The 119,245-nt window shown below is 47.2% G+C and overlaps 2 protein-coding genes across 3 annotated transcripts in view; both read left to right on the top strand.

Annotated features, from left to right (window-relative positions):
* The window catches only part of MPL (MPL proto-oncogene, thrombopoietin receptor), a 59,425-nt gene extending 58,779 nt beyond the window's left edge, over positions 1-646 (top strand). The window contains exon 9 of the mRNA XM_029617666.1: positions 470-646. Coding sequence (XP_029473526.1) covers positions 470-646 — 177 coding nt within the window. The remainder of the gene's footprint in view (positions 1-469) is intronic.
* A 39,262-nt stretch (positions 647-39,908) lies between these two features.
* CDC20 (cell division cycle 20) lies at positions 39,909-115,864 on the top strand. 2 transcript variants are annotated; one of them, XM_029618640.1, is made up of 11 exons: positions 39,909-40,023; positions 41,634-41,854; positions 48,406-48,548; positions 48,882-48,978; positions 58,375-58,503; positions 66,032-66,228; positions 87,082-87,176; positions 88,096-88,324; positions 97,111-97,236; positions 114,126-114,243; positions 115,540-115,864. In XM_029618640.1, the coding sequence occupies exons 2-11, from the start codon at positions 41,644-41,646 to the stop codon at positions 115,710-115,712; spliced, it is 1,518 nt and encodes a 505-aa protein (XP_029474500.1). In that variant the 5' UTR covers positions 39,909-40,023; positions 41,634-41,643; the 3' UTR covers positions 115,713-115,864. The 2 variants fall into 2 exon arrangements, with proteins under 2 accessions (XP_029474500.1, XP_029474501.1); XM_029618641.1 differs by lacking the exon at positions 39,909-40,023 and adding an exon at positions 40,187-40,205.
* Positions 115,865-119,245: the final 3,381 nt, after the last annotated feature.

The raw sequence follows: 119,245 nt of genomic DNA, 5'->3' as shown, positions 1-119,245 counted from the left end.
GCAGGAGGAGCATTTTCTGTCCTTTTTTTTTCTCAGGTATGGGGGGATTACCCAGTAATAGTTCTTAGAATTCTCCTTTATGGGGTGACGTTCAGGTTGCACATCTAGTTGTGCGCGCAGGGTTAGAAGAGAAAAGCCCCTTTCAGTTTCCCGGTTGATAACGTGGTCCAACCCTCGGCACGTTAACTTACAGGTGCAAACTTCCTGAAAATGCAGACATAGTTATGACAGCGATAAAGGGCAAGGAGAGTTTTCTTTCTCCCTCCCCCAACAAAACTTTTTCCCCTCCTTACCGTAGTTAAGGTGTATGGGGGGGGAGGGGTCAATATTCGAAGTCGCTATTCCTGCAGGTGAGAGGATGTTTTCACCCATGCAAATGACGTTGAATGCCGTCTCCCTTTGTACCAGCAGCAGACAGAAGGACAATCATGGTGCAAGATATTAAATCTGCTTCTTTTCTACGGTGCAGACCCTTCACATCCAGCACAGAGCAAACAGCGAGATACTGGATCTCACATGGGGACAACATACCAACTGCAGATCCGAAGCATGCCAAACGGGAGAATACCAGGGATTCTGGAGCCCGTGGTCAGAGAGCATCCACGTGATGGTGGCAGCTGGCACTGGTGAGTGTGCAGCCCAGTAGGGCAGGGACACTGATACAAGCGATGGTGCCAGCTGGCACTGGTGAGTGTGCAGCCCCGGCAGGGCAGGGACACTGGTACAAGTGATGGTGCCAGCTGGCACTGGTGAGTGTGCAGCCACGGGCAGGGCAGGGACCACTGGGTACAAGCGAGGTGCCAGCTGGCACTGTTGAGTTGCAGCCACGGCAGGGGCAACTGGTACAAGCGATGGTGCCAGCTGGCACTGGTGAGTGTGCAGCCCACGCAGGGCAGGGACACTGGTATACAAGCGATGGGTTGCCAGCTGGCACTGGTGAGTGTGCAGCCACGGCAGGGCAGGGACACTGGTACAAGCGATGGTGCCAGCTGGGCACTGGGTGAGTGTGCAGCCCCGGCAGGGCAGGGGACAACTGGTACAAGCGACGGTGCCAGCTGGCACTGGTGAGTGTGCAGCCCCCGGCAGGGCAGGGACACTGGTACAAGTGACGGTGCCAGCTGGCACTGGTGAGTGTGTGCAGCCACGGCAGGGACACTGGTACAAGCGACGGTGGCCAGCTGGCACTGGTGAGTGTGCAGGCCACGGGCAGGGCAGGGACACTGATACAAGCGACTGGTGCCAGCTGGCACTGGTGAGTGTGCAGCCCTGGCAGGGCAGGGACACTGGTACAAGCGACGGTTGCCAGCTGCACTGGTGGGGCAGGGACATTGGTACAAGCGATGGTGCCAGCTGGCACTGGTGGGGCAGGGACACTGGTACAAGGATGGTGCCAGCTGGCACTGGTGAGTGTGCAGCCACGGCAGGGCAGGGACACTGATACAAGCGATGGTGCCAGCTGGCACTGGTGGGGCAGGGACACTGGTACAAGCGATGGTGCCAGCTGGCACTGGTGAGTGTGCAGCCACGGCAGGGCAGGGGACACTGATACAAGCAGTCCATCTCCACTTCTGCCACTACAGCTCCTCTCTGCTTTTCCCAGGCTTCCATGCATTAACCTCCTTTTCTAATGTTGCTTCTCCCTCCACCGCACCCTCCTCCTCTCTTTCTTGTGCATTTTCCTTTCAGGTAGTTGGACACCCCTTCTCCTGCTTCTCCTCTAGGGTATAAATATGTAGTCTCATGCCACCTGCTGTTGATGCTGCTCCTGCCTTTCTCGATGATCTGTAGTCAGGCATTCTCCCTTCTTTTCTGTGCTGCTCACGCCTCTCCCCCACCCCACACATCCATTTCTCACCCCAGCATGTACTGCACTATTGGGTTAGTGCACCACAATGCTTGATTGTTAGGAACCTTCGTTTTTAGTTTGTATTTAATTTTACTCAAGAATTTAGCAATATTATTTAATTAAGAAAAAAAAAAAACCAGGAGAAAATGGAAAAAATTACTAATAAAATGTTCTTGCTGTATTAAACATTGATAAATTGCAGGGAAAAATAAAAACTGAAAACGAAGATACCTAATGGCTTTATAATTTGCACTGAATCTTAACTATGTGGCCCCAGGCAGGGATGTCTCCCCCTCTGCGGCTTTCTGAGGGGACTGACCCTGTGAACCCACAAACAGATGAGAAATAACAGCCCTGCCTGTAGTGCAGCAGGGACCAGGACTGCAGTCAGAAGCTGTGCCTGAATGGTTAAATAAACCAGTTTTACACTTAGAATAATAAATTCTAAACCGTGCACAACTTTCTATTTACTGCTATCTTGGGTGAGCTCACTGTAACCACTAGGGTGTATCATCGCACTCATCACTGGGCCCAATAATGCACATGCATTAAGAGTTAGAGTTGTCCTCTGGTCCTCTGCTGGCACGTGCTGTGATGCTTAATGTTCCTTAACCTGTGGGGGTTAGTGCCACGTCATGTCCCCGTGGCTTCAATAGCGATGCACTACACAGGTTCAACTTGAGTGAGCAAAGAGGGACTACTCCCACGCCAGGCTTACGGTGATGGGGACTAGGACACAATTTAGGTTCAGTTGTAATCCACAGGCTTACATTTGCTGCAGACAAATAACTTAGCTGTAAGGTAGTGCTGAATGTCGCGGTACTGAATTTGCAGCTTCCTAGTACTCAAAATCTTTTTGCCTGTGTGTGTGTCCTGAGGAAAAGGTATTCAAGCCCCCAGGATACTGACTGCAGGATCCTTTATCCCATGCAAGCACTGTGCACAGCGAGCAGATCTCCTGTGTCCCTGCAGGAAGGAAGGGAGCATCCTCAGTGAGGGGGCTTACATTAGCATTACATGAAAGGATAAATAACTCTGCTTTATTACCTATTCAAGAAGAGCCTATCATGGGAGACAACTTCCATCCCCCATCCCCCTTTCACGTTTAATGCCCTCCTCTGCCACTTTTTCTACTTCTGCTATGTCTCTTATGAGTTGCTGTGACCAGAGCTGCACACAGTCCTCAAGGTGCAGTCACATTGTGCACCTCTACCATGGCATTACGATAGTCTCAGTTTTATTCTTTCTTCCATCTGAATAATTCCCTTGCTTAATATCCCAGTGAACACCAATTTAATGATGGTTGAAAAGGATTAGTAAGCATAGCTTTGGAAATCTTCTGACTTAAAGTTTGGAGAAAGGTGAAATAGTGGGATAAATTCTTTAGAGTTTTTGTATGTCTGAGATAATAAGCAAGCCAGAGGTAGTTAATGCTAGTGTCTGTCTAGAACAAGGGGGAAAGCCGACAGTCACTCAGCAGTGCATGGTTCAGAGAAATGTATCCTTGAAGGACACTAATGAAACAGGGAGAGTTAGGGAATCCCAACAGAGAGGTTCCAATAAAAGCAAACATAGTCCATATGCCTATATGTAAAAAATCAACAAAGCTAATGATTTCCAAATTATCCCTAACAACTGAAAAGCACGTTATTAATACAAACAAAAACACACTTTCAAATGTCTGTATGCCAATGCCAGAAGTCTAAGAAGTAAGATGGGAGAGTTAGAGTGTATAGCAGGTAAATGATGAGATTGACATAATTGGCATCACAGAGACTTGGTGGAAGGAGGATAACCAATGGGACAGTGCTATATCAGGGTACAAATTATATCGCAATGATAGGGAGGATCAACTTAGTGGGGGTGTGGCACTTTATGTCCGGGAGGGTATAGAGTCCAAGAGGATAAAGATCATACAAGAGACTAAATGCTCAGTAGAATCTATATGGGTAGAAATCCCATGTTTGGGTAAGAGTATAGTGATAGGAGTATACTACCATCCACCTGGACAAAATGGTCAGACAGATGATGAAATGCTAAGAGAAATCAGGAAAGCTAACCAATGTGGCAGAGCAGTAATAATGGGAGATTTCAATTACCCCCAATATAGACTGGGTAAATGTGACATCAGGACATGCTAGAGACAAAAAATTCCTGGATGGAATCAATGACTGCTTCATGGAGCAATTGGTTCAGGAACCAACAAGAGAGGGAGCTATTTTAAGCTTAATTCTTAGCGGAGCACAGGATTTGGTGAGAGAAGTAACGGTGGTGGGGCCACTTGGCAACAGTGATCATAACATGATCAAATTTAAACTAATAACTGGAAGGGGGACAATAAGTAAATCTGCAACTCTAACACTAAACTTTCAAAAGGGAAACTTTGATAAAATGAGGAAAATAGTTAGAAAAAACTGAAAGGTGCAGCTGCAAAGGTTAAAAGTGTTCAACAGGCTTGGACATTGTTTAAAAATACAATCCTAGAGGCACAGTCCATATGTATTCCATGCATTAAGAAAGGTGGAAAGAAGGTAAAACGATTACCGTCATGGTTAAAAGGTGAGGTGAAAGAGGCTATTTTAGCCAAAAAATTATCCTTCAAAAATTGGAAGAAGGCTCCATCTGAAGAAAATAGGATAAAGCATAAGCATTGTCAAGTTAAGTATAAAAAGATGATAAGACAGGGAAGAGAGAATTTGAAATGAAGTTGGCCATAGAGGCAAAAACTCATAATAAAAACTTTTTACATATATCAGAAGCAAGAAACCTGTGAGAAACCTCGGTTGGACCCTTAATGACCGAGGATTAAAAAGGCTCTTAGGGACGATAAGGCCATTGCAGAAAGACTAAATTAATTCTTTATTTCATGGTGATTACTACTGAGGATGTTAGGGAGATACCAGTTCCATAGATGGTTTTCAAGGGTGATGAGTCAGATGAACTGAACCGAATCATGGTGAACCTGGAAGATGTAGTAGGCCAGATTGACAAACTAAAGAGTAGCAAATCACCTGGACCAGATGGTATGCATCCTAGGGTACGGAAGGAACTAAAAAATGAAATTTCTGACCTATTAGTTAAAATTTGTAACCTATCATTAAAATCATCCATTGTACCTGAAGACTGGAGAGTGGCCAATGTAACCCCAATATTTAAAAAGGGCTCCAGGGGCGATCTGGGAAACTATAGACCAGTGAGCCTGACTTCAGTACCGGGAAAATAGTGGTAACTATTCTAAAGATCAAAATCACAGAACATATAGAAAGACATGGTTTAATAGAAAAACAGTCAGCATAGATTTACCCAAGGGAAGTGTTGCCTGACAAATCTGCTTTTGAAGGGGTTAATAAACATGTGGATAAATGTGAACCGGTAACATAAGAACATAAGAAAATGCCATACTGGGTCAGACCAAGGGTCCATCAAGCCCAGCATCCTGTTTCCAACAGTGGCCAATCCAGGCCATAAGACCTGGCAAGTACCCAAAAACTAAGTCTATTCCATGTTACCATTGCTAATGGCAGTGGCTATTCTCTAAGTGAACTTAATAGCAGGTAATGGACTTCTCCTCCAAGAACTCATCCAATCCTTTTTTAAACACCGCTATACTAACTGCACTAACCACATCCTCTGGCAACAAATTCCAGAGTTTAATTGTGCGTTGATTAAAAAGAACTTTCTCCGATTAGTTTTAAATGTGCCCCATGCTAACTTCATGGAGTGCCCCCTAGTCTTTCTACTATCCAAAAGAGTAAATAACCGATTCACATCTACCTGTTCTAGACCTCTCATAATTTTAAACATCTCTATCATATCCCCCTCAGCCGTCTCTTCTCCAAGCTGAAAAGTCCTAACCTCTTTAGTCTTTCCTCATAGGGGAGCTGTTCCATTCCCCTTATCATTTTGGTTGCCCTTCTCTGTACCTTCTCCATCGCAATTATATCTTTTTGAGATGCGGCGACCAGAATTGTACACAGTATTCAAGGTGCGGTCTCACCATGGAGCGATACAGAGGCATTATGACATTTTCCGTTTTATTCACCATTCCCTTTCTAATAATTCCCAACATTCTGTTTGCTTTTTTGACTGCCGCAGCACACTGCACCGACGATTTCAATGTGTTATCCACTATGACACCTAGATCTCTTTCTTGGGTTGTAGACCTAATATGGAACCCAACATTGTGTAATTATAGCATGGGTTATTTTTCCCTATAAGCATCACCTTGCACTTATCCACATTAAATTTCATCTGCCATTTGGATGCCCAATTTTCCAGTCTCACAAGGTCTTCCTGCAATTTATCACAATCTGCTTGTGATTTAACTACTCTGAACAATTTTGTGTCATCTGCAAATTTGATTATCTCACTCGTATTTCTTTCCAGATCATTTATAAAATTATTGAAAAGTAAGGGTCCCATACAGATCCCTGAGGCACTCCATTGTCCACTCCCTTCCACTGAGAAAATTGTCCATTTAATCCTACTCTGTTTCCTGTCTTTTAGCCAGTTTGCAATCCACGAAAGGACATTGCCACTATCCCATGACTTTTTACTTTTCCTAGAAGCCTTGGGCATCTACCTTGTGGGAACGCAAGGACCACATTTTGCCCCATTATGGACTTATTTAAATCCGTTTTCGATGACCCTGCCCGAACTGCCGTAGCCGGTTCTGCTTTGGTTAAATTGAAGCAAGGCAACAGATCATTGGCTGAATTTGCCATAGAGTTCAAAACTCTTGTGGCAGAACTCTGCTGGGACCCCAAATGTCTCAAGACTCTCTTTTTCAGAGGCCTGGATAACCATTTAAAGGATGAGCTGGCTGCTCGCGAAACACCTGACTCGCTGGACAAATTAGTAGCCTTGGCCACTCGGATTGATCACCGGCTCTGGGAAAAGGTGAAGGAACTCCAGCCTAAGGTGTTTCCTGGGTTGAAACAGGCTAGTGCTATACCTGCACCTAGGATGGTTCCAGGTAATCTCTGCTGCTAATAAAGATGAACCGATGCAACCTGGTCATGGACATTTGACTTCCAAAGAGAGAAGACTTCGGAAGAGCCGTGGCCTTTGCATGTACTGTGGTCAGCCCGGCCACGATGTCTCTACATGCTCCATTCGTCCGGAAAATGGATGGGCCTAAGTCCTGCAGGAGGACTGTTCTTAGGCCTCACTACGCCCTCTCCTCCACTCTCTCTCCCAGTCTTCTTGACCTACGGACCAGCCACGGTTCAGACTCCTGTCCTGGTGGATTCAGGGGCAGGAGGCAACTTCATTCTCAGACATCTAGTGGAATATTTGAGGATTCCTCTCATCAAGTTGAAAGATCCACTACTGTTATCCTCCATTCATGGAGAGCCCTTACCAGGCGACGTGACTTGCCAAACCGTGCCAGTTACTCTCCGCACCGGAGCTCTCCATATGGAATCGCTCTCCTTCTTTGTACTGGAAAGGGCCATGCACCCTATTGTCCTGGAGTTACCCTGGTTGCAAGTGCACCAACCCCAATTTGACTGGGCATCCTTGGATCTCTCCCGCTGGGGCCCAGAATGTCACGGGAGGTGCCTTAAGGAAATCTCGCCTATCATTCGCATGCCTACAACTCCAGTGATGCCAGGACTGCCGCCCCAATATGCATCCTTCGGGGATGTATTTTCCAAAGAAGCGGCTGATATTCTTCCTCCACATAGGCCCTATGACTGTGCCATAAGACCAAAGCCCAATGCTGAGCCACCGAAAGGACGGGTGTACCCTCTCTCAGCCATTGTGAATAAAACAATGTCAGAATATATTGAAGAAAATCTCCAGAAGGGTTTTATCCGACCATCAAAGTCACCAGCCGGCGCAGGCTTTTTCTTTGTGGGGAAGAAGGACAGTACCCTACGTCCATGTATCGATTACCGAGGTTTAAATGAAATCACAATCAAAGACCATTACCCCTTGCCATTAATCTCGGAGCTGTTTGACTGGCTGCAAGGGGCCAAGATATTTTCAAAGCTTGACCTGAAGGGGCCTACAACCTCATTCGCATTTGGAGTGGCGATGAATGGAAAACGGCCTTCAACATGCGAGACGGCCACTTCGAGTATCTAGTAATGCCGTTCGGGTTGTGCTTTGCACCCACCATTTTCCAAAATATGATGAACGACATCTTGCGGGTCCTGCTGTACAAAAATGTTGTGGTCTACATGGACGACATACTAATCTTCTCCCAGGATTTGGACACCCACATTGCAGATGTCAAGCAAGTACTCCACCGTCTTTGCGAACACCGGCTGTACGCCAAACTCTCTAAGTGTGAATTTCACAAAGACTCAATGCTTTTTCTAGGCTACATCGTGTCAAAAGAAGGCTTCCAATGGACCCTCACAAACTTGAAAGTATCAAGAACTGGGCCCAACCTACCAGCCTGAAGGCTTTAAGGAGATTCTTGGGGTCACCAACTATTATCGAAGCTTTATAAGAACTATTCTTCTTTAACTGTACCCTTGAATGCGATGACCCGCAAGGATGCCAACGCTTCACAATGGTCAGCGGAGGCCATTTCCGCGTTCGAGAAATTGAAGACTGCCTTCTCCACAGAACCGTGCTTGTGGCATCCAGACCCAAACAAGCCCTTTATCATCGAAGTTGATGCTTCAGATGTGGGTGTAGGGGCTGTGTTGAGCCAAACAGGAGACTTGAAAGCCTTAAGTCCCTGTACTTTCTTCTCACGAAGATTTTCTCCAGCTGAGAAAAACTATGGGATCGGCGATAAAAGAGCTCTTGGCAATAAAGCTTGCATTCGAGGAATGGCAGCCTTGGCTCGAAGGCGCTCAACATCAAATAACCGTATTCACGGATCATAAAAATCTAGAGTATCTCCGCCACGCACAACGTCTGAATTACGGACAGGCCAGATGGTCCTTATTTTTTAATCATTTTGATTTTGTGTTGAAGTACCGCCCTGGAGATAGAAACACCAGAACAGATGCGCTGTCACGCTCCTTTCATTCAGAGGATGTACCTGATGAGCCACAGCACATAATTGACCCGAAGAAGATCCTCTTGGCATCCACTCAGTCTGTACCCGCTGGTAAAACTATCGTTCCTAAAAGACTCAGAAGAAAGTGCTCTTTTGGGCGCACGATTCCAAGCTGGTTGGCCATCCTGGCCAACGTCGTACCCTGCTCAAGATACAGAAGCTGTATTGGTGGCCTACCATCTGAAAATTGATCATGAGTTTTAATGTAATTTTTTCTCTATTATAATTTTTTCTCTATTATAATTTAATGGTATTTAATTCAGTTGGGGGGTTATTATTTTACAGTAATTTTTATTTTGAAAAATGTATTGTGAACCGTTTCGGTCATTTCTTGTATCTGGTGAAACGGTATACAAATGTTTTAAATAAATAAATAAATAAATAAATAAAAAGGATACCTATTCCTTCGTGCATCCTGCACCAATTGTGCTAAGAACAAACCCACTTCTGGACAACCATGGGGTCAGATGCAACCACTGCCAGTTCCGGAACAGCCCTGGTCGCACATCGCTACTGACTTTGTAGTCGATTTACCTACTTCCGGAGGAATGAATACCATCTGGGTGATAATGGATCAATTTAGCAAGATGGCACACTTCGTGGCACTCCCTGGCATACCTTCAGCCTTGGAGCTTGCAAAGCTCTTCATAAAGCACATATTCTGCCTCCACGGACTACCTTCTCACATCGTATCCGACCGTGGGTCCCAATTCACGGCATGATTCTGGAGGGCCTTGTGCAAATTGTTTGACATCTCTCTAGACTATACCTCAGCCTATCATCTGCAATCGAATGGCCAGATGGAGCGGATGAATCGAACAATGAAGCAGTTTATTCGAGCTTATGTCACATCCTGACAGAATAACTGGGCTGAATTGCTTCCATGGGCTGAATTCGCCATCAACTCTCATCCAGCAACATCTACTGGATTGTCACCTTTTGAAGTGGTTTTGGACGTTCCCCAACACCGCCACTTCCACTGAAGCTCTCAATGATGTCCCCAGCAGCTCAATCCACTGCTGATGATATCCATAATCTGTGGGTTCAGACAAAGGACATGCTAATCAAAGCAAGTGACCGTGCTAAGAAGTACTATGATGCGCACCATTCGCAAGCTCCAGTCTTCAAGCCAGGAGACAAGGTCTGGTTGTCAACCAAGCACCTCAGATTTAAACTACCCTCCTCTCAGTTTGCTCCTTGCTACGTGGGACCATTTCCAGTCCTTCAACGTATTGGCAAAGTCACTTCCGTCTGAAGCTACCACCTGGTCTCAACATCCATAATGCTGTCCACGTTTCACTTCTGAAACCACTCATACTCAGTGAATTTACTTCCAATCTCAAGACCCACCTGTCATCAATGCAAAGACGACTTAGAGTTCAAAGTCAAAGAGATTCTGGATGTTCGAAAAAGAGGCAATATTTTTGAATATATTCTATCTTGGGAAGCTTTCGGCCCCAAAGAAAACTCTTGGGAGCCTCAGACCAATATCCTGGACAAAGAGATGCTTCGTCAGTTCCACATCGCGCATCCTTCAAAACCCAAGCCTGGTACCCGAAGAGGAGATCGCCCTTTGAAGGGGGGTACTGTTGCGACCGTCGCTGCCCGACGTCTCCACTCTGCCCACCTTACCTCTTTGGTGACTCTCTCTTTGGTTGATGGAAGTTTGGCTGCCGCGGCGTCATTTTGCCAACCTCCTCCGGCGTCCCCGGACTGGCTAGACGCTGCCTTCTGCAATGTTCTCCTGAGGTCTAAGGGCACGCGCGACGCGGACCCTATTCAAGTACCAGCTGTGGCGTGAACGTCAAGGGCGTCCCCCTGAGATGACGTCACCATCGCCAGATATTTAAGGTCTCTTGTTTTGCTAGCTAATCGAGTTAGCAAAGGGTTTCCTACCTAGCTGCCTCCAGGTATCGCTGTGGATGGGATTTCGCTCTCTGCTTACCTTGCTACTCTGCCTCCTCGGACTTTTCCAGGGGTACCCGCTCCTCGGGGCCTTGCTCTCTTTATTGCTTTTCAGATCGCAATCTGGAACCGGTAACTCGCTCCTCAAGGGCCCACGTTCCTGGACCTGCTACTGAATACCACTTCTGCCAGGAACTCACCGCTGCCTACCACACCAGTGAGTTACCATCTCTCACTGAGCTTTCCCTGAACCAGGTACTACTCGCTCCTCGAGGGCCTACTTCATTCCAGCTCCTGGGCTGTTCTAAGAGACTATTGTGTGAGTGTTACCATCAAGGTTCTGTTCCTGAACTCTGCATACCCTGCCTACTCACTATATTCACTTTCTCTACAAGCTCAGTTAACCAGGATCGCTGTTCCAGTATCTGAGGGACTACAGCCCAGCCGGGCACTTCCAGCTCACTACTGCCTCCTCTGGTGGTTCCATATACTGTCTAATAAAAGAACTAGTGTGTGTCTGTCTCCATACTCTGAGCCTGACCGGTGGTCCCTCTCGGGATCTTCCCCCAGGGGCATGGTCATCTGCCACCAGCCCAAGGATCCACCCACAATTATCACAAATAATAACCAACCGCATCTCAAAAAAGATATAATTGCGATGGAGAAGGTACAGAGAAGGGTGACCAAAATGATAAAGGGGATGGAACAGCTTCCCCTATGAGGAAAGACTAAAGAGGTTAGGGCTGTTCAGCTTGGAGAAGAGACGACTGAGGGGAGATATGATAGAGGTCTTTAAGATCATGAGAGGTCTAGAACGGTAGAGTGTGAATCTGTTATTTACTCTTTCGGATAATAGAAGGACTAGGGGGCACTCCATGAAGTTAGCATGGGGCACATTTAAACTATCGGAGAAAATTCTTTTCACTCAATGCACAATTAAACTCTGGAATTTGTTGCCAGAGGATGTGGTTAGGTGCAGTTAGTGTAGCTGGGTTTAAAAAAGGTTTGATAAGTTCTTGGAGGAGAAGTCTATTAACTGCTGTTAATCAAGTTTATTTAGGGAATAGCCACTGCTATTAATTATATCATTAGCATGGGATCTTCTTAGTGTTTGGGTAATTGCCAGGTATTTGTGATTTGGATTGGCCACTGTTGGAAACAGGATGCTGGGCTTGATGGACCCTTGTCTGACCCAGTACGGCAATTTCTTATGGTCTTATGTGTGTGTGTAGATACGAGAGGGTTTTTGTGTGTGGATATGTGTGTGTGTGTGTCTATGAGAGAGTGTGCCTGCCGCACGTGTGTGCGTGTGTGAGGGTACTTGTACATGTGTGTGGTGAGAGGTTAAAGTCTGTGCTCCCTCCTCCAATCTATGACAATCTCAGGAGGACTGGAAATCTAAAGTTCCCAGTATGAAGAGTGGGGAGATTTTTTTGCCTTGTTAGTTTTAAATATTTGAGGTGATATATTTGCTGTTTTGAAATATTTTATTAGTGTTTGTACTATTTTAAACATTTTTATACATGTTTTAATTGTCTGAATTTATCAGCAGATTTACATTCTGTTTTATTGGTTTGTTTTAATGTTTGATTCTGTTTGCATTGCTTACAGACTTTGGCTTCCTGTGATTTTCCAGTTCATTTTTTGTCTGCACGTTTCCGTTTATATTTTATCATATCTTTATTCTGTATTTGGTGTTTATCTGTGTTCTGCTTTGTGTGACTGAGGCTTTAGGTATTCTGCCTGCATGTAGTTTCTGTGTAGGGAGGTTTACAACATCCTGGCTTTAATCTGTTTTGGTAATAGGAGGTGTATTGGTGTTTAGGGGCCTGATGTAATATTTGCAGTATGGCTCTTTTCATAGTTGGAGTGCCTGGCACTATTATATGGAAGGCTTCCGATATTGGAATTGCAGTTCAGTTTTATTCCTGGCTTTCTGTGGGCCAAGTCCACCCCCGTGCACGTTACCATAGGCCGAATACCATACGGGATCCAGTAAACCGCCCTGATTACTATGAGAAAGGTCCTTTATTAGTCTGTTAAACTATTATTAGTGAAAGTGGTGTTTTTTTGCAGTGTCTGCCCTTATAATGTATATTTTGTAAGTGATATTTTTACTTCAGAAGATTGTACTTTGAATGTTTATTTTCCATAAGCAATCTGTCTTTATAGGTTGGGGAAGTTAATTAATTTTAAAATGGAAAAGAATGCATAAGTTTTAATTATGTTGGGAGGGGAGGGAAGGGGGAATGAAAGGCTGTAAGGGTTTGTCTGGGTCATTTAATACCCTTGTATCAGCCATAAGAGAGAGAGTGCGTCTCACACACATTCCACCAACCTCTCACACCCCCAGGGGGCAGATCCTGGGGAGGGTGGGAGGCAGACATTAGGGAATGGGGGAGTCCTATTTCTAGGCCCAGGGGGTGGGGTGGGCAAACGCCACCACACTTCGATTAAACATTTCTTCAGTGCCCCTAGTGGGGGACGCGAAATACTGAAAACAAAAAAATAAACAGGCCCAAAAACTGAGTGGTTAGAGCCTTGGGCTTAAAACAAGGAAGCCAGGGTTCAAATCCTATTGCCCTTCCTTGTGACCTTGAGCAAGTCACTTTACCCTCCACTGCCTTCCCCCTGCCCTGGCCCTGGGTTGATTTCACCTGCACCAGGCCATGGAGGGAGGGGGCAGCAGATTGCCTTGAGCCGCCCCTGCTGGCAGCAGCAAATCTTCCGGAGCACCACCAATTTCTGCAGTCGCCCCAGCCTCTGATACGCAGAGCACACGTCAGGGCATTCTGGGCCGCAGCTTGGAAGTAGGCACATGTTTACATATTTTATAACCAGAGCATGCACATACATCAAACATGCAAGCATATATTTAAATCTCTCATTCCAGTCATGGAAACTAACTCTACCTGCAGAAAAAAACAGCTGCAAATATATGCGTGGCCAAAGAGCCAGAATCTGTACTGGCACTGGTTTTGAAAGAAATCTGGCGCGGGTCCCTATATCCATGGGTCTGCCCGCCCTGTGCAATTTCAGAATTGCTTCACTGCTGATCTTTTCAATCCATCAAGGTGAGAAGAAAGCTGCACTTATCTATGTAAACGTCCTCCTGCAGGGCCCGCTCCTCAGCCTGGGAAAGATGAGAGAAGAGGAAGGGCTGTGTGCGAGCTGGAAAGCTAATGTAGCATTATGTGAAGTCTCACAGCCAGGAGCCAGGCATGGGCAGGGCACATACCTTGCATGACCCCATTCCTATAATCCCAAACTTAAGAGAACACATGGAAGAGAAGCTGAGAAAGGTTCACCCTGACAAGTGTCACTAAGCCAGTGGCAATATTTTAATCAAAACCAAAGGAAGGTAGAAATGCAGAACCTGAAAAAGAGATGTTAATCTTCTGCTTTCTCTTCCCCATTAATTGTTTTCTTGTTTTTTCCTCTCTGCTTACTTCTCTTTCCATTCTTCTCATCTTCTCTTCTTTTGGTTTTCCTCTTTTTTTTCTCTCTCTCTTTCTTTTTTGTATTTAGGATGGATTCATTTACAGTGGCAGGAATCTTGTGCTATTCTCAGGATCCTCATGCTGATGAGATGTGCTTTCCCCTCACTATACAGGTAAAACCTTCCCACACCTTCCCGTCCATGTACAGGTAAAACCCTCCCACACCTTCCAGTCCATGTACAGGTAAAACCTTCCCACACCTTCCCGTCCATGTACAGGTAAAACCTTCCCACACCTTCCAGTCCATGTACAGGTAAAACCCTCCCACACCTTCCCATCCATGTACAGGTAAACTCCCTCTCACACCTTCCAGTCCATGTACAGGTAACTCCCCCTCACACTTTCCAGTCCATGTACAGGTAAAACCCTCCCACACCTTCCAGTCCATGTACAGGTAAAACCTCCCACACCTTCCATCCATGTACAGGTAACAAACACTCCCCCCCCCCCACACACACATATACCTTCCATCCATGTACAGGTAAACTCCCCCTCACACCTTCCAGTCCATGTACAGGTAAACTCCCCTCACACTTTCCAGTCCATGTACAGGTAAAACCCTCCCACACCTTCCAGTCCATGTACAGGTAAAACCCTCCCACACCTTCCAGTCCATGTACAGGTAAACTCCCCCTCACACTTTCCAGTCCATGTACAGGTAAAACCCTCCCACACCTTCCAGTCCATGTACAGGTAAAACCCTCCCACACCTTCCAGTCCATGTACAGGTAAAACCCTCCCACACCTTCCAGTCCATGTACAGGTAAACTCCCCCTCACACTTTCCAGTCCATGTACAGGTAAACTCCCCCTCACACTTTCCAGTCCATGTACAGGTAAAACCCTCCCACCACCTTCCAGTCCATGTACAGGTAACAACACTCCCCCCCCCCACACACACACACACATCTCACACACATATACCTTCCTACTCCATGTACAGGTAAACTCCCCCTCACACCTTCCAGTCCATGTACAGGTAAACTCCCCCTCACACCTTCCCGTCCATGTACAGGTAAACTCCCCCTCACACCTTTCCAGTCCATGTACAGGTAAACTCCCTCTCAACACTTTCCAGTCCATGTACAGGTAAACTCCCCTTCACACCTTCCCGTCCATGTACAAGGTAACTTCCCCCACTCACACTTTCCAGTCCATGTACAGGTAAACACCCCCTCACCACCTTCCAGTCCATGTACAGGTAAACTCCCCCTCACACTTTCCAGTCCATGTATACATAACACCACAGATGCACACAACCTTTCCCCTCCCTATACAGGTAAAAAATCCCACACCACCTTAACCTCCATGTACAGGTAAAAGCACTAACATATACCTTCCCCTCCATGTACAAGCAAAATAAAAAAAAAACCATTCCTTACCCTCCGTGTACAGGTAATGATGAAATGCTAAGAGAAACCAGGGAAGCAAACCAATTTGGCAGTGCAATAATAATGGGAGATTTCAATTACCTGAATATTGGCTGGGTAATAGTAACATCAGGACTTGCTAGAGACATAAAGTTCCTGGATGCAATAAATGACTGCTTCATGGAGCAAATTGGTTCAGGGAACCAACAAGAGAGGGAGCTATTTTAGATTTAATTCTTAGTGGAATGCAGGATTTGGTGAGAGGTAACGGTCATGGGGCCACTTGGCAACAGTGATCATAACATGATCAAATGTAAACTAATAACTGGAAGGGGGACAATAAATAAATCTACAGCTCTAACACTAAACTTTCAAAAGGGAAACTTTGATAAAATGAGGGAAATAGTTAGGAAAAAACTGAAAGGTGCAGCTGCAAAGGTTAAAAGTGTTCAACAGGCTTGGACATTGTTTAAAAATACAATCCTAGAGGCGCAGTCCATATGTATTCCACGCATTAAGAAAGGTGGAAGGAAGGCAAAACGATTACCATCATGGTTAAAAGGTGAGGTGAAAGAGGCTATTTTAGCCAAAAAAAAATCCTTCAAAATTGGAAGAAGAATCCTTCTGAAGAAAACAGGAAATGCATAAGCATTACCAAGTTAAGTGTAAAACATTGATAAGACAGGTGTAATGATTTCCAACTGGGAGACCTTTCTGATCCAAGACAGCACCGGAGTTGCCAGACTGGATTTAGGGCTTGGCTACTATGTCCCTGAAGGTCTCATCAATGTACCTCTGTCTGCCTCAGCAATTCCAGGTCTGTCATTCTAGCCTCCAGAGATCAGACTCATTCTCTGAGAGCCAGGAGCTCTTGCACCGGGTACACACATACAATTCTCTCACTGGCAGGTAAAAAAAAATCATTCATGTGACACTCAATGCAAAAGACTGGAAAGCCCCTCTCTTGCTGCTGGACTGCTGCCTTCATCTTAATTTTGTTGAAGTTTCCTAGTTAAGTTTAGGTTACTAAGGAGTAGGAATTAGAGTACTTTAAATTTATAGGTGTATTCACTAATTAATCTGCTAGTGACCTACAAGGGAATAATTAAACTCTCAATAAGGGCTGGTGCAATAGTATAAATTAGAAAAGAGTTTGATAGATTTTTACTGAGAAAGGTTCTCTTGCCTAAAAATCAAGGGTTGAGCTAGGGGTGGGTGGGAGGAAAAGACAGACACTAGAGTTAACTCCCTCTGGCTTGCTTATTATCTCATAAACACATAAACTCTAAAGAATATTTCCCACTAATAAACCTCTCCCCAAGCGTTTTTAAGTCCAAGAATTTCCAAAACTATACTTACCAATCCTCTTCAACTACCATTAATTTAATTTCACTCAAAGAAAATGAGGTGATACATTCATTTGGAGGATGGTATGTAGCCTAGCCATGAAAAGGTATCCCTTTGCCACTTCCTCAAGTCCGATTCCATAATTGCAATAAAGGAATGTAATTTAAAGAAACAAATTCTTTGATCTGACCCAGTACGGGAAAATTTGTGTTTTTATGTTATGTTTATTCAATTATTAAAAACTCATATACACATTTTAAAAATTTTGCAAACACAAATTTTTCAAATCAGATATATAATAACAGTAATAATTAAAACTAGGGATAAAAATATTTCCCTTGTTCTCCATATCTGGAATCTTTGATTTTCAAAGATCCTGAGAATTTCGTGGTTTAGAGTGAAGCAGTGGTAGACAAGCTTTCTCCTCTCTCTCTCATATACGCACAGTGTCGCAGACTCTCTAACACACATGTTCATTCTCTCACACACACTCTAATACTCCCTCTCTCGTACCTGCCAGCAGCCCTGCGGGGTCCTTCCTTGCCCTTCCTTTCTTCCTTCCAGCAGTCCAAGGCAGCTAAGTGGGTGGCCATTGAACATGGGTGCATATTTCAGCAACCATTACTTAGCAGCATAAGTCTTTCTTATCCAGCTAAATAGCGCGCTGAACACACTTTGAATATTGAACTCTATGTTCTCGTTGAGTTGTGTCTTTAATGATTATATATCTGAAATTATCACTGCTGTATACTATTCATAACTTTTGGGTTTGAGAAATGCAATGCGAAGGTCCTTGAAAGTCAGCTTCCCCTTGCAGGAAACTCTGGAATTACATAATAGTGTCCAATTAAAATAGAAACTTGAGATCTGGCCTCAGCCATTACAGGGGTTATACCATAACAATTTATTGCTGAGCGTTTGACATGTCAGAACTGAATTAACTCTAATCCAAAGTTATAATGACAAAAAGAGCTCTATAGTTCTTGGAATGAATCAAAGGCAGGTGTAGGAACTGGTTGCTGGATAGATTTCACTTCTCAGCATGCAGCAGATGGTGTGCAGAATGGAGGAAGGACAACACACGTTATAACCTTCCCTGCATGCAGAGAAATTGCTAACTACTGAAACATTAGAAAAAACTATTAGCATAACGTGCAACAATTTTTTATTGTTATTACACTAGAGATCAGGGCAAAGATGGGGGAAAATGTTAGAATGCTGCGTAAGAATGAGGGATGACTGGTTGACCAGGGCTTGAAGATGGAGGGTAATGTGAGACTGGGGTGAGAAGGGAAAGTGTGAATAAGGATTTGAGTGAGAATGAGAAGATTACTGGGGATTTCAGTGAGGATGGGGGAAGGTGACTGTGAAATCAAATGAGATGGGAGGTGATTGAGGTTTGGAGTGAGGATGATGGTTGACCAGGGATTTAGCATGAAATTGGATAAGGGTCAGGATGGGGGGTGACTGCAGATTAGGGTGACGGTGATGGGTGACCAGGGATTTAGCGTGAACATGGAAGAGGGTGAGGATGGGGGGTGACTGCAGATTAGGGTGAGAGGAGATGGGTGACCAGGGATTTAGCGTGAACATGGAAGAGGGTGAGGATGGGGGTGACTGCAGATTAGGGTGAGGGAAATGGGTGACCAGGGATTTAGCGTGAACATGGAAGAGGGTGAGGATGGGGGGTGACTGCAGACTGAGGTGAGGATGGCGGTTGACCATGGATGAGGATGAGCAGGGATTGCGATGTGACTCACTCTGTCTGGAGTCCATGACGATGTCTGTTTCATTCTGTCTCTAGAAACCTCAGGAAGAAGCTTTGGCCCCCACTTCCCAACCTGCATCGGGTCTTGGATGGGTTCCTAGCTGAGATGCGGAAGCAGTGCCAGGTACTGTGCAGGTCTCTATGCCCTCGCTACCACTTGTGATTATCTTCATATGTTGCAGTGAAGGTAGGGGCCTCCATACAGATAAAGTCTGAAACCTTTCCTTTGGACCAGTTTGAGTCTGGAGGCGTGAGCAAAAGCTCCTCTCTCACATCCTGGCTTACTCCTTCATCCTCCCTTCTCTTCCCCCTATTTTATTTTCTCATTTTTCCCTTCTACCTACAAGGATCCCCCATTTCTACTTTCCTTCTCTTCTCCCTTCCATGTATCTTCCCCTCCTTATGCCAATGATACGCCCAAGGCTGTAATCTCCTGCTATTTCTGGATGAGAAAAGAACTGAGAAACAGGGGGAGGAGGGTGGATCTAAGATAGCTGTGCACTGATGTTTGGCATCTGAGCTCCCTTCCTCGTCTTGCTTTTCTCCCCTGAAAATGTTGCCTTTTTGCTTCATGGGTAAGAGGAAGGCCTACACTTACCTGAGTACATCGGGAGAACCAGCAGATAGTGAACCGATGGATCGCCATCTACTCCGACCGATAAACTTTATTTACCTAAAAAATATATATTCTGTCTCATCCAAAATAATGAACCATGCAGAACACAGATACTACATAAATATTCATTTTAAAAGAAACTCAACATGCTTAACATAAAAACAAGCCTTCTTACTTCATTTCTTATTTATAAATAGAATGAATCTAACAGGGCTCAGAGGGGTGCAAAAGCCTTGTTAAAAAGCTAAGGGGGTCATTTTGTAAAGCTTATCGCACGTGAAAAGTCCCTTTACATGTGTGATAGTTTGCTAGGGGCGGAGTCGGGGCAGGGAGGGGAGGAGTCGGGGCAGCGAGGGGAGGAGTCGGGGCAGCGAGGGACAGGCTCCGTGATGTCTTCACTGGCGGCGATAAGGTAAGCTACGTTATCGTCACCAGTAGCGCACCCAATAGCCCCTCCTTTCACGGTGGCGCTATTGGGTGTGAAACCCGGCAGCGATAACACTGCAGTGGTGCGATGGCTGCCGGCTTTCGCAGACCTGCCTGCCCCCCATTTTCGCTGGATTCACCGTTCTGCGATAGAGTGGTGAATCCAGGCCTAAGTTTTCAATTTCTCTCTGAAAATTTCAGTTCCTTCTCTTCTTTAAGCCATAAATGTGTTCCAGGAGTCAGGACTGACAACAGAGCATGCTCGTTCACAAGTCACCTGTAATCTCAAATTTGTAAATGCTTACGTTCAGATTGTAAGGTATGCCGAGGAAGTAATTATTATGTACAAAGGACTTTAATGCACAGGACTGGGAGCTTTAATAGGGCCCTAGATGCCAACAGAAGCCTGTGCAGATCCTTCATGAAGGGGGAAATATGCGCTCTCTGCTGGCATCCAGTAATCAACCACATGGCTGAAGGGCCTGAACATAACATACAGGGGCAGATATTCAAAAGCCATTTAGACAAATTATCCACAATATTCGGCAACTTATTCTACTAAATTCTAGCTGGATAACTCTTATCTAGGTAGCATTTATCAGGATATGAGAGGGTGTTCCTGGGGCAGGAAGGAGCGGAGCTGGCCGATTAAGCTAACTCTGGCTGTGCTGTAGGTGGGTCAAAAGTTATCTGGATACAGCTATCTGGGAATCTCTAGGTAAAGTTAGCCAGATAGGAGTATTCAGCTAACTGATACCATCATTTATCAAAATGTGTTATGGCAAAACGCATGCAAAAAGTAAAGCAGCACACATGCAAATGTTTGGGGCTGGGATCAGGGGAGGAGTTCTGGCAGGTTATAGTTAAATTAGAGGCCATATCGCACAGGGAGAGGGAGGGGGGAGAGAGAGAGAGCGCCTTTGGGGAGGGCCTCACTGTGTGCACCTATTTATATCTCTATAGGAGGGCCACCTGATAGGTCGAGGTTTAAGGTTTAGGGACCAGTTTCGCATGTAGAATGAGACATACGAACAGCACAGTACATCTTGGTGAAGATTTGACATTATTTGGAGTGAGGAAAGTCTCCAAAAGATGAAATTTTGTACTATGTTCTCTCACCCTAGCTTGATGTTACCCTGTTATAGAGTACATGTGTGATAGAGGTGAGGTATTCTGCTAGTGTGTACATGTGTGATAGAGGTGAGGTATTCTGCTAGTGTGTACATGTGTGATAGAGGTGAGGTATTCTGTATTTGGTGTACATGTGTGATAGAGGTGAGGTATTCTGCTAGTGTGTACATGTGTGATAGAGGTGAGGTATTCTGCTAGTGTGTACATGTGTGATAGAGGTGAGGTATTCTGTATTTGGTGTACATGTGTGATAGAGGTGAGGTATTCTGCTAGTGTGTACATGTGTGATAGAGGTGAGGGTTCTGTATTTGGTGTACATGTGTGATAGAGGTGAGGTATTCTGTATTTGGTGTACATGTGTGATAGAGGTGAGGTATTCTGTATTTGGTGTACATGTGTGATAGAGGTGGTATTCTGGGTGTGTACATGTGTGATAGAGGTGAGGTATTCTGCTAGTGTGTACATGTGTGATAGAGGTGAGGTGTTCTGTATTTGGTGTACATGTGTGTAGAGGTGAGGTATTCTGCTAGTGTGTACATGTGTGATAGAGGTGAGGAATTCTGTATTTGGTGTACATGTGTGATAGAGGTGAGTTATTCTGCTAGTGTGTACATGTGTGATAGAGGTGAGTTATTCTGCTAGTGTGTACATGTGTGATAGAGGTGAGGTGTTCTGCTAGTGTGTACATGTGTGATAGAGGTGAGGTATTCTGTATTTGGTGTACATGTGTGATAGAGGTGAGGTATTCTGCTAGTGTGTACATGTGTGATAGAGGTGAGGTATTCTGTATTTCGTGTACATGTGTGATAGAGGTGAGGTATTCTGTATTTCGTGTACATGTGTGATAGAGGTGAGGTGTTCTGTATTTGGTGTACTTGTGTGATAGAGGTGAGGTATTCTGCTAGTGTGTACATGTGTGATAGAGGTGAGGTATTCTGCTAGTGTGTACATGTGTGATAGAGGTGAGGTATTCTGTATTTCGTGTACATGTGTGATAGAGGTGAGGTATTCTGTATTTCGTGTACATGTGTGATAGAGGTGAGGTATTCTGCTGGTGTGTACATGCGTGATAGAGGTGAGGTATTCTGTATTTCGTGTACATGTGTGATAGAGGTGAGGTATTCTGCTGGTGTGTACATGTGTGATAGAGGTGAGGTATTCTGTATTTCGTGTACATGTGTGATAGAGGTAAGGTATTCTGCTAGTGTGTAGCAGCCTGGCCTGTTCTGTTTCCCTAGTAGGAGGCGTATTGGTGTTGTACTGCCTGGTATAATATTTGCAGTGTTGCCTTTTCATAGGTAGGGTTGTTGCTATTTGAGTGCTGGCAGTTGGAATCAGAGTTTATTATTTTGTAATTGTAATTCAATTTACACAAGGCAATCCTAAGGCCAAGAACACACCCAGCAGATGTTACCATAGGCCTAATACCATATTGGTTCCAAATGTCTTTTTGTTTTACTTTTTTTTGCAGGGTTTTCCGGTTGTCACTACAACACTGCATATAAATGCAATATACCTGCTGTAATTGATATTTTTACCTCAGAAAGTCCTTTTTCATGTAAAATCTATTATTATAAATGTAAACTGTGTGTGGGGAGGGTGCATAATACCATACACTGGCCCTAGGGACAGATGACAGTGCAATATGAGAGAGGGGGAAGGGGAAGGAGGATTTGGGGATGAGTGGTGAAGGGTTTTCAAGAGAACAAGAAAGGATGAAGCTGTTGAGAGGAAGCAGAAGAGGGCCAGATAGCTGGAGGTAAAAGGAGCAACTCAGGGAGGGGCGAGGAAGGACTGAGAGGGGGCAATGGAGGGGTGAGGTGTAGGATTGGCACAGAGAAGGGAGGAAGAAATCTAGATGAGTGAATAGAGAGGCAGAGATAAAGAGAATGAAGAACAAGGAAAGACAGAGGAGTAGGGGAGGAACTGAAGAACAGAGAAGGTGAGAGGTGAAACAGAAAATGAACAGGAGACCCTGTAAAGGAGTTAGGAGACTAAGGGAGAGGAAAGCAGTATAAAGAGATGAGGACAAAGTAATTAGAAAAATAAAATGTCCAGACCCTCAGCCAGGGTAGAGAAAAGCCTGTAATATTCAGTTAGGGGAATGGACTGTGGTGCAGGGCTCGATAGTTTGTACTGTGTACAATCCAGGTGGAAATGTGTTTCTCTTTATCTGCTGTTACATGGCATGCAGCCTGGCTTCTGGGCTTTCCACTTCTGTTTCTGAATGAAGGCTCATGGCAGCAGGATTGCACTGCTTCCGACTGAGCTGGAAGCCCAAAGGAGCAGGAAGAAACTGGGGTGAAAAGCAAAATGAAAACTAAAGCCGAGTCTCTCAGCTCATGGTGTCCTGCATGGTGTTCAGGGTGACCTCTGACACTTGCATCAGCTCATGGTGTCCTGCATGGTGTTCAGGGTGTGACCTCTGACACTTGCATCAGCTCATGGTGTCCTGCATGGTGTCCAGGGTGACCTCTGACACTTGCATCAGCTCATGGTGTCCTGCATGGTGTCCAGGGTGACCTCTGACACTTGCATCAGCTCATGGTGTCCTGCATGGTGTCCAGGGTGACCTCTGACACTTGCATCAGCTCATGGTGTCCTGCATGGTGTCCAGGGTGACCTCTGACACTTGCATCAGCTCATGGTGTCCTGCATGGTGTTCAGGGTGACCTCTGACACTTGCATCAGCTCATGGTGTCTTGCATGGTGTCCAGGATGACCTCTGACACTTGCATCAGAATCATCATTCTCCCCCCTCAGAAACTCACAATCATATTATTACACTTCCCTGAATCTCACCCAAACTATTTGATTTTTTTTATAGACAAATCCCTCCTTCTATGAGAAACCTCTGGAGGATGTGGCCCTTCCCTGCCTCCTGGAGATTATCTCAGAGATGCAGCAGGAAGACAGTGAGTATATTCCAGATAATGGCACAGCAAAGGAGAGCTGCAGTGATGCTGGAGCCCCGGCACAGAGCCCTGCCACAGAGGTGGACACTGGAAGCCTCACATCTGCCCAAGAGGACTCTTCCAATGACAATGACGATTATGACCGACTGAGCTGGGATCCCAGGGACCCCAATCTGAGGCTCAATGCATTCCTAGATCTCCCTAGTTACCATTTGGGGTCCAAAATTACAGGTGAGGGACACTACATCATTAACTCTTGTCTGTGCTCTGTTTGCTGATACTCAGGGTGGAGGCCCTTGTGAAGGTGAGGATTGTGACACCGAGCCGATGTCTGCAACCCACATTGCCAATCAGTCCTACCTGCTAATGGCAAATTGTGGGTGTGTGGATCATTCAGTGACCGAGAGACAAGGCTCGGCCCTCTGAGCTGGTGTTAAACCATAACCTGACAGCTCATTCTCAGCATACAGTGCTTACAGTATCCTCCTCCTCATTCACACACAATCACTCTCTCTTCTCTCCACACCCTTCACTCCTTTCTCACATGCACACACGCTTCTCACTTGTTCCTCACACACACCTCATTCCTTCTTATACACACACACTTGCTTTCAATTCTTCCCTCACCCACAGCGCCCTCTCTCCTCTCTCTCACACATACATGCACCTCATTCCCTCTTCTCACACACATGCACTCTTCACTTTTACTTACAAACACACCACACTCCATAAGAACAAAAGGCTTGCTATACTGGGTCAGACCAAAGGTCCATCAAGCCCAGCATTCTGTTTCCAAAAGTGGCCAATCCAGGCCACAAGTACCTGGCAGGATCCCAAGGGGTAGAGAGATTGCAAGCTGCTGACCCAAGAATAAGCAGGGGATTTCTGCAACTCTACTTTAATAATGGTTCATGGACTTTTCCTCCCGGAACTTGTCCAAAAGCTATACTAATAGCTTTCACCACATCCTCTGGCAAGGAATTCCTGAGCTTAATTATGCATTGAGTAATAAAACATTTTGTCTTAGTTTTAAATGTATTACTTAGTAACTTCATTGTGTGTCCCCTGGTCTTTGTTATTTTCAAAAGAGTAAACTACTGATTAATATTTACTCGTTTTCCTCCACTCATTTTATAGACCTCTATCATATCTCCCCTCAGCTTTCTTTTCTCAAAGCTGAAAAGTCCTAACCTCTTTAGCCTTTCTTCATTGGGGAATTGTTTCATCCTCTTTATCATCTTGGTCGCCCTTCTCTGCACCTTTTCTAATTCTGCTGTATCTTTCTTGAGATGTGGTGACCAGAACTGCACACAATACTCAAGAGGTTGCACAATGGAGCGATACAAAGAAATATGATATTCTCTGTTTTATTCTCCATTCCTTTCCTAATAATCCCCAGCATTCTGTTTGTGTATGATATATGAACACAAGATGAGGATGCACCATGGAGTGATACAGAGGCATTATGATTCTCTGTTTTATTCTCCATTCCTTTCCTAATAATCCCCAGCATTCGGTTTGTGTATGATATATGAACACAAGATGAGGATGCACCATGGAGTGATACAGAGGCATTATGATATTCTCTGTTTTATTCTCCATTCCTTTCCTAATAATCCCCAGCATTCTGTTTGTGTATGATATATGAACACAAGATGAGGATGCACCATGGAGTGATACAGAGGCATTATGATATTCTCTGTTTTATTCTCCATTCCTTTCCTAATAATCCCCAGCATTCTGTTTGTGTATGATATATGAACACAAGATGAGGATGCACTATGGAGTGATACAGAGACATTATGATATTCTCTGTTTTATTCTCCATTCCTTTCCTAATAATCCCCAGCATTCGTTTGTGTATGATATATGAACACAAGATGAGGATGCACCATGGAGTGATACAGAGGCATTATGATATTCTCTCTTTTATTCTCCATTCCTTTCCTAATAATCCTTAGCATTCTGTTTGTTTTCTTGGCTGCTGCTGCTGCACCCTGAGTAGAGGATTTCAACAATTTATCTACAAAAATACCTAAATCTCTTTCCTGGGTGATGACTCCTAATGTGGAACCTTGCATGGTGCAGCTATAATTAGGGTTGCTCTTCCCTAAGTGCATTTCATTTGCCATTTGCAGGCCCAGTCTCCCAGCCTTGGAATGTTCTCTTGCAATTTCTCACAAACCTGTCACTGAGCTCATCCCAGAACTTCACTTTTTTTGTATGATAACTAGTAAAGAGGAAACATCCTAGTTCAACCCAAGCAGCCATTTCAGTGACTATCTTCAGCCAATGTGGTACTGATTTCCTTTAATTATAAATGGATGCATTTTTTTTTTTTTATTTGCAGTATGACCCCAAAAATCATAGATGGTACATTCAACAGAAACTGTGACATGATTTCTGGAAAAAATATATATATATGTATTTATATATATAGAGAGAGAGAGAGAGAGCACTCCAAGAAGAGTGGGGCAAAACACTTTTGAAATTGAGCAAATACAAGTTAAAATATAATTACAACTCTTTGTTTATATCTATCCACATATTCAAGTATAAACAATAAAAGACCACAAGGTTATTCTCACAATCCCTTTGAAAGCATTGGAAACAATGTCTCACACAACTAACCCGGTTAAATGTGTTTACTTTGTAACTATACATGGGATGACTAACCTTAGATACAACTCAACAAGAACATCCACAATGTGAAATGACAAAAATACAACATGTTTATATAGAGAAATGATGTGTTACGACATCACTTGTAATCATGGTTTGCTAACAGAGAAACTTTAGAAGAAGGTGTTCCTTTGGGATGTGCTGTTGTAATATCCCGACAAAGCCTTCTTTCACACCAACCTGGCTTCCTCGGGGGGAAAACCCTGACGATTTGGACACCCAAAAATCACTGGGAAAAAGAATAGACAACAGAATAATGTATAATTATATGTTTGTGTGTCTAGATAGATATATATAGGGCCGGATTTTAATAGCTACACGTGGGCGTAGATTTGTGCACGCAACCTGGCACGCACAAATCTACGCCCGATTTTATAACATGTGTGCGCAGCCGCGCGCATGTTATAAAATCCGGGGTCGGCTCGTGCACCCCCTTGCACGCGCCGACCCTAGGGGAGCCCCGATGGCTTTCCCCGTTCCCTCCGAAGCCGCACCGAAATCAGAGCGGCCTCAGAGGGAACTTTCCTTCCGCATCCCCCTACCTTTATTTGCTATTTACGCCTGCGTGTGGCATTGTGCCGGAGGCCTCAGTCCCGCCCCCAGACCGCCCCAGGACATAACATGTGGTGCTGAATCACAAAGGCTCTTCCAATGACAATGATGATTTTGACCGACTGAGCTGGGATCCCAGGGACCCCAATCTGAGACTCCGTGCATTCCTAGATCCTCTCCCTAGTTACCATTTGTGCACCTTGTGAGCGCCAAGCCCAAGGGAAGCCCAGATGGCTTTCCCCATTCCCTCCAAGGCCGCTCCAAAATCGGAGCGGCCTTGCAGGGAACTTTTTTTTTGAACCCCCCGCCCTTTCCCTCTTCCTCTACCCTCTACCCCCCCCCCCCAACCTTATTCAATGGAGTTACGCCTGCCTCTGGCAGGTGTAACTTGCGCGCGCCGGCACGGCCGATGTGCTGGAGGACTTGGGAACGCCCCCGGCCCCGCCCCCAATCCACCCATTTTCAAAAGCCCCGGGACATACGTGCGTCCTGGGGCTTGCCGCACCACCGAGCCTATGCAAAATAGGCTCAGCACACGCAGGGGGTTTTCGGGGGTTACGCATGTAACCCTTTGAAAATCTACCCCCAAGTGAAGAACGGCTGGGGTTAAGCACTAGTGGGGCTGCAGCTGGGGGATCACTAGGATAAGAAGAAAGAGGAAAAGAGTGTGTGAGAGAGAGTGAGTGTGTGAGTTTGGGAGAGAGAGGAAATTCATTTGGATGGATGGAGAACCATGTCGCCGCTCTGCAGATCTCAGTGGGCGTGACAGCATCTTGGTTTCCACCCAGGACACTGCCTGGTCTCTAGTAGAATGGGCCTTGACTTGTAAAGGCGGTGGCTTGCCTGCTTCTACGTAGGCCGCCTTGATGACTTTTTTGATCCAGCGGGCTATGGTTGCTCGCGAGGCCGCTTCCGTTGCTTCTTCCCATTGTGAAGGGCGAATAGATGGTCCATCTTTCGTACACGTTCCGACCTTTCCAGGTATTGGACTAGGAGCCTGCCGACATTGAGATGGAGTAGACTTCGAGCCTCTTCCGAATTCTTATGCTCATCTGGCGATGGTAGTGAGATGGTTTGGTTGAGATGGAAGGGAGACACCACTTTGGGGAGGAACGACAGAACTGTGCATAACTGGATGGTTCCTGGGGTGAGTCTGAGGAATGGCTCTCAGCAGGACAGTGCTTGTAACTCGGATATATGACGGGCCGAACAGACTGCCAGCAGGAAGGCTGTCTTCAGTGTTCATAGTCAGAGAGACAGGCTGCGGAGAGGTCTGAAGGCGGTTCCTGCTAGGAAATCTAGGACCAGGTAGAGATTCCAAAGAGGCACCGGCCACTTCAGGGGTGGTCTGATCTGCTTGACTCCTTTCAGAAAGCGGGAAACATCCAGGTGAGAGGCTATGCTGCCGCTCTCGCTCTTGGTTCCGTAGCATGACAATGTGGCCACCTGTACCTTGATCAAGTTGAGAGACAATCCCTTCTTTAGGCCGTTCTGCAGGAATTCCAAAATCGCAGGAATTTTGACAGAGCGTGGTATGATGTCGTGGTCCTCGCACCAGGCTTCGAATACTCTCCAAATCCTTATGTATGTTAGGGATGTGAAGCACTTGCGTGCTCAGAATAGGGTGTCAATTACTGCCCCGAGTATCCACTCTTCCTTAGGCGAGTCCTCTCAATGGCCAGACGTAAGAGAGAATCAAGCTGGATCCTCGTGGAGGATCGGTCCCTGTTGGAGCAGGTCTCTGTGTGGAGGTAGCGGCAGGGGGCTCCCTGTCAGCAGTCTTTGCATGTCTGCTTATCAACGTCGTCTTGGCCAGTCCGGGGCCACTAGAAGTACTGGTCCCCTGTGGTGTTCTATCTTGTGGATGATTGCGCCCAATAGGGGCCACGGCGGGAAGGTACATAACAGAGTCTCCTGTGGCCAGGTATGTACCAGGGTATCGATTCCCTGGGACTGGGGTTCCCGCCTGTGGCTGAAGAAACTGGGTACTTGGGCATTGGACTGGTTTGCCAGGAGGTCCATGGTTGGTGTTCCCCAACTGTTTCCTATCAATTGGAATGTTGTGGTCGACAGCCTCCATTCTCCTGGATCTTCTAGACTTTCTCTGCTGAGCTAGTCCGCAGCGATGTTGTCTTTTCTGGCAATGTGGATGGCCGAGATCTCTTGAAGATTCACTTCCACCCATGACATTAGAAGGTCTATTTCCAGAGACACCTGTTGGCTTCTGGATCCTCCCTGACGGTTGATGTAGGCCACTGTTGTGGTGTTGTCCGACATTACTCTGACCGCTTTGTCGCAGAGTCTGTGAACGAACCTTAGGCAGGCTAGTCTGACTGCCCGGGCTTCTAGGCGATTGATGTTCCATCCCGACTCTTCTTCATTGCATTGCCTTGGGCGGTTAGCTCCTGGCAGTGTGCTCCCCATCCTCGTAGACTGGCATTCGTGGTGAGTAGGATCCAGGTTGATGAGGATAGTCTCGTTCCCTGGCTCAGATGGGCTTCTTGTAGCAACCATCATAGTTGGGCCCAAACTCTGTCCGGGAGCTGAAGCCGTACGGTGTAGTTCTGGGACAGTGGATTCCATCGTGATAGTAGTGAGTGTTGTAGGGGTCTCATGTGAGTTCGTGCCCATGGCACTACTTCCAGTGTGGATGCCATGAGGTCGAGAACTTGTAGGTAATCCCATGCTGTGGGGCGAAGTTCGCTCAACAGGGTTCGTAACTGTGTCATCAGTTTTGATCTTCTTGTCGGTGTCAGGATAAGAACATAAGAAAATGCCATACTGGGTCAGACCAAGGGTCCATCAAGCCCAGCATCCTGTTTCCAACAGTGGCCAATCCAGGCCATAAGAACCTGGCAAGTACCCAAAACTAAGTCTATTCCATGTTACTAATGCTAATGGCAGTGGCTATTCTCTAAGTGAATTTAATAGCAGGTAATGGACTTCTCCTCCAAGAACTTATCCAATCCTTTTTAAACACAGTTATACTAACTGCACTAACCACATCCTCTGGCAACAAATTCCAGAGTTTAATTGTGCGTTGAGTAAAAAAGAACTTTCTCTGATTAGTTTTAAATGTGCCCCATGATAACTTCATGGAGTGTCCCCTAGTCTTTCTATTATCCGAAAGAGTAAATAACCGATTCACATCTACCCATTCTAGACCTCTCATAATTTTAAACACCTCTATCATATCCCCCCTCAGCCGTCTCTTCTCCAAGCTAAAAAGTCCTAACCTCTTTAGTCTTTCCTCATAGGGGAGCTGTTCCATTCCCCTTGTCTTGTCTTGTTTGGTGTCGAACCGGACTCCCAAGTATTCTAGAGATTGGGAGGGCTGCAGGCTAGGTTGAGAGAACATTGCCCAAATCTCATCTTGGAGTGAGTTTCCTCACTCCGAAGGCCAGCTAATCTTCACAAGAGACGACTATTCTGTTCGTTGGCATCACGTAGAATGTCAAAGTGGCCACTAACCCCCGACACTCTTACCTAAACCCCACCTCGAGTTACTAGGTGGGCCTACCATAGGGATACAAATACCTACCTATGGGCCATGACATTATGGCCAGTCTCTCCGTCTCTCTCTCCCTGAAATAGGCCTTACAGGAGACATCACAAATGGCGATGAAACCATGGCAGCTATCACACAGCCTAACGCAATCCAAAGAGGTGTAGTTAAAATCAGCATTACGGCTGTGCGATAGCTCTTCGCAGACAGGCTAACCCCCAGCCCACTCTCCGCCCCCTAACGCCTCCTATTTTCTGAATTTGCATCACACCATACGATATGGTGTGATCGCGTGCGTTAAACACATTTTCACATGCGTTAATGGGGCTTTTCGCATGCGATAAGCCCTTAAATGCATGCGAAAACACCTTATCGCATTTTGATAAATGACCCCCTTAATTAAAAAACAGGCTCCAAACAGTACATACCAAAATTGTTTAATATACCTACATGCATCAGACAAAGCTTATAAAGACAAGACATAGTGGATCATGAGCAAACTGTAACTTGACAAGAAGATACAAGAAAATTATTACTTACCTGCTAATTTTCATTCCTGTAGTACCATGGATCAGTCCAGACAGTGGGTTATGTCCCCAATCCAGCAGATGGAGTCAGCACAAGCTTTGAGGGGGCGTATCCATATATACTACTACCCCCTCTGCAGGAGTTCAGTATCGAGTATATCAAAGCCCGAGTAGAAACCCCCGAAGGATCAAGTTTGTGGAAACAGATAATTAAAACAATTGTAACCGCAACAAGTAACTGCAAACATCCTACCAACTTGTAGGGAGCTGTGAAAAAAAACAGCAAAAAAGAAACGACTGTGAAGACACAGAACACTGTGAGTAAGAAGTAGCGCAGAGCTGAGCAGGATCAAGAACCCAAACGCGGTGGGCGTCTGGACTGATCCATGGTACTACAGGAATGAAAATTAGCAGGTAAGTAATAATTTTCTTTTCCCTGTACGTACCTGGATCAGTCCAGACAGTGGGATGTACCCAAGCTTCCCTAAATCGGGTGGGGTCCTGCGAGGCCTGCTCGGAGAACCTGCTCGCCAAAAGTGTCCAGAGACCGAAGAGGCGAGGTGCAGACGATAGTGCCTCGAGAACGTGTGTAACGATTTCCAGGTGGCTGCTCTACAAATTTCTTGAGAGGATACCGAGCGAGCCTCCGCCCAGGAAGCCGCCTGAGAACGTAGAATGCGCGACGATGCCGGGTGGGGGAATCCGTCCCGCCCCAATGTAGGAAGCAGCAATGCCGGCCTTCAACCATCTGGCAATGGTCGTCTTCGAAGCCTGAGACCCCTTCTTAGGGCCGGACCAGAGTACGAAGAGACGGTCAGAGATCCGGAACTCATTTGTAGCCTCCAGGTAGAGGCGCAGAGTGCGCTTGACATCCAAGAGACGGAGAGACTTCGGCTCTGAGGAGGAGAGGACGGCAACTCCACCGTCTGGTTCACATGGAATGCAGAAACCACCTTCGGAAGGAAGGAGGGAACGGTGCGAAGCGAAACTCCAGAGTCGGAGAAACGGAGATAGGGCTCTCTACACGACAGAGCCTGCAGCTCCGAGATGCGTCGAGCGGAACAGATGGCCACAAGAAATACAGTCTTGAGAGTGAGATCCTTTATCGTTGCGCTGCGCAGCGGCTCAAACTGTGGTCCCGACAGGGAGCGAAGCACAAGGTTAAGACTCCAGGAGGGACAAGGGTCCCGTAACGGAGGACGCATATGCTTGACACCCTTGAGAAAACGAGCAATGTCAGGATGCTGTAGAAGAGAGCCCCCATCGCTCAACAGCGAACCAAGGGCAGCCACCTGAACCCGTAGTGAATTATAGGCGAGCCCTTTTTCCACTCCCGCCTGTAGAAACTGAAGGATCTGAGGTACAGAAGCCTTAGCGGGTCTTGTGGCCTGGCAGGTACACCGCAGCTCGAACACCTTCCAGACTCGAACGTAGGCCGCCGACGTCGATGTCTTTCGTGCCCGCAATAGCGTGGATACTACCGCCTCCTAGCCCCGACGCCGGAGGCGGCGCCTCTCAAAAGCCAGGCCGCAAGACAGAAGAGTTCTGCCTGCTCAAAAATACCGGGCCCTGATGTAGGAGCTGGGGGAGGTGCCCCAGCCTGATTGGCCCGTCGATCACCAGCTGTAGCAGGTCTGCAAACCAGGGTCGCCTGGGTCATTCTGGAGCGACGAAGATCACAGTCCCCTGATGGCTTTCTATTCTGCGGAGCATTCTGCCCACCAGGGGCCACGGTGGAAAAGCGTAGAGCAGAAGATGTGGGGGCCACGGAAGGACCAGGGCATCCAGTCCCTCCGCGCCGCTCTCTCTCCAGCTGAAGAAGCGTGGAGCCTTGGCGTTGAGAGTGGACGCCATCAGATCCAAGTGGGGTGCTCCCCACCGATGGACGAGAAGTTGCATCGCTTTGTCGGAGAGAGACCACTCTCCTGGGTCCAGCAGTTGACGACTGAGGAAGTCCGCCTGGACGTTGTCCACCCCGGCGATGTGCGAGGCCGCTAGCCGGACGAGATGACTCTCTGCCCATTGCATCAGCAGCGCCGCCTCGAGCGTGACCTGCGGGCTGCGCGTGCCTCCTTGTCGGTTGATGTAGGCCACGGTGGTAGCATTGTCCGATAGGATTCTGACTTCCCGGTTCCGAAGAAGCGGGAGGAAATGTCGCAGAGCTAGTCGGACCGCTCTGGTTTCCAGACGGTTGATTGACCACTTCACCTCCACCGTGGACCACGTCCCCTGCATGGCGCTTCGATCGCAGACTGCACCCCCCTGCTAGACTGGCATCGGTAGTCACCACCACCCAATTTGGCAGATCGAGGGACATGCCACGGGCCAGGTTTGGCGGATCCAACCATCAGCCCAGACTGTCCCTGGCATTCTGCGGGAGAATCATCTGGTAGTCCTGCGATACTGGTTTCCAACGGGAGAGGAGCGCCCACTGTAAGGTCCTGAGGTGCGCGAAAGCCCAAGGTACAAGGTCGATGGTGGACCCCATCACTCCCAGGTGGTAGGTAGTCCCAGGAGGTGGGCTCTGGTAACGCAGAGAACAGTCGTGTGTGATCCCGCAAGGATTGAGCCTTGTCCTGGCGCAGAAAACCCTTGCCCAGTAGGGTGTCGAAGGTCGCCCCCAAAAAATCCAAGCGTTGCGAGGGCTTGAGGGAGCTCTTGGAGCTGCAGCCACGACTACCATGATCTTGGTGAAGGTGTGCGGCGCCGTCGCCAATCCGAACGGGAGAGCCGTGAACTGAAAATGCTGGGCCAGGATTTTGAAACGAAGGAAACGGTGGTGGTCCGGGCGGATGGGAATGTGCAGGTAGGCCTCCGTTAAGTCCAGGGAGGCGAGGAACTCCCCCCGATGCACCGCCGCAATCACTGACCGGAGCGTTTCCATGCGGAACCGAACGACTCGAAGGGATTTGTTGACTTCCTTGAGGTCTAGGATAGGCCGGAAGGAACCGTCCTTCTTTGGTACGACGAAATAGATGGAATAGTGGCCCGAGCCCACCTCTCCGAAGGGCACGGGCGCAATAGCGCCTATCTCCCGGAGTCTGTCCAGAGTCAGCTGCACCGCTCTCTCTTGAGGTCCGAGCCACAGGGAAAAGATGAACCTTCCCTGCGGGGGGCGGACAAATTCCAATGCGTAGCCGTGTTTTATGGTATCCAGGACCCACTGGTCCGAGGTGATCCGCCCACTCCGCGTAGAAATACGTTAGTCGGCCCCAATCCTGGGGACAGGGGAGTGGGCGAGACTGGCATCATTGTGAAGACTTGGTAGGGGTTCCCGGTTCCGGGAGTAGTGCGTGCGGGCCGACGCCCGCAAAGGAGCGCGACCAGGGCTGAGACCTGGGGGCGGATGGCCGGGAGCCCGCCTGTCTGTATCCCCTGTAGCGCCGTTGCGCTCTGGCTCTGGTCCGAGAAGAAGAAAACGCTCTGGATGGTCGAAACCTATCCTCCGGCAGCCGATGAACAGCGTTCTCCCCCAGGGACTTGATGATCTGGTCCAAATCCTCCCCGAAGAGGAACTTGCCCCTGAAGGGAAGAGAGCCCAGACTGGACTTAGAGGACGTATCAGCCGCCCAATTGCGTAGCCACAGTAGTCGTCGTGCTGCCACTACCGAAACCATGGATCTTGCGAGGACCCGAAAAGGTCGTACGAGGCGTCCGCCCCATACGCCACTGCGGCTTCTAGCGATCTGCCTGGGCAGCCTCATCGGCGGCAGGTTCTGAGACGTGAGGAGTTGTTGCACCCAAAGGAGACTAGCCCGCTGGGCAAGCGAACTGCACATCACCGCCCGCATACCCAGAGCGGAGACCTCGAACCCGCTTAAGGAAAACTTCCAACTTACGATCCTGTGTGTCCCGCAACGCCGCACCTCCCGTCACTGGGATAGTCGTCCTCTTCTTGACCGCCGACACTGCGGAGTCCACCTTTGGGACCTTGATGAGGTCCAGAAAATCTTCGGGGAGCGGGTACAGCTTTTCCATAGCCCGGCTGCTCTTCAGGGAGGCCTCCGGGGTGTCCCATTCCCTGGTGAGAAGTTGTAAAAACGAGTCATGAATGGGAAAGCCCGAGCCCTCGGCCGGAGTGCCGCCAGGACAGGATCTCCCTTCCTTGAAGAAGTGACGACAGCGGGAGCTACTGGGGCAGGCGGGTCTGGTGGCGGATCCAAATCTAATTCGGATGATCTGCGGGATGAGGTCGTCCAGCTCTTCCCTCTGGAAGAGGCGTAGGGTACGCGGATCATCCCCCTCCTGCGTGCCGTCCCCTTGTCCCCCTCCGGGAGGTCAAGTCCATGTCCCGCTGGGTCTGGCACCGCCCCCACTGCCGCGGGCGATCGGACCCGGGTAGGGAGGCCCCCCTCCCGGAGGGTCGGGGGGGGCCGGCGTCGAGGGCGACATCCGAGGGATCTTAGGAGGGGGGGTCCCACAGGTGCTTCCAGCCCCTGCAGATAAGCGGTATGCATGAGCAGGATAAACTCCGGAGAGAACCCCGGCCTGCTCGGGTGCGCTTCGGGCGGCGTGGTTCCTGCTCCCTGGCTCTGGGTGCTTGGTTCCTGCACCAAAATCGGGGGAACACCCCCGCTTGTAGATCCTCCCGGGATCCGTTCTCCCTCGTGGCCTGCGCCTCAGGGCGCTCAGAATGTAAAATGGCCGCCGTTCCCGCCAAAAATGGCGGAGTGGCCGGCCCGCCCCGCCCGGGCAAAAAAGAGAAATCAGTCAGGGACTGTGAGGTACCTTCCCCCCCGGGAAGGCATCGTGCCCAGATGCCCTCCCGCGAAATCCGGGACCCCGGGTCGCCGCAGGCCGCAACAGCGTGAACGGCCGTGGCAATCGGGATCGCTGTGGGAGACAAGAAACGGCTTGCCAAAAATGAGAACAAGCCTCGGTGGGGGTGTGCCAACATGCACAAAAGCCGCCAGCTGCGGGGGGGCACCGGTTGGCCCCGCACTGCCCGCTGACCACGAAAATAGAGGAGGGTGCCCCGGGCGGGGGGGGGCCTTCCCCGCACAACACAAACCCGCCTCAGACGTCTTTCTATCCTAAGCGCGCCGCAGCAAGCCCAGTGAGGGAGCTGCAAAAATGGGCCGCGGGTGAGGGAGTAAAAGCGAAGAGGGCCGGGTCCAAACCGGCTTCCGCGGGCACCAAACCGTGGCTGAGGCTGATGAAGGGAAAAACTGTAAAAGGAAAAACCAAACCCTTACCCCTTGCTGCAAAACGAGAAATAAAACAGCAAGGCCCGAGAGAAGAGAAAAGGAAAGAGAAAAAAACCAATCCCCAGAAGTTGAAAAGGGCCCCTGCCTTAACCTATTCTTTTTTTTTTTTTTTACTTAGTACAAAATTGATACAAACTTGATCCACAAGAAAAAGACAGCAACAAGCCAGATAATCAAGCAAGAAAATGAGAAAAAAGGAAAAAGAGGGGAAGCCTGATTCCCCTACTCGCATCTGCTGGAGTCAGAAGATACTGAAACTCCTGCAGAGGGGGTAGTAGTATATATGGATACGCCCCCCTCAAAGCTTGTGCTGACTCCATCTGCTGGATTGGGGACATAACCCACTGTCTGGACTGATCCAGGTACGTACAGGGAATTGAAAGGTTTTAATGATCCAAAGATCACGACAAACCTTTCCATTGGAAAAAAACATCAGCAGAACCAGGGGTCACGATTTAAAACTCCAGGGAGGAAGACTCAGAACCCAATTGCAGGAAGTATTTCTTCATGGAGAGGGTGGTGGATTGCCCTTCTGGCGGAAGTGGTGAAGACCAAACTGTAAAGGACTTCAAAGGGGCGTGGGATAAACACTGTGGATTCCATAAAGTCTAGAGGATGTGAATGAACAGTGGGTGGCTCACGGGGAACGACGGCTACTACCTGGTGATAATACCCTTATTCAATAAACATACACACGTCAATGCGACGCCAACATTGCTCTAAGCTTCAGCGGCAATGAGGAAATGTGGAAAAAAAGGATTTGCATTCACAAAAAAGCGGGGAGTAGCTTGCTTGTTACGGCGGTTACTACCCCAAACCAAATAAGCCTGATACTTCACTTTCAATGCATATCCAGCCTAGCTCTCTGTCCTCAAACGGCAGGGGAGAAAGACTGATACTTCACGCATATCCAGCATAGCTCTCTGCTTCAATGGCAGGGGAGAAAGACTGATACTTCACGCATATCCAGCATAGCTCTCTGCTTCAATGCAGGGGAGAAAGACTGATACTTCATGCATATCCAGCATAGCTCTCTGCTTCAAGGCATGGGGGAATGAAGAAACGTGGATCTATATTCAGGCAACAACCAACAAGGACTGAATTACATAGTCTGGATAAACAGATAAGCATGGGTGTAGCTTGTTTATTGCGGTGGTTAATACCCCTAACTAATTAAGCTAGATATTTCACTTAGATGCAGTTCCAACACTGCTCTCGATATTAATTGCGGGGGTGGAAGGGAAATAGAATAAAAAAGGTTACTAAGAGCCAAGAGTAACAGATAAGTATGAGAGAGAAAAAAAAAAGTGCGAAGCTTGCTGGGCAGGCTGGATGGGCCGTTTGGTCTTCTTCTGCCATCATTTCTATGTTTCTATGTTAAGATTTTTGACATTCACTGAAAAACACTTAAATATGTAGATGAATAATAGTACCAGCTCTATCCTTAAGTACAATGTGTTGCTGTTTACATAATGAAAGAGAACAATGTTGCTGTTTGAAAAGTGACACAATTATTTCATAACTGGCAAAACATATACAAGTGTGTAAGCTAGACAAGACGCACAACTAATCAGACATCCATACCAAGGTGCTCAATCATTCAATGACTTCAAGTACCAATAGACACAATGCACAAACCATATTCCAAATGATAAGACGTTGCTGTACTGGCTTCAGAATATTAGATTACAACATTAGTTAACAGTAGCATACATTGCTCAAAATTTTTTTTTTTAAAAACAAAAGAGTAGCAAAGCAACTCCTGCTGACATTGTCAAGCTCTCACATGGCACTGCCTAAGAAAAAGTCAAAAAAATTGGTTCTTAAAGATAATGGGCTAGTTCAAAAAATAGTTTCACCAGATGCTGGAATTTAAAGTCCAGGGTCAGCTGACAGAATCCCAACAAGGACCTTGTTTCAGCAAGATGGCTTCCTCAGGGGAGACCCTTGTAGCAAATGAAACAAACTCTGTGTTAAGTGAGACTGTTTTCACAACATCCCAAAGGGAAACCAATTGCACTTAGCAATATCAAACTAACAGAGCCTACAAGAGGTGCCCAGCTCCATATTAACTTAGGAGAAGGAAAACATTCAGCTGGTTCACTATCTTCAAAATAATCAGAGGCCTGGAACTGAAATCAACTGGAGCAAAGGTTCCATGCAGATAAGGTCATTTAGACTCTGCTAAGGCTAGAGATGTGCATCGGCTGCCGGATCATTTCCGCTTTCAGGTTCGTGTGGCCGCGGGAAATCTTGTATTGCCGCGGATCGGCATTTTTTTTCGTGAAAAATCGTTTTTCGGCTTAGTGCGTGCTAACTCCCCTTAAGCGCGCACTAACAAAAACCAACAAAAAGTAACCAAAACTAACGGTTTTTTGTTAGTGCGCGTTAACGGGAGTTAGCACGCACTATGCTGAAAAACGATTTTTCAACTAAAAAAAAAAAAGCCGATCCGCGGGAATACGAGATTTGCCCGTGGCCACACGAACCCGAAAGCGGAAACACACACTAAGCTGAAAAATGATTTTTTTTAAATGGAAATTCGGGGAAAGTGCAATCATTTTACGGATCCATGACGATTTAGGAACTATCGTACGAATTTCCTAATTGTTAAAACACGATTGCACATCCCTAGCTAAGCCTGTCAAATGAGCTTAAAGCTGGCAGTGCCTTCATGGACAACTCAAACAATAGCTACAGCTCTTTCCGGATCTTCTCACTGTCCCAGTAGCACAGGCGTGGGTAAAAGCTAAAAAGATGGACGAGCAGTCCCGGCAATGAAAGATTAGGTACAGGAACCCTTTCCCTCCCCTTGGTCACTCTTTCACCACCCCCTCCACCTCAGTAAGCAGGAGCAAGGTCCTGCCTCGCTCTGGAAATCACCTTCTTGGTCCTGCACTGAATCTTTCCATTTTACACCCCAATTTGTTTTACTTTATTGTTAGGCAGGGCGAGAAAAATGATAAAGGGGCTGGAGCATCTCTCCTGTGAAGAAAGGCTCTGCAGGCGAGGGCTCCTGAGCTTGCAAAAGAGAGAAGTTTATAAAATCGTGCCTGGGGTGGAACGGGTAAATACAGGACGGTTATCTTCCCTTTCAAATAATACAAAAACAAGGGGACCCTCCATGACACTAAGCAGCAGCAGAGTCAGAAGAGATGGTGGAAAGTCATTCTGCACTCAGCGCACCATCAAGCTGTGGACTCTGCTGCCAGAGGCCGCGGCCACGCGCCGAGCAAAGCGCAGTTTAAGAGGCGTTTGGATGAGTTCCTGGAGGAAAAGTCCAAGGCAGACTGAGGAAAGCCATCGCTCTCCCGGGCAGGGAGTAACGGGAAGGTGGAGCGTGGCTCATTCTCTGCGAGGTGCAGGAGCCAACGCTCGGGCCGCCCTCTCGCACAGAAACCCCGCAGGGCAATGTCCGCAGTCACGTGACTCACATGCACGCCCTTTCTCCAAATGCACGAGCATTTCTGGCCAATAACTCCGCCTCCCCCTCGACAGCGCCAATCGCCTGCTTCTCGTTCCTCTGCCCCGCCTCTCGCTTCTCCTGCGCTGTTAGAGGCGGGCGTCCTTCTGCCGCCGTGGGGAGGGGGGGGGAGGGGGAGTCTCCTAGCAACCGCTCCGGTCGTTTGCGTTCGACAGAGCCAATAGGAGCATTGAGGCGCGGATTTTAAAAGTGCGCCTGCGCGAGCCGCTCGGCGCTGCTGAGGTGAGTAACGCTTGGTTCTGGATATCTCGCAAGTAACGCTCCCCCCCCCCCCCGTAACGCTGCATGTGTCTATGCTCGTATCGCTCCCCCTACGAATAACGCTGCCTCTCTACAATCGGTGGCGTCGGCAGTAACGCAGCACTGTCTCTCCTAATCTCCGACCCTGGAGTAACGCTCTACAGGTCTCTGCCCTTGGGGTAACCTTGCATTACCCCTGCCCCCCCTCCAGTCTCTGCCCTTGGGGTAACCTTGCATTATCCCTGCCCCCCCCCCCCCCCAATCTTTGCCCTTGGGGTAACCCTGCATTACCCTCCTTCCCCCCCCCCATCTCTGCCCTTGGGGTAACCCTGCATTACCCCTCCTTCCCCCCCCCATATATCTGTCCTTGGGGTAACCCTGCATTAGCCCTCCCCCACCCGCCAAATCTTTGCCCTTGGGGGCAGTGTTGCCAGCTCATCCCAGGTCAATAAAACATTGATCTGTTGCTGGTTTGCCCCATTGTATAGATGGAGTTGTGGTTCTCAATGTCTAAGGAAAGTCATTGGTCCAATCCAGAGCTACAACTCCATGCATGCAAGGGGCAAACCCAGCATTGGGTGAACTTGTTCTGTTGACCTGGGGTGCGTTAGCAACTCTGCCTAGGAGTAAGGCTGTGTTCCACTGTTAGCTGTGATATTCTCTGCCCTTTTGGAGTAAGGTGTGCTCTCCTCTTCCTCCCATTCCTGGCCTGATTCTCTTACTCTTGGGTGGTCTGTAAATTTCCTAATGTGACCCTGACAGCATTTACTGTGCTTCCTCTCCCACCTTTCCCCTGTGCCCCTGCAGTATTAGAGATGGGATCTCTTCAAGAGCTTCTGATCTTATCCTGTTGCTAATCTAGTCCTGCTTTTACCCTATTGGATGCATGGATTTGTTCTGCTTGTCCCATTGATTTCTGGGAACTGCTTCTCAGTCAGGCCAATACAGTAAGAAATGCAGGAGAGCAGGCACTCCATGTTGATTGCCTGCTCTCCTGATGTGCACCCAGGCACCTCTCCTGGGTGTGTCATTCTATATTTAAATTAGGTGGTGTGCTAATCAGGAGGTGGCGGTCAGCGGGTCAGACAATGGACGCTCAATTTTACTGGCATCTGTTTCAGAACCCGCTGACAGCCAGGGGTTAGGAAAATGGACACCGGTAAAATTGAGTGTCTGTTTTGCTAACCACTGACCAGTGGGCAGACTTTTATTTATTTTTTTAAATTTTGGTTCCTCTGACTTAATATCGCTAGGAGGATGTACAGAAAAGTATATTCTGCTTTTCTGTACACTCTTCCGGGTTGCTCAGAATTTAACTCCTGCCCTTGGCCGCACGTTTTACTTTCATTATCCCAGCCGACTAACTAATAGGCTTATCAAAATGCATTTGCATGTGAAGAGTGATATTAGTTTTTGGGGGGGGGGGGGGGTGGCTGTGTGCTTTTGACATGCTGTTACCCCTTACAGTGTAAGGGGTAATAGACAGGCGTGTGCACAGTACTGCATCGGCCTGACAGTGTGCAGAGGAGTGCCTGTGGTTAGCTGCAACCTGCCCTTGTGTAGGATGTTAATCTTGCAGGTCTTCTTTGCAGATCTGCAATCATGGCACAGTTTGTGTTTGAGAATGATATTAACAGTATCCTTAAGTTGGACACCCCCATTACCAACGCTCCTCTGGCTCGATGGCAGAGGAAGGCAAAGGAAAGCAGCAACTCTGCAGCAATGGCTACGTCAGCAAACACGAGCATGGTCTCTCCTATGAAAGCTGCCAATAGATCCCATAATTCCAGCAAGACTCCGTCTAAAACGCCAGGTGAGTGTGGCCAGCTCCATACAACAAGTGTATCACCTGGAAGTACAGACCCCCAAAGATGTATGATGTGAGTTTTCCAGACCATGTATGTCATCTTTGACTTTACTGAATCGTTAGAGGGATTGTGTTCTTTGCGTGATCCATTCAATCTGCTTTTATTTTATTTGCTTCTGCTATTTTGAAAATAAAATGAATAGAACTCAGCATTAGAGTAACAGTGAACAGAGAAATTCATGTTGACTTTTTCCTGGTAGTAGGCATAGTTCAGACCTTAACTGTTTTGAAGTTTGTGATGACTCTGTGCATACTTTTGAAGGAAAGAGGCGTTCGCACAGTTCTGCCTCCTGTCAGACAGGCTGATGCAATATTGGCGCGTGGAAAACGGGCGCTCATGATTGAGCGCCTGCTCTCCTAACACGCGCTGATCGACCTCTCCAGGGTGCCCAACGTAATATTTAAATGGGCTGCCACGGTAAAAAGGAAGTGTTAGGGGAAATTGTGCATTCCTATACATAATCGGATCAGTCCAGACCAGTGGGTTAAGCACTCCCACCAGCAGATGGTGGCAGAGAACAAACTTTGAGGCACTGCTATATCCAAGTGTGCCACCTGCAGCTCCTCAGTATTTCTCTGTCTCCAGCAGATGGTGGTGCATATCTGCAGCTCTGAGCTGAGTGGATTTCTTGCTCCTCGGGGTGCCAGGTTCAGATTTCTGGACCATCCCTCGAGTAGAGCCAGGCAAACGGAGGGTTAGATACCCCCGGCAATGCTAGCCCGTGTGATCTGGGACTCCTGATAGCCAGGCGACTTGCTCCCTCTCCGTGACCGCGGGTTCAGGGAAGTATCCCCATTGGGGAAAGTTATTTTTTCCTGCTTTAAGTTATTATTTTTTTCCTCTTCTGTCCCGTGGCTCACCGGGTGAATGTCTGCTCAGCGGGGATGGGTCAGACAGGCCCCGATTTTGATTCTCTGAAGAGGGGGGGAGCTAGCAGCCTTTAGTGGGGAAGGGCCTCTAGGGCAGTGTCTCCGCGGAGGTCCCGGGTGGCCATTTTGTTTTTTCTTTTTCAGTTTTCACAAGGCTCCCTGAAGGTGCTGGGACTGATTTTTGCCAGTGGTTCTTTTGGGCAGCACTTGATTCTTCCCAGGGGGAGTGCCCTTGGACCGCTTTCCTGCAAGGCTTGTGGGGTATGGTCTGCCTATTTGAACACCTCTCACTTTATTTACTTTTAACTTTTATATACCAATGTTCCTGTATAGTTTACATATGGCACCGGTTTACAAAGAACTTAACTGTCGCTGAGGGCGGATACAATGAACTTGTGGTACAGCAAACGCTGAGAAAACAATGAAGAAGAGGTACAATAAACCTGAGCAAACATTGTGCTGTGGGAGGGGTCCTCAGTTAAGGGGTTCTAAGCCTCGGAAGGCCGTGCACCGGCACTGGGTCCAAAGGTAGGGCTTCAGCGTCTGCTGCTCCCCTGTGGGAAAAGATTCCCAGGATGACCCTCATCCACTGTCTCCCGCGCTGCGGGAACCAAGACTGGAGGACTTGAGGGCCGCGGAGTCGGATTCCAGCGGTGATGTTGCTGGCCCGGGCGGTTTTTCACCGGAATTTGTGTCCTGATGCATAAGGCATTCCTGGAGGGGAGTGTGGGGGCCTCAGTGTCTTCATCTCTGAGCGGACACTCATACTTCCTGCGCTGCCTTGGCGCGGGAAGGTTTGGATGGTTCGGACAACCTGTTAGGGGACAAGGTGCCCCCTCCCCCGGGTGACACCGCTGACAATCAGGGGGAGATCCCCCCTGGACTTGGATGCAGGCTATGGTGACCAGTGTCAAGTGGATCCTGGCTCGGAAGGCGACAATCCCCACGTGGTCTGGTTGTTCAAGAAGGAGGAGCTGCAGCCCCTTTTTCCCCAGGTGCTGGAGGAACTGGGGGTGAAGCTCTCTCTGGAAGAATCACAGTGACAGTGTGAACCCGGTCCTGGATGGCCTCGGGGGCCACCTAGCACTTTCCCTATCCCGAAGAAGATTCAGAAGCTCATCAGTCGTGAGTAGGAGTCCCCGGATGCAGGTCTTAGGGTCGGCTGTGCAATGCAAAAGTTATATCCGCTACTTGATGAGCACTTGGAGCGCCTTAAGGTCCCTAATTTGGACGCGGCGGTAACAGCAGTCACTAGGAAAACTACTATCCCAGTGGCGGGGGCTGCCGAGCTTCGAGATGTGCAAGACCGCAAGCTGGAATTGCAGCTGAAACGCTTGTTCGAAGTCTCCTTGTTGGGCCTTCGGCCAGTAGCGTGCGCATGATGCAGCAGGCGTGTTTATGTTTTATTCAGAAACTGCAAGAAGCAATGTCCTCTGGTGTCCTGTCCATGTCTCAGGCAGGCGGTCGCTTATGTGGCAGATGCCTTATATGACCTGGTGCGTGCTTCTGCCCAGACCGTGGTGGCTTTGGTAGCAGCTCTACGGCTTCTGTGGCTCTGCAATTGGGCGACAGATGCTTCCTCTGTTGCAATTGTGTAATCCTCCCTTTCGGGGGAAATTGCTATTTGGAGAGGATTTGGACCAGCTGACAATCTCTGGGACAATCCAAGGGCAATAAGTTGCCAGAAGATAGGAAGCCCTTTTAAGTCCTTCATTCCACGGACCCGGTTTCGGGACTCCCTAAGAACTAGATCGGGGAGAGGTGCTCCCTCTTTTGGTGCCAGGCAGTCCACTTCTCACTCAGTCCTTTCGCAGTGCTGGCCAGCCTACAAGAGGAGGCTTCGGGCAGGGGGCTGGAGCCTGTAAACCTGCCCATTGAAGTCATGCCCACCCACCCTTCGTGCGGGACGATATGGGGGGGGTGGGGGCAGGTTGTCCCATTTTTATGAGGAGTGGGCCAAGATCACTTCAGATCGCTGGATGTGGTAAAGGAAGGTTACGCCTTAGAATTTTCTTGGCCTCTCAAGGAGGTTTTCCTGGAATCACGCGTTTCCTGCAACAAGCGGGCCACGGTGGAAGGCACCCTGCAAAGATTGTTGATCTGCAGGCTATCGTCCCTGTACCGGCAGAAGGGCGGGGCGGTATTCCATTTATTTCATGGTTCCCAAGTACGAGGGGACTTTCTGCCCCATTCTGGACCTGCAGAAGGTGAATCGTAGACTGAATGTCCCCTGCTTTCAGATGGAGACTCTCCAAACTTATCGTGGCGGTCCAGAAGGGGGAATTCATTGCCTCTCTGGATCTCACTGAGGCTTACCTGCACATCCCGATTCGCAGCGATCACTGGAAGTACGGTCATGGTCCATCAGTCGACTAGAGCAGTTAGCAAGGTGTTGGTGGCCTTCCAGTCCCTCGTGCAGGGGAGGATGGTTCATGTCGTCTTGGACAACGCCACCATGGTGGCTTATCTCAATCGCCAGGGAGGAACCCGGAGTCCGGCCATGGCACAGGAGGCTCTCCTCCTCTTTGCGTGGGCTGAGCTTCATCTGAAAGGAATTGCAGCCTCTCATGTGGCAGGAGTGGACAACGTGCAGGCGGACTCTCAGTTGTCAGCAGCTGGACCCCGGGGAATGGGAGCTGTCCTGGAAGGCTTGGAATCACATTTGTGCCAGATGAGGAGCCCCCCAGCTGGACCTCATGGCAACCAACCTCAACTCAGACGGATCGGTTCTTCAGCTGAAAGAAGGAAGTTGGGGTGGTGGGAATAGACACCCTAGTTTCCACATGGCCAACCGGAATCCTCCTGTAGTCTTCCTGCCTTGGCTGCTGATCAGATGAGTCTGGCAGTGCATAGAAGCTGATCCCGGTCTGGTAATCCTGGTGGCCCCAGAGTGGCCATATTGGCCGTGGTTTGCAGATCTGGTCTGTCTGGAAACCAAAGGTCCGTTGCACCTGGCTCATCTTCCAACCTCTTACGTCAAGGTCCCATCTTTTCGGATCGGGAGGATTGCTTCTCTCTCGCGGCCTGGCTTTTGAGAGGCAGAGGTTACGAATGAAGGCATATTCGGAGCAGGTGATTTCCACCCTACTGCAGGCCAGGCGGCCCTCGACTTCTATGGCTTACATCTGGATGTGGAAGGTGTTTGAAGCCTGGTGTGATCAACAAGATTAGTGCCGTTGTCTGTGTCCATTCCTCAGGTTTTGGCTTTTCTGCAGTAGGGGTTGTCAAAAGGCTTGGCTTATAACTCCCTGCGGGTTCAGGTTTCAGCCCTTGGCTGTCTCAGAGGTCGGATAAGCAGCAGACCTCTGGCGAGCCACCCCGATGTAGCCTGTTTTTTTTCTGAAAGGGGTAAAGCATCTTCGTCCTCCAATTTGTAAGACATGCCCAGAGTGGAATCTCAACCTAGTCCTACGGGCGCTCTGTGATTTTTCTCCCCCCCCCCCCCCCCCCCCCCTTTGAGCCTCTGGGGAACGCCTCTCTGAAGGACCTCACCTTGAAGGCAGTATTTTTGGTGCTCCGCTAGGCATATTTCAGAATTGCAGGCCTTGTCCTGTAGGGATCCCTTCCTGCACATTTCGGCGGATAGGGTGTCCTTTGTGTACGGTGTCTGCCTTCCATGTTAATCAGACTGTGGAGTTGCCTGGTTTTCCCAAATGGTGTCGTGACTCGGCTTCAGGAAGAGATCTGCATTTTCTCGCTGTTCGCCGGATTCTCCTTCATTATTTGAAGGTCACTAACTCCTTTCGGAAGTCAGACCACCTTTTTGTTTTGTTTGGGGCCCGAAGAAGGGTGAGAAGGCATCAAAGACCTACTTGGCTCGCTGGCTGAAAAACTATTTGCTTGGCCTACATCGGGAAGGGGCGATCTGTTCCAGCTGGATTGAAAGCTCCCTAGACGAGGGCGCAAGCGGCTTCTTGGGCGGAGTGTTAGCTGTTGCCTGCAGAGATTTGTAGGGCCACGGTCTGGTTCTCCCTGCATACCTTTACAAGACATTACCGTCTGGATGTCAGGGCTCCAGACCAAGCGCTTTTTGGAGAAAGTGTTCTGCGAGCAGGTCTTTCGAGTTCCCGCCCAATGTAATGTGGCTTTGGTACATCCCACTGATCTGGGTATGTACAGGAAAGGAAAATTGGTTCTTACCTGCTAATTTTTGTTCCTGTAATACCACAGATCAGTCCAAGGAACCACCCAGGTGCTACTGCTGAAAGACTGATTTACCTGGACTTAAGCTGCTGTACATAGGAAGTCGTTCGGACCTGGGGTTTTCAGGTTCAAGGCCTTTTTTTGTTTTGACCCTTGAGGGTATGTTTGCTTTTTTTAGGGAGTTACCGTAAATGTTTTTTTGTCTGTTAATTCTTGGCTTGGGTATGGACAAATACTGGGGAGCTGCAGGTGGCACACTTGGGATACCAGTGCCTCAAAGTTTGCTCTCTGCCTCCATCTGCTGGTGGGAGTGCATAACCCACTGGTCTGGACTGATCTGTGATATTACAGGAATGAAAATTAGCAGATAAGAACCAATTTTCCTTTCCTAGTGCCTTCTTGGCAGTAGGTGCCCGGGAGAGGTGAGCTTTCAGCGGGTTAGGATGTATGCTCAATTCTAGAAGCGTGTGCATAGCCATGGGTTAAGAAAATGGACACTCGTTAATTGAGCGTCCCTTTTTCTAACCTGACTGCTGGCACACTTAAATAAAAAAAAAAAAAATAATTATTTTTTTTTAACTATGGTGATATTAAGTTGGAGGAACTACAGGAAAGCAGCATTTTCTGCTTTTTTGTAAACTTTTTGGGCTCTTCAAGAATTAACACCTGCTCTGCCAGGCTTTCATTTCTTAGGGTAAAAATGTGCGCATCGGGTGCATTTTTTTTTTTTGCATTTGGTGGGGGAGAAAATAGCTAATAGCCTCATCAAGACAAATTTACATGTGAGCACTATTGGCTACACGCTCGGTGTGATGTGCATTTTGGGCCCGCCAACTCCGTCGTCCAATCGCATGTTAAGCCGTGTGCTGTGGCCAGCACACAGTATTGCATCAGCCTGATTGAGTCATGCCAAAGCCTGTGATTATGCCAGGAAAAGGCAGGATTTCCCTATGCAGAAAACTTGTGGGCTCTTGATCTTGCAATCCACCAACCTCCACTGAGGCCTTTGCCATTTTTCCTCTGTCTTTCAGAGATTTCCTCCTAAATGTTTAGGTGATGCTGTTTTAGTGGCCTCTCTTTCAAGAGTTGCAGTCCCTTCATCTGGTTAGAAGGATGAAGTTTCCCAGCTCTAGAAGGGAATCCTACTGTGTATTATGGCAGTGAGGGAAGGAAGGAAGTGCTCCTGATCTCAGCAGGATTCCCTCTGCTAATGGGTTTGGAAGCTTTTGTCTGATCGCTTCCACTTCAAATGTCTTACCTTTCTGGGGAATTCCTTAGGTCATTGAAGTGATCCTGCCTGGAGAAACATTTCCTCCCCAAGGTGTTGCCTTGATCTTTGTGATGAGTTATTTTGTGGAATAGGTTTAGTCTAGTCTTTCACTGACACAACATCCCTCTGGTCTTGCAGGGAATGTGGGATTATAGGGAGGGTTTTTATTTTTACCTGGCCCAATCCTGCAAAGTTCTTGTTTGATTTGTTCTAGGTAAATCTGGAAATAAAGTGCAGGGCACACCCTCTATGGCAGGGGGTGATCGCTATATCCCAAATCGCAGTGTAATGCAGATGGACATGGCTAACTTCCTGCTGAGCAAAGAGAATGAAATGGACGAGACGCCCACCAAAAAGGTATGGACTGTTCTCAAGCTGGGAAATGGTGGCCGTGGGAGCATCGGGATTCACATACACACTGCATGAATAGTGATTGTGGTGCCTTTGAGTGCCCCTGCATGTCTGAGTCTGTGAAGAATTGATTTCCCTCTAATTTAATCTGTTGCAGTATATTACCACTTTTACTTTCTAATGTAGATACTTGTGGAAGAGTGAGCTCTCAGTGGGTGTTGCCACAATCAGGCTTTTATACGTTCTAGAACAGAGTCCAGCACGCATGCTGCCTGTAATCTCATGGCAAGGAGTTACACTGCAGGAAAGTGAAGACTAATCGTATAGTGTTTGTCTTAGGAGCATCAGAGAGCCTGGGCGTTGAATCTGAATGGTTTTGACCTAGAGGAGGCAAAGATTCTGCGGCTGAGTGGAAAACCTCAGAATGCCCCTGAAGGTGAGTATTTACACTATTATCCATGGATGTTTGTGAGGCAGCTGGGATTCAGGTTGTGCTGTCACTGGCCTATCACAAATTGTAGCAAGTTGCTGGTCTTTAGCACTTGTTCTGTCAGTGTTGTGCAATTCCACTTCATGCAGTCAGGTCAGGGCAGACGAATGGGTTATGCAGTGCAGATGGAAAGTGAGAACAGGCTCACTGCTGTCACTGTGCTGCCTGTATTCTCTGATCTGTGCTGTGGGCTTAGCTTGTTCCTGAGGTGACAGACGAGTTCTCTCTGCCTCAGCCCCTGCTTCTATCAGGGAATAAGGTATTCTGGGACTCCAGAGGTGATAAGTCACTGTTCACTCCCTCTGGAGCTGGTGAGGGCCAGGGGGTTTCCAAAGGGACTCTCTCTCTTCTTTGTCCTCTCCATTTTTCCCTCTCACCCCAGGACTATTTTGTGTGCCTTCTTTCAAAGTGCTTCTTGGCTGGCTGTTCAGGGGGGGAGAAACTGCCATGCGCTGCAGCCTCTCGGTGGCAGTTCACTGCGGGCATGGGAGCACCAGGACTCTTCAGGAGGCAGTTAGAGCACTTACTGGAGAGACAGGAGCAAATTTTCGTGGTCCTTCTGCCGTGTTTGTGAGCAGCCCAAGGAATCCAAGATGGCGTCAGCTGGAGAGCACCACAGAGTCTGCACCATGTTCCATGTACGTACCCAAATCAGTCCAGACTCCTGCGATTTGCCTCCCTTCCAGCAGATGGAGACAGTTTTACTGACACTGTAACATAACCTGTGCTCCTCCTGCAGTCTGCCAATATTGCTCTGTCTCCAGTAAATGGAAGGTGGTACAAACCCTGCAGGGGGTTTAGAATAAACACAATTTTAGATTGAAAGCACTGGTGCTGGGTGACTTCTCCTTTAGCCCTCCCTGCGGGTCAGTAGGTCCTAGTGGGACCATCCCTTCAGGTAGAGGAGCTTCTTAGCGGGAGGGGTTGGACACCCTTTCCCGCTGAGGTGGGAGATATCTGGTGCTGCCAGTTCCCTCTCCCTCCTCCAATGTCCAGCCGGAGCCTGCCGCAACAGTAAGGCAAAAGTTTTAAAACAAAAGGGAGAGTGCAGCACGAATTTCCTGGTGCTGCTCTTGCTATGCCCCACAGTGGTCAGAGCACAGTGAGTTGGGTCACAAGCTTCCAGCCTCTGCCCCCGCTGCGTCTCCAGCGTTGAAGGTAGCTCGGGGGGGGGGCTGTGAACAAGCAGTGCTCCCTTGCGGTTGGCGTCAGGAGACTATGAGCAGTCGAGTACCGCCTTCCCAATTTCGGCAGGAATGGCAGCCATTTTGCGAGAGCACCAACCAGGTGCAGCAGGAAAGGATCCTGTAGCAAGGACCTGCTCTCCAGGTGATGCATTGTCCTTTCGCACTGAGGATATCTCCCCAAGGCTTCCTACCCAGGAGGGAAGGGTTAGGTCGGCCGTCATAGTTGGTGATTCGATTATTAGGAATGTAGATAGCTGGGTGGCTGATGGGTGTGAGGATCGCCTGGTAACTTGCCTACCTGGTGCGAAGGTGGCGGACCTCACGCATCACCTAGATAGGATTTTAGACAGTGCTGGGGAGGAGCCGGCTGTCGTGGTACATGTGGGCACCAACGACATAGGAAAATGTGGGAGGGAGGTTCTGGAAGCCAAATTTAGGCTCTTAGGTAGAAAGCTTAAATCCAGAACCTCCAGGGTAGCTTTCTCTGAAATGCTCCCTGTTCCACGCGCAGGTCACCAGAGACAGGCAGAGCTCCAGAGTCTCAATGTGTGGATGAGACGATGGTGCAAGGAAGAGGGATTCAGCTTTGTAAGGAACTGGGGAAACTTTTGGGGAAGGAGGAGTCTCTTCCGAAGGGATGGGCTGCACCTTAACCAGGATGGAACCAGACTGCTGGCGCTAACCTTTAAAAAGGAGATAGAGCAGCTTTTAAACTAGAACAAAGGGGAAAGCCGACATTCGCTCAGCAGCGCATGGTTCGGAGAGATGTATCTTTAAAGGATACTAATGATGCATTAGAATTAGGGCATCCCGACAGTGAGGTTCCAATAAGAAAAGTAGTCCAAGTGCCTGTAGCTAAAAAATTCTAACTTATCCCTATCAATTAAAAAGCAGGATGAAAATACAAACAAAAAACAAACTTTGAAATGTTTGTATGCTAATGCCAGAAGTCTAAGAAGTAAGATGGGAGAATTAGAAGGTATAGCAGTGAATGATGACATAGACTTAATTGGCATCTCAGAGACATGGTGGAAAGAGGATAACTAATGGGACAGTGCTATACCGGGGTACAAATTATATCGCAATGACAGAGAGGAGCAGTCGGGAGGAGGTGTGGTGCTTTATGTCCGGGATGGCATAGAGTCAACAGGATCAACATCCTGCATGAGACTAAATACAAAATTGAATCTTTATGGGTAGAAATCCCTTGTGTGTCGGGGAAGACTATAGTGATAGGAGTATACTACCGTCCACCTGGTCAAGATGGACAGTGATATACTAAGAGAAATTAGGGAAGCTAACCAAATTGGTAGTGCAGTAATAATGGGAGACTTCAGTTACCCCAATATTGACTGGGTAAATGTATCATTGGGACACGCTAGAGATAAGGTTCCTGGATGGAATAAATGATAGCTTTATGGAGCAATTGGTTCAGGAACAGACGAGAGAGGGAGCATTTTTAGATCTAATTCTCAGTGGAGGACAGGATTTGGTGAGAGAGGTAACGGTGGTGGGGCCGCTTGGCAATAGTGATCATAATATGATCAAATTTGATTTAATGACTGGAAAAGGAACAGTGTGCAAATCCAAGGCTCTCGTGCTAAACTTTCAAAAGGGAAACTTTGATAAAATGAGAAAAATTATTAGAAAAAAACTGAAAGGAGCAGCTACAAAAGTAAAAAATGTCCAAGAGGCGTGGTCATTGTTAAAAAAAATACCATTCTAGAAGCACAGTCCAGATGTATTCCACACATTAAGAAAGGTGGAAAGAAGGCAAAACGATTACCGGCATGGTTAAAAGGGGAGGTGAAAGAAGCTATTTTAGCGAAAAGATCTTCATTCAAAAATTGGAAGAAGGATCCAACAGAAGAAAATAGGATAAAGCATAAACGTTGGCAAGTTAAATGTAAGACATTGATAAGACAGGCTAAGAGAGAATTTGAAAAGAAGTTGGCTGTAGAGGCAAAAACTCACAGTAAAAACTTTTTAAAATATATCCGAAGCAGAAAGCCTGTGAGGGAGTCAGTTGGACCGTTAGATGATCGAGGGGTTATAGGGGCACTTAGGGAAGATAAGGCCATCGTGGAAAGATTAAATGATTTCTTTGCTTCAGTGTTTACTGAAGAGGATGTTGGGGAGGTACCCGTAATGGAGAAGGTTTTCATGGGTAATGATTCAGATGGACTGAATCAAATCACGGTGAACCTAGAAGATGTGGTAGGCCTGATTGACAAACTGAAGAGTAGTAAATCACCTGGACCGGATGGTATACACCCCAGAGTTCTGAAGGAACTAAAAAATGAAATTTCAGATCTATTAGTAAAAATTTGTAACTTATCATTAAAATCATCCATTGTATCTGAAGACTGGAGGATAGCTAATGTAACCCCAATGTTTAAAAAGGGCTTCAGGGGCGATCCGGGAAACTACAGACCGGTTAGCCTGACTTTCAGTGCCAGGAAAAATAGTGGAAAGTGTTCTAAACATCAAAATAGAAGGTTTAATGGAACAAAGTCAGCATGGCTTTACCCAGGGCAAGTCTTGCCTCACAAATCTGCTTCACCTTTTTGAAGGAGTTAATAAACATGTGGATAAAGGTGAACCGGTAGATGTAGTGTACTTGGATTTTCAGAAGGCATTTGACAAAGTTCCTCATGAGAGGCTTCTAGGAAAAGTGAAAAGTCATGGGATAGGTGGCGATGTCCTTTCGTGGATTGCAAACTGGCTAAAAGACAGGAAACAGAGAGTAGGATTAAATGGGCAATTTTCTCAGTGGAAGGGAGTGGACAGTGGAGTGCCTCAGGGATCTGTATTGGGACCCTTACTTTTCAATATATTTATAAATGATCTGGAAAGAAATACGACGAGTGAGATAATCAAATTTGCAGATGACACAAAATTGTTCAGAGTAGTTAAATCACAAGCAGATTGTGATAAATTGCAGGAAGACCTTGTGAGACTGGAAAATTGGGCATCCAAATGGCAGATGAAATTTAATGTGGATAAGTGCAAGGTGATGCATATAGGGAAAAATAACCCATGCTATAATTACACAATGTTGGGTTCCATATTAGGTGCTACAACCCAAGAAAGAGATCTAGGTGTCATAGTGGATAACACATTGAAATCGTCAGCTCAGTGTGCTGCGGCAGTCAAAAAAGCAAACAGAATGTTGGGAATTATTAGAAAGGGAATGGTGAATAAAACGGAAAATGTCATAATCCCTCTGTATCGCTCCATGGTGAGACCGCACCTTGAATACTGTGTACAATTCTGGTCGCCGCATCTCAAAAAAGATATAATTGCGATGGAGAAGGTACAGAGAAGGGCAACCAAAATAAGGGGAATGGAGCAGCTCCCCTATGAGGAAAGATTAAAGAGGTTAGGACTTTTCAGCTTGGAGAAGAGACGGCTGAGGGGGATATGTGAACTTAATAGCAGGTAATGGACTTCTCCTCCAAGAACTTATCCAATCCTTTTTTAAACACAGCTACACTAACTGCACTAACCACATCCTCTGGCAACAAATTCCAGAGTTTAATTGTGCGTTGAGTAAAAAAGAACTTTCTCCGATTAGTTTTAAATGTGCCCCATGCTAACTTCATGGAGTGCCCCCTAGTCTTTCTACTATCCGAAAGAGTAAATAACAGATTCACATCTACCCGTTCTAGACCTCTCATGATTTTAAACACCTCTATCATATCCCCCCTCAGATTCTTTCCAGATCATTTATAAATATACAAGCCGTTAAGCCCGTCACAACGGGCTACATTACATTTTTGTTTTCGGTCCATTTTTGAAAACAGCACCCTCCTACACTTTTTCTCCCTCATTCACCCTTCCCCCCTCAGTCACTCACCCCCTTCCCACCCCTCAGTCTTACTCACTCTCTGTCTCCCACTGCCTCCTTCCCCTCACTCTCACCTCTCTCCCCTTCCCTCACTCACTCCCACCTCTCTCCCCTTCCCTCAGTCACTCCCCACCCTGTCTCAATCCCATCCCCTCTCCCTCAGCCCTCCTCCACTCCCTTTTTCTCTGCTCCACAACTTCTTACCCTTCCACTTACTCACATCCCTGTCTCTCACCTCTCCCTCATTCTCCCTCTCCCCTCCCTCCCTCCCTCTCACTCAGTCCCTCCCTCCCTCTCTCTCTCTCCTCCCTCCCTCGCTACTGGCCGCCGCCGCTGCTCCTCGTCGTCGTTCGCTGACGCCGCTGCTGCCGCCATCGCCGCTGCTGCTGCCACCCGACGCCACCATGTTTTTTGGTTTTTTTTTTACGCTGGCTAAGACCGACGTCCTTGCCCGCAAATGCGCAGTAGAGCTGTGCTCTACTGCGCATTTGCGGGCCGTCGGTCATGGCCCATTTATAAGGTAGATTGAAAAGTAAGGGTCCCAATACAGATCCCTGAGGCACTCCACTGTCCACTCCCTTCCACTGAGAAAATTGACCATTTAATCCTATTCTGTTTCCTGTCTTTTAACCAATTTGTAATCCACGAAAGGACATCGCCACCTATCTCATGACTTTTCACTTTTCCTAGAAGCCTCTCATGAGGAACTTTGTCAAACGCCTTCTGAAAATCCAAGTACACTACATCTACCGGCTCACCTTTATCCACATGTTTATTAACTCCTTCAAAAAAGTGAAGCAGATTTGTGAGGCAAGGCTTGCCCTGGGTAAAGCCATGCTGACTTTGTTCCATTAAACCATGTCTTTCTATATGTTAAAACGACATTGCCCCCTAAATCGAGTGCAAGAGAGTAAGAAGGGCTTAGACTGTTTCGGGCAGTCCTCCGGCAACTTATGAACCTTATTTTCTCCCAGAGATTTGATAAGTTGCTCCAGGTTCTCACCAAAAAGCAACTGGCCCTTGAAGGGAAGGATTCCCAACTGCGCTTTTGGAAGAGGCGTCCGCAGACCAATTTCTCAGCCAGAGGAGGCGCCTGGCCGAGACCGCGAAGACCTTGTTTTGCACTAGCAGAATATCGTAAAGAGCGTCCGCCCCATACGTAATCGCTCCCTCCAAGCGCTCTGCCTCTGCAGGTGGGCGGTCTTGGGTGCTGAGTAATTGTTGAACCCACTTGAGGCTTGCCCGCTGCATGAGACTGCCGCAGATTGTTGCCTGAACTCCCAAGGACAGGACCTCAAATATGTGTTTGAGATAAAATTCCAACTTGTGGTCCTGGACATCCTTTAGAGCCGTAGCCCCAACCACCGGGATGGTGGTGAGTTTGGTAACCGCCGTGACAGAGGAATCCACCTTGGGCATCTTAAGTAGATTCAAGCAGTCCTCAGGAAGGGGGTAGAGCTTGTCCATAGCCCTCCCCACTCGGAGTCCCGCCTCAGGGGACTCCCATTCCCCAAGGAGCATCAGCTTATGCACAGGGTGAAAAGGAAAAGTACATGGAAGAGCCCTAAGTCCCACCAGGACCGGGTCCATGTTGGCAGGCATTGCAGCCGTAACCGTATCCGCCGGGGGCAGCTCAATTCCCAGTTCCTGCAAAATGAAGGGAATGAGCGGTTCTAGTTCCTCCTTTTGAAATAAGCGTAAAACTCGAGGATCGTCCCCCCCTCAAGGTGGGGCTAAGGAAGCCTCGGGTCAACATCCAGATCTTGAATTGGGACCGGTGGGACCCCCGGGATCACCCTAACCGAGCCCTGACCGTCTGGCGCCTTCGGAGGTTGCGGAGGGGAAATTCTCGGGGGGTTTTTTTGGGGAGGGGGGGGTCCAGGGATGGATCTTCCTTCTGCTGTAAGCTGGCTAAATAGGACTTGTGCATAAGAAGCACAAACTCCGCGGAGAAACAAGCCTTAGACATCCAGGGGGGGAGAGGGGTAGGAGGGAGTAGAGAAGTCGGGGGCTGGAATCGGGCTCACATTCCTCCTACACATCCGGTTCTGTATTTGATCCTGCTTCCAAGGTGGCCGCTGGGATCGGCTTGGCCACGTGGCGGTGAACTCTCTCCCGGGTCACTGTGGGCAAGGGGGACCACTGAGGGACCCTCCCACCCGGTAGGCACCTGAGCAGAGGCCTCCTCGAAAGCCGCATGGCAGGCGCTGGAACGCGGCATCAGCGCCGAAAAAAAATTGCAAAAAAAAGTTAAAACAGCTGCGATGAGCAGGGCTGAATCCGTCGGTCAGTGGAGGCAGCGACTGAACTCTGCACGCTGCCGGAGCTGCCCACAGATCTTAAAAGGTAAGAAAAGGAAGTAAAAAATACCGCTCTGCCTGTACCTTTTTTATTTATTTAACTGCTCTGCCAAGCCAGAGGGTACTGGTCTACAGTAGACAGACAATGGGGGAGTGACTGGACCACCAGTATCACCCCAGATGGGTCACCAGGAGCAAGGGGGCCTAGCATAAGAAGGGGGAGAGCAAGTTGTTTCTCCCCCCCCCCCCCCCCAAGGCTCCCAGCAGAGCAAAGAGACCGAAACGTCTCTGAGAAAAAATAGGAGAACTTTCAAAGCCCTTGCTTAAAATAAATAAATACTTGCTTGATCCAGACCAAAAAGGAAAGAAGATCCCCCCTCAGGGAAACTAAGGGAAGAAGGGGAACCGTAGGTTCAGCTGCTGGAGACAGACGAGTACTGAAGGGCTGCAGGGTAGGCTCTGTCCTGATATAGGAGACCCTTTCAGTTTTTCTGTCTCATCTGCTGGACAGGAGGCTCAACCCACTGTCTGGACTGATCCAGGTACGTACAGGGAACAAGTTATTGAAAATATTTGGATACAACTTAAGTTTTTCAATAGTATGTCCACAGTGGCTTTTGAAGAGAATACTGAAGGGTATATCTAAGGTGACGTCGGCTTTAAAACCTGACTCAGTCTCCATCTGTTAGCAGGGGAGCACATAACTCATTGGTCCTGAGGCTATCTTTCTACACTAATTTCTCCATTTTCCTCCATGGCCCTTGAAAGCTATCCAGGGCTGGTCTCCTCGACCATGGTATGTGGATCTGCAGTGACTGCTTTGTGACAGTCATCTTGACCTTCAAGCCAGGGTAAGGGCTTCCTTTCTGGTTTAGAAGTCTTGCACAGACTTTGGCAGTGCCCTACCCAGTAGAGGGATAGCTTGATTATATCCAATTTGTTTGGCCTGGTCAGGCTGGATGAAGAGGAAAGAGAAATTTTAATTCTTGAATTTTTCCTTTCCTTGAGTCCAGCCAAATCAGTCCTTGTTCTGTCAAGTATAAAATATTTCTGATTCATTTTTGGAATAACTGTGTGTGCTTGTCGACGCAATGGATATTAAGGTAGTATCCTGTATTCCTTAAGGTTTGTCTGTTCAATTTCTTGTTTTCTGTTCTCCCTTGAACAGCCTCTTGTTTTTGCATAGGGCAGTGGTTCCCAACCCTGTCCTGGGGCCGCCCTCAGCCAGTCAGGTTTTCAGGATATGGACAATGAATATACATGAGAGATTTTTATGCACTGCCTCCATTGTATGCAAATCTTACTCGTGCATATTCATTTAGATATCCTGAAAGCCTGGCCTGTTCATGGTTTAGTGCATTAAAAATGTTTGTTAGCACTTCATATCGAATACTGGCAGGCTGAGGTCAGCACAGCAGCCTATATAGGAAGATATCAGCAAGCCTGTTAGTCTTATCCTACGTGATCTGTTCTGGCTGGACTTAAGGAAAGGAAATTCAGCTAAGAATTTTCCTTTTGTGCAGAATTCCCCCAGATGTAATTTGTCCAGTTCTGGAGACTATACCTCTCACAAGATATTGAAAGGGTACAGAAGGTCCAGAGTATGCACCAAAACCCATGTGATATGATTCTTACAGCCCTATATACAAATACTCTAGAGGAGAGATGAGTGACATTTTTAAACACTTCAAAAGTACAAATACACAGGAAGCAAAACTTTTTTCAGGGGAAAGAAAGCTAGAACGAGAGGTCAGTGTAAGGTCCCGAAGGTGTTGGAAGTGGATAAAGAGCAGCTATTGGAATTTACATGAGATGGAGACTAACGGTAACTGATTTCAAGAGCCTGGGAGAAGCACAGGATAGTTGTAGAGAAGTCAGAGATCACTGGCATTTATTCCTGGTTCAAACTGTGCAGACTGGATGTACCTTGCAGTTCTTATGTGCTATCAGATTCTGTTTCTGAGACCATGACTCCTGAGTTGACTTTTTTTTTTTTTGTAATTAGAATATCAGAATAATCTGAAAGTCCTCTACAGCCAGAGAACAACACCAGGTTCCATCAGGAAAGCGAGCAGATACATCTCTTCCATGCCTGACCGAATCCTTGATGCTCCAGAAATCAGGAATGATTATTGTAAGTACCCAATGGAAGCTACTTCTGTGCAGCACAATAGTTTCATTTCAAAGTCACCTGGCAGTTTCATGGATCACTACGCTAGATTTGAACCGCTTGACAGTTTTGTTTGTGGTTTTTGTTTTTTTGTTTTTTTTTTTTTCAACCTATAAATATATAGAACTGGTATTGTATGTGATAAATACTTTGACAATAAGAGAAAAACTCACATATAAAGAGCTTTATGACGAATTAAACCCTTATATCTGAGCATACCATACATATATGCCGTGTAAGCGTTTAAATGTTCAAAACACTAAGAAGACGTAAGTGTTAAGCTCAGGTTAATTCATAATCATGGGGTTGTAATAACGTCATGCACTCATGCCACAACATAATTATATACTTCACTGGTTTTCTATTTTTGGTTTTTTTTTTTTTAATTTTATGCTTTGCTTGAAATCAACTTTACTTTATTTTTTTAAAAAAAGTTATGCAAGAAAAAGGTTTTTCAACTTAGCTCTGTCAAGAGAATGTCCATAGGCAAATCCCTGGCACTCGCCAATCTTCTTTCAACAATGTTTCTACAAACAGTAAAGCTGGGCTGCCCAAGTTAGACTTAAACAGAAGCCGTTCTTGAAACACAACGCAAAGTATAAAATTTTAAAAAAACCAAAAATAGAAAATCAGTGAAATATGTAATTGCGTTGTGGCATGAGTACATGACGTTATTACAACCCCATGATTATGAATTAACCTGAGCTTAACACTTACGTCTTCTTAGTGTTTTGAACATTAACGCTTACACGGCATATATGTATGGTATGCTCAGATATGAGGGTTTAATTCGTCATAAAACTCTTTATGTGAGTTTTTTCAACACATATAAGCCGTAACATATTTTAATAAGAAAAGACTATGTTGGCACATGAATAATTTGTAATCTATACCAATTATAGTGTTTTGTTGTGTTTTTCTTATTGTGCCTTTCTGTAAACCGTTGTGATGGTGAATTAACTTAACAACGGTATAGAAGAGTTAAAAAAAAAATAAAGGTAAGCCTTGGTCTGGTAGCTGATTCCCGGCATTGACTTAACCCCCAGGAGGGAGTGGCTGAGAGGCAGCATGTGCGAGACTGAGGGTGGCGGTGAAAGTATTTCCCTCTTCTCCCCCCCGCCCGGCACGAGACCAGGAAGCAGAGACAAGATAAGGTAGAAAGTCTCCGGTCTCTGAGGCTCGGATAGCCGCGCAGATTGCCTGTCGACGTCTGTCCCATCAGGTTGAGCAGCCTCGTCCAGGCTAGACCCCGATTTGGTACAAGGTGCTCCCTCATGGAGACCCTCCCGGGGGGGGGGGGGGGATGCCATCTTGCCCGCATGGTTGCCAGCTCCATCTCCCCCCCCCCCCCCCGATCGCCATATTGTCCGCACAAGTGAGACGTGCGTACAGCGTCGAGCCAGGCGCATAAACTACTTGTGTGCATAGCGGCCTGCGCATCTCGCCGTAGGCGCACATAGCGGCCTGCACGCACATCTTTGATGCGCCTGGAGCACGTATCTAAGCCTCCCGGCGAACGCACATAGGTGCTCAGGTGAGTTTTAAACTACTTCATGCGCCCAAATCATGGCACCACCGACCAAGAAAGCCAAGGGACAAGCTCTCTGCCACACGAGCGGCACAACAGGAAGTGGCTTGGGCCCTGTGCCTGCAGTGCGAAGAGGCCCTGGGGGAACCAGGGCAAGGCGCCCCCTGCCCCCCCCCCCGGCCAGTAGAGGAATCCGGCTCCACCAACGACAGTACAGTGGACCTCTCTATCCCTGGCTTGGTCTCTACTCAATTGGGCACCTCGGGGAATGCTGCTGGCTTAAATATGGACCCAGGAACCTTCTCCTGGGTAGAATTCTTTAAAGGGCTGCAAGCCTTTGTCCAGGCACAATCTGTGCCGCCGGCGACACTGCCACAGCCTCCACCAGAAGACCAGAACCTTCCAGGCCCCTCCTGGCCTCCCCGAGACGTGCCACCTCCAAACAAGACTCCTCTTAGGGGACACAGACAACTCTGAGGCAGAACTAGACTCCCTGGAGGAAGGAGAAATCCCTCCAGCAACAGATCCATACCGAACCATGATGCATTTCTTCTCCAGAGACAAGTTACCAGACCTCGCGTCTCGGAGTTTGAAGGAACTGGCCATCCCAGGCACAAGCGCCACAGCAGAGCTAAAGACGAACCCTCTGCTGGTCAGGCTCCGTCAGGGCTCATGCCATTTTCCATTACTACAGGCCGTACAACAACTGATCGACTTGGAATGGAATGCCCCGGAGGCTAGTTTCAAAGGAGGATGGGCCCTAGAAGCCCTATATCCACTGGAGCCCTCAGCCAAAGAACTCCTGGTGTTCCCTAAAGTGGACGCCATGGTCTGCGCTGTCACGAATTGCACTACCATTCCAGTCGGAGGAGCGGCACTCAAGGATGCCCAGGACAGTTGTCAGGAATCAATCTTTAAACAGTCATTTGATGCAGCTATGACACTACAGATCGCTGCCTGCTGTGCCATGGTGACACAGGCCTGCTTATCTCTTGCCAGGAACGCTACCACGCCCGTCAAAACATTAGAACCAGCGATATCCTTCCTCACAGATGCAACATCCAACCTGGTGCGCGCCTCATCCATTGTGGCAGCCAGAAGACAACTCTGGCTCTGAAGCTGGTCAGCTGACGCGACCTCCAAGACTAAACTCACGAGAGCGCCTTTTAAAGGAGCCCTCCTGTTCGGAAGCAAACTGGAGAAGTTAGCTGACAAATGGGGCGAATCCCCAGTACCTCGGCTACTGGAGGACAAGAACAAAAGTAATCTCCCCTCTCCCCGAATATCCAAGGGCAGAGGATCACAGTGCTTCAGATCATACAGGAATACATACCAAGCACCTCGCCCTGCAGGCAGGGGCCAGTCCTTTCGAAACAAACACAAGAGGGGAGCTGGCTCAGGTCCAGGCCCCAGCCGCACCCCACAATGAGAATCAACAGACCCATCCACAGGAAGAAGCCATAGGGGGCAGGCTTGCCCTATTCTACCAAAGATGGGTCGAGATAACGTCGGACAGGTGGGTCCTAACCATCATTCGAGGGGGATATTATCTGGACTTCCACAGCATCCCCCCAGACAAATTTGTGAAATCCCCCTGCCACGACCCCTCCAAGAGGACGGCAGTGGAAACCACACTGACAAAATTGCTCTCCCTGGAGGCTATAACATCGGTGCCCACGCACCAACGAAATACTGGGCACTATTCCATCTATTTTATCGTCCCCAAGAAAGAGGGAACGTTCTGGCCCATCCTGGACCTCAAGTCTGTCACCTGGAAAGTTATTCTAGTGGTGATCACTTTGGCACATAGTGAGTTCAGGCCTTAGTTACGTACCCGCCATACACAAAATTCTTTCATGATCGTGTGGTCCTACATACGCATCCCAAGTTCCTGCCTAAGGTTGTGACTGGCGTTCACATCAATCAGTCCATTGTTGTTTTCCCCAGGCCTCATTCCCATCTATGGGAATGGGCTCTTCATACATTGGATTGGAAGAGGGCTTTGGTTTTCTATTTGGAACAGACAGGTTACAGGCAATCCATGCAACTCTGTTTTTTTTTTTATAACAATAGGTTGGGAGTTGCGGTGGGTAAACACTCTAACTGGCTAGTGGACTGCATCGCTCTCTGCTATGCACAAGTGGGCTGTCAGCTTGGAGGCCGAATCAAAGATCTCTCCCTGAGGGCGATGGCGATGTTAGCCCACTTGCAGGTAGTTTCCATGGCTGACATTTGCCAGGCAGCAACATAGAGGTCCCTGTACATGTTCGCTGTCCACTACTGCTTGGACAAGGATGGTCGACAAGACAGTGTCTTCGGCCAATCTGTCCTTCGTAACCTCTTTCAGATTTAAACTGAACTCTTCCTGCCTAGGGCCCATTCTTTGGTTCAGGCTGTATGTTACCATCAGCATCGCAGTTATTTTGGTGCCTGTTTCGCATGGTTCTGGTCGGGAGCAGCCTGTAGCTTGGTATTTACCCATCTGTGAGGGCTACCATCCTGCTTGTCCTAGGAGAAAGTGCAGTTGCTTACCTGTAACAGGTGTTCTCCTAGGACAGCAGGATGTTAGTGAGGTGATGGGTGGGTTTCCTGAGGACTGATTTGGGTTGTCCTGCATTTTTTGTTTTATTTTCTCATGTATTTTTCTCTGTTACAAGACTGAAGGGGGACCTCGCGTGGAAGCGCAGATAGTGGCATGCTCAGTGTGCCAGTCAAAGCTTTCCATGCTGGGCTCCATCTGATGCCACCCACGTGTGAGGACTAACATCCTGGGTCCTCTGAGAACACCTACTACAGGTAAGTAACTGCGCTTTATCTTAATTTCCTTTTATCCTGCGATACTTGTCCAGGTGAATGTATTATGCTTCCGTGCTAGCATGTGGAAACGGTACTAAGTTTTCTACAGCATCTTTCAGTACATGACAAACTTCTTTGTATGTGTGCTTTTCATTGCATGGTTCCATGCTAGCTAGCTTTGGTGTCTTTCCTTAGGAAGCATCCTTGCTAGGGCAGTAAGGATAATGGGAGAGAACCAGGTTTGTGGGGGGTGTTTTTTGTGTTTGTTTTTTTAAAGGCTTTGGCATCTGTAAGTTGAATTGTTGGTAGATGAACTTCAGCAACCCCTCTTGTTACTGACTTTTTACCCAAAAATCCTAAAGCGGGAAAACACATTTTAGTTTACCTTTAGAAATCAGAGTGCAGAAATGTTATTGGTAAGGTTAAATAGATCTTTCTTAGAATCTTTTTAAAATAGCCAAGGTAGTTTGTTCTGACGGGCAAAGCTTTTATTTCCACATGCATAGCCTTGAAATGATCAGCTTGTTTGCTTTGTGACTTTGGTTACTGACATAAGCTCTTTGCTCTTAATGTACTTTCCTTTCAGGCCAAAGCTGTATCTGCACTATCTTTAGTGTAGACAGATCCTCTGTCTTGGATCAGTTTATGCTGATAATCATGGCTGATGTGCTACTTATTTAAAAAGCTGCTGTAAGCAAGCTTAGAAGTGCAGGGACCTGTCTGCTACAGGACACTTCCTGTTACCCTCCCACTTCACTTCATGATCCTAAGTTCAGGAAAAAGACCAACATACTCAGAATCAGACTTATCAGATTTGGCAGGATTTAGCATTTAGAAGATACTTCTCTGAAAACCTGGCTACTAAGCACCAATTTACCCTAAATGTTCTGTACCATGGGTGGTTACAAACATACCATAAACCTTAGTCTGCTTAATATATTAATACTTATGGCTAACTTACTTACTCTTGGTCCCAACTTCAGGTGATCTCCCCTGTTTGCCTCTGAAGCAGGCTCCAGCTGGAGAGCTGGAAATGTGGGCGGGAGAGGAGACTTGCTTCTGAGTCCCGTACTAGCAGAGCTGTCAGGCTGCTCTCGGCTTCCCGTTGCCTCAGGCTTCGTACCACCATTAGTCCCTGCACAGGGCCTATCCGGTCCCCTGGCCACACATTAGTCTTCTCCCTCCTCGATAGCAGGGGTTGCTGGGCTGCTTCAGGTTTGCCCTTCTGGTTCACTTTCAGACTCGCTCCTCCAGTTTCGCGCTCTCCTCCTTATTTGCCCCCCATCTGATAAATATGCATAAGCTCATGCATAATCACGTGGTAGGTGTAGGGTCTTTGCTGCATTGCAAGTCTTTTCCTCCCTCCCCTTTTCTTCAGTGGGGGAAGGGTGTTTCCTGTCATGTATGCCAAGTTGCTTACCAGAGTCAGTGTTTTTTCAGTCCCAGACTGCCCTCCATCTTCCAATGGTGGGGGGTCCTTCTGACCTCTGGACTCCCAGTCCATGACTCCTGTTTTGGTCTTATTTACACAGGAGCATACAAACAATAAGATCTTGATAGCATCTTTCAGTGCTTGTTTACAGTTCTCATCTGGTCAAAGGTATTCTTTTTTCAGCTATGACAGTTTGGGGCCTATCAGTATTTGTCTGCATACTTCTTTGGCTATTATGATTCATATTTGGTGCTTTCAGTGGTAAAACATGGGATATCTCCCTACGCTGCCATCTTAACCTCAGAATTTTTAGAAACGTTAACTGCTAATAGTGCCTCAGCACTCAATTGCACTGAATTAAAATGTTAAATTATTTTAACGGCACAGTAAATTTTCCTTAAATATTTTTCAACTACTTCCATGTCCCCTGCCCCTCACTCTGCACTTAATTTAATATTCTCAGATGGTACAAGTACTCGCCAGGCGTGGCCAGCAGGGGATGCTAGCTTAATGTTTAATCTTCATCTCTTCCCAGAGCAGACTAGTATAAGCCACAGGGTCAGCCCTTGTCAAACAGACTAGCATGAGTTTGGAATGGTGTGGGCTAAGCCATGGAGCTGGACCTGGAATCTGAGCATTTAAGAACCTCCCTTTTTTTTTCTTTTTTTTTTTTCAATACCACTTTTCTGGGAGCAGTTGTGGTAACATGTCACAGGCACCAATTGGCTTGTATTGACTAAAATGTCAAAGGGTGTATGAAGCATTTGGATCCTATTTTTGGAAGTAATAATCACTGTTCCAACCATGGCTGCTCCAAGGAGCTAAGGGGACATGTAGGGGAGCAGCTTAAAGAATTTCTTAAACTAAGGGTCTTGCAACAGGGTGCATGCAATTAAAATTTAGAATTCTTTACAAAGTCCTTATGATAATTCACAAAGCCACGCACAATGTAATACCTCTTGATCTTATCTTACCTCTTCATTTCCACAAATCCTCCAGACCTGTAAGATCTGCCTACAAAGGCTCTCTACACCGCCCTAAGGAAACATGCCCTATCCACTGCTGGTCCCTCTCAATGGAACACTCTCTTCCCCCAGATCTCCGGCTAGAATCATGCCCACTAACTTTAAAAAAAACCTTAAAACTTGGCTTTTCAAACAAGCCTTTCCTCATCCAGATGATCCCCCCTCTGAAATCAGGAAGATCCACCCCGGAACACTAATTGATACTGCTTCACACTCACAAGGAAGTACGTGCGCCCTCTCTTCTAGGTCATTCGTGCTCCATTCTCGCCCGGAATGGACTCTGCCATCTGGCTTGGTCTAGACTGAACATACTTTCTGACTTCCTTAATGCCTTATTGTGTATTTATTTTCATTGCTTAGTATATAATTTGATCTTACTATTTGTTTTATCTTATAGGCTTTTTATCATTGCGTGTTTATTATCATATGTTTTCTCTTGATTTGATATTGTTTGAGTCATCCTATTCCTCACGTGGCTCACACTTTTTCAGTTGTCATTATTTACCTTTGTTTTTGATCCCTTATTCCCAGTTCCATGTCACCCTGTTCTATGTAATGCTATTTGCAACTTTTGTTTTCACTGTAAACAGATATGTAAATTTTCTACATGAATGTCGGTATATAAAAGTCCAAAATAAATAAATAAATGCACCTGAAATACTACACTGTACAAAGGTAGAGCCACCTGACAAGGGGATGTTTGCATTTTAGATCTGAACTTGATTGACTGGAGTGCTCAGAACTGTTTGGCTGTTGCCTTGGGAGACACCGTGTACCTATGGAACGCCGCCTCAGGTGACATTGTGATGCTACTGCAAATGGAGCAGCCTGAGGAGTACATATCTTCTGTGTCCTGGATAAAAGAAGGCAATTACCTTGCTGTCGGCACCAGTAATAATGAGGTTCAGGTAAGCAGCACTTTCCACTGCCAGTGTGGCAGCTCTTCAGCTTAATCAAAGCTTTTCATCTGATTAGCATTGCAGTGCAGCTACAAAGGTAGAGTGTGCAACAGGCGTGGACACTTTTTAAAAAATACCATCTTAGAAGCCCAGTTCAGATGTATTCCACGCATTAAGAAAGATGGAAGGAAGGTCAAACTATTGCCGGCATGGTTAAAAAGTGAGATGAAAGAAGCTATTTTGGCAATAAGATCGTCATTCAGAAAATTGGAAGAAGGATCCATCAGTGGAAAATAGGATAATGCATAAGCGTTGGCAAGTTAAATATAAGACATTGATAAGTCAGGCTAAGAGAATCTGAAAAGAAGTTGGCCATAGAGGCAAAAACTCACAACTTTTAAAAATATATCTGAAGCAGAAAGACTGTGAGAGTTGGTTAGACCATTAGATGAATGAGGGGTTAAAGGGGCACTTAGGGCAGATAAGGCCATTGAGGAAAGATTAAATAAATTCTTTTGCTTTGGTGTTTATTGAAGAGTATGTTGGAGATACCCGTTCTGGAGACTGTCATTAATTCAAATTTGATCATGTTATGATCACTATTGCCAAGCAGCACCACTGTACCTTTTCTATCCAGATCCTGGTCTCCATTAAGAGTTAGATCTAAAATTGCTCCCTCTCTCATCTGATTCTGAACCAATTGCTCCATAAAACTATTTATTCCATCCAGGAACTTTCTCTCTAGCATATCCTGATATTACATTTACCCAGTCAATATTGGGATAGTTGAAAATCGGTATGCTATGTCATCAAACATTTATCTTGTCAAATGTCCTTGTGAGATGATTGGACTGGACCATTTCTCAGGGCATGATTCTAAGGGCCACTTTCCTGACAGATGAAAATTTATTGGAAGACTGTCAAATCCTGGAATATCACAAATGACAAGTAGCAAACCAGATTTCTCCTAAGATAAGCAGGATGGTAGTCCTCACATGGGTGGCATCAGATGGAGCCCAGCAGGGAAAACTTGTCAAAGTTTCTAGAAACTTTGACACACACTGAGCGCGCCCAGCATACCACCATCCACGTGTCCACGCAGGGTCCTTCTTTGGTCTTTCTGTGACTCTGAAGCCTCTGCAGCTCGCTCTTTTTGTCCATTCTTCTCAAGTCCTGTTGGGTCCCTGTTCACTTTCAGGGTTATTTTCAGGCGCCGCGGCAAGCTTTTTTTTTTTTTCTCATTCACGGTCAATTACAGCCTGTGCTGCCTCCCAGTGGCCACTGGGCACCGACTGTGCCCAGTGTTTTTTCCCATGGCATCTGGCTTCCGCCAGTGCCCCCGGACTATGTCTATCACAGATCCTCATGAGGTCTGTCTTGTGCCTGGGGGCATTGCATGATGTCCCTGGCTGTGATCTTTGTGCCCCGATGATCCCCAAATGCCGTCGGGCATGCCTTGATAAAATGTAGAAATTGTTTTGCCCCAAAAAGTCAGAACCCTCTACTTCAGCATTGGGGCTTCAACACCAAAGGGTAAGGAGATCACTGTGATCCCGACCCCTTTGGTGTCTCCTCCACTACAGACTACCAGTTTAGAACTAGGTGCGGGGGCAGTCTGTCTTCTCGTTCCAGGTCTGGATCCTCTCCATCTCCCTCAGCTCTGGGGAAAGACCAGGCCAAGCATCGGGAGAAATCTAGAAAACATCGCCATAGATCCTAGTCGCATGCTTTGGACCTCTGGAGGGCACCGGCACCATCCGTGCTGCCCCGAAGCGGTTCCAGGCCGAGGAAGCCTTGCCTTCTATGCAACCCGAAGAACCGCAGTGATATGCACTGAGGTCACCTGTCCAAGGCTGGCTTAAAAACAACCTCTGTGAGAGTTCACCTTGGTGCCATCGAGGCATGACATCAGGGGGTGGATGACTCGTCCATCTCAACACATCCTCTTGTGGGACGTTTCATGTGAGGTTTACTTCAGCTCAAGCCCCTGATACAGCCCCCCAGCGGTATCTTGGGACTTCAACGTGGTGTTATCCCATCTCATGAGGGCACTGTTTGAGCCTCTGAGATCTTATGACCTGAAGTAACGCCTAAAAACTGAATCCCTTCTAATCTCACAGACAACATCCTAATGGGCCTAGATAAAGGCCAATCCTATCTATTGGCTCTACTCGACATCTCAGCAGCGTTAAACACCATGAACCATTCAATTCTCATCAACTCTGGCTCCGAAACTGGTCAGCGAACGCATCCTGCAAAGCTAGACTCACGAGGATGCCATTTCAAAGGATCCCTCTTGTTCGGAAGCGAACTGGAGAAACTGGCAGACAAATGGGGAGACTCCCCATTGCCGCGCTTACCAGAAGACAAGACAGAGAAACCAGCGGCCCTTCCCCAGATCATCCCGCGGCAGAGGATCACAGCGCTTCAACCCTTATAGCAGGAACAGCTATCAAGCGCCACGCTCCACAGGCAGAAACCAGTCCTTTCGGAACAAGCACAACAAGAGAGGGAACCGGCTCGGGTTCAGGCCCCAGCTGCACCCCACAATGAGATTCAGCCGACCCGTCTAAAGGAAGAAACCATAGGGGGCAGACTAACCCTATTCTACCGCAGATGGGTTGAACTTCGGACAAGTGGGTCCTAGTCATCATTCGGGAGGGGGGTACTATTTGGATTTCCTGCGAACCCCTCCGGACAAGTTTGTGGAGTCTCCTTGCCACGACCCCGCCAAGAGGGCGGCAGTGGAATCCACGCTAAACAGACTTCTGGCTCTCAAGGCCATCATACCGGTACCTCCACAGGAAGCAAATACGAGGCAGCATTCCATTTACCTTATCTTTCCCAAGAAAGAGGGAACGTTCCGGCCCATCCTGGACCTCAAGTCGGTCAACCGTCACCTGAGGATCCCCCGCTTCCGCATGGAAACCCTGCGCTCCGTGATAAAGGCAATACAACCGGGAGAGTTCCTCACCTCCCTGGATCTCTCGGAAACCTACCTGCATATACCAATTCACCAGGAACACCAGAGATATCTACGCTTCAAGGTCCTGGACCGCCACTTCCAGTTCCGGGTGCTTCCCTTCGGGTTAGCCACAGCTCCCCAGACACTTACCAAGGTAATAGTGGTGGTGGCAGCAGCATTGAGGAAGGAAGGGATCCTGGTACACCCTTACCTAGACGATTGGCTGATCAGAGCGAAGTCGCCAGCGGAAAGCCACCAAGCGACCAGCAGAGTCATAACTCTAATAGAGAGCCTAGGATGGGTGGTCAACACAAACAAGAGTTCTCTACAGCCATCCCAGTCACTGGAATACCTAGGAGTCCAATTCGACACCAAAGAAGAAAAGGTCAGCCTGACCCTCATGAGGAGGTCAAAACTATGGAACCGGCTGCAAACACTACTGAACGACCCTCGTCCCACAGCATGGAATTACCTGCAAGTCCTCGGGCTGATGGCATCCATGCTGGAAGTAGTGCCTTGGGCAAGAGCCCACATGAGGCCCCTTCAGCACTCTCTCCTATTAAGATGGAGCCCATGGACCCAGAACTACAACCGTTCGGCTGGCAGTCCCAAGCAGTCTCCGGACCCAGCTACGGTGGTGGCTACAGACCAACCACAAAACAGGGGATCAAGACTATCCTCCCCGACATGGACCCTGCTCACCACAGACGCCAGTCTACGAGGATGGGGGCACACTGCGAGGAGTTAACCGCCCAAGGGCGGTGGAACACCGAAGAGGCAGGATGGAACATCAACTGCCTGGAAGCAAGGGCAGTCAGACTAGCCTGCCTACGGTTCGCCCACAGAATCCGGGACAAAGCAGTAAGGGTGATGTTAGACAACGCCACAACGGTAGCCTACATCAACCGACAAGGGGGCACCAGAAGCCAGCAGGTGTCCCTAGAAATAGACCCACTGATGGCATGGGCGGAAGCAAGTCTCCAGGAGATCTCTGCCGTCCACATCGCCAGGAAAGACAACATAACTGCAGACTACCTCAGCAGAGAGCCTAGATCCCGGAGAATGGAAGCTGTCTGCCACAGCATTCCAGATAATAGTGAACCGGTGGGGGACACCGGTCATGGATCTTCTGGCAAGCAGAGCCAATGCGCAAGTACCCAGATACTTCAGCCGCAGATGGGAACCGCAGTCTCAAAGAATCGACGCCCTGGTGCAGACCTGTCCACTGGGGGCCCTACTTATACGCCTTCCCGCCGTGGCCCTTGCTGGGCGCAATCATTCACAAGATACAGTTACACAAGGGACTAGTTCTTCTGGTGGCTCCAGATTGGCCAAGAAGACCGTGGTACGCGGACATGAGAAGACTACTGTCAGGGAACCCTCTTCCCCTGCTGCCTCAGAGACCTACAGCAAGGACCGATCCTCCTCGAGGACCCAGCTCAATTCTCTCTTACGGTCTGGCCATTGAGAGTGCTCGCCTGAGGAAGAACGGATACTCGGGGGCTGTAATCAACACCCTCCTCCGAGCACGCAAGTTCTCCACCTCACTATCGTACATAAGGATTTGGAGAGTATTCGAAGCCTGGTGCAATGATCACAACATCAACCCGCGCTCATTCAAAGTTCCAGTGATCCTGGAATTCTTACAGAACGGGCTTCAGAAGGACCTGTCCCTCAATTCCATCAAGGTACAGGTGGCAGCTTTATCGTGCTATGGCTCCAGGAGTGAAGGCGACAGCATAGCTTCTCACCCAGACGCGTCACGCTTCCTGAAGGAAGTCAAATACATCCGCCCACCTCTAAAGTGGCCGGTACCTCTATGGAATCTCAACCTCGTCCTGGACTTTCTAGCAGGAAACAGTTTCAGACCCCTCCGAGGCCTGTCTCTCCGTCTCTTGACTTTAAAGACTGTATTTTTGCTGGCAGTCTGCTCAGCCTGCCGCATCTCTGAACTACAAGCACTGTCCTGCCGTGAACCGTTCCTCAGGTTCACACCGGGATCCATACAACTGCGCACGGTTCCCTCGTTCCTCCCCAAAGTGGCTCTCACTTCCACCTTAACCATCTCACTCCCATCGGCGGATGCCCTGAAGAATTCAGAAGAAGCCCAGAGCCTACGCCACCTCAACCTCGGCAGACTCTTATCCAGATACCTGGAAATATCGGAACCCGTAAGAAAGACGGACCACCTTTTCGTCCACAGCGGGAAGAAACAAGGGGAAGCGGCCTCGCGGGCCACGATAGCCCGCTGGATCAAGGAATTCATCAAGGCGGCCTATGTAGAAGCAGGAAAGCCCCCGCCTCTACAGGTTAAGGCCCATTCGACCAGAGCCCAGGCAGCGTCCTGGGCGGAGACCAGAATGTCACCTGCTGAAATTTGCAGGGCGGCGACATGTTCCTCCATCCATACTTTCTCCAGATTTTACCGTCTCAACGTTCAAGCTCAGGAGGATATGGCATTTGCAAGGGCAATACTGAGTGGGTCACGGGCAGCCTCCCACCTGGTTCGGGAGTAGCTTTTATACATCCCATTGGTCCTGAGTCCATCTGCTACACGCTAGGAAATGGAGAAATTACTTACCTGATTTCGTTTTCCTTAGTGTAGACAGATGGACTCAGTATCCCGCCCTTGGCTGCCGGACACATACATGACTCAAGGGTAAGCCAGATTTTCATTTACCCAGGATATCCACCCTACCGGGTGCAGACGCTTCAGGTTGAGCTCCCTGGCGGTCTCCAGCTATAGCTCACCAACCAATCTATTAATCAGGTTAATCAAGTTTTAACGTTAACTAAGTTATAAAGTTATTCAAGTTATAAATTTAATCAGTCAGTCAAACATATATCCACGATGCTTTGCAAGGAAGAATACTGAGGATTTGCACTTCCTGCAGGGGTATATGTACTAGGGGCTGACGTCAGATTGAAATCTGATCCGTCTCCAACTGCTAACAGGAGTACACTATACCCATTGGTCCTGAGTCCCTCTGTCTACACTAAGGAAAATGGAGAAATTACTTACCTGATAATTTCAATCTCACCCCATTTATTCCACTCACGGAGTACCTCAGGGTTCGTCTCTTTCCCCTACACTGTTTAATATTTATCTGCTTCCCCTTTGCCAGCTTCTATCAACTCTTAACCTGACCCACTTCATCTACGCTGACGACGTGCAGATCTTGATCCCCATCTCAGATCCCATCGCTGAAACCCTAAATTTCTGGAACAGCTGTCTTCACTCCATCGACCTTTTCCTCTCCAGCCTCGACCTTGTCCTCAACACTTCCAAAACTGAGCTCCTTTTCATCTCTCCCAATGACTGCAACCGCATCATCCCATCAGTGAACCACGTGAGAGACCTAGGAGCTATTCTAGACACCCGAATGAATTTCAAAAAATTTATAAACACCACAAAAAAATGCTTCTATAAGCTACATGTTCTAAAACAGCTCAGACCCCTCTTACACCATCATGATTACCGCTCAGTCCTCCAGGCAATACTGTTTTCAAAAATTGACTACTGTAATGCTTTACTCCTTGGCCTTCCTGCCTCCACAACTAAACCATTACAGATGATCCAGAACGCCGCAGCTCTGATCTTAACCAATTCAAGGCAAAGAGACCATATCACCCCTATCCTCAAAAACTTACACTGGCTTCCCATCAACTATAGAATCCTGTTTAAGACCATGACAATTATCCACAAAACCATCTACCTTCAATCTACACTCCAACTCAAAATTCCGCTCAGCCTTCACTCCTCTGCAAGACCGATCAGATCGGCATATAAAGGATCTCTTCACGAACCCACCTCTAAATCCTCACTTCACCCCTCCATTAGGAAACGTGCATTGTCTACTGCCGGACCCTCTCAATGGAATTCATTACCACCAGAGCTTTGACAGGAACAATGCCCTTTCACCTTCAGAAAGAATCTGAAAACATGGCTTTTCAAACTAGCCTTCCTCTAACCAATTCATAATCCCCTGTCAGTTCTACTCTGTTCCATTATAACTTCAGTAACTCTGGCTGCCCTCTGGCTCCAACCTATTATTAGGCAAGCCACCCCGATAGATTCGCAGCCCTTCCCCCCCCTTCACACACTGCCTGGTCTTTCTCCCTCCCCCCTCCGCCCTGACCTTGACATTTCCCTTCCAACCCTTAACACCACCATCGTCAATCCCGTATAGATTTACTCACCCTTGAAGAACTGTTTGTTTGATTTCCTACATGGTTACTCGTCAAGTTTATAAACTACTTATTGTTTTCACTATAGTAACACAATGTTCAGCCAATTCTTCCTTGGTCTCTTGTCCCGAATTGCATCACCCTGTTTTTTGTAACTTCCTCCTATTCTTTTGGTTATCCCCTGTTATGCTGTAAACCGGTACGATAAGATATTTATCTTGAGCATCGGTATATTAAGATTCTAAATAAGTACCTATCTTGGAAGATTTGTCTTCCTTGTGGCGATCACCTCAGCATGCAGGGTCAGCGAACATCAGGCTTTTGGTATCTTACCAGTCTTATACAAATTTTTTCATAAGGTAGCTTTGCGTAAGCATCCAAAGTTCCTATTCAGGGTGGTCAGAATTTAATCTCAATCAATCTATTATCCTGCCCACCTTTTTTTTTTTTCCAAGGTCACACTCTCATCGAGGTGAGTGTCCTGCACACTCCAGATTGTTAAAGGGCTCTGGCCTTTTACTTGGACTTGGATGGTGACTCGCCACCAGTCCACTCAACCTTGTCTCCTTTGACCAGAACAGATTGGGAGTCGCAGTGTCCAAGCAAGCAGACTGTATTTCATTCTGCTACGTACAAGCAGGACTGCAACTTGAGGGCCATGTCAGCTTCAGTGGTTCACTCGTGTGCGTGTGTGTGTGTGTGTGTGTGGTACCCGTACACGAGATCTGCAGGGCAGCGACCTGAAGCTCCCTCCACACCTTCACCTTTCATTACTGTTTGGACAAAGATGGGTGACATAACAGTAATTTTGGTCGGTCAGTCCATTGTAAAACCCAACTCTCCCTGCCTCTGGCCCTTGGTTCAGGCTGTCTCCCAGTATTTTAGTAGCACTGGTTGTTGTGCGTGTTGGCACCTGTTAAGTGCTGTCTATCTTATCTTTGGGAGCAGCCTGTAGCTATGTATTCACCCATGTGTGAAGACTACCATCCTGTAACAAGTGTTCTCCTAGGACAGCAGGATGCTAGTTCTCACGAAACCAGCCCACTGCCCTGCAGAGTTGGGTTTCTTTAGGTTTGTTTTATTTTTCGCGAATTCTGTATTATAAGACTGAAGATGGATGGTGGCATGCTCAGTGTGTGTCAAAGTTTCTGGAAACCTTGACACAAGTTTTCCGTACCAGGCTTGATCTGTCACCCATGTGTGAGGACTAATATCCTGCTGTCCTAGGAGAACACCTGTTACAGATAAGCAATTCTGCTATTCCAGGAGTGACGAGCACCCATGTTAGATGTTTACTTCTGTGATCAGAGAGGCCCTGAAAATTCTGCTCCTGGAGAGGGACACAAAGCAAGTTAGGCTTGGACACCAGCCCTCTAGTTTGAGGAGAGGGTCTTGTATGCTTGTCCTCCATTTTCTTCTGGTAGCTACAACTCTGATAAGAGGCCCAAAATTCTCAGTCTCTATTGGCTGAGACGCTGGTTTCCACTTCTGAGAGAGATCAATCAAAAATCTGATCGTTGTAAAATTTCCCATATTTTTTTTGTTGTAATTTTTTATTGAACATATATTAACATAATGTGTGTGTGTGTGTGTGTAATCACATGGCTAATGAAACAATGTATATAGTCTAATAGACAGTGATTAAAAATGGTACACAACAGTCTGTCATCTTTTCCCGGCTGCTGCTGGGTAATCACAGGCGTGGTGGAATGCGGTTTAGCTCTCCATTGTAAATATGGATTCTACACCTGTGAGAATCGGGGGAGTGTGTGGTGTTTACGAGCGGTAATTTGATACAACGCACACATCGTGTCCAATTTTAGAAGAAATACCTCTACAGGTGTCACCCCGCTTGCTTCCATGCTGCAGCTAGTATGCACCTTGCCCCAAGCAAGCTCTCACGCCGTGATCCCTCAATAGGAGCATTCAGTAGCACCTGCTCCGGTGTAAGCTGAATGGGTTGCCACAGAATTTGTTGAATAGTATCAAGGTCCTCGTTCCACAGTCGACCCACCTTGCCCATTCCCACCACAAATGGGTTTAGGTCCCTCTTTGGCCACTACCCTTCCAACATAAGTCATCCTGGCTTAGATTAGCCCTATATTTATTTATTTATTTATTTAAAAATATTTCTATACTGTCTTTTCAAACAAATTTGACCAAAACGGTTTACAAAATTACAAATTATAAAAACAAAAATAACCAAAAAATTACTTTCAACTAAAGACCGTAAAATTGAAATAAAACCAAATTAACAAAAATAAAATAGAAAAAAAATACAATGTATCATTATAAACCCTACTCCTTTAAGCATAGCTATACTATTTTTTACAAAAACAAGTAAAAAGCCAGAAAAATCAAAATAGAATACCTTAGGGCCTATGTCTGATAGACCAGAGCCCTAGAGGATACGTAATCAAGCAATCAATAAGAACAGATGATATATACCTTATTGAGGTTAGGTGTTCAGACTATCAAGGTCTCCAAAAGCTATCTTAAATAAGTTTTTACTGCCTTCTTAAATTCATTATGGCTGGTAATTTGCCTTAAAGTATTAGGGAGTGAATTCCACAACAAGGGTCCTGCCACTGAAAAGGCTCTTTCTTTGGTCATATTTAGTCTCGCCAATCTAACTGTAGGAACATCAAGCAGATATTTAGTTGTAGATCTAAGGTGTCTAGCTGGTTTGTATAACCGTAAAGATGTACAGAGCCAAGTTGAATCTGGGTCATGAATTAAAGAGAGAACTTTATATTTTACATGAAATTTAATTGGAAGCCAATGTAGCTTGTACAAGATAGGGGAGATATGATGTCTCATTGGCAAGCCTACTAGTAGACAGGCCGCAGAATTCTGTATTTGTTGCAATGGTTTTAAGGCGGAATCTGGAAGACCCAAAAGTAGACTTACAGTAGTCTAAACCAGCAAAAATGAGAGATTGAAGAACTGTTTGAAAATCATCTTTGAAAAGTAGTGGTTTTTAATCTTTTTAAAGTATGTAACTTGAAAAAATGAATTCTTTAACTAAAGTGGAAACATGTTGTGATAAGGATAGATTTGTATCTACTTGTATTCCCAAATTGCGGGCGACTTTTTTAACTTTAATTACCTCGCTACCTAGAGTAACCAATGGTGGTGGACCGTTTGTGGGATTATCTAGCACACTCAAAAGGAGGAGCTCTGTTTTTTTAGCATTGAGTTTAAGCCGACTATGGCTTAGCCAATGTTCAATTGTCTTCACATAAAGATTGCACAGTGAAATAGTCTCAGCCCAAGAAGATTTGTAAGGGACATAGATTTGAATGTCATCCGCGTAGATCTTAAATTGAACATTCAGTGTAGCTAAAATATGGCACAATGGAAGAAGATAAATATTGAACAAAACTGGTGACAGGGATGACCCTTGCGGGACCCCAGTGGCTTGCGTGTAAATTTGTGAGGATTTGCCTTTAAAGTTTATTTGACAGCGGCGATTAGCAAGATAACTATTAAACCAATTCAGTACTGTGGCTTGTATACCGATCGCTTGAAGTCTGGATAGTAAAATCTTATTGATCGAGCGTATCAAACGCCGCTGATATATCCAAATATATCAAAAGAAATCCGTGTTAGAATACGAATCCTCGTATATACGTATCACAAGAGGAAAGTAAAAGGGTTTCAGTTGAATAGCCCTTTCTAAAGCCATGTTGATCTGGATGTAAAATGTCATGGTCTGATAGATAATCTCTCAGTTGGAAGAGCACAAGTAATTCAATAGTTTTTGACAGAGGTAAGAGTAGCAATTGGTCTAAAATTTGTAAAATCTAGTAGTGAGGATGATTTGGTTTTTTGAATTGGAGTAATAGAGGCTAATTTCAATTGATGTGGGAAAGATACCAGTTTCCAATGATTGGTTTATGATGGAGCAAATTATTTCAGGACAATAGTCACCTAATTCTTTAAGATGGCACCAGAACATGGGTTTAAAGGGGAATTAGATAACTTTTGTTTGTTATTTTTTGAATTATATCATTTGAGGCTTTATCAAATGAGCTCCAGTTATAAACTGGAGTTTGATCTGCATAAGTTGGATAAGGTAGGTTCTTGAATTCTATGATATTTGTTTTCGACTGAAAAAATGAAGCTATTTTCTCACAGGTGTCCTCTTCAATTTCTGATGCATCTTATAATCTATAAGGGATAAAATGCCAGCGAAACAGTACTTTGTAGCTGTTCCCTGTATGTACCCAGATCAGTCCAGACCGTGGGTTGAGCCTCCTGTCCAACAGATGGAGACAGAAAAACTGAAAGGATATCTTATAATCAGGACAGAGCCTACCCTGCATCCCTTCAGTATTTCTGTCTCCAGCAGATGCAGGCAGCTCACCCTGCAGTTCCCTTTCCTTATTACTTTACCTTACTCTGTGTGGGTTTCTCTCTCTATTTGACCAGATCAAGCAGTATTTTTATTTGTAAATTAAAAAAAAAAAAAAAAGTTTGAAGACACTGTCATTTTAGGAGACAGCGCTGTCTCCTCACTCTTGGGAGCCTAGGGGGCTTGCCCCTTGAGTTTATTAGCCTTGGCTCCCTTCCCTGAGTATTTGAGGCAATACTGGTGGTCCAGTCATTCCCCCTATATAGCTGCCTTGGCCTCCGGGATGTTTAATTCCCCGGCCTGTCCTAAACAGGGAAGTTTCATTTCCCTGTAATCTTAAAAAAAAAAGACATTAAATAAATCAGCTCAAAAGGACAGATAATCGTCAGCTTTCTTTTACCTCGGAGTCAGAAGGGAGCATGCAGAGTTTGTTCTCCTGCACCTTGTGGCACCGATTTAGCCAGCGACCCGGGGGTGGTCATCTCGTCGCATGGCCAGGCCGTTCCAGACTCGAGGAAACCGTGGGAACGGTGGCCATTTAGGTATCGTGCAGCTTCTGATTCGGGGCTGCAGGAGGGAGAGGAGCCAGATTTTCACATTTCTCCTCCCAATTTAAGCCCTGTGCCCCCTCCCCCTCCTCCCTCCGGAAAATCCAGGCCATGTTTTTCATTGGATTTTGTGCTGTTAATGCACAAATCTTATTTAGCTAGCCTGCAAGAGGAGGAGGAGGAACCCCTCTTACTCCTACCCACCCCGCTCGCCCCTGTGGCGCCGGAATGCACAAGGCTCCGTGAGGGTTAGGGTGGTGCCTGGCGTCCCGTCCCCCCCATCCCCCCACAGCCCCCTCAGCCACCAGCAGCTCCAGACCAGGATCCGGATGTAGTTTTGTCATTTCCAGCCCCCCCCCCCTAGAGGGGGGTGACCCCCCCCGAGTGCTCTGCTTGTTTCAATGGGAGGAGCTGGAGCCGCTCATTCCCTTCATCCTACAGGAGCTGGGGATTGAAGTCCCTCCGGAGGATACGGTTACGGCCGCGATGCCAGCTCACATGGACCCGGTCCTGGCAGACTCAGGGTAACTCCACGCACTTTCCCGTTCCATCCCATGCACAAGCTGCTGCTCCTTCGGGAATGGGAAGCTCCCAAGATGGGGCTACGAGTGGGTAGAGCGATGGACAAGCTCTATCCTCTTCCGAGGATTGCCTGGACTTGCTTAAAATTCCCAAGGTAGATTCTTCCTTATCTGCTGTCACTAAGCTCACCACTATTCTGGTGGTGGGAGCCACAGTTTGAAGGATGTCCAGGACCGCAAACTTGAATCGAGCGTATTTTTGAAGTCTTGGCCTTAGGAGTCCGGGCGACGATCTGCAGCAGTCTTATTTAAAGTCTCTTCTATACCGTCGCTAAGTTATATACCATCGCAACGGTTTACATGTGGGCACATAAGTTTGGAGTAAGCGTACTATAGTACATTCTAACAGGTGCCATTAAGTTTCGCCTATTTATTTATTTAAAATCTTTTCTATACCGTCGTTTAGTAGAATACCGTCACAACGGTTCACATATAGGCACATATAGTACAATGTATACGCAAATGTTCCTATTAGAAAGGAGGTGCCTCATGATCTCGGTGACATCGTTTCATCGTAATGGCTAAGAGTTTAGTGATGATTAATCTGACCTGTGACTAAGATAAAGACTGTTAAAATATACATTTAATTTAAAAGGTGCAAAGACAGGCCATGACGTACATACATATAATGTGCTAGTGCTGTATGAAGATTTCATGTGTACAGCTTTCAGCGTTTTATTCTCTCTCGCTCTCTTTGTGGAAAGGCTTCTCTAAAGAGCCATGTCTTTAAGCTCTTTTTGAAAGTCTTGAAATCTCTCTGTAGTCTTATCTCTATGGGCATGGTGTTCCATAGAATCGGCCCGGCCAATGATAGTCCTCTTTCTCTGACTTGAGTGAGTTTTGCAGTTTTTACTGAGGGGATGGTTAGGAGGGCTTTGGATCTCAGGTTTCTGTTAGGGACGTGGACGCGGAGTGCTGTGTTTAGCCATTCTGCTTTTTCGTCATTGATTAGTTTATGTATAATGCAAAGGGTTTTATATTTTATCCTGTATTCAATTGGTAGCCAGTGTAGTTCAGCTAGTGTTTCAGTTATATGATCTCTTTTTCTTTTTCCTGTCAGTACTCTTGCGGCTGAGTTTTGGAGTATTACATTAAATCATAAAAATACGTACAAATGTTTAGTGATGTAGGTTCTGGCCAGGTGTACCTAGAAGGTACTTTTACAGGTCAAAAAAAAAATCACATTTACTGTTATATTATTACATTCATTGTGTACTCAATTTGTTAAAATATTATAATGCACATTTATGAGAATAGTGCTGGTGCTCTTCTGTTTATTCCAGTGTATTTTCTGTTCTCCGGTCTCTTTTTATAAAAGGCTTGTTTAAGAAGCCATGTCTTTAGACCTCTCTTGAATGTTTTGGGGTCTCTCTGTAATCTGGTCTCCAAAGGCATTGTGTTCCAGAGTGTGGGTCCTGCTAAAGACAATGCCCTCTCTTACCTGGGTTAGTCTCGCTGTCTTGACTGAGGGAATGGTTAAGAAAGCTTTGTTTGCTGGACGAAGGTTCCTGTGTGGGACGTGTACCCGTAGTGCAGTGTTTAGCCAGTCTGCTTTTTTCATCATGTATTAGTTTATGTATGGTACATAGGGCTTTGCATTTTATTCTTTGTTCTATGGGTAGCCAGTGAAGTTCAGCCAGAGTTTGTTATATGGTCTTTTTTTCTTTTTCCAGTTAGTATTCTCGCTGCTGTGTTTTGTAGAATTTGAAGTGGTCTTATTGTATTTGGGAGTCCTAGAAAAAGTGCATCAGTAATAGGTACTGGAGAAAACTAGTTCCTGAAGCACTGTTCTGAAATCTGCAGGAGTTAGTAACAGTTTAAGTTTTCTGAGGATCATGAGTTTTAGCATAACCTTCTTTTACTTTTAGCGATATGTGTTTTAGATTAATTTCAGGGTCCATTATTATTCCAAGGTTCCTTACTTTTTCCGCTAGTTCTATTTTCTGGTTGTTTTTTTAGTATAATTGGGGGTTTGAATGATTTTGATATTTTTTTTCTTTCTAAGTGTAGAAATTCCTTTTTTTTTTTTTTTCAATATTGATCGCTAGTTCCATTCGGTTTAATAGTAGTTTTATGATGTCTAGGTACATGTTAGCTAGGTTTAATGTCATTTTCTATTGTCGTCAATTGGTAGAATTAATAGAATGTCATCTGCATAGATGTAATGTATGATTCCTATTCCTGCTAGTAGATGGCATAATGGAAGCATGTATATGTTAAAAGGGGTTGCAGACAAGGCTGATCCCTGCGGTACACCTGTTTCTTATGCAGCAGGCAAGTCTTAGGTGGGTCCAACAATTGCTCAGCGCCCAGTACCTCCTGTCTGCAGAGGCGGAGCAGGCTGAACGACTAGAGGGCACAGTAGCATATGGAGCGGATGCTCTCTACGACTTACTCCGCGTACAGGCCAAAGCATTGGTCTCAGCTGTCAGCCAGACGTCTCCTCTGGCTGCGCGATTGGTCAGCGGATTAGTCTTCCAAGTCTCAAGTTGGGCACACTTTTTTTTTTTCAAGGCTAAGTTGCTCTCTGGCAAGGACCTGGAACAGCTTATTAAATCTCTGGGTAAAAACAAGATCCATAAGCTGCCGGAGGACTGCCCTAAACAGACTAGGTCTTTCTTCCCTACACATTCCCGTTTCAGAGGTATAATAACAGGGCGCGGGGTTCCTTTCCTAGGGGGACCACTTCCAGGTCTCAGTCCTGGGCTCATTCCTTTCGGGGCCACCATGCCTTCTGAGATTGTACCCAACAAAACTCATCCACAAATCCCTCCTCCCAATGAGATCCGGCCGGCCGGCCCATTCCTCCATTCCCAGTTTAGGTGGACATCTCTCCCTGTTTCTAGAGGAATGGGTCAAAATCACGTCGGACCGGTGGGTCCTCGACATCGTAGAGAGGTTACGCATTAGAGTTTGCTCAAGATCTGCCAGATCTGTACATAGTCTCCCCTTGTGGACACCGGAAGCGGGCTGCCATCTGCCAGACCCTTGTCAGGCTCTAGGGACTAGGAGCCATAGTCCCAGTCCCTGTGGAAGAACAAGGCGCCGGCCAGTATTCCATCTACTCTGTCGTGCTGAAAAAGGACAGTGCCTTCCATCCAATCTTGGACCTCAAGAGAGTCAACAGAGCCCTACAGATACCCCATTTTCGAATGGAAACCCTGAGGGCGGTGATAGCGGCAGTTCACTCGGGCGAATATCTGGCCTCCCTCAACTTGACGGAGGCTTACCTACACATCCCTATCAGACACAAGCATTAGAAGTATCTTTGCTTCAACATTCTGGGCCAACACTTCCAGTTCAGAGCTCTACCCTTCGGCCTCACCACCGTGCTACGCACATTTACAAAGGTCATGGTGGTGGCGGCCGCTCTCCGTTGAGAGGGGGTCCTAGTCCATCCTTACCTGGACAGTTGGTTCATGCGGGCCAAGTCGGAGACTCTCTGCAGGATAGCAGTCAACCAGGTGGTTAGTCAATCTTTCCAAGAGCAATCTTCAGCCCTCCCAGGTCTTGGAATTTCTGGGGGCACGCTTTGATACCCAGGTCGGCAAGATGTTCCTGCTGGACGCTCAAACTTATGGACCAAGTGCGCAACTTTCTCCCGCTCCCCATGGCATAAGACTACCTTCAGGTCCTGGGGACCATGGCTTCCACTATCGACCTGGTCCCCTGGGCTTTTGCGCATATGCGACCATTACAGAAAGCTTGGCTATCCCGCTGGAAGCCAGAGTTGGAACAGTTCCAGGCGACTCTCCCACTCTCTGACTCTATCATCGCAGACATACAATGGTGGCTATCTCGAGCGCACCTCCTGACGGGAATGTTCTTACAGACCCCCGCAGTGGATCATAGTCACGACGGATGCCAGCCTCTCTGGGTGGGGAGCAGTCTCAGTCCCAGGCTACGCAGGGAATACTGGTCCCCAGTCCAATCTCGCTGGCACATCAATTGGCTAGAGGCCCGAGCGGGTCGCCTGGCTCTCAAGGTTTTTCTTCCTGTGGTGCAAGTACTCTCGGACAACTCCACCACGGTGGCCTATATCAATCAACAGGGGGTCACCAGGAGTCATCTGGTGGCCCTAGAAGCAAGCAAGCTCTTCGCCTGGGCAGAATGGCACCTAGATTGCTTAGCAGCTTCCCACATAGCGGGCAAGGAGAATGTACAAGCAGATTTCCTGAGCAGTCAGCACCTCGATCCCAGTGAGTGGGAGTTGTCAGAGTGGATCTGATTTGTCTGCAGGTGGGGTCCTCCTCACCTGGACCTAATGGTTACCTTGAGAAATGCCAAAGCTCCCAGATTCTTCAGCCGCTGGAGGGAGCACTGCTTGGAAGGAGTGGATGCCCTGGTCCTTTCCTGGCCTCACGACGTAGTCTTGTACATGTTTCCTCCTTGGCCCCTAATGGGAAAGGTTCTCAAAAGATTAGAACTTCACAGGGGTCCGGTTATTCTCATGGCACCAGAGTGGCCCTGCAGAACATGGTTCGTGGATCTGGTAAACCTGGCGACGGATGGTTCTCTTCACCTTGGCCATCTTCCATGCCTGCTCCAGCAGGGTACCATATTTTTTGACCAGGCGGATCGCTTCTGTCTAGCAGCCCTGCTTTTGAACGGCGGAGACTAAGGAAGAAGGGATACAAAGAAGTTGTTTTATATCCACTCTCTTGCAAGCCTATAAGCCATCTACCTCGCTCACCTGTGTCCGTGTTTGAAAAGTTTTCAAAAATGTCTGTGCAGAATCGGGGTGTTGTGGCGCGTGCAGCTCCGGTATACCTGGTTCTTTCCTTCCTTCAGAGAGGCCTCTCCAAGGGCCTGTCATTCAGTTAGTTCCGGGGGCAGGTGTCCGCTTTCTGCTCCCTCATAGGCAATATTGATGGTTACACGGTTGCATCTCATCCGGATGTTATCAGTTTCCTCAAGGGCGCCAAGAATTTGAATCCGCCCATCTGTACCACTTGTCCTTCGTGGAGCCTTAACTTAGTCCTTCAGGCTCTCTGCGAGGCACCTTTCAAACCTCTCCGCCAGACTACTCTTAAGGATCTGACGCTCAAGACTGTTTTCCGCCAGAAGGGTGTCAGATTCAAGTGTTGTCCTGTAGGGAGCCCTTCCTACAGTTTTCTGATTCAGGAGTTTCCCTCAAGACTGCCTTCTTTCCTGCCTAAGGTTGTCTTTTCTCTTCATGTCAATCAGTCAGTGGAACTTCCCGCATTCTCTCCTGATGATATAGTGAGTGCTGTTGGGGTGATCTTCACTGCCTTGATGTGAAACGTGTCTTAATGCGTTGACTTCAGGGTCTCGGACCATCTTTGACTTGCGGAGTGGCCCAAAAAGGGGCAACAAGGCTTTTAAGGCTACGATCGCTCGGTGGTTGAAGGAGGTGATTTCTTCGGCCTATATCTGTCAAGGCCGAGCGGTTCCGGAAGGCCTAAAGGCTCATTCCTTGCATTCTCAGGCTACTTTTTGGGCAGAGAGTCAATCTGTCTCTCTGCAAGAAATATGCAGGGCAGGTAAGTGGAAATTCCTGCATACATTTGCTCAACATTAGCGCCTTGATGTACAGGTGCCAGTGTTTGGTTCCTTCGATTGGCAGGTGCTTCGAGCGGGACTGTCTCGGTCCCACCCTTTGTAGGGAAGCTTTGGTACATCCCACGGTCTGGACTGATCCGGGTACATACCGGGAAAGGAAAATTGGTTCTTACCTACTAATTTTCGTTCCTGTAGTACCACAGATCAGTCCAGATACCCTTCCCTGTACTTCCTACCATCCACTTGAAGTTTTTCTCTTTATGCTGGATGCTCTTCATCTGTGTTTATAGTTAGAGGCACCGGAAGCATCTAGTTGATGACAATGGATATCTATGCAAGAGCATCCATATACAGAGTCCATTCAATGTTTTCAATTGTTCAGTTTTTCTGATTTCTCTTGTTACTTGCTTGATCTTTTACTGGTTATCTATATACTTATCTGCTTTGACAATGGATATACTGAAGGGACGCAGGGTGAGCACTGTCCTGATATGGGATACCCTTTCAGTTTTGATCTGTCTCCATCTGCTGGACAGGAGGCTCAACCCAGTCTGGACTGATACATGGTACTACAGGAACAAAAACTAGCAGGTAAGGACCAATTTTCCTTTCTCTGTAAGTAATGCAGAAATAGAACATCTTTTAGTATGTATAAATATTTGATCCCACTCATCCTCAGATAAGGACTTGCCAGATCTTTCTCCCAGGCCTGAATATATGCTGGTTTATGAATAGGGTCTTTCTGGAGTAGGCTATAGATCTTGGAGAGTCCTCCCCTGACACCGTGCGCTATCTCGCACCACCCCTCAAACTGTGATTTCCCTAGCCCAAGATCCCTTCCTATGGCTTCCTGTCTAATAAATTGTCGTAGTTGGAGATGGGGGTAAAAGGCAGACTGCCCCAGCTGATGTGTCCTGAAGTTGAGCAAACGACACTAGCCTGTCTTTTCCCCATATCTTCCCCAAAGTAACTATTTCCTTATTTTTCCGTTCCACAAAAAGAGAAGAATCCCATCCCAGGGAGAACTTCACATTATGGAATAAAAAAAGTAGTGGTAAAATATTTCTGGGAACCTATTGAGTGTCGCCACTGTGTCCAGAGGCACAGCATGGTTTGAAGGGGTGGAGGGAGAATGCTCTGAACCCTCCACGTCTCTCGGGGTTGCCATATAAGTGCTTGAATCGGCATTACACCCAGCAACTCTTGTTCAATAGCCACCCACCGTGGATTTCTCCTCGTTTGTGCCATGAGAAGATAGCACTAAGCTGTGCCGCCACATAATACCATCTAAGCTGGGGAACTCCCAGCTGTCCCCTTAATTTATGTGTATGTAATACATTATTGGCCACCTTTGGTGGTCTTCGTTTCCAAATAAATACAAACAAACATTTCTGCCAGCATTCCAGCACAGTGGTGGGAATATGTATTGGTAAGGACTGGAAAAGGTTGTTAAATTTTGGGAGGACATTCATTTTTATCATTGCTATTCTTCCCGTCCAGGCTACCTGAAAATGAGCCCATGTATCCAAATCCCGAAATATCTTAGCTACTAAGGGGGTATAATTTAGATGAAAAAAGGTCTTCCAATTTGTTGCTAATTAAAATTTCCCATATTTTATCCTTCAGAATTGAAAGGTACATCTTCCCAACATTAGGTCACTAGCACTCGCTGCCTACATGTTGAGGGGGCAGCTTTTGCATGCCCTTGACCCTAGAAGTTAGAATGAGAGAGACCTCTTCAAATAGGATTTTATTGTTGAATTAACCTATGTGTTGAAATTAAAGTTTTGCCTTATGGTGTGAAGTGCCAGATCCAGTCTCCTCTTCCACACAAAAACTACTTGAATACTTTCTTCATCTTTCACTCTGGTTTGAAAGACTGAAATAAAAGAATTTTTTTAGATGGGCTATTTAAGGGTTTTATTTATTGATTATTACTATTGCTATCTGTTTCACATTTGCTGTTTATGTTGAAATCTGTTAATACTTGACAAACACTGTAAACTCAAAGCACATGGTACATATTTTGTTCAGATACATACCACATGTTCACACCATGATCCAAAAATGACAATGCTTGAAATTAGCAAAACTTACCCACCCCACTCACCTTCTGCTGAGAAGACAAATAGTAATACCCAACCAAACTTTAATCAAGATCATTCAAAAAGGAGGGAGACAGCTTGCACAAGAGCAGTTCCATTGTTGCCAGAGTATGAATACTGTTATGCCACTGGACTACAGAAGGCACTTCCGGTTGTCTCCAAAAGCAAAGAATAGCTGTTGCAGCTAGAATAAAGACTTTATTTATCCACAATTTATACTTCACATTTCTCAGGAATGATACAGATATTTGCTGTTTTAATTGTTTGTAATTTCATTTCTGAGCCAATTTGAGCAATCTTTTTGAAAGGCAAGGTAGAAAACAGAATATAGAAATTGCAAAGTGAGGGAGGGGGAAAGCAAATTATGACCTGGGTCTATAGCATTGTTCTGGGAATGAAATTGGAAAAACTGGATGGACCAAATGGTCTAATATATCATCTACCCAACTACTTGTGCTAGCCAACCAGAGAGAAAATTAAGTTGCTTAACATGGTACCACCTTTTAACTGCTAGCCAAAATCATATTACATGAAATATAAAATATTTTTGTTTCTTTTTTATGAAAGATACTATTGAAATATTCATTTTCTGTAGCTTTGGGATGTTCAGCAGCAGAAACGTCTGCGGAATATGATCAGCCATTCTGCACGAGTAGGGGCTCTGAGCTGGAACAACCACATCTTGTCCAGGTAAAATATCACCTATCATTGTATCTGTCCTCTTACCCTAAAAGTTAAAATGCTTCTACAGAACTACAGTGGTGTTCAGATTAAGGGCAAGAGAAGTGACAGCTCTGGCAAAAGGTTCTGAACTGTAGCTTGGCTAGCCATCAGAGCTGCTTAGTGGGTATGCTGGAGACCTAGATTCAGGTCCTATGCCACCATCTGTTCTTCACCCAGCTAAGGGGTCCTGTGTAGGTATTCACAGTCTTATGGGAGGATACCTCAACCTTTCCCTAAAAGCAACACCTGCTGACTAGCTAATGGGTATATTGATGCGCCTTTCAAGAGAATTGTCTGATTGCTAGATGAGGAAAAAATATCTGGGTAGCTGAACAAAAGCTCTATGGCACCATAGCCCCCAAGGAGCCAGTTATGAGCTGGAAGCCTAATCAGGAAGAAGCTATTGCGCTTGTGGACTAAACTCTATTTGTACCCCACTCTTCCAATTGTTCAAGACTGCTTACAGCATTTTTAAAAATCAGGTACAATAAGTCCCTTCCCCCAAAGATCTTAGAATTTAAGTGGGTATCTGAGGCAACAGAAAAAAGTTACTTACCCAAGGTCATAAGCAGTGTTATAGTGTTCATACACAGATCACTATTAACTTGTCCTGGTATGCATCATTGAGTTATGAAAGAATGCTTTACATGCCTACTATAACACCAGAGAATTGCTGCCCATCAGTACACAGACCCCAAATATAGTGTGTACTAAGTGTTCTTGTCTATGCTTCACATAGAACATTTACTCCAAGAGAATTTCCTGCCATTTTGTAGAGCAGTAATGCATATCTTTACCTCTTGTAGAACTCTGCTGGAGAATTCTTTTGTTGCTGTGGAAAGTTCACTCTTGTAGCTCTTCATCAAAATCTTATTCTCTCTTGTAGTGGCTCTAGGACTGGACACATTCATCATCATGATGTCAGAATAGCTCAGCATCATGTAGCAACACTTCAAGGTCATACTCAAGAGGTGTGTGGGCTCAAATGGTCACCAGATGGTCGTTACCTGGCCAGTGGAGCCAATGACAACCTGGTTAATGTCTGGCCTTGTGCACAAGGTGATGGCGAATTCTCTCCTGTACAAACATTCACACAGCATCAGGGAGCTGTTAAGGTGAGTGGCACATAAGGTTGGGAGTGTGCTGCAAAGGTTAAGTGTTGAACAGGCATGGACACTTGTTTAAAAATACAATCCTAGACACGCAATCCAGATGTATTCCACGCATTAAGAAAGGTGGAAGGAAGGCAAAACAATTACTGGCATGGTTAAAAGGTGAGGTGAAAGCATAAGCATTGTCAAGTTAAGTGTAAAACATTGATAAGACAGGCGAAGAGAGAATTTGAAATGAAGTTGGCCATAGAGGCAAAAACTCATAATAACTTTTTAAAATATATCCAAAGCAAGAAACCTGTGAGGGAGTCTGTTGGACCGTTAGATGACCGAGGGGTTAAAGGGGCTCTTAGGGAAGATAAGGCCACTGCAGAAAGAATAAATTAATTCTTTGCTTCTGTGTTTACTAATGAGGATGTTGGGGGAGATACCAGTTCTGGAGATGGTTTTCAAGAGTGATGAGTCAGACGAACTGAACCAAATCACTGTGATCCTGGATGATGTTGTAGGCCAGATTGACAAACTAAAAAATAGCAAATCACCTGGACCGGATGGTATGCATCCTAGGGTATGAAGGAACTCCAAAATGAAATTTCTGATCTGTTAGGTTACAAATTTTAACTATCATTAAAATCATCCATTGTACCTGAAGACTGGAGGGTGGCCAATGTAACCCCAATATTTTAAAAAAGGCTCCAGGGGCGATCCAGGAAACTACAGACCAGTGAGCCTGACTTCAGTGCTGGGAAAAATAGTGGAAACTATTCTAAAGATCAAAATCGTAGAGCATATAGAAAGACATAGTTTAATGGAACACAGTCAACATGGCTTTACCCAAGGGAAGTCTTGCCTAACAAATCTGCTTCATTTTTTTGAAGGGGTTAATAAACATGTGGATGAAGGTGAACCGGTAGATGTGGTGTATTTGGATTTTCAGAAGGCTTTTGACAAAGTCCCTCATGAGAGGCTTCTAAGAAAACTAAAGTCATTGGATAGGTGGTAATGTCCTTTCATGGATTACAAACTGGTTAAGAGACAGGAAACAGAGTAGGATTAAATGGTCAATTTTCTCAGAGGAAAAGGGTAAACAGTGGAGTGCCTCACGGATCTGTACTTGGACCGGTGCTTGAGAGATGATCTGGAGAGGAATATGACTAGTGAGGTTATCAAATTTGCGGATGATATAAAATTATTCAGAGTAGTTAAATCACAAGCGGATTGTGATACATTACAGGAGGACCTTGCAAGACTGGAAAATTGGGCATCAAAATATCAGATGAAATTTACATAAGAACATAAGAAAATGCCATACTGGGTCAGACCAAGGGTCCATCAAGCCCAGCATCCTGTTTCCAACAGTGGCCAATCCAGGCCATAAGAACCTGGGAAGTACCCAAAAACTAAGTCTATTCCATGTAACCATTGCTAATGGCAGTGGCTATTCTCTAAGTGAACTTAATAGCAGGTAATGGACTTCTCCTCCAAGAACTTATCCAATCCTTTTTTAAACACAGCTGTACTAACTGCACGAACCACATTCTCTGGCAACAAATTCCAGAGTTTAATTGTGCGTTGAGTAAAAAAGAGCTTTCTCCAATTAGTTTTAAATGTGCCCCATGCTAACTTCATGGAGTGCCCCCTAGTCTACTATCCGAAAGAGTAAATAACCGATTCACATCTACCCGTTCTAGACCTCTCATGATTTTAAACACCTCTATCATATCCCCCTCAGTCGTCTCTTCTCCAAGCTGAAAAGTCCTAACCTCTTTAGTCTTTCCTCATAGGGGAGCTGTTCCATTCTCCTTATCATTTTGGTAGCCCTTCTCCATCGCAATTATATCTTTTTTGAGATGTGCCGACCAGAATTGTACACAGTATTCAAGGTGCGGTCTCACCATGGAGCGATACAGAGGCATTATGACATTTTCTGATTTATTCACCATTCCTTTTCTAATAATTCCCAACATTGTTTGCTTTTTTGACTGCCGCAGCACACTGTTCCGATTTCAATGTGTTATCCACTATGACACCTAGATCTCTTTCTTGGGTTGTAGCACCTAATATGGAACCCAACATTGTGTAATTATAGCATGGGTTATTTTTCCCTATATGCATCACCTTGCACTTATCCACATTAAATTTCATCTGCCATTTGGATGCCCAATTTTCCAGTCTCACAAGATCTTCCTGCAATTTATCACAATCTGCTTGTGATTTAACTACTCTGAACAATTTTGTGTCATCTGCAAATCTGATTATCTCACTCGTCGTATTTCTTTCCAGATCATTTATAAATATATTGAAAAGTAAGGGTCCCAATACAGATCCCTGAGGCACTCCACTGTCCACTCCCTTCCACTGAGAAAATTGCCCATTTAATCCTACTCTGTTTCCTGCCTTTTAGCCAGTTTGCAATCCACGAAAGGACATCGCCACCTATCCCATGACTTTTTACTTTTCCTAGAAGCCTCTCATGAGGAACTTTGTCAAACGCCTTCTGAAAATCCAAGTATACTATATCTACCGGTTCACCTTTATCCACATGTTTATTAACTCCTTCAAAAAAGTAAAGCAGATTTGTGAGGCAAGACTTGCCCTGGGTAAAGCCATGCTGACTTTGTTCCATTAAACCATGTCTTTCTATATGTTCTGTGATTTTGATGTTTAGAACATTTTCCACTATTTTTCCTGGCACTAAAGTCAGGCTAATCAGTCTGTAGTTTCCCGGATCGCCCCTGGAGCCCTTTTTAAATATTGGGGTTACATTTGCTATCCTCCAGTCTTCAGGTACAATGGATGATTTTAATGATAAGTTACAAATTTTTACTAATAGGTCTGAAATTTCATTTTTTAGTTCCTTCAGAACTCTGGGGTGTATACCATCCGGTCCGGGTGATTTACTACTCTTCAGTTTGTCAATCAGGCCTACCACATCTTCTAGGTTCACCGTGATTTGATTCAGTCCATCTGAATCATTACCCATGAAAACCTTCTCCATTACGGGTACCTCCCCAACATCCTCTTCAGTAAACACCGAAGCAAAGAAATCATTTAATCTTTCCGCGATGGCCTTATCTTCTCTAAGTGCCCCTTTAACCCCTCGATCATCTAACGGTCCAACTGACTCCCTCACAGGCTTTCTGCTTCGGATATATTTTAAAAAGTTTTTACTGTGAGTTTTTGCCTCTACAGCCAACTTCTTTTCAAATTCTCTCTTAGCCTGTCTTATCAATGTCTTACACTTAACTTGCCAGTGCTTATGCTTTATCCTATTTTCTTCTGTTGGATCCTTCTTCCAATTTTTGAATGAAGATCTTTTGGCTAAAATAGCTTCTTTCACCTCCCCTTTTAACCATGCCGGTAATCGTTTTGCCTTCTTTCCACCTTTCTTAATGTGTGGAATACATCTGGACTGTGCTTCTAGAATGGTACCACAAAATAGATGGAATAATGTCCCCGACCCAGTTCAGGACAAGTGCAAGTTGTTGCATATAGGGAAAAATAACCCTTGCTGTAGTTACACTATGTTAGGTTTCATATTAGGAGCTACAACCCAAGAAAGATCTAGGCGTCATAGCGGATAACACTTTGAAATCGTTGGCTCAGTGTGCTGCAGCAGTCAAAAAAGCAAACAGAATATTAGGAATTATTAGGAAGGGAATGATTAATAGAACGGAAAATGTCGTCATACCTCTGTAGCGCCCTATGGTGAGACCGCACCTTGAATACTGTGTACAATTCTGGTCACTGTATCTCAAAAAAGAGATAGTTGCGATGGAGAAGGTACAGAGAAGGGCTACCAAAATAATAAAGGGGATGGAACAGCTCCCCTATGAGGAAAGGCTGAAGAGGTTAGGACTGTTCAGCTTGGAGAAGAGACGGCTGAGGGGGGATATGATCGAGGTCTTTAAGATCATGAGAGGTCTTGAAGGAATAGATGTGTATCTGTTATTTACACTTTCGAATAATAGAAGGACTAGGGGGCATTTCATGAAGTTAGCAAGTAGCACATTTAAGACTAATCGGAGAAAATTCTTTTTCACTCAACGCACAATAAAGCTCTGGGTTTTGTTGCCAGAGGATGTGGTTAGTGCAGTTAGTGTAGTTGGGTTCAAAAAAGGTTTGGATAAGTTCTTGGAGGAGAAGTCCATTAACTGCTATTAATCAAGTTTACTTACAATTAATAGCAGTGGCTATTCCCTATCAGTAGCATGGGATCTTCTTTGTGTTTGGGTAATTGCCAGGTTCTTGTGGCCTAGTTTGGCCTCTGTTGGAAACAGGATGCTGGGCTTAATGGACTGACCCAGTCTGGTATGTTCTTCATGGCTCAAGGTATTTGCAGGTAACATGAGATTTTTGTCATTTAGATAAATTATTTGTACTTTTTGGGGGTCCAAGTAATGATGCAGCTTCCAAGGAGAAGCTGTTTCTTCTGCACACACATTGCAAGGAAGGAAAACGTCAAAGGGTTAAAAATTAAAGGCACATTCAACTAGGGTGCAAGCTTCATCCTGCACTGGGGTAGGAGCAGTACATCCAGTTGATATTTGTAAGGCAGCCACTTGGACTACACGGAGTCCATTTGCTAAACATTATAGGTTCATGTGCTCGCCAGATAGGATGCAAACTACCCATCCATAGTATATAGGCTTTAGTACTTCCCACATGTTGTAGAAGGGCAAGAAAGGAGAAGTTCTTAGCTGCTAATTTCCTTTCCTTTATTTCACACCACCTGGGAACAATTTATCAGCCGGCCCCCTATCCGAGCCGACTCCTCGGGTAGGGGGCCGGCTTGCTCTCTTCTACAAAGAGTGGGTCCGGATTACATCAGATCAATGGGTCCTGGATATCCTAAAACGCAGTTACGTATTGGATTTTGCCCGCTCACCCAGGGACAGGTTCCTCTTCTCCCCATGCGGGTCCCTCCTCAAGCGAAGGGCCGTGCGGCAGACCCTCGACCGCCTCCTCTCCCTGGGGGCGATAGTGCCGGTATCCGCCACTGAACTGGGTCGGGGACATTATTCCATCTATTTTGTGGTACCCAAGAAGGAAGGTACCTTCCGCCCCATCCTGGATCTCAAGACAGTCAACCGGTCTCTCCAGGTTCCCCGCTTCCACATGGAAACTCTCCGCTCTGTATTGGCTGCGGTTCATCAAGGGGAGTTTCTCGCTTCCCTGGATCTCACGGAGGCCTACCTTCACATCCCGATCCACAGGGATTATCAACGTTTTCTGCGCTTCAAGGTTCTGGATCAGCATTTTCAGTTTCGAGCTCTGCCCTTCGGGTTGGCGACGGCTCCGCGCGTTTTTACAAAGATAATGGTTGTAGTAGCGGCGGCGCTGCATTGGGAAAGGATTCTGGTACATCCTTACCTGGACAATTGGCTCATTCGCCCAAAGTCGCGGACCCAGGCCTTACAAGCGGTGGACTGGGTGGTGCAACTGCTTCGTTCTCTGGGCTGGATCATCAACTACGACAAGAGTAACCTGACTCCATCTCAGTCATTGGATTTTCTGGGCGCTCGCTTCAACACGAAGGAGGGCAAGGTGTTCTTGCGGCAGGAGAGGGCGCAAGCGCTACGGGTGCAGATTCTTCACTTCATGTCTCTCACGACTCCTACGGCGTGGGATTACCTACAGGTTCTGGGGACCATGGCTTCTACTATCGACCTGGTGCCGTGGGCCTTTGTGCACCTGCGTCCTCTCCAGAAGGCATTGCTGTCCCGGTGGAAGCCGGTGTCGTGGGAATTCCAGGCTGTCCTTCCATTACAGACAGCCGCTCGTCTCAGTCTCCGCTGGTGGCTGGATCCTCAAAACCTGGCCAAGGGGGTGTCCCTGGAGGTTCCGGACTGGGTGGTGGTAACCACGGATGCCAGTCTCACCGGCTGGGGAGCGGTCTGTCGGACGAGCTCCATCCAGGGCCTTTGGACAACGCAACAGGCACAGTGGCCCATCAACCGCTTGGAGACCAGAGCAGTCCGCCTGGCGTTGAGGGCCTTCCTACCGCTGGTTCATCATTGGGCTGTCAGGATCCTCTCAGACAACGCGACCACGGTGGCCTATATCAATTGCCAGGGAGGCACAAGGAGTCCACAGGTCTCGTGGGAGGCGGACAGGTTGATGCAGTGGGCGGAACTTCATCTGACCAGCCTGGCGGCCTCCCACATTGCAGGCGTAGACAATGTACAGGCGGACTTCCTCAGCCGTCAGTGCTTAGACCCCGGGGAGTGGGAGCTCTCCGGGGAGGCCATGAGTTTGATCGTTCGGGGAATTCCTCACCTGGATCTCATGGCCACGGCGGGCAATGCAAAGACTCCTCGATTCTTCAGTCGAAGACGAGAACATGGCGCGGAAGGGGTCGATGCCCTGGTTCTCCTGTGGCCCAAATAGATACTAGTGTGTGTTTTTTTCCCTCCGTGGCCCCTGGTGGGGAAGGTGATTCGGCGCATAGAGAACCATCAGGGGCTGGTAATCCTGGTAGCACCGGAGTGGCCGCGACAGCCGTGGTTCGCAGACCTCCTCAACCTGACAGAGGAGGAGCCGGTACGTCTGACACCTTCTGCGACAGGGTCCTATATTTTTCGAGGAGGCAGATCGCTTCTGTCTTGCGGCTTGGCTTTTGAGAGGCGTAAGTTGAGGCACCGTGGCTATCCGGAGGCGGTGATTTCTACACTTACAGGCCCGTAAGACGTCCACTTCCGTTAAGTATGTGCGGGTTTGGAAGGTTTTTGAGACTTGGTGCGCGTCACGTACCATTCCTCCGGCTCACGCCTCAGTACCTCAGATTCTTTCATTCCTACAGGACGGGCTGGACTTGGGACTTGCATATAACTCCATCAGGGTACAGGTGGCAGCTTTAGGAGCTTTTCTTCATGACGGGCGTGATTCGTTACTCTCTTCCTACCCAGACATACTGCGTTTTCTCAGGGGGGGGTACGACATCTAGGCCACCTTGTCCTTCTTGGAGTCTCAACTTGGTCCTCCGCGTCCTCAGTGGCTCACCTTTCGAACCCCTTTGGGTGGCCACCCTCAAGGATCTCACATTTAAGACCCTTTTTTTCTCGTAGCGATCAGCTCGGCGCATCGCATTTCCAAACTACAAGCGTTGTCTTGTCGGGAGCCATACCTCCGTTTTAAGGAGGAGGGGGTCTCCTTGCGCACAGTATCTTCGTTTCTCCCTAAGGTAGTTTCCGCTTTTCATCTCAATCAGTCGGTGGAATTGCCTTCCTTTTCCGCGGCGGAGTCCAGGGAGCTTCGTAGTCTGGATGTCAAGCAATGCTTGATGCGCTATTTGGAGTCCACCAATGACTTCCGGCTTTCGGATCATCTGTTTGTTCTCTGGTCAGGACCTAAGAAGGGCCATATGGCGTCCAAGGCCACTATCGCCAGATGGCTGAAGGGAGCGATTTCTTCCGCTTATCTTGGGGCTGGCTGGCCTCCACCGCTGGGGGTTAAGGCACACTCCCTTCGGTCCCAGGCCGCGTCTTGGGCGGAGAGCACGTCTGTGTCCACGCAGGAGATCTGCAGAGTGGCCACTTGGAAGTCACACCATACTTTTGCAAGGCACTATCGTTTGGACATGCGTGCTCCAGTCTTTGGTTCCTTCGGCGATAGTCATTCGAGCAGGGCTGTCTTCGGCCCACCCGGAGTAGGGAAGCTTTGGTACATCCCACAGTCTGGACTGATCCTGGTACGTACAGGGAAAATAAAATTATTCCTTACCTGCTAATTTTCGTTCCTGTAGTACCATGGATCAGTCCAGACACCCTCCCTGTTTGTCTGTCAGGGGTAGTTGGGGTTTTGCCCTGGTCGACTCTTCTTACGGTGCTACTTTGAGCTCCCTGGTGTTCCAGGAGCTGTCACTTGTTTCATAGTTCTGTTTGTGCAAGTTCCCTCTGGGGTTAGTTGAGCTGCAGTTATGAATTTAGTTAAAAATTTGCCTAGAGGGCGTTCGTTTTACTTCTTCTTGGCTTCGTCTTTCTTCTTGGCTTTGTTAGCTCAATCTTCAGTAAGTAGACTTAAGGGAGGTGAGGTTATATAGGACCTCCCCCCTGAGCTTTTTGTTCTGACTCCATCTGCTGGGCGGGGGACATAACCCACCGTCTGGACTGATCCATGGTACTACAGGAACGAAAATTAGCAGGTAAGGAATAATTTTCTTTTATCTGCTTTACCAAATTCTGGCTCTTAATTCCACAACAGCATGTGGAACTGAAAGGAAACCTTTGAAGGTGACCTTGTCAGAGCAAGTGTGTTTGAGTTAGGTCTTAGGTTGAAAGAATGTTCCACTGTTAAGAGTAAAAGAAAAGGAGATGGATTAGGAACAGCAAAATTGCTCTTGTATGTTGCTTCTTGATTGGTTTCCTTGACATTACTGCACCCAACTGAGTTAATATAAATCAGTTAAATCTCTCAGATAACAGAAGGACCATTGGGGCACTCCATGAAGTTAGCAGGTAGCTCAATCAAAACAAATCAAAATTCTTTTTTACTCAGCGCATAGTTGAGCTCTGGAATTCATTGCCAGAGGATGTGGTTTCAGCAGTTAGTGTAATTGGGTTTAAAAAGGTTTGGATAAGTCCCTAGAGGTTAAATCCATAAACGGCTATTACGGTAATTAATAAGCAATAGTAGCTTGTGATCTAATGTTGGGGTACTTGCCAGTTACATGTGACTTGAATTGGCCACTGTTGGACCAGGATACTGGGCTTAAAGGACCCTTGGTCTTAGTTCAAATGGAGAAACTGCCCAAGACTTGTGACTGGTATAGTGCATTGTTCCTTTTCTAGGCTGTGGCATGGTGTCCCTGGCAGCAGAATGTTCTGGCAACAGGAGGCGGGACCAGTGACCGTCATATCCGGATTTGGAATGTGTGTTCAGGCACATGCTTGAATTCTGTTGATACCCAGTCCCAGGTAAGACGACACTATACAACATTACAGGCAGGGACTGATGTTTACACCTCTCCCAAAAACGGAGACCTAGGAGGCACTGCCATTACAATACCCTCAATCCCTTGCTAAGCTACAAATGGAGAGGCTAGAACAGAGCTAGGCAACCTTTTCAGCTTGGGTGCCATAAAGTGTCAAACATTATTTGAATTACCAGGTTGGTGGGTGTTGCTAGTATCAGCTATTCTCAATTGCAAGATGCATGTCTTAAATATCTGGCTGTCAGTGCCATTGTGCTCTCATGTCATACCTGGTGTAAAGCCTGGGAAGAGTGTAATTTCATACAGTTAACAGGAAGGATGTTTGTATAATTTATTTGATTCAGAAACCAGGCAGGTACCCATATCAGTGGGGCAGAGCTTATGGAACACTGTATACAAAATACAATGAGGCCTGCATTCAGTAAGCCAGCGAGTGAACAAATTATCCTGCCAAAGTTATCCCTAATATATTCACTTAGTTATATGGCTACGTGTAGCTGGTTATTGTAAAAAAAAAATGGTTAGGTTTTTAAGTTATTAGGATAACTTGCTACTTCAAAGATATCTAGTTAAGTAGCACTGTAAAACCAAAAAATAAAGCTTTGTGGGCCTCTGGCCTGACTTGTTTCTAACCACCCCCTCAGTACTTAAGTTGTACATTGCTTTGATTTATTTTATTGAAAGGTGATTTTATCAAATTCCATAAACTAAACAGAAAAAAGAACTGCAAATAGAATACAAATAAAAAATCGAAAAGGTAACTGTAAGAAACAAATAGAAATTAAAGTTCCTGTACGTACTCGGATCAGCCCAGACTGCTGGGTTTATGCCTCCCTTCCAGCAGATGGAGACAGAGAAAAACTTGAAGGACACCCCTTTAAGTAGGATGCGCCACCTGCAGCCCCTTCGGTATTTCTCTGTCTCCAGCAGATGAAGGTGGCAGAACCTGCAGTCCTGGCTAACTGACTCTAAACAAGAGAAAAAAAGAGCTGCAGTGACAGGAGTCCTTTAAATTTGTTTGGCTGGAACAAAGTTTCAAAATAAAAAGAGCCGGGCCTCCCAAGGAGCAGAGTCCTTTCTCCTCTGTGGAAGGCCTGCCATGTGCTTTGCCCTTCACTCCAGTGTACTTTGAGCAGCAGCCGCTGATTGACTGGGGTGGGATTTACCGGTGGGCCGGTCCCTCCCCCTCCTGGCCCAGAGACAACAGTGGGTTGTGCTCTGGTGAGGCCAACACAAATTTAAAAAAAGAAGAATCTGAATGCATTGTTTTTTGCAGCTGTGCTGCTCTTATTCGGCCTCCCGGGCTCCGGAGTTTTTTTGTTGTGGCCTCCTCTCCTTGTTCAGCATGGCAATGCAACACGATTTGGCCTGCAAATCCTGTGGGGAGCCGGCAGCACGGCTCTCCAGAGAGAGCCTCTGCTCCCGGTGTCTTCCCGGGGGCAGGGGAGGCAGGCACATCTGTCCCATGGTGCGGGCGCCCCGATGCTGCCTCGTAGTACTCAGCTTGCCCTGCTCCTGCGGGAACAGTGGCCATTTTAGGAGCTTTAGATGCTGATGCAGACAGCTTTGCAGGGGGAGGGGATCTCCCTCCTCTGTTAATTCCGTAGGATTTTTGCCCCGGGTCTCCCCATGATTTATTTCCTGCTTTCCATGCTCCTTTGGGTACCCCACCTCTGGAAAATGTAAAGGGCCAGCATCCTTTTTTGGCTGATTTTATTTTACTATTTATATAAAGCTTATTTAGCTAGCCTTATGCCCATGGGAGATCCTGAGCCCCCTCCGGGGCGGCCTGGGAATGGGCCCTCTCCTCCCATGCAGATTCCTAGGCCAGATCCTCCTGAAGTCTCCCAGATTAGGGTAGTCTAGGAAGGGTCCAGTTCCGGGGACCAGGGGGCAGTGCCGCTGGCGGATCCGCTTCAGGCGACATGGATGATTCCGAGAGTGTGGCCCCGGTGAAAGGGGATGATCCTCGGGTCCTTAGGCTCTTTTGTAGAGATGAGTTGGAACAGATGATTCCACATGTCCTAGCGGAATTGGGCATACTGGCTGGTCAGACGCAGATGCCTCAGGATCAGGGCATGGTGGATCCCGTGCTGTCTGGTCTTCGTCCCCTGGCTAGGACTTTTCCTTTTCATCCTATGTTCCAGCTAATGTTTCGGGAGTGGGATACTCTGGAAGCTAGCCTTCGCATAGGCAGAGCTATGGAAAAATTCTACCCACTACCGGATGACTCTTCTGACCTACTTAAGGTTCCCAAGGTTAATGCGGTCGTATCCGCAGTCACCAAGCGTACGACTATTCCTGTGGTTGTGGCGGCTGCCCTTAAGGACCCTCAGGATCATAAGCTGGAGGTGCTTCTCAAGCATATCTTCGAAGTGTCGGCTCTGGAGGTTCGAGCAGCCGTTTTGCAGTAGTTTAATGTAGCATGTGAGTCTCCGGTGGGATACAACAACTCCTGAGTGCCAGAGTTCTCCCTGGAGGAGTCTGAGCACGCTGATCATTTGGAGGTGGCAGTAGCGTATGGGGCGGATGCCTTGTACGATCTCCTTCATACGTCTTCATGTACTATGGCTTCTGCGGTGTCAGCCCACAGGCTTTTATGGCTCCGTAATTGGTCAGCTGATGTTTCCTCCAAGACTCATTTGGGTGCTTTTCTGTTTCGGGGGAAATTACTTTTTGGAGGTGATTTGGAGCAGCTCATTAAGTCCTTGGGGGACAATAAAAGTGTACAAGCTCCTGGAGGTTAGGCCAAAAGCTTCCAGAGGTTTCTGCCCTTCCCGGTCGCGTTTTCGGGGGCAGCGCCGTTTTCGCCGGTCTAAAAATGGCTCAGTTTGGCCGAGGACAGTCGTGCGGCAGGTCGCAGACCTGGTCTCATTCCTTTCGTGGCTGTAGACATGCCCGAGACGGCGGTGCCACAGGGGCAATGGGAGTCAAGTCCTCCCAATGAAATAGCGCCAGCCCACTCCCCTGTTCCAGTCCTTGCGGAGGCGGCTGTCCCTGTTTTACGAGGAGTGGGTCAAAATAATATTGTACCATTGGGTTCTAAACATTATAGAACATGGCTACGCCTTATATTTTGCTTGTCCCTTACGCAATCTATTTCTGGTGTTGCCCTGCAGGTCTTTGGAGAAAAGGTGCCAGGTGTCTCTCACTCTTCGCCAGTTGTTGGACCTCAGGGTGGTCGTTCTGCTTCCTCTTAAACTTCGAACCGGCAGGTATTCGATTTATTTTCTGGTTCCAAAGAAGGAAGGGTCCTTCCGTCCAATTTTAGATCTGAAGAAGGTAAACAGAGCTCTGAATGCCCCGTTTTTCATATGGAGACGTTGCGTTCCGTAATCACCTCCGTCAGAGCAGGGGAGTTTTTAGCATCCCTCGATTTGACGGAAGCGTACCCACACATTGTAATTCGGAAGGACTATCAGCGGTATCTCCGGTTTATGGTCCTCGGCAAGCATTACCAGTTTCAGGCACTTCCCTTCGGGCTGGCGACCGTCGCCAAGGGATCCTGGTCCATCCCTACTTGGACGACTGGCTCATTCGAGCAAAGATTAAGTAACTATGTGAGGCGGCGGTTGCCAGGGAGGTGCAGACATTTCACTTTCTGGGTTGGATCATCAATGCAGACAAGAGCCAGTTGTCCCCCCGCCCAGGTCCGGGATTTTTTGGGGGTGAGATTCGAAACTCAGATTGGGAAAGTCTTCCTGATGCAGGATCGGATAGACAAACTCATGTCGCAAGTCCAGCGTCTCTTGTCTCTGCCAGTTCCCAGGGTGTGGGACTATTTACAGGTTCTTGGTTCTATGGCATCTACTCTGGAGTTGGTCCCAAGGGCTTTAGCTCATATGAGGCCGTTGCAAAGGGCTTTGCTCTCACGTTGGGACCCCAAGTCGGAAGCTCTTCAAGTTCCCTTACCCCTCCAGGAACTGGCTGACCCACGAACACTTGTCCCGGGAGATGGATCTGGAGATCCCTTAGTGGACTATTGTGATGACGGATGCCAGTCTTTCCGGCTGGGGGACAGTTTGCCAATCTCAGACAGCCCAAGGCCAATGGACGCAGCAGGAAGTGCAATGGTCCATAAATCATCTTGAGACCAGGGCAGTCCGCTTGGCCCTGCAGACATTCTTGCCTCTGGTTCATCGTCGGTCGATGAGAGTGCTCTCTGACAACGCAATGATGGTAGCATATATTAACCGGCAGGGAGGCACAAAGAGCCACTCTGTAGCGGCAGAGGCGGACTAGCTCATGGCCTGGGCAGAAACTTATCTGCTCAGGATAGCGGCTTCACACATTGTCAGGATAGACAACATACAGGAAGATTTTCTGAGCCGTCAGATTGGATCCCGGAGAATGGGAGCTGTCTGACAAGGCGTTCACGTTGATATCTCATCACTGGGGGATTCCCTGTTTGGATCTACTAGTGACTCAAGGGAATTCCAAGGCACCGCACTTCAGTCGCAGAAGACAGCATGGAGCAGAAGGGGTGGACACTCTTGTCCTCCCATGGCCTTGTGACATTCTGTTCTACACATTCTCTCCTTGGCCTCTGGTAGGCAAGGTCTTGAGAAGGATAGAAGCCTATCCGGGAGAGGTGTTGCTGGTGGCTCCAGAATGGCCACAAAGGCCGTGGTTCGCAGATCTCCTCAACCTTGCAGTGGACAGGCCGCTCCATCTGGGTCATCTTCCAAATCTCCTGCAGCAGGGTCCAGTAGCTTTCAACCAGGTGGACCACTTTTTTTTTTTGCTCTAGCGGCTTGGCTTATGAGAGGCAATAGTTGAGAGAGAATGGGTATCTGGATTCGGTGATTTCCACTTTTACAGGCTCGCAAAACTTCCACTTCTCTTACGTATGTCTGAGTCTGGAAGGTTTTTGACTCTTGGTGTAGTAGGTTGCATGTTTCCCCTAGGTGGGCCTCGATAGTCCACTTCTAGCCTTCTTGCAAGAGGGTTTGGCAAAAGGGCTAGCTTTCAGTTCTCTCTGGGTTCAAGGGGCAGCGTTAGGATGTTTATGTAGAAAGGTGGACAATGCGTCCATAGTGGCTCATCCAGATGTGGTTCGTTTCCTTCAGGGTGCGAAGCATTTGCATCCACCACGTCTAGCTGTGTCCATCCTGGAGTTTGAATTTGGTCCTTAGGACGTTGTGTGAACCTCCTTTTGAACTGCTCAGGTGCGTCACTCTGAAGGACCTTATGCTCAAAACTGTGTTTTTGGTAGTTATCTGCTCGGCTTGGAAAACTTCGGAAATTCAAGCCCTATCTTGTCGCGATCCTTTTCTTAGGTTTTCCAATTTTGGCGTTTCTCTTAGAACTGTGCCGTCCTTTCTGCCTAAGATTGTATCTGCTTTTCACGTGAACCAGTCCGTTGAGTTGCCTGCGTTCCTGGATTTGGATCAGAATTCTCCACATGCTCGTGAATTGAAGAGTTTGAATGTCAGGCAGGCGCTGATGCGTTACTTGGAGGTCACTAATGATTTTCGCCTGTTGGATCACCTTTTTGTCTTGTGGAGCGGTCCCAGGGAAGGGCATAAAGCTTCCAAGGCTACTATTGCCCGGTGGTTGAAGGATGCTATTGCTTCAGCATACATATGTCACGGGTGAGCGGTTCCAGAAGGTCTTAAGACTCATTTGCTTCGTTCTCAGGTGGCGTCCTGGGCAGAAAGTTAGTTTATTTCCCCCTCAGGAGATTTGTAGGGCGGCAACCTGGAAATCTTTGCATACCTTTGCTCGGCATTACAGTTTGAATGTTCGGGCTCCCAACTCGGAGAGTTTTGGCGGCGGTGTGCTTCGAGCAGGGCTTTCTAGGTCCCACCCCATGTAAGGCGGCTTGGGTACTTCCCAGCAGTCTGTGCTGATCTGGGTATGTACAGGGAAAGGAAATTGGTTCTTACCTGCTAATCTTCGTTCCTGTAGTACTACAGATCAGTCCAGACGCCAACCCAGTTTTTTGATTCCGCTCAACAGATTATCTGGTTTTTTTTTCTTGTCATACTATAGCAGGATGAAGATTTCACATTTTGTACATAGCTGAGTCTCCTAAATTTGATTTAACCATTTAAATGTTTGGATTCCTGTTACCACTTTAATTCTGCTTTGATATTGTTTATACTGAAGGGGCTGCAGGTGGTGCATCCTAATTACAGGGGTGTCCTTCAAGTTTTTCTTTGTCTCCATCTGCTGGAAGGGAGGCATAACCCAGCAGTGTGGGCTGATCCGTGGTACTAAAGGAACGAAAGTTAGCAGGTAAGAACCAATTTTCCTTTTAAGACTCTTAAATAAAAAATTATAAAAGAATAAACTGATATTTAAGGTTCAAAATCTTTGGAAAAGAAGAAAGTGTTTAAGACCTTTTTAAATTTAGAGGAAGTGAGTTTCATAAAGATGGAGCTATGGTGGAGAGGCGGAGTTCTCTGGTTCTCCTAGGACAAGCAGGATGGTAGCCCTCACATGTAGGTAACATCTGCTGGAGCCAGGCACAGAAAACTTTTGTCAAAGTTTCTAGAAGCTTTGACCACACCGAGCATTCCCAGCATGCCACTATCCGTGCATCCATGCGAGGTCCCCCTTCAGTCTTTCTGCTGTGCAGTTGCCTCACTATTTGTGGAGCTCTTTTTTTTCTTTTCTTGCAAGAAAATCTTTCCCATTTCCATCGTTGGGGGTCCCCCTTCGAGGTCACTGCCTCCTTGGTGCGGTAGGTTAAAACTTCTGTTTTCCAGCTTCTTGTGGTCGATTACTGGCTTTTGCCTTCCGGTGACTGCAGTCATCGACCACTCGGGTAATTTTTTCTGTGGTGGCGTCCGGCTTTCGTTGGTGCACCCAGTGCCCATGGACCTTGTCCATCATGGATCTGTATGAGGTTTGTATCCTCTGGGGACTTCGCATGACACCCGAGGGTGTCAGCTATGTGACCAGATGACCCCCCCCCCCCCCCCCCAAGGGTCATTATGCATTCCTTGATAAAATGGAGAAACTTTTCGGTTCTAAAGTCTGCTCCATCCACACCTGCGTTAGTCATTGATGCTGGGGGCTTGAGGGGAGCCCCTTGATATGCTCTCTTGCCACTCCTCTTTCCACTTCTTCCAAGGATCGTGGAAACTGTGACCAATCCTCCATGATCTTACCGGTTTCCAGAACATTGGGATCCTCAGCACCGGGGAAAGACCAGGCCGAGCACTGTGGGAGGTCCCGCAAGCATCAGCACACGGCTGCAGTACTGGAGGCCGCGGTACTGCCACCGAAGAGACCCTGTTCCTCAGAGGCCCCATCCTCCTACATACCCGGGAGTCCCAGGCGTTCCCCACCAATATCTGTCGGCACTGTGCCGTCTCTGAGGACAAGCTGGTGACGCCTCGTTCTCCTCCTTCAGTCCTGGCTTCCCCGGGCTTTCAGTAGGAGTTGGACCACAGGGTGCAGACCACGGTAATCGAAGCTCTTCAGAGCATTGAGCCGTCCACGCCACCGGTCCCGGTGCCAGTCTCCACAGTCTATTTTGGCACCACTGCTTGAGCATTTAGACATCTTGTTAGGTGCCCTGCCAATGCAACTGGTGCCCGAGAGACCTTCAGTTCTCCAGCAGCACCAATGATCCCCTTGGGAGCAATTCCTATCAGATTCTCAGAGGAGGAAGACACAGCCGGTGCTGTGTTCCCGATTCCTCTGTTCCCCAAGCCATTGCCTGGGCCCTCTGGCCTCCCATGGCCCTTGGTATCCCCCGATGCAGGGGAACCATCAATTCCCTTGGTGCTCTCGATGTCGTCTGAGCCCAGGGCTGAAATCCCTCACAGGCCTCGCCCACACCATGCTGCCTTAGTGAGGAGGGAAGGCCCTTATGATCCTTGGGAGGTTGATTCCTCGGAATCTTTGTCCGAATATTCGGACGACCCCCTCTGAGACTTCCCCACTGGAGGAAAGGCATTTGTCTCCCTCCGAGGACCTTTCCTTTGCAGGGTTTGTCAGGGCTGTAGCCAAGGCTTTTCCTGTTCAGCTCCTTACTGAGGAGGATGCATGACATAAAATGCTGGAAGTACTTGTTTGTCGTCATTCCTAAGGAAGTCATGGTGGTTCCTAGCCATGACATCTTTAAGGATCTTCTCCTCCAGATGTGGGAACACCCGATCTCCATACCCCCCGTTAACAGGAAGACTGATGCCATCTGTTTGGTGTAGCACACTATGGGGTTCGAGAAGTGGCACCTCCCCCCACCAGTCAGTGGAAAGCCAGGTGCTTCCGTACACACGCTTCTGCCCCCTGGGGTGAGAATGTAGGGAGTTCGATGCTTTGGGCAATAGTCTTCCAGGGTGCTATGCTGGCCGCCTGTATTGTCACCTACCAACTGTACATGACCCAGTACCACTGGAACCTCTGGAAGAGAGTCCAGCACCTAGCAGAGGGTCTGCCTCAGCAGCAACAGGAGGCGCTCTCTGCTATCATCCTGGGTCTAGAGGCTGGCAAACATGAGGTGCGTTTCACCTACAATGTCTTTGAAAAGGCGGCCCGCATAGCCGCGGTAGGCATCAGCACAAATAGGATGGCCTGGCTCAGAGCTTCTGACCTCTGCCCAGAGGTGCAGAAGAAGCTAGCTGATCTCCCCTGCACAGGTGACAACCTCTTTGGGGACAAGGTCTGGGATGCAGTAGCACAACTGAAGGACCACCATGACACCCTTCAACAGCTTTCTGCTAATGCTTCTGACGCCCCTGCCTCTATCAGGAAAATCATCCAGGCCGGGGTCCCAGAAGTCCCTCTATAGACAGAGGAAGTATTATCCTCTGCCTCCTAGGCTCACACGCCCCGCACTAGCTCCAGGGGACGCCCCGGCTACAGGCCTTTGGCTGGTGGCGAGGGAACATGAGACAGTCGAGCACACCCCTGATGCCGGATCCCCCAGTGGGAGGCAGGCTCATTGGATTTGCCAATCACTAGGAGGATGTCACTTTGGACTGTTGGATCCTTACCATAATCCATCATGGGTACAGTCTCAATTTCAGACAGCTTCCAGGGACCTCTCCCCCCATGTCCATCGTGGGGTTTGTCCACCCAGCAGGTCATACTTCAAATGGAACTCTCCGCCCTTCTCGCAGCAAACGCAGCAGGGCCGAGGGTTCTATTCGAGGTATTTCCTAATTCTGGAAAGGAACAAAGGCTTACGCCCCATCCTCAACATCAGGGTGTTGAACAAGTTTCTCTCAAGAGAAAAGTTAAAGATGGTCTCTCTGGGTACTCTGATTCCCCTCCTCAAAAGAGGAGACTGGCTCTGCTCCCTCGATCTGAAGGAAGCTTATGCTCACAGCCATTTTCCCCAGCCACAGAAAATAACTCCGCTTCGTGCTGGGGAAGGCTCACTATCAGTACTAGGTGCTGCCTTTTGGTTTGGCCTCAGCCCCTCGCGTCTTCACCAAATGCCTGGCGGTGGTATTAGTATCTCGGATGTCATGCAGTGCATGTCTTCCCATACCTCGAAGTTTGTTTAATCAAGAGCAATTCCGCACAGGGACCCTGAGTGATTCCGCCCTGACAGTGTGGACTCTACAAGCTTTGGGGTTCGTGATCAACTACCCAAAGTCTCACCTCTGCCCATCTCCTCAGGTGGACTTCTTAGAAGCCAGACTAGGCATGATGCAGGCAAAAGCATTTTTGCCCCAGGATCGGGCTCTTGCCTCAACCTCACTGGCAGCCTTCGTCTGCAGCAGCCAGCAGGTAACTGCCCGCCTTCTGCTCCATTTGTTGGGCCACATGGTGGCTTCTGTCCATTACCCCTCTTGCCCATTTGTGCATGCAGAGGGCTCAATGGATCTTGTGGTCACAGTGGCAACAGGCCTCTCAAGACCTTGAGGCTTGCATTGCAGTCATGGAACTTCTATGGCAGTCTCTGTCCTGGTGGAAAAGCCTCTTCAATTTGGAGCAGGGGATTCCCTTCCAAACTGCTCTGCCTCAAGTGATCCTCAATACAGATTCCTCTCCTCAGGACTGGGGAGTCCATGTGGACAGCATCCACACGCAGGGTCTCCGGACTGCTCACGAAGCCCACTGTCAAACTTTCTGGAGCTTCGGGCGTTCAGAGACCGGTTGTCTCACAAAGAGGTCCTGATCCAGATGGACAACCAGGTAGTAATGTGATATTTAACTCTTCTATACCGACATTCGTGACAAGTATCATATCACATCGATTTACATGGAACAATGGGTGATAACTGTAAACAAACCATTTAACAAGAAGCAAAGTTACAATAAAACAAGGAGAGATGAACTTGGGGGGCTGAGGTAGCCGGAAAACAAAGGATAGAGGAGGTAAATAAAAAAAAAAAAAACCAACTGGCAGTGGATGTCAGGCTGCTTAAGTAGCTGGTATGACTAGGTGGCATCTTGTAGGTTTCTGAAGGTTATGGGAAGGCTTGAAGGAATAGCCAGGTCTTGAGTTTTTTTTCGAAATATTAGGAGGCAGGGTTCTGGTCTGAGGTCTGGGGGGCATGGCATTCCAAATGGCAGGTCTGGCTGTCGAGAATGCCCGCTCTTTAGTGGCTGCATGAAGTGTGGCTTTCGTTGAGGGGACTTGCAGGGTTCCCTTGTATGCTTCTCTGGGTCTTGTGGAGGTGTGAAGTTTGAGAGGGGTCTGAAGGTCGAGCTGTAGCTGTTTGTGGATGGTTTTATGGATTATGGTGAGGGACTTGTGTAGAATTCTGTAGTTAATTGGAAGCCAGTGTAGGTTCCGGAGGATGGGAGTGAGATGAGCTACGTGGCTGGAGTTGGTCAGGATTCTGGCAGCCGCGGTCTGGTTGTGGAGGTTGGGAGACCAAGGAGGAGAGCGTTGCAGTAGTCTATCTTGGCAAAGAGCGTGGTTTGGAGGAGCGTTCTGAAGTCATGGAAGTGGAGGAGGGGTTTGAGCCTTTTTAGAACTTGTAGTTTATAAAAACAGTCTTTGGTTGTATTAATGGATGTCGCTAGGTTCAGATGGTGGTCGAAGATTACTCTGAGGTCTCTTACATGTGTGATCGGGGTGTATGGTGGGGTCAGTGTGGGTGGGTCGGAGGAGATGAGGAGGAGTTCGGTCTTGGTAGCATTAAGGACCAGGTTCAGACTGGTGAGAAGGCAGTTGATGGATGGGAGGCACAGGCTTGTTCCTCCTGTCAGAGGCAGTGTAGGTGTGGAGCCTAGGCCCTGTCGCAGGGGATGTCGTTGCAAGTGACGTACCTGCCTGGGACTCTAAACGTGCTGGCAGACCGACTGAGTCGCTCCTTCCAGCCACCTCAATACGGAGGTAGCAGCCAAACGGTTTCATCGGTGGAGTACACCAGATGTGCGGGGAGGCGAAGAGGACCACAACCACAAGGTGAGCAGGTTCTGCTCCCTGTCATCAGGGGGGATGGGCATCTGGCCTGCGATGCCTTCTCCTTCCAGTGGGTGAGGGGTCTGCTGTATGTGTACCCTCCTTTCCCCACTCCTCTTGCAGACCCTGCTGAAGATTCAATAGGACAGAGGGACCATGATCCTCGAGGCACCCTTTTGGCCCAGAAAGGTCTGGTTCCCTCTCCTGCAGGACATGTTGGTCAGGGCCCCCATCCAGCTGGTGCCCATGCAGAACCAGGGCACCCTGCACCATCTGAGCCTCTGGCATTGGCCCTAACAGCTTGGATGTTGAGCGCTTAGTCCTTCAGTCCTTGGCCCTCTTGGACAGTGGCTTTTAGGAAACCTTCCACCAGGAAGTCCTACAGTTTGAAGTGGAGAAGATTCTCAGTCTCGTGTGGGGCATTCGCAAGCCCCCTTCCCCAGCTGCTGGACTGGCACCTTTCCGAGTCGTCTGGGCTTCAGACCAGCTTGGTCAGGGTTCATCTCAGCGCTGTGAGTGCGTACCATTGAGGCGTCGCTGGCACACCTGTATTGGTGCAGCCTTTAGTAGGTCACTTTGAGGGGCCTGCTCCTACTGAAGCCCCCTCTTCAGCCGCCTGTTGCATCCTGGGACCTCATTGTCCTGGCGCGGCTCATGCGTCCTCCCTCTGAGCCGCTGCATTCCTGCAACCTGGAAAGTTATATTCTGGTGGTGATTACTTTGGCTCGTAGGCTCAGTGAGCTGCTGGCCTCTGTTACGTACCCGCAGTACACGAGGTATTTTCATGATCATGTGGTCTTGCGTACACACCCCCAAAGTTTCTGTCTAAGGTTGTGACTGATTTCCCCCTTAATCAGTGCATCGTTTTACCCACCTTCTTTCCTAGGCCTCATTCCCACCCAGGGGACCGGGCTCTTCATACTCTGGGCTGCAGCTTTGTGTCCTTCCATACTAATAGGCTGGGACTTTATCCAACTGACTGCAGACTGCATTGCCTTCTGCTATGCACAAGCAGGCCTTCCGCTGGCCGGCACACTGTGCGGGTCATGGCGACATCAGTGGCTCATCTGCGAGCAGTCCCTGTCGTCGTAACTTGCCGGGCCACAACGTGGAGTTCTCTTCACACGTTTGCAGCTCACTACTGCCTGCACAAGGATGGGCGACAGGACAGTGCGTCCTGCGCAATTTGTTCCAGACCTGAACCCAACTCTTCCTGCCTAGTTCCCCTGGTGGGAGCCAGGTCGTCCTCTGCCAACCAACAGCACCACAGTTGTTGTCCCGTTGATACTTTGTTCAATAACTGTTGGTCTCACCTGCTAATGGGGGCAGCTCGGAGCTTGGTTTTCATCCACATGTGAAGATTGCCATCCTGCTTGTCCTAGGAGAAAGCCCAGTTGCTTACCTGTAACAGGTGTTCTCCTAGGACAGCAGGATGTTAGTCCTCAGGAATCCCGCCCCCCACCCCACGGAGTTGGGTTCTCCTTCCGGTTTGCTTTATTTTTCTGTTACAAGACTGAAGGGGGGACCTAGCGTAGATAGCAGAATGCTCAATGTGCTGGTCAAACCTAGAAACTACTAGAGATGTGCTTCGGGTAAAAACATTTCGTATCTGGCTTTGTTTTGGGGCCTCCCCGTGGGAATTTCGTTTTTTCCTGTGGTTCAGGTTTTTGGTTGTTTTTTTTTTCGGGGGCCCTGATTTTCGGGTTAGTGCGCGCTAACTCAAAAGTGAATTTTTTACGAAATGTTTGAAAAAAATCAATTGTTTTTCAGTTCTCCTGAACCATTCTGAATTAGGCAATATCGTTGATATTGCCTAATTCGGGAAAAACGATTGCACATCCCTAGAAACTACAAAAGCTTTGCGTGCTGGGCTCCATCGGATGATGTGGCCCACATGTGAGGACTAACATCCTGCTGGCCTAGAACACCTGTTACAGGTAAGCCCTGCGCTTTCTGGCGTTCTGGTGGGTGCATTGGAAGGAGGCGGCAGGTTTTAAACTGTGTGTGACTTGTCAGAGGAAGTTGATGGCATTCCTTGAAGGGGAGTTACACCATCATATTTGTTTACCAAAAATTAATTTAGCTACAGTGTTTGGAATAATCTGAAGTCTGTAAATTAATGCTGTGCAATAATAAATGAGGGGTGGCAATCTTCTGACCCCAGTCCTTAGGGGCTGCTCAGCCCAGCAGGGCAGTTGAAACACATTGGGGAGGTGGGCAAGAATCAAGCTGCAAGCCTGCAAAAGTTTTTTTTTACATTGCTACTTAACTGGCTATCGTTTACATAGAAACATAGAAATGACGGCAGAAGAAGACCAAATGGCCCATCTAGTCTGCCCAGCAAGCTTCACACACATTTTCTCTCATACTTATCTGTTTCTCTTAGCTCTTGGTTCTATTTCCCTTCCATCCCCACCTTTAATGTAGAGAGCAGTGATGGAGCTGCATCCAAGTGAAATATCTAGCTTGATTAGTTTGGGGTAGTAGCTGCCGCAATAAGCAAGCTGCACCCATGCTTATTTGTTTTACCCAGACTATGTTATTAGCCCTTATTGGTTGTTTTTCTTCTCCCCTGCCGTTGAAGCAGGGAGCTATGCTGGATATGCGTGACGTATAAGTCTTCTCCCATGCCGTTGAAGCATAGAGCCATGCTGGATGTGCATCGAAAGTGAAGTATCAGGCCCATTTGGTTTGGGGTAGTAACCGCCGTAACAAGCCAGCTACTCCCCGCTTTGTGAGTGCGAACCCTCTTTTCTTCTCCCCTGCCGTTGAAGCAGAGAGCTCTGCTGGATGTGTGAAGTATCAGTTTTTCTTCTCCCCTGCCGTTGAATCAGAGAACTATGCTGTATATGCATTGAAAGTGAAGTATCAGGCTTATTTGATTTGGGGTAGTAACCGCCGTAACAAGCCAGCTACTCCCCTCTTTGTGAGTGTGAATCCTTTTTTCCACATTTCCTCTTGCTGTTGAAGCTTAGAGCGATGTTGGAGTCAAGCCTGTGTATGTTTATTTAATAAGGGTATTGACTCCAGGCAGTAGCCATCATTCTGGCGAGTCACCCACTCTTCATTGGCAGCCTCTTGACTTTATGGATCCACAGTGTTTATCCCACGCCCCTTTGAAGTCCTTCACAGTTCTGGTCTTCACCACATCCTCCGGAAGGGCATTCCAGGCATCCACCACCCTCTCCGTGAAGAAATACTTCCTGACATTGGTTCTGAATCTTCCTCCCTGGAGCTTCAAATCGTGACCCCTGGTTCTGCTGATTTTTTTCCTTAGGAAAAGGTTTGTCGTTGTCTTTTGATCATTAACACCTTTCAAGTATCTGAAAGTCTGTATCATATCACCTCTGCTCCTCCTTTCCTCCAGGGTGTACATATTTAGATTCTTCAATCTCTCCTCGTACGTCATCCGATGAAGATCCTCCACCTTCCTGGTCGCCCTTCTCTGTACCGCCTCCATCTTGTCTTTGTCTTTTTGAAGGTACGGTCTCCAGAACTGAACACAGTACTCCAGGTGAGGCCTCACCAAGGACCTGTACAAGGGAATAATCACTTCCCTTTTCTTACTCGATATTCCTCTCTCTATGCAGCCCAGCATTCTTCTGGCTTTAGCTATCGCCTTGTCGCATTGTTTCGCCGACTTCAGATCATTAGACACCATCACCCCAAGGTCCCTCTCCTGCTCCGTGCACATCAGCCTTTCCCCCCCCATCGAATACAGTTCATTTGGATTTCCACTCCCCATATGCATGACTTTGCACTTCTTGGCATTGAATCTCAACTGCCATATCTTCGACCACTCTTCCAGTTTCCTTAGATCCCGTCTCATTCTCTCCACTCCTTCCGGCGTGTCCACTCTGTTGCAGATCTTAGTGTCATCCGCAAAAAGACAAACCTTACCTTCTATCCCGTCCGCAATGTCGCTCACAAAGATATTGAACAGGACCGGTCCCAACACCGATCCTTGCGGTACACCACTTAAAAACCGCTCTCTCTTCAGAGAAGGTTCCATTTACCATCACACATTGTCTTCTGTCCGTCAACCAATTTGCAATCCAGGTCACCACCTCGGCACTCACTCCCAAGCTTCTCGTTTTATTCACCAGTCTCCTGTGCGGAACCGTATCAAAAGCTTTGCTGAAATCCAAGTATATGATATCGAGCGCTCTTCCTCTATCCAATTCCTTGGTTACCCAGTCAAAAAAGTCAATCAGATTTGTCTGACAGGATCTTCCTCTGGTGAATCCATGCTGCCTCTGGTCCATCAATTCTCCGGACTGTAGATAGTTCACTATTCTCTCTTTCAACAGTGACTCCATTACTTTTCCCACCACTGAAGTGAGGCTAACCGGTCTGTAGTTACCAGCCTCCTCTCTGTTCCCACTCTTGTGAAGCGGGACCACCACCGCTCTTCTCCAATCACTCGGCACCACTCCCGTTTCTAGGGATCTATTGAACAGGTCGCACAGCGGTCCCGCCAGCACATCTCTGAGCTCCCTCAATATCCTTGGATGAATCCCATCAGGCCCCATGGCTTTGTCCACTTTCAGATTCTTTAGCTCTTCCCATACATTATCTACTGTAAATGGATTTTCCTCTGTTCCGCTTCCCTCCAGTTTCTTGTTGTGTAGAGATGGTCCTTCTCCAGGGTCTTCTTTAGTGAACACAGAGCTGAAGTATTCGTTTAATATTTCTGCCATTTCTTCGTCTCCCTCCACACATTGATCATTTCCACCTTTCAATTTCACTATTCCACTTTGGACCTTTCTCTTTTCGCTGATGTATCTGAAAAATGTTTTGTCACCATATTTTATCTCCTTGGCAATCCTCTCTTCTGCTTGACTTTTTGCCAACTTGATTAATTTCTTTGTCTCCCTCAGTTGATACAAATATTCTTCTTTGTGCTCCTTCCTTTGGGATCTTTTGTATTTCTTGTATGCAGTTCTTTTAGCTTTAATTTTGTCAAACTGCTTTTTACTCAACTTTTTTTTTTTTTTTTTTTTTTTTAACTCTATGCATATTTAAACTCTGGAATTTGTTGCCAGAGGATGTGGTGAAAGCAGTTAGTGTAGTTGCATTTAAAAATGGTTTGGACAAGTTCCTGGAGGAAAAGTCCATGAACCATTATTAAGGTGGAGTTGCAGAAATCCCCTGCTTATTCTTGGGATCAGCAGCTTGCAATCTCTCTACCCCCTGGTCTCCTTTGGTCTGGCTCACTGTCCATCTGTTGTAAAGCAGCTCTAAAGTTATGCGGCTAACTTTAGCTCCTCCTTGGACCACCCCCAGAAGACTTTATTTCCTAATCTAGCCAGATAATGTCTTATTTGGATAATTTTCAAATACTTGCCATTTACCCAGATGACTTGTTTTCCAGCTAAATGGCTTTGAATGTGGACCTCGATGTGCCTGACAATTGTCCATTGCAGAGATTAGAATAAATGTTCTTCTTCTCGCTTGCCAGCACACCAAAATAATACATCTTTTAAACCTAGTTTGTGAGATCCTGTGTGTGTAGATGAACTACAGTTCTTCTAATCTGAAACCTTTTGCAGGTGTGTTCTATCCTTTGGTCAACAAACTACAAAGAGCTGATTTCTGGTCATGGATTTGCACAGAACCAGCTGGTGCTCTGGAAGTATCCCACAATGGCTAAAGTCACTGAGCTGAAAGGTACGGAATCAGCGGGGGGGGGGGAGGGGATGGGCAGATTCTTCTGTAGAGGAGAAATGTGGGGAAGCTGCCCAGCATAGCATGCATTAGGAATTGCTCCTTTCCAATGGTGTCCTGGTGATAATGCAAAAATCTCTGCAATTAATCTGAGGAGTCTGGATTTTGATTCCTCCTATCTGTCAGCTCAATCAGAACCAAGGCTGGGATTGGGCACCATGAGCCTTCATTTCTAACTACCCAGGGATTTATCTTGCTATTTTTGTATCCCCTCCTTATTGTAGTCCCATGCACTAAGCTCATTCACAATCCTGCAGTTATATCCTAAATCTGACCACTAGGTGGCACATTATATGATTTATTTATCTTTTATTCAAATATATTAATTGCCTAAAAAAAACTAGGCGATGTACAAAATACAAACATAAAATACTGATTGTACATAATATACATCTATCAACAATAGACATGGACAAACAATGGCCAGATAGAAAATGCCTGCTTAAACAGCCATGTTTACTTGTTTAGCACAGGCCTTGTCAAACTTTCCACGGATCTCCTGACAGTCTTTCTTTCCCTGCATCTTGGATCCCTCTGAGGTCTGCCACAGCTCTTTTTGGGACCTGATTGACTAAGGATGTTTTCCCATTCTGGGTTTCTGCTGTTGCTTGACTTATTGTCATGGCTCCCAGCCCTTGCTGGTTGCTGTGCTTTATTCACAGAGCAGCTCTTCTCTTCTGTTCAGTACCAGCATGGCTCTCACTCTGGAAGAAACTCACTGAGCCCTGCCATGCCTTTCAGTACAGGGAAATCACAGGCACCTTGGCTCCTGGGGTTTCTCATGCCCTGACTTAACCTGTAAATGTAAGCAAGGTGCAATAAAAATTAAAACAAAGCCATATATGAGAGCTATAAACACCACATAACAGAATATCCACAAAGATCACATTATAACAAATACTAAAATCAATGCTCAAAACAAAAATGACTCTCCCTTTAGAGCAGGGGGGACCAACTCCGGTCCTAGAGAGCCACAAACAGGCCAGGTTTTCAGGGTATTCACAATGAATATGCATGAGATTGCTTTCATTGTATGCAAAGCTATGCGTGCAATTGTATGTCAGATATTCACAGTGGATGTGCTGAAAACAGGCCAACTTGTGGCTTTTGAGGATTGGAGATGCCATAGACTCTAGAACAGGGGTAGCCGTCTCCTGTACTGGCCAGCTGAGTCTTTCTGCGTGGCAAGACATTGAGGCTGGTACGGGATGGGAATAACATGCACGTCCTCTGCCACAGGTCACACCTCTAGAATTCTAAACATGGCCATGAGCCCTGATGGCACTACAGTCGCATCTGCTGCTGCTGATGAAACGCTTCGAATATGGAAATGCTTTGACGTGGATCCTATCAAGAAAAAGGAGAAGAAAGTGATCAGCAAAAACAGCATTATTCACCAGAGTATTCGATAAAAACAGGGCCGGATGGGGAGGCAGAAGAGCTGTCATCGAGAATCATGAAGAGAAAAGTGCAGATGTTAAATCTGGTTTTTAAAGATGTTGGAAAATTGTACAATTTAATCATTTGTTTAATAAATCTTTTGCATATTTTTGATTGTTCCTGACATGGACTAGCTTCTCCTAATTTTATTTTGTGCTAACATTTGCCTTTAATCCCCTGCCCCCAACTCCCACCCAACATATTCTCCATCAAAAAGGAGGGATGAACTAACCATGCTATGTGGATTTTGTCATCCAGCACCAAATGGACCTCTTAGCTAGTAGAGCTTTTGCTTTACTGAGTATATGTGAGTTCTCATGAGCCCCCTCAGTCTTAAACTGTGGGGGAAACAATCCACAAGTGCTGCCTGGACTGGTGTAGCTCATGCTGGTGCTCAGATTAATTTGGGGTTTTTTTCCAGCGCAACATTGCTGCCTGTTAGGCGTGATGCAGTTCTGGAAAAATCCAGTATTTTCTACCTCCAGCAGATGGTAGATCCTGGTGGTGCAGCTGTTTGCTGGATTTGAGTCGCTGTGGCCAGCAGAGCAAGCCCATTTGGCCAGCTCCCAGTCCCAGAGGGGACTAAGTAGAGCTAAACAGGAGATAGGAAGCAGAAAAGAAAAAACTCCTGGATTGCAGTACTTCTGGTCTCCATGAAAGGCAGAGCTTGAGTGCAGTAGCAGTTGTGCTGCTCGTCTCGCTAGCTGGGGGACGATGCATGAGGGTTAGGAATGCCTTTGAGGTTATGGAGATGCCTTGGGAAGACCCCTAGGAGGGAGCTGATAGTCATTCAGGCACAGAGAGTTCTGCTTCCCTGGAGGAGGGAGAGCTCCCACCTGGTCCAGAGAAGGTTTGTCATTCGGGGCAAGTTTGGGGGACTAATGGACCAAGTGGTCTCCTGTCTCTGGATAGAGGATGCTAAGGCATCCTGTCTGGGATCTCATTAAGGGTGCTCCGTAAGTTTACCTGAGGTTTAAGAGATGTTGGCCAAATAGGAAGTGCCAGAGTCAGCTCTGAGGTGGCACTGCTGCAGAAGCTGTACCCTCTCACAAAGGCGGACCTCCAATTTTTGTAGGCTCAGACTGTGGGTGTCTTAGTTACTGTTGTGACAAGGTGTACTACCATCCCTATTGAGGGCAGTATCTCTCTGAAGGATCCTGAGCATAGGAAAATGGAGGTTCCACTCAAACATGACTTCTGGGATGTCACTGAGCTGCAAAGCCACAGGAGAGTGTTCTTGCCAGGCCTAAAAAAAAGTTTAGAAATCTCTCACTATGTTTAAACATTTTTTCTTCTGCTTAAATACCTCAGCCTGCCAGCTTGACCAGTATCACAAACCTAGAGGCACCCTGGCTGGAGATATCTAAGAAATTGCAACAGTAGTGAGTTACCACATTAGTGTCCAGATGGTGGAAGTTTGATATAATAGCTGGATACTGATGGGATGATCACAAAACACCTTGGACAAGAGAACAAGCTTTCAGATTCCAAAAAGGCGACTTAAACAAAAGTTGATGGATATAAAAGTTTTAATAAAATAAATTTGAAAATGTTTAGTGGTCTTGGAAGATAAGTAAATTGCAATCCCCACGTGATGATCTCAAGGAAAGCAAGTTTGCTTACCGTAAACGGTGTTTCCGTAGATAGCAGGATGAATTAGCCATGCTGTCATGGGATCTGTCAATCAGGTCCAGGAGGCGGAGCTTGATAAAGCAGAGGTTGAGTTTTGAGTCCCTCTGTGGCTGTGCGGGGGTTCCCGCGCAGGAAGTACAAGATCTCCTCAGTCTGTGATTAAGCGTTATAGGAGTATGCTGAGACTGCCAGGGAGGAGGGTGGGTCAGCATGGCTAATTCATCCTGCTATCTACGGAAACACTGTTTACAGTAAGCAAACTTGCTTTTCCCGTCGATAGCAGGGCTGAATTAGCCATGCTGTCATGGGAGTCCTAAGCTCCCGATCACGTTTGGAAATTGTGACAGTAGAACGTGATCAAGTAGAGTGGCAGTCAAGGAGCCTCAGAGAAGAAAGAATGCAAAACTGCTTGTCCTATCTTCGCATCTGCTGTGGTTTGCTGGTCCAAACAATAATGCGAAGTGAACGTGTGTAGTGAAGACCAAGTAGCTGCCTTGCAAATGTCTATCGGTGAAACATTGCGAAGGTGAGCCCATGAGTTGATAAAGCTCGTACCTGGTGAGCTGTAGGTGTGGAGGAAAGAGGTATGTTCTTCTCATAACAAAACTGAATGCATTGAACGATCCAACTGGAAATGGTACGTTTTAGAGACTGGTAACCCAGGAGCTTTTGGATCAAAAGAGGAACAATTGCGAAGGTCTAGAAATGGAACCTGTTCTCGAGATATAGTGCTGTAATGTTAATTTACAGTCCAGCGTGTGGAGGAGTTTTTCCTTATCACTATGGTGAGGCTCTGGAAAAAAGGTTGGTAGTTCAATAGTCTGATGTGAAAGTGTGAAACTACTTTCGGTAAGAACGATGGATGAGTTCTAAGAACCACCTTATGTGGATAAAACTGCATATATGGAGAATAGTGTACTAAGGCTTGTAATTCACTCACCCTTCTTGCTGAAGTCACTGCAACTAGAAAAACAGCTTTCCACGTGAGATATTTGAGGTGGGCCGACTCTAAGGGTTCAAACGGTGGAAACATGAGTCGGTCCAGTATTGTGTTGATACTCCATGGAACAGGAGGTTTGACAACTGGAGGACGCAAATGAGACAGTCCTTTAATGAAACTGGAAAGGAGTGGATGAGTGGATATAGATGAATTATTGAAAAGTCTATGATAAGCCGCAATGGCACTGAGATGTACACGGATGGAAGATGTGGCTAATCCGGTGTCGTAAAGGGTGCATAAGTAGTCAATCAGCCTGTGGGGGGGGCAATCGACAGGTTGTATGCCCTTGGAAATATACCATAAGGAATAGCGTTTCCATTTATAGTTATAGTTGCGCCTGGTGGATAATTTTCTGGATTCTAGAAGAATTAATTGTGCCTGTTGTGATATATTTTGTTCTGTCATAAGGCACCGTTCAACAGCCATGCCGTCAAATGAAGAGGCATGTAAAGGATGTAGGAGAGTTCCCTGGTCCTGAACAAGAAGGTCGGGACGTTGAGGGAGACGTATGGGAGGTTCCTGAGATAGACGGAGCAGGAAGCTGTACCAAGGTTGACGCGGCCAAGCTGGAGCTATGAATATCACTCGTGCCTTGTCCTCTACACTTCTGGATGGTTCTCGTTATGAGGGGAATAGGAGGGAAGGCGTAGAGGTCTTGAGACCAAGGGATCAGGAAAGCATCCTGTGCCGTCCGTTGAAGACTGGGATGTATGGAGCAGAAACGAGGAACCTGTGCGTTGAACTCCGTCACGAATAGGTCGAAGGCTGGGGTTCCCCACCGTTCGAATACACGTTGGGCGATGTCCGACTTGAGAGTCCATTCGTGAGGATGGAAAATGCGGCTTAATTTGTCCGCTCTCGTGTTGACTACCC

This window comes from Rhinatrema bivittatum, chromosome 10 (genome assembly GCF_901001135.1).
Source record: "Rhinatrema bivittatum chromosome 10, aRhiBiv1.1, whole genome shotgun sequence".
Lineage (NCBI taxonomy): Eukaryota > Metazoa > Chordata > Amphibia > Gymnophiona > Rhinatrematidae > Rhinatrema > Rhinatrema bivittatum.
The sequence above is the reverse complement of the archived record's forward strand: the minus strand, read 5'-3'. Positions and strand labels throughout refer to the sequence as shown.

Bases quoted from the DNA above. Each gene is read 5' to 3' on its own strand.
- CDC20 (XM_029618640.1), top strand. From the start codon at position 41,644: ATGGCACAGTTTGTGTTTGAGAATGATATTAACAGTATCCTTAAGTTG. The intron at 58,504-66,031 runs GTAAGTACCCAA...TTTGCATTTTAG, and splicing joins AGAAATCAGGAATGATTATT to ATCTGAACTTGATTGACTGG. The intron at 87,177-88,095 runs GTAAAATATCAC...TCTCTCTTGTAG, and splicing joins AACAACCACATCTTGTCCAG to TGGCTCTAGGACTGGACACA.